Genomic DNA, 144,179 nt, shown 5'->3' on the forward strand with positions numbered 1-144,179 from the left:
ACTTGAGGAGGCAGTCTGTCCATTCTCAGATCTCAACTCTGTGCTGGGAGAACCACTACTCTCTTCAAAGCTGTCACACTGGGAAGTTTAAGTCTGCAGAAGTTTCTGCTGCCTTTTGTTCAGCTATGCCTTGCCCCCAGAAGTGGAGTCTACAGAGGCAGGCAGGCCTCCTGGAGCTGCGGTGGGCTCCACCCAGTTTGAGCTTCCCTGCTGCTTTGTTTACCTCCTCAAGCCTCAGCAATGGTGGACAATCCTCCCCCAGCCTCACTGCCACCTTGCAGTTCAATCTCAGATTGCTGTGCTATGTATAATAGTAAAAAATTTGTGTTCAATTATGAGCACTAGAAACAAATACTAGTGAGTGAATAAAAAGTTTTAGTAAGGGATTATGATGGATAAGTCAGTTAATAAGAGAACTTGATGGATAAGCGAATTAATAAGAGTCCATAGTGAAGGCAATTTCCTCTCTTGAAAAACATTATCTTTGGAATATACACAGGATGTACTTTTCAAAAGAAAAAAGTGTATATAGGGGAAACAATTTTCACTCATTCTCAAGACATTCAGTACTTTTCCATAGATAATCTATTGCTATACAAGCATAATAATTCCTTTTCAATATATTTTCCCAGCAATAAAGAAGTTCAGTGTTTGTATTTGTAGTAAGAAGAGTGCTGATCTGGCCTGAAATATAAAGTTTTACTTTAGATATATGTCTCATAAATAGTTTTTAAGAAGTCAGGGAATATGCTTACAAAGGGATTACCAAGGCCCTATAACACATGAGTTTTGGGGCACAGGGAGATCAAGATTTAGAACAAAGTTAGATGTGATCTAGGGCCAAAGTTTAGCACCAGGGTGTGTGTGTGTGTGTGTGTGTGTGTGTGTGTGTGTGTGTGTGTGTGTGTATGTCTGTTTGTGTGTTGGCTGGGACAGGTGGAAGCCTTTGGAGAATGCCTGTAGGCTGCTAGGGAGGTGCTATGATCTCTAGGCCTTGGTAGGTCCTTACGAAGAGACATGGTTCTGAATGGTTGACATCCCTACAGGTTTTTAAATATTTTTGTTATCCACAGGGATGACCCTGGACATCATTACAGAAATTTAAAAATTTCACCCCTGGTCACACAGGTTATCCTTCTCATGGTGGCATGGCAAAACTTGATTTGCAAGAGTTTCTTTTGTACTGTCCCCAATGTATCCCTTTAAAAATAGGAGGTCCTTCAGGGTGAGGAATGAAGGAGAAAATATCCCTTCTAACCTATTTTCTCGTCTTCATTCCAAGGACTCTAGAAAGGCACAGCAGGTTTGGTTTTGAAATCGGTGGAATTTTAGTGCTGTCCATTCTCCCAAGTGGATGCATTTAGTGAAGGTAAGAGGAAAGACTGTTTTCTGTATCAAGGGAAGATTCATGTGCAAACCCCAAGACTCAGATGTTAATTGAGAGGAGTTGGTGTCCATAGTTAAGTAGAACTAGCCCAGGTTCATCTGCCTACAAGGGCAACTGTGTGAGGGAAATATGAGGAAACTGGCATAACAGGTGGGGTGAAATCTTCCTGGGAGAAAGAGTAAAGAGAATTCTAGGTGGAGAGGGGATCGATGTGTTGAGCAAACACATGTCTGTCTTCTTATTTCCTATATGAAATCATGGAAAAGACTTTAGAACAAACAATAAATATGTCACAGTAGGAAACCAAAGAGCACTCCTTTGGCCAGAAATAGAAACTATTTAAACAAAAAGAAAAACAAAAAAACAGCGATAAAAAACACCTTAGACTTGGAAAACGACAGAAGTTAAAAAATGGAAAGTTGCCTGGATGTGCTTTTATTGTGGCCTCTCTAATGAACCTGTCCCCACTCTATCTCCGTGTCCTTGCTTGTCCTAAGAAGCATGGTGGCAGCCGTGGCATTCAGCATGCTAAAGTGGTCGTTTTTGGCCCATGGGCTTGAGATGGCAGTGAAGTGGCATCATTTGCCTGGGGAAATGCCAGTGGTTTGTTGTCTCACACTATGGAAACTGAAGATATGGACACAAAAGGAGTATGTTTAAGAGTGAAAGTTTAATAGGCAAAAGAAAGAAGAGAGAGTTTCCTTGTGCATTGGAAGGGTGTCTGAGCAGGTTTCCGGGTTTGGGGTTAGTTGTGGTTGGTTTTATAGAACAGCTTCAGGAGGCAGTGTCTGATTTACATAGGACTGAGAGGATTGGTTGGAGCAGGTGTGCACTTTATGTGATGCATTAAGAGGCTGGCCATCCCACACTAAACTTTAGTATGTAGATGGGGCCTCTACCTGGCCTGTGCCATGTTGCTTGCACATGTGAAGACAAAGAAAAGGGAATAGGAGGCCGGGTGTGGTAGCTCATACCTGTAATCCTAGCACTTACAGAGAACAAGGACAGTGGATCAAGAGAGGTCAGGAGTTAAAGACCACCCTGGCCAAGATGGTGAACCCCGCCTCTACAAACAAACAAATAAACAAAAATTAGCTGTGCGTGGTGGTGGGCTCTTGTAATCTCAGTTACTCAGGAGGCTGAGGCAGAGAATTGCTTGAACTTGGGAGGCGGAGGTTGAAGTGAGCTGAGAACGTACCACTGCACTCCATCCTGGGCTACAGAGTGAGATTCCAACTGAAACAAAACAAACAAAACAAACAAACAAACAAAAAAGGAAGAGGAAACCTCCATGTTGAGTATGTGTGGCTTCCAAGTATCCCTTTTCTATTTATACGTGCCAACATTTACCTTTGCTTGATTTTTCAGGCTGATTTTTGTTAGAAAAGAAATTATATGGGTGCTGCTTTTTTATTAAAAGAAAAACCATACTGAGGACTCCCTTACCCACACTGACTGCTTAATAATTTCTTTTCAGCCCCTGTATCAGCAGTGCTTGCTCCTGATAGGTGATGATCATGAGGGGGCCAGGAGCCTCTAGACCTAGAGACAAGTGGCCAGCACTCTCCAGATGGAGTGTTTCCCTCCTCATCACCACCTGCTGGTCAGTTTGACAAACAGATGAACAGAAGTTCTCAAATACACAATAAACAGATAACCCCAACATCACCAGAAATATCAAGTTGGGATGGCATTTTGTCAAATTGTCTTTATTTTTAGTCTGCATCATCTGTTGCTTTCTGAGGGAAGTTTTTTGAGTTCTCCCACTGAGACTGTGGATTTGCATTTTTCTTTTTGTATGTCTGTCAGCTTTTGCCATACATATTTTGTAGTTGCGTTGTATTGTGAGGCAGATTCATGACCTGTGTTGTGGGAGAATTCTGTATTTATCAGATGTTCATCTTACGTTCTATTTTGCCTAGTATTGATGGTATAACTTTACTTTTCAGTTTCACATTCATTTAGTATATCCTTTTCCTTTCTGTGAACCCTTGTGTGTTGTTTATTTGAGATATCCTTTCTTAGGTACTGACAGTGACCCCCAAATTCATATGTTGAAGACTCAACTCCCAATGCCCTTGGAGGTGGGCCTTTGAGAAGTAATTGGGTTTAGATTAACTTATGAGGGTGGAGCCCCCATGATGGAATTAAGTCTTTCTAAGAAAAGGAAGAGAGTCTGAGCTCTCCTCTGTCTCCATCATGTGAGGACACAAAGAGCTAGCAGCCATCAACAAGCTGAGAGAAGAGGACTCAGAAGGCAACTTACCTCACTAGAGCCTTGTCATATCGCTTCCCAGTTTCCAGAAGAGTGAGAAATCAATTTCTGTTGTGTAAGCCACTCTGTCTATGAAATTTTGTTATGACAGCCAGAGCTGATTAATGCATGCTTCTTGAACTTTGTTTTTAACTCAGTATGAAACTCATATATTTTATAGGAACATTACTCCATTCTTTTTTAGTGTGTTTATTAATAATTTTGGACTTATTTGTGCCATATTTTAGAACTCCTCTTTCCTCTTTCCCACGCTTACTTGTTGTTTCAATCCAAGTGCATGATAAGGTTTAGGAATCACTATCTTAACAGGACCATGAAGGGCTAGATAAGGGAAGCTGGCTTGCATTCAGGGAAGAGGCAGAGGAGGGAAGCTGCCAACTGGGCTGTGCTAAGATGACCTGAGCCCCAGACCCTGAATGAACATCCTCTTCTGGATACAGGACATGCCAGAGGCATCATTTTGAAATAGGCAAATTTTATTTGCTTTGCGTTCTTTCGTCATCTGTATTAGCTTTTGCCTCTTGAGTGCCAAAATATAGCAGTTTTTATATTACCCAAGTTCCCGAGTTTATTTTTTTTTGTCAGAATTTTCCACCCTTAGAAATCCCAAATGACATGTTTCCTCTTTCTCAGACCATACTTTCATTTCAGTCAATGTAACAAATCAGTCAGCTCTTAGAAGTTTAGAAATCTGATTGGATTTATTCATACTAAGCTGTAACATATCTACCACAGCCTTCCAAGATGAATTGGAGTTTTCCAAAAGCTCCATGACCTACAGAATTCTTTAGGTGCTGGAATTACACACTTTTAAATCGCATCAAGTATAAACATTCAATTTTGTGTACATTTATTTTTTATGGAGATATGAGGATAGTTGTTGGTTAATACTGGTAGACTTTACTCCAAAAGCCAATTGTATTAAAATTTCTTTATTTTTTTAAATTCTAGACTATCAGAAAGAATAAAAATGCCATTTTTTTTTCTTTTTGCTATAGCTTCAATATTCACAGTAATCCAAGTTCCAATGTCAGGGTGCGAGAGCAGAGCCAAATGAGGCCATGGTTTTTTCATGAAGTGCATTTTTTTTTTTTTTTTAGATCAGGGATTCAGACATTATAATATAAGTGTTCAATTAGAAAGTTATTATGATAGTGCATGGCACGTATCCTTTCCATCATCTGGATTTTTCTGATTTTTTTATCTGGCTCACTCTTACTCACTCTTCAGTCTTCACTTTAGTGGTCACTTCTCCCTAGAATGCTCATGACCCCTTAAGATATTAGTGCTGCAAACACTAAAAGCTGAACTTATAACTGGACTCACAGGCAACACCTTGTCCTGTGCCATGCTTCACTAATGACGAGGAAATGAGAAAGAGTAGGAGAAAGGAGGCAAAACAAATATCATTTCCATAGCAGAGGCCTCAAGGCCTGCCCACTTGATTCTCTGGAGATCCTATTCTGCATAACAATGATGAAAGGTAGCCTAGGAAGCCCATTTGTCTGAGGCTTCACCTTTGATACCTTGCTAGTCACTAAACTAAGAGATGGATTCCATTCTTCAGTGTCGTCATTGCGTCATAAATCCATACATAGCAGTGGTATTTATTTCCAATAAAGTATCAATATAAATTAGGTATATTCTGTTGACAATTTTATTAAAGTTCTTTATTTATCTTCCAGATAGTAGATTCTATCAACCAAGTTTCATAAAGAGTTCTGATTCCCAGAGGTAAGAACTGAGCCTGGCTTTCTAGTTACATGTTTACTGGTAACCCTGTCCTTCCCTACAACACTTAAGCATATTTAAAGACTATACCCTCCCCTGCCTCCAGCCTGGATTGTAAGCTCCTCAAGAGCATGGCTGTGTCTTTTAACATCAAGTCTCCACGTGAGAAAGAGTTCCTGCCGTATCACAAATGTCCAATCGACATTTGTAAGTGAAGAAAGCTATTCTGTGGTGTCTGCTTTAATATTAAGAGATGGCTTGCCCAAATTGCTAAGCAGCTTCATTGTCTAAAATGGAACTAGATTCTGTGGGTAGCAGGTCCATTGGTGCCACTCACAGGAGGCCTCAAAGAAACCTGCCGCCTTCACAGAGCTGCGGGAGCGTTCATTTTCTTCCAGCACAGAGATGTAAAATGGAATATTCTTCTGAAGCAGATACTTCTTGTATCGCACCATCACCTGTGCCATTTTGCCTGTCTTTCGGTATTTTTCCACACTGTAGGCCATTCCTACTTCACAAGAAGGGTCCATGGTTATCCATGCGACTGGGGCCCCCTCTGGTCCCAGCATACAGGCTGCTGGCAGGGCTCCTATGCAGCGCTCGATGTAGCGCAGGCTCCTCTCATTCTTCCCTAGCTTCCAGTTGTCATTTACCAGCCCAGAATAAGATATATCCAGTTGGCCATACTTAAAGTTGGGAGTTTCCCTATAGAAAACATAAAGAAAGACAAAAGCTTTGACCCCACTCCTGTAATTTCTTGGTGCCATCCCAATCTTGGGATCCCAGGCCCTCTTTTTCTTTAAAGACCCACCAGTGCAAAGTTGCATATTTTGACCTTTGACAACCTTTATTCATCCCTAGGAATGAATTCATCCTCTCTTCATTCCAAAACTGATGTATGTGAATTAGAAAAATGTACAAGGACTAGCAATTATAAATGATTAGCATATGTTTTTGTACCTTTCAAAGTCATCATCTGGGTGGCCTGTCTCAGCCCAGCTTCCAAACTTGCTTTTATTGGAGGCATTGAGCTTCAGAATATCTTCCGTAACCAAGAGGACTGCTGTCGAATGCTCTACCTTCACTGACTTTGAAAATGCAGCCGCTCTTATCCCCTCACCTAAACTTTCTTGAAGACCTGGGAAGAAAGGCAAGAAAACAATCTTGTCAGATATGGAGTTCTCTACTTACACTGCTCCCACCTGATTAATAGCTCAGTGCTTAGTCGTTCTCAGACTTGAGTTTACACCACAATCAGATGGAGTCCTTGTCACACCACAGATTGCTCTACCTCTCCCAGCTCCCAGAGTTTCTATGAATTTACAGTTCTAATGAGCTCTCAGGTGATACTAATGGTATTAGTTGAAGACACAATTTGAAAAGCACTGCTGCTTTCCCATTTCTTCCAGACTCGTTACCTTGGATTTGGAGTCTCTGTTTCCAGTTGATGATCTCACAATTTTTCAAAACTTCTTGTGATTTTTGAGGGTCTTTGGAGAATATACGATATACATTTGTGTATGAATCCATGTCATCAGTCATCTCCTGTATAGGATGGTGAAAGGTCAGATCATTCCCTTGAACTATTTCTTCACCTCTCACTGATTGCAATTATCAGAAAAATGAAAATTCAAAAGAAAATTTTGACACTGGCCCATGATGGCTGCAGTTGGGCACACGGATAATAAAACCTAGACCTATAAGCTACTGCTGACCTCTTACCTGTGTAACTGGAGTTTGTTAAATACTTAACACTGAGAGGTAATAGTTATAAACCTGTTTATTAGATACAGAACAAAGACAGGATGAAATCAGTCACCCTCCATCAGGCCTTAAGATGCCTCACCTTTCTCTCTACCCACTCAACTGCACCCTTAACTTATTTTACATATAGCATCACCAAGTACCCAGCAAATTCAGAAGATTGCAACAATTGCTTCTCTCCCTGCTTCTGTCACCTCCTGGGCCACATGTATCCATCCTTCTGTTATATATATAACCTCCTGTGAGACACATTCTGGGTTGTAGTGAGTCTTTGTTGCTAGGATTAAGTCCTTAAACTTGGATCAGAATAAATGCAACCATGATTTCTCTAAGTTCTAGTGCCTACTGTTTCACTGGACACCTAGAATCTATAGTGTCCTAGAATCTACAGTGTCCAGGGCTTGGGCAAGATATTTTAGTGAATGTAAGCATTAACGAGACATTGCCTTTCCCCAAGGCTACACGATATCAGCCTATTCGAAGAGTGACACTGGCTTTACAGCCAGAAGCCCACAAAGTAGAGTGAAGTAACTGAATTTTGGTAGCACTCTGGGTAATTTATATGGTGTTAGACTCTTGGGTTTGAAAGAAAGAGACTTGTAATCCCTTTCTGGCAAGCCACAAACTTGATGTGAAGATGAGTATCTGTTTCTCACTGGAGATATAAACAATAAATGTGAGAGTTTTAGCGGTGAGTATATTAATATTATGTTGGAAATTGTATAGTTAAATAGTAAAAGAGAAAATAGTGTAACTAATTTTAGAAACCTTCAAGAATTTGAGAATGCTTTTATAAATGTAAGTTCCTGAATATGGCCAAAACTAAAACCTAGCAAATTTAAAAGAGTAGATGTTTTAAAAGACCCAATTTTAAAAGAATGACCAAAAACAGCCCAGTAAATATTCAAGGCATTATAAAAAGAATATCAAAGTAAACTAGAAAAAAACAAGTGGAACAATTTATAAAAATGAAAGCTATATATAATGAAATGGAGAACAAGTCATAGTTCAAAGGATATATAAAGCCAAAAGTTTCTTTTTTAAATGGCAAAAAGAGAGATAGAAGATGAGAGAGATAAATTTCTTGTAAGGCTTATAAAGGAGATACGAGAGAGAAAAAAGCGAAAAAAAAAAAAAGAATAGAGTATGAGACATGAGAACAGAAACAGAGAAAAGAACAAAAGAATTATAATAGAAGATTATATGCTACTCCAGGACAACATATTTACTGATAAAAAAAAATGGATGTTATCCCTCAAAGATAAACTATCAAAATGACCTTCAAAAAATATAGAAAACCTCAACAAACTAATAGGAAAATCAGAAATTATATTAAACATCTACCATTTAAAAAGTGGATAAGGATTATGGCCTGCAGCTCCATCCATGTTGCTACAAAGGACATGTTTTTTTTTCTCTTTTATCGCTGTGTAATATTCCATAGGAATATATGTGCCAGTTTTCTTTATCCAATCTACCATTGATGGGCACCTGGGTTGATTCCATGTCTTTGCTATTGTGAACAGCGCAGCAATGAACATGCAAATGCATGTGTCATTTTGGTGGAATGATTCATTTTCTTTTTGGTGTTTACCTAGTAATGGAATTGCTGGGTCAAATGGTAACTTTGTTTTAAGTTCTCTAAGAAATTTCCAGACTATTTTCCACAGTACAATAATCCTAAGAAAATTAATGCTGGAACAGAAAACCAAATATCACATTTTCTCACCTATAACTGGGAGCTAAGTATTGAGCACACATGGACACACATGTGGGAATAATAGTAGACACTGTGGACCACTAGAAGGTGGAAGGAAAGGTGCTGGGTTAGAAAACTACCTGTTGGGTACTATGCTCACTACCAGCATGATGGTATCTCTTTGTACTCCAAGACCCAATATTCGCAATATTCCCATGTAACAAATCTGCACATATACCTCCTATATCGGAAAGGGAAGATGAAATTAAAAAATAAAAAGTAGCCAAAATCAGATTATGTTACGTTTAAATTCTACATAAGTGAAAAACAAACACATAATTTTAATAGTAGATTTTGGTAACAAATGAAAAGATCCTAATGCCAAATCTGGTAAAGAAATAACAAAAAGAGAGCTATTGTCCATATTTCCTTATGAATACAGATGCAAAAATTCTATTTTAGAGTATTATTATTTTGTTATTGATTTTTATTTGCATTCTTGATTTCCAAATATATCACACTATTTTTTAATCCCCTGTTTGTTTACTAATAAAATATTCAGTACTATATCAAAAGAATGTGAACATGAACAGTTTGTTTTAGAAAGGCCAGTATGGCTTTGACTGGAAGATCTTTCAGTGTAATAAATTAAAGGAGGAAAAATTACATGACTATAAAAATTGCCAAAAAGAAAAGACAAAAATGAAAGAACATAAAATGTACCCTCCATTCTAAATATATGTTCTATGAAAGTAGGAAGAACAGGAAAATGCTCTAAACCTGTAAAGGCAGAATCAAATGTAATTCCAAATGTAAGTAGTTACAGCTATTTCATTAAAATCAGGAATGAGACAAGGAGAGAACTATTATTATTGTTAGTTGGTATTGTTTTCTTAAATTGTACATTATGCAATGAGGCAAGAATCTAAAAACCCATACAAATATTGGCAATGAAGGAGCAAATTACCTTGTTTGTAGATTATAGTATTATGCATTTAGAAAATCCAAGAGACTTTGACATAAAACAAAATCAAATAACACCCTACACAAACAAACAGGAGATTAAAGAATAGTGTGACATATTTGGAAATCAAGAATGCAAATAAAAATCAATAACAAAATAATAATGCTCTAAAATAGAAAAGGAAAAATAATTCAATAGTCTTAACAGATAGTATAAAATACTGAAGGATAATCTTAATGGAAAATCAGGTAGTTGACCACAGGAAAACACTTACATTTTACTAGATGACATAGAACAGAAGCTGAAAAAAGTGAGAAAGAGACCATATATCTAGATGAAAAGATTTATCACAAAAAATATTAATCCCTCCACAATTGCCTAAAAAAACTCCTCCAATACCAATCACAATTGCAATAGTTAGTTGGCATAGGTGGTGGGGAACTGGAAAAATCAGTTTATGTTCATATAGCTCTTAAGTTTATAAGAAATAAGAAAGTAAGAAAAGGATTGGTGAGGGGTGATTTGTTTGATTAGATATTAAAATTTACCACAAAAACAATGAAACAGCATGAGAAAAGACTAGAATCAAACACAGAAATAGATACAAAAATATATAGACATGTTATATGACAAAATAGACATTTATGTTTTATTAATGGAATGACTTATTTAATAAATAGTACTAACATAATTTGCAAGCCATAAGGAAGACAAATATAAAAGAATGTTAATTCATGCTATTCAAAAATATATTCCAAATAGAATGAAGATCAAAATATCAAAAGTAAAAATTAACTTCCTGTAAGACAAAATAAGAAAACACTTGTATGATCTTGGAGTCGGAAAAAAATCTTCCTAATTATTAATAAAATAAATCAAACCTCAGAAGTCATAGTGAAAAATATATTTGATTACATGAAAATTAAAAATTTCTTCATATCAAAATCTCCATCAATAAAATAGACAATAATTCTAAATTGGGCAACGAACTTGTAGCATACACCTTGTGTTAGTATCCCTGGTATCCAAAACACAGAGTTTTAAGAGTGACACAAAACTGTGTGTAAACATGGTCAAACAATATAAACAGTTCAGAAGTAAACCCCAAATGACTGATAAATATATGAAAATATAATATGTTGAGAAGGCGGTTCCAAGATGGCCGAATAGGAACAGCTCCAGTCTACAGCTGCCAGCATGAGTGATGCAGAAGATGGCTGATTTCTGCATTTCCAACTGAGGTACGGGGCTCATATCACTGGGGCTTGTCAGACAATGGGTGCAGCCCACAGAGCAGGGAGGGGCATTGCCTCACCCAGGAAGTGCAAGAGATTGGGGAATTCCCTTTCCTGGCCAGGGGAAGCCGTGACAGACAGTACCTGGAAAATTGGGACACTCCCACCCTAATACTGCGCTTTTCCAATGGTCTTAGCAAATGGCACACCAGGAGATTGTATCCCACGCCTGGCTCGAAGGGTCCCATGCCCACGAGCCTTGCTCACTGCTAGCACAGCAGTCTGAGATTGAACTGCAAGGTGGCAGCAAGGCTAGGGGAGGGGCGTCTGCCATTGCTGAGGCTTGAGGAGGTAAACAAAGCGGTCGGGAAATTTGAACTGGGTGGAGCCCACCGCAGCTCAAGGAGGCCTGCCTGCGTCTGTAGACTCCAACTCTGGGGGCAGGGCATAGCTGAAGAAAAGACAGCAGAAACTTCTGCAGACTTAAATGTCCCTGTCTGACAGCTTTGAAGAGAATAGTGGTTCTCGAAGCAGAGAACTGGAGATCTGAGAATGGACAGACTGCTCCTCAAGTGGGTCCTTGACTCCCAGGTAGCCTAACTAGGAGACACCTCCCAGTAGGGGCCGACTGACACCTCATATATCTGGGTGCCCCTCTGTGATGAAGCTTCCAGAGGAAGGATCAAGCAGCAACAACATTTGCCATTCTGCAATATTTGCTGTTCTGCAGCCTCTGCTGGTGATACCCAGGCAAACAGTGTCTGGAGTGGACCTCCAACAAACTCCAACAGATCTGCAGCTGAGGGTCCTGTAAGAAGGAAAACTAACAAACAAAAAGAACATCCACACCAAAACCCCATCTGTAAGTCATCATCATCAAAGACCAAAGGCAGATAAAACCACAAAGATGGGGAGAAACCAGAGCAGAAAAGCTGAAAATTCTAAAACTCAGAGCACCTCTTCTCCTCCAAAGGAATGCAGCTCCTCACTAGTAATGGAACAAAGCTGGATGGAGAATGACTTTGACAAGTTGAGAGAAGAAGGCTTCAGACGATTGGTAATAACCAACTTCTCCGAGCTAAAGGAGGATGTTCGAACCTATCGCAAAGAAGTTAAAACCTTGGAAAAAGATTAGACCAATGGCTAGCAAAGAGAAGACTTTAAATGACCTGATGGAGATGAAAACCATGGCACAAGAACTACATGATGCATGCACAAGCTTCAGTAGCGATTTCATCAAGTGAAAGAAAAGGTATCAGTGATTGAAGGTCAAATGAATGAAATAAAGTGAGAAGAGAAGTTGAGAGAAAAAAGGACACAAAGAAACAAACAAAGCTTCCAAGAAATATGGGACTATGTGAAAGGACAAAATCTACATCAGGTTGGTGTACCTGAAACTGACAGGGAGAAAGGAGCCAGGTTGGAAAACACTCTTCAGGATATTATCCAGGAGAACTTCCCCAACATAGCAAGGCATGCCAATATTCAAATTCAGGAAATACAGAGGATGCCACAAATATACTCCTTGACAAGAGCAACTCCAAGACACATAATTGTCAGATTTACCAAAGTTGAATTGAAGGAAAAAATGTTAAGGGCAGCCAGAGAGAAAGGTTGGGTTACCCACAAAGGGAAGCCCATCAGACTAACAGAGGATCTCTTGGCAGAAACTCTACAAGCTGGAAGAGAGTAGGGGCCAATATTCAACATTCTGAAAGAAAAATATTTTCAACCCAGAATTTCATATCCAGCCAAACTAAGTTTAATAAGTGAAGGATAAATAAAATCCTTTACAGACAAGCAAATGCTGAGAGATTTTGTCACCACCAGGCCTGCCTTACAAGAGCTCCTGAAGGAAGCAGTAAACACGGAAAGGAACAACCAGTACCACTCACTGCCAAAACATGCCAAATTGTAAAGACCATCGATGCTAGGAAGAAACTGCATCAACTAACAAGCAAAACAACCTGCTAACATCATAATGACAGGATCAAATTCACACATAACAATATTAACCTTAAATGTAAATGGTTCTAAATGCCCCAATTTAAAGACACAGACTGGCAAATTGGATAGAGTCAAGTCCCACCAGAGTGTTGTATTTAGGAGACCCATCTCACGTGCAGAGACACATAAAGGCTCAAAATAAAGGCATGGAGGAAGATCTGCCAAGCAAATGGAAAACGAAAAAAGCAGGGGTTGCAATTCCGGTCTCTGATAAAACAGACTTTAATCCAACAAAGATCAAAAGAGAAAAAGAAGGCCATTACATAATGGTAAAGGGCTCAATTCAATAAGAAGAGCTAACTATCCTAAATATATATGTACCCAATAGAGGAGCACCCAGATTCACAAAACAAGTCCTCAGAAACCTACAAAGAGACTTTGTAGTCTCCAGCCTGGGCGACAGAGCAAGTCTCTGTCTCAAAAAAAAAAAAAAAAAAAAAAAAAAAATTATAAAGGGGGTATCACCACCAATCCCACAGAAGTACAAACTACCATCAGAGAATACTATAAACACCTCTACATAAATAATTTAGAAAATCTAGAAGAAATGAATAAATTCCTGGACACACACACCCTCCCAAGACTAAACCAGGAAGAAGTTGAATCTCTGAATAGACGAATAACAGGCTCTGAAATTGAGGCAATAATTAGTAGCTTACCAACCAAAAAAACGTCCAGAACCAGATGGATTAACACCCAAATTCTATCAGAGGTACAAACAGGAGCTGGTACCATTCCTTCTGAAACTATTCCAGTCAATAGAAAAAGAGGGAATCCTTCCTAACTCATTTTACCAGGCCAGCATCATCCTGATACCAAGCCTGGCAGAGGCACAACAAAAAAAGAGAATTTTAGACCAATATCCCTGATGAACATTGATGCAAACATCCTAAATAAAATACTGGCACACCAAATCCAGCAGCAAGTCAAAAAGCTTATCCATCACGAACAAATTGGCTTCATCCCTGGGAAACAAGCCTGGTTCAACATATGCAAATCAATAAACGTAATCCATCATCTAAACAGAACCAAAGACAAAAATCACATGATTATCTCAATAGAGGCAGAAAAGGCCTTCCACAAAATTCAACAGCCCTTCATGCTAAAAACTCTCAATAAATTCGGTATTGATGGGACATGTCTCAAAATGATAAGAGCTGTTTACGACAAACCCACAGCCAATATCATACTGAATAGGCAAAAACTGGAAGCATTCCTTTGAAAACTGGCACAAGATAGGGACACCCTCTCTCACCACTCCTGTTCAACATAGTGTTAGAAGAAATAAACGGTATTCAATTAGGAAAAGAGGAAGTCAAATTGTCCCTGTTTGCAGATGACATGATTGTATATTTAGAAACCCCATTGTCTCAGTCCCAAATCTCCTCAAGCTGATAAGCAACTTCAGCAAATCTCAGGATACAAAATCAATGTGCAAAAATCACAAGCATTCCTATACGCCAATAACAGACAAACAGAGAGTCAAATCATGAGTGAACTCGCATTCACAATTGCTTCAAAGAGAATAAAATACCTAGGAATCCAACTTACAAGGGATGTGAAGGACCTCTTCAAGGAGAACTATAAACCACTGCTCAATGAAATAAAAGAGGACACAAACAAATGGAAGAACATTCCATGCTCATGGATAGGAAGAATCAATATCGTGAAAATGGCCACACTGCCCAAGGTAATTTATAGATTCAATGCCATCCCCATTAAGCTACCAATAACTTTCTTCACAGAATTGGAAAAAAAACTACTTTAAAGTTCACATGGAAACAAAAAGAGCCCACATTGCCAAGACAATCCTAAGCCAAAAGAACAATACTAGAGGCATCATGCTACCTGACTTCAAACTATACGACAAGGCTACAATAACCAAAACAGCATGGTGCTGGTACCAAAACAGAGATATAGACCAATGGAACAGAACAGAGCCCTCAGAAATAATAACGCACATTTACAACTATCTAATCTTTGACAAACCTGACAAAAACAAGAAATGGGAAGGATTCCCTATTTAATAAATGGTGCTGGGAAAACTGGCTAGCAATATGTAGAATGTTGAAACTGGATCCCTTCCTTACATCTTATACAAAAATTAATTCAAGATGGATTAAAGACTTAAATGTCAGACCTAAAACCATAAAAACCCTAGAAGAAAACCTGGGCAATACCATTCAGGACATAGCCATGGGCAAGGACTTCATGACTAAAACACCAAAAGCAATGGCAACACAAACCAAAATTGATAAATGGGAACTAATTAAAGTAAAGAGCTTCTGCACAGGAAACCAAACTACCATCAGAGTGAACAGGCAACCTACAGAATGGGAGAAAATTTTCACAATCTACCCATCTGACAAAGGGCTAATATCCAGAATCTACAAAAACTTAAACAAATTTACAAGAAAAAAATCAAACAACCCCATCAAAAATCGTGCAAAGGATATGAACAGACACTTCTCAAAAGAAGACATTTATGCAGCCAACAGACACATGAAAAAATGCTCATCATCACTAACCATAAGAGAAATGCAAATCAAAACCACAATGAGATACCATCTCACACCTGTTAGAATGGCAATCATTAAAAGGTCAGGAAATAACAAGTACTGGAAAGGATGTGGAGAAACAGGAACACTTTTACACTGTTGGTGGGACTGTAAACTAGTTCAACCATTCTGGAAGACAGTGTGGCGATTCCTCAAGGATCTAGAACTAGAAATCCCATTTGACCCATCCATCCCATCACTGGGTGTAGACCCAAAGGACTGCAAATCATGCTGCTATACAGACACATGCACACGTATGTTTATTGCAGCATTATTCACAATAGCAAAGACTTGGAACCAACCCAAATGTCCATCAATGATAGACTGGATTAAGAAAATGTGGCACATATACACAATGGAATACTATGCAGTCATAAAAAAAAAGGATGAGTTCTTGTCCTTTGTAGGGATGTGGATGAAGCTGGAAACCATCATTCTCAGCAAACCATGGCAGGGACAGAAAACCAAACACTTCATGTTCTCACTCATAAGTGGGAATTGAACAATGAGAACACCTGGACACAGGGTGGGGAACATCACACACCGGGGAATATTGTGGGGTGAGCAAAGTGGTGAGGGATAGCATTAGGAGATATATCTAATGTAAATGACGAGTTAAAGGGTGCATCACACCAACATGGCACACATATACATATGTAACAAACTTGCACATTGTACACATATACCCTTGAACTTAAAGTATAATAACAAAAAATATATAATATGTTGAATCTCACTAGTCAGGAAAATGGAAATTAAATCTACAATAAGTTGCCATTTTCACCCACCAGTGTGGTATATATTAAAAGAGGGATAACATTCAGTGCTGGTGAGAATGTGGGGAAACAATTCTTGCACACATTGCTAATAGAAATTAAATTGTGGAATCCTTTGGAAAGGTAATCTGGCAGTGCCTACTTATGATAAAATAAACTCTAATTTGGCGACATCCCTTTTGGAAATCAATTGTATTTTAAAAGTTTCCAGGATGTAAAGACATGAATACAAGAATATTTATGGAAGCAGTCTTTGTAGTGGCAAAGCACTATGAACAATTTGAACCCAACAGCAGGAGAATGATTGACTAAATAGCATTGTGTTGACTCTATAGAATACCAGTTATTAAAACAAATACATTGGTGCTGTATTGCTTCATGCAAAAGGATGTCCATAAGTTACAGGGCAAATTAAAAAGTGATGACAGAAGAATTCATCAGTGAGTATCCCTTTGTGTGGTAATATGGGAGAGGAAACTGATTACCCCAAGGCGTAGGAAAGGAGGACGGGAGTGGAAGGGAGCTGAGAGGTTATTAACTTCTCAAAATCATTTGGATTTTTCCACTTTTATAATCAGCATATATTATCTTATGATTAAAAACCAATGAAGAAAAAAATAATTTTTTTCTAGATAAATTCTCCTACATTCCATCTCCTGCATGGAATAAGACTAGGTGAATGTATTTCCAAATGTATTTCCAAACAAATCACAGCGTATTTCATTCTTTCAAATTTTTTTGGTCATATATGTGTGCCGTGGAACTTTTGTATCTTAATATTTTTGTTTATTGACTCACTTTGTAAAAACTAGCCTTTTCCAAAGCAATGCATGACAGTTATGGTTTGATGCTATAGTTATGTTGCTAAAAAGCACATAATAAATACAAAGTCACTGAAGTAAAAAGAACTGTTTGACCTCCTACAGTTATTTAGCATCTCACACTTTGAAGAAACTGGACCATGGAATTTAATAAACTAAGCAGGAAGCCAGGAGATCAAAAGGACATCCCTAGGGAAGGTGTTCGGCTCAGCCTGGTTCCCACCCCGTTTACCCCTTTGTTCCACAAGCTAGGAACACTTCGTCACTTTCTGCCTCCCAATCCTGACCCAGTTTGCAAACTAGTCTTGACCTGGAGTGGCTTATTATTATTTGGGGATTCAGCATCTATATCCACATGAAGATGGGCTGGCCATGAGGCTTTTCAGTTCACTAACCAGATGTGCATGAAACACACATACACAAAGGGGAAGTATTTAGGAAAGAAATACACCTAGGTTTGTGTTACTATTTCAGCTTAATCATTTATTCCTTATATATACTCAGCCAATAATGGCTAATTATGATAGATACTATTTACAATTATGTGCTACGTACTAAGTTTTTGATGTACAGTGTCTCATTTAAACCTTTGCAATCCTCTGAAGAACTTCCTCCTATTTTTCCCATGTTAAAAAATGATGAAACTCAGAGAAGGGCCTATGGTTATATAGCTAATAAAAGTGACAGAGTCCACTAAACTTGAATTCAAATTGGGCAATGCTTTAACATCAGGAATCCAGCAGCTATGCGATTTAATATTTCTCGGTGTCGTTTCCTTATCTCTAAATTTGAGATTTAATGCTCCCCTCGTAAGATAGTTCTGATGATGACATTCACTATCAAGAGAAGTGCTTCCACATAGTTGACACACGGTAATTATGAGTCCCTTCCCTGTTTCCTGAGAAGTAACTTTTTTTTTTTAAGACAGGATCTCACTCTTTTGCCCAGAATGGAGTACAGTGGTGTGATCTTGGCTCACTGCGTCCTTGATCTTCTGGGGCTTAATCCATCCTCCTACCTCAGCCTCCTTAGTAGCTAGGAGAATAGGCATTCACCACCACGCTCTGCTAATTTTGTTTACTTTTTGTAGAGATGAGGTCTCACTATGTTGCACAGGCTGGTCTCAAACTCTTGGCCTCAAGTGATCCTCCTGACTGGGCCTCCCAAAGTGATGGAATTATAGGTATAATTCACCATGCCTGGTCCTGAGAGATAATTTTTACTGGTAGACTTCTGCTTTGGTTTTTGTTTCTAAGTCACTGTTCTGATATCTCAGACACCCAACCTTCTCTGTAAATTGGCCTCTTTCAGCCCCTGCAGGTGACTCCTGCCACCTCAAAGGGCCCTTAATCTGCGAGTGTCAACCTTGTCTTTTTCTTCCCCTTCCCCCTCCACCCCATTTCCCAGATGAGTCTTATGCTTTACAGGAAGGGTAGGAACACGTGGCACTCATGCAAGGTGCCAAGTACTGAAGACGTGTTTTAAAATACTCACATTTTCTTTCACCCTATAAAAGCAGCCCTTGTGTCTGAACTGGTCAGTTCCTCAGGCCCTTTGGGCCTGCCTGCCTTTACCAGTCCTTGTCTGTGCCTACCTGTTTTTGAGGCCGGATAATAACCATCTGATACTCAGGCCAGGAGTCCACCAGCACCTCCATGTTGAAAGGGTTCCCGTGATTGATGTGATACACAGAGCCGTACACCTGAAGGAGGGATGGGAAGGACTAGGAGAGGTTGAGATCCCCAGAGATGGGGATCTGGATGTGAAGAGTAAGAGAAAAACAAAGGCCAAGGAACACTACTGGAAACAAAGGCCAAGGGACAGTGATGGTGAGATGAGCAGCATCTCCAGGACCATATTGATGGAAGTGAAGTCACCAGCAAGCAGGCAGAACTCACAGGTAGGTGTCCTTGTGATATCAAAGAGCTACTGTGCACTAGCTGGGCACTTGGTAGTGTTCTTAGCACTTATATTGTATGGATTCATTCAGTGTCCACAACAACTTTAAGAGGTAGATGCTGATATTATTCCCATTTTATTAATGAAAAGACCAAAGGTAAACGCACAGAAAGCTAAAGAAAGAGACACAATGATATCCGACTAAAAAATGGCAACCTTGCAATGCATATTTGCTGAATCTGGCCCCAAACCTATGTTCGTAGCCACCATTTTCCACCGCCACTCCAAATGAGGGACAAAACCTGCAGAGTGGGCCTAGCTGCCTGTTCCCAAGGAGAAGCAGCAGCTCTTAACATGCCTCCTTTGTCCCCAACCCCATCCTGTTTCCCAGCTCCAACCCTCTGCACAAAATCAGGAAGGACCAGAATCACAAGCCTATTTTCTTATCCTCAACACCCCTACTCCCTTACCCCGACCTCCCACTGTTCCTTCACCTTCAGGGACTCAGGAATGCTCCTTGCTAAAGATTCGAATAGGGCCAGCAGCTGCTCGGAATTATCCAGTAGAATCATTTTGTGAGATGCTTCAGTCCTTGAGCCCTCCAAGAAAAAACTCTGAAAAGAAGGGAAGGGAAAATGTTAAAGGACCAAATGAATTTAAAATTCACTTTACACATCTCCATTCAAGTAACACTCATGATGTAGGTATTGTTAGTATCATCTTCATTTTTAATACACCAAAACTTAGAGAGACTAAATAAACTTCTCAAGTTCTTACAGGGATAAATGCCAGAGTCAGATTTTGAAACCATATATGAATGGCTCCAAAACCCATGCCTTTCTTCCATGGTGGAATGAATTAAAAGTGAATATTCAGAGCTCTGTGAGCTTCCCAAATGCCTGTAGCAGAACAGTCCACCACCGCCACCATCATAACTCTTCCTTGTATTTTGATCATCAGATGCCCGAGGAGTCTTCTTTCTTCTGGAATAGAAAATATCTAAGAACAGTTGTGACTGGAAACCTCAGAGCAGAAGTTGCCAAAGATTTTCTTTAATTCCTTAGGGCCAAATATGTCAGATTTATAACCATTTTGAAATTTGTCCCAGTTTCATTACAAAAATATGAAAAAAAACATGGAAAAATTTTGAAACGTGTCTGTAAACTTCTGTTGAATTAACATTCAGAAATCTTACAAATATGCCAAAGAGCATAAGAGGTGACATCCCATAGTGCCAAAACGGTTCTTAGACAAAAGGGACTTACTGAGAGCCCTCATTTTTAAATGTAGTTCAATGCATTTCTTTTTTTCATTTGGAATGTTCCATTCTAAGTTATCTTTAGTAAGATTTTGCCATTTCTGTAAGGCTTTGCTGCTTCCCAGGCCTAATGTATAAGCCAGAAGGAACTCAGTTTTTCAGAAATTAAGGACTCCATTTTTACCCAAAATACTGGCTTTACTCTCAGATTGTTTTGATTAACTTAGCCAATGAATTTTCCTACCTAGGTGCACAAGAAAAATGAAACAAATGGGTAGAACACAAAAATCCCTGTGAATTTTCCAAAGCCAAATTTTATGACTTCTGCAACATTACTGCTTACTACCACTTCTTTTCTGACCCAGTCAGCTGTTAGTGGCCTCTAAGTAGATCCAAGCCACTTAATTCCCAGATCAAATTCACTGCTAGACCCAGTCCATTTTCTGTGGCAACTCCAAACCCAGTTTGGATCACAGATTTGCTGAAGGAAACTCAGAGAGCTTAAAACACAAATGTGTGAAACTCCAAAATGCAAGAGAGAGCTTACCTTTGATTCTCAGCAGCTCTGAGAGATCAATGGACACAAGTGTATCCTGTAGGTACCTTCCGTGTTTACTCAGTGCTCCTGGGGATACTGGAAGCTCCACTTCAGATCCTGCTTCTGACACAATCTGATAAAATAAAAACTTCAGCTGAATTAAATTTAAAGAAGTTTGAGCGATGAACAATTCATCTATCCAGCAGCCTTCAGAATCACAACAGATTCACAGAGGTTCCAGCTGTGCCTTGCAGGGGAGGCTGAGGCAGGAGAATGGCGTAAACCCGGGAGGCGGAGCTTGCAGTGAGCTGAGATCCGGCCACTGCACTCCAGCCTGGGTGACAGAGCAAGACTCCGTCTCAAAAAAAAAAAAAAAAAAAAAAAAAAAAAAAAAAAAAAAAACAAAAAAAAAACAAATTTATAGAGAAGAAAAGTTAAAGTGACATCCAAGAACCAGAAATGAGTTACAGAAACAGTGAGATTGCTGTCGACTGGGTGTGTGCCTTATTTAAACACTGTTTGAACATCAGCAGTCTATGAGTGGTGATGTAAGGCTGCTGGGATTGGCCAACATTCAAGTATTGTTACAGGTGCACGCTCTGAAATTAGGTTTTTAATTTTGTATATTAAGTTAGGTTACACTTCACCCACAAGGACTCAAATGTAGAAGTACAGAGTCCTTCTCAGACCATATTTAGTTTCCTTTAACACTTTGCAGCAAAATTCTTCTGCTGTGCAGAAGCTCTTAAGTGTAATTAGATTCCATTTGTCAATTTTGGCTTTTGTTGCCATTGCTTTTGGTGTTTTAGACATGAAGTCCTTGCCCATGCCTATGTCCTGAATGGTATCACCTAGGTTTTCTTCTAGGGTTTTTATGGTTTTAGGTCTAACATTTAAGTCTTTAATCCATCTTGATTTAATTTTTGTATAAGGTGTAAGGAAGGGATCCAGTTTCAGCTTTCTACTTATGGCTAGCCAGTTTTCCCAGCACCATTTATTAAATAGGGAATCCTTTCCCCATTTCTTGTTTTTGTCAGGTTTGTCAAAGATCAGATGGTTGTAGATGTGTGGTATTATTTCTGAGGGGTCTGTTCTGTTCCATTGGTCTATAGCTCTGTTTTTGTACCAGTACCATGCTGTTTTGGTTACTGTAGCCTTGTAGTATAGTTTGAAGTCAGGTAGGGTGATGCCTCCAGCTTTCTTCTTTTGGCTTAGGATTGTCTTGGCAATGCGGGCTCTTTTTGTTTCCATATGAACTTTAAAGTAATTTTTTCCAATTCTGTGAAGAAAGTCACTGATAGCTTAATGGGGATGGCATTGAATCTATAAATTACCTTGGGCAGTATGGCCATTTTCACGATATTGATTCTTCCTATCCATGAGCATGGAATGTTCTTCCATTTGTTTGTGTCCTCTTTTATTTCATTGAGCAGTGGTTTGTTGTTCTCCTTGAAGAGGTCCTTCACATCCCTTGTAAGTTGGATTCCTAGGTATTTTATTCTCTTTGAAGCAATTGTGAATGGGAGTTCATTCATGATTTGGCTCTTTGTCTGTTATTGGTGTATAAGAATGCTAGTGACCTTGAGGAATCACCATACTGTTATCCATAATGGTTGAACTAGTTTACAATCCCACCAACAGTGTAAAAGTGTTCCTATTTCTCCACATCCTCTCCAGCACCTGTTGTTTCCTGACTTTTTAATGATCGCCATTCTAACTGGTGTGAGATGGTATCTCATTGTGGTTTTGATTTGCATTTCTCTGATGGCCAGTGATGATGAGCATTTTTTCATGTGTCTGTTGGCTGTATGAATGTCTTCTTTTGAGAAATGTCTGTTCATATCCTTTGCCCACTTTTTGATGGGGTTGTTTTTTTTTTCTTGTAAATTTGTTTGAGTTCTTTGTAGGTTCTGGATATTAGCCCTTTGTCAGACGAGTAGATTGCAAAACTTTTCTCCCATTCTGTAGGTTGCCTGTTCACTCTGATGGTAGTTTCTTTTGCTGTGCAGAAGCTAGATGTACCATATGACCCAGCCATCCCATTACTGGGTATATACCCAAAGGATTATAAATCATGCTGCTATAAAGACACATGCACACGTATGTTTATTGCGGCACTATTCACAATAGCAAAGACTTGGAATCAACCCAAATGTCCATCAGTGACAGACTGGATTAAGAAAATGTGGCACATATACACCATGGAATACTATGCAGCCATAAAAAGGATGAGTTTCTGTCCTTTGTAGGGACATGGATGCAGCTGGAAACCATCATTCTTAGCAAACTATCACAAGAACAGAAAACCAAACACCGCATGTTCTCACTCATAGGTGGGAACTGAACAATGAGATCACTTGGACTCGGGAATGGGAACATCACACACCGGGCCTATCATGGGGAGGGGGGAGGGGGGAGGGGGGGGGAGGGGGGGAGGGATTGCATTGGGAGTTATACCTGATGTAAATGATGAGTTGATGGGTGCTGACGAGTTGATGGGTGCAGCACAGCAACATGGCACAAGTATACATATGTAACAAACCTGCACGTTATGCACATGTACCCTAGAACTTAAAGTATAATAATAATAATAAAAAAAAAGAATGCTAGTGACTTTTGCACATTGATTTTGTATCCTGAGACTTTGCCTAAGTTGCTTATCAGCTTAATGAGATTTGGGGCTGAGACAATGGGGTTTTCTAAATATACAATCATGTCATCTGCAAACAGGGACAATTTGACTTCCTCTTTTCCTAATTGAATACCCTTTATTTCTTTATCTTGCTCGATTGTCCTGGTCAGAACTTCCAACACTATGTTGAATAGGAGTGGTGAGAGAGGGCATCCCTGTCTTGTGCCAGTTTTCAAGGGGAATACTTCCAGTTTTTGCCCACCATCAGAGTGCACAGGCAACCTACAGAATGGGAGAAAAGTTTTGCAATCTATTCATCTGACAAAGGGCTAATATCTAGAACCTACAAAGAACTCAAATAAATTTACAAGTAAAAAACAAACAACCCCATAAAAAGGTGGGCAAAGGACATGAACAGACACTTCTCAAAAGAAGACATTTATGCAGCCAACAGACACATGAAAAAATGCTCATCATCACTAACCATAAGAGAAATGCAAATCAAAACCACAATGAGATACCATCTCGCACCAGTTAGAATGGCAATTATTAAAAAGTCAGGAAACAACAGGTGCTGGAGAGGATGTGGAGAAATAGGAACACTTTTACACTGTTGGTGGGACTGTAAACTAGTTCAACCATTGTGGAAGACAGTGTGGTGATTCCTCAAGGATCTAGAGCTAGAAATACCATTTAACCCATCCATCCCATTACTGGGGATATACCCAAAGGATAGTAAATCATGCTTCTGTAAAGACACATGCACATGTATGTTTATTGCGGCACAATTCACAATAGCAAAGACTTGGAACCAACCCAAATGTCCATCAGTGACAGACTGGATTAAGAATATGTGGCACATATACACCATGGAATACTATGCAGTCATAAAAAGGATGAGTTCAATCGCAAGAACAGAAAACCAAACACCACGTGTTCTCATTCATAGGTGGGAATTGAACAATGAAAACACTTGGACACAGGAAGGGGAACATCACACACCAGGGCCTTTTGTGGGGTCAGAGGAGGGGAAAGGGATAGCATTAGGAGATATACCTAATGTAAATGATGAGTTAATGGGTGCAGCACAGCAACATGGCACATGTATACATATGTAATAAACCTGCACGTTGTGCACATGTACCCGAGAACTTAAAGTACAATAATAATTTTAAAAAAACACTTTGTAGCAAAATTCATTGAAAGGATTATCTACAAATGCTATCTCCAATCCTCCTCCTAATCTTACGTAACTGGGTTTTTGTTGCTACCATTCTACTGAAACATTTTTAAAAAGCTGTCAGTGATCTCTATGTTATTAAATCTATTGTTATTAAATTATAGCTTCTGTTCTTAATAGATCATTCTTTAATGGACTTTCCTCACTTGGTTTCCAAGATAGCACACTCTCTTGGTTTTCCTTTAACTTCACTGGTTACTTCTTCTTACTCTTCTCTGTGGACCCTTCTTTTCTCCCCAATTTCTTAATTTTGCATCATTTTAGAGTTCAATCATTGGCCCTCATTTGTATCCACACTTACTCCCTGGTAATCACATCTGGTCCCAAGGCTTTAAAATCAATCTACTTGGCAATGACTAATACATTCATATTAGTACTAAATCTCTTTTCCAAACTCAAGACATATGTATCTAATGACCTGTTTGATAAGTCTTGGGTTCCACCCAATAGCCATCTCAAACTCATTATGTCTCAGATTAAACTCCTTATCCACCCTCTCCACTCAGCCTACTTCACCTGTAGTCTTTCTCAATTAAGTTGATGGCAACTCCACCTTTTCACCTCTTCAAATAAAAACTCTTGGAGTTATTCTTAAGCATCTTTTCCCCTTGCACTTTACATCCAATACATTATGACATTCTGCTCATTCTGGTTGGGAGAATGTTCTTCATGGCCTCTCACATTTCTGCATGTCTTAGGAGCAGAGACATTGACAGCTTTTGCTCCTATCTTTTCAAGGATGTTTGTAAAGAGGACAGCTTGGAAGCTAGAGATATTGCTTTCTTCTGAAACAGAGGGCAGGTTTGCTGCAACACACATCTATTGCGTTTGCAACATTAATCTCCCTTTCTGTATTTCCTCTGTAGGACTTACGGAGCAAGGACAACTGACACAATCACATAAATCATTCTGCCTGCTGAAGGAGTCATAAAATCTTGCCTTTACCTAGGAGGATTTGTCATCTGCCAGCATTTATGAATCTGTGCCCCCGTAGAGTAAATTTTAGGTGCTTAACAGTTCTTGGTAGTCTTTTCTGGATGGTGAATTTCTTTAGTCTTCTCTCTATGGAAAACCAGAATGCTCCTTTTAAAACAAAAGCCACATTTGTTATTCCTTGTGCATCTCCTGCTGGCACTCCCAATCTCATTTGGAGAAAGACATATAAAAGCCTTATAATAGCCCTCTAAGTTCTCCATGACTTACACTCCAGTCACCCCTCTGACATCCCTCCAGTCGTGTCCCTGACCTCAATCTCTTTGGCTTCTCTGCTTCAGGTACTTTTCTGTCCTTTTTCTTCCGCTTGCATTCTGTTTTCTCATTATACCTATAGAAAACTCTATTACCTTCTTTGAGTCTTCAACTTAAAGCCACTTGCTTAATGAGGCCTCCTCTAAGCATCCTATTAACAGTTATAACTGTTCCCCTAGTTTCTCTGCAAAGGTCCTGTGCCCCATTGCCATTCTCTGCCCCTTATCTTTTTGTTTTCTTGACAGGGTCTCACTCTGTCACCCAGGCTGGAGTGCAGTGGCTGGATCACGAGTCACTGCAACCTTGACCTTTCAGGCTCAAGCAATCCTCCCACCTCAGTCTCCTGATTAGCTCAGACTACAGGCATGAATCACTGTGCCTGGCTAATTGTTTTATTTTTATGTTATAGAGATGGGGGTCATCTTTGTTTTTCATGCTGGTCTCAAACTCCTGGTTATAGTTTTATAACTTTCTGTGCCACACTCTGATGCCTCAAAATATCTAGCAGAGACAAACATAAAACCCAGATAAAAATGTATGCTGACAATTCTAAAGACATTTATATTTTTATTTTACAGTAATTTTAATGCTAGCTTCCTAAAAATTTACTTAAGTAATGTGAATGTAAAAAATACTTTGGACTTATTTACTTAATCTAGGAATGCTCTTTTATGTATAAGCCAATTTGGTAGTCACAACATATAATGTAATACATGTGCATACACATAAACACATCTAGATGTATATACATACAAAGATCCAATAGCTTTTATCTTGGAACTCTAGCCATGAGATAGCAATACAATCTCACCTGTCTGCAAACATGTTCACATGGCTGAACTTTGTTAGCCTTGGAGAGTAATCCAGTGAAGGTTGTGAACCAAAATTTTAAATTAAAGGAGTTTCTGTGGCAGTTTGATTCTTAAAGGCCAAAACTCCCCATAATCCCAGGACACTGAGGTCAAACAGCAGCACATGAGATCATCACATACTAACCTGGTCCGACCCTGCTTAAAATAGCAGCACAAAAGCCCACTTTCCCATTCAACAGCAAACTTCAGATTCCAAACTATACTAGAGCCAAACAGTATCACAGAAGAGTACCAGTTTATCAAATTCTAATTTCTCATGACTGTATCAGACACATGGAAACAATCACTAAAACACAATCCAACTGCTGAAGCATCAAACAAGCCTGAAAAGTCTACAAACTCAAAGAGTTGGGGTGCTTCTTCTCTCCCTTGGTTGGGCTCAATCGACCTGAAATGAAAATTCCTTCAGAATTTCTCAAATGGAGAGGAGCTGATCCCACTATCTGGTTCCCACAAATGACACTCACTTGCCTGGACACACACACGATGACAAACAAGCCCCTAAAAGTGTCCATACTGAAATAGTCAGGGTACTTCCCTCTCTTTATCAGTTGGGCTTGTTCAACCTGCAAGTGGAAATTCCTTTAAAAATTTCCCAAACTCAGAGGAGTAGATCCTTCCGCCTGGGCCCACAAAGGACATTCACACATCTGGATGCAGATATCAAATTTCAAAGGCAGTTCTCCCAAGGCAATCAGGAACATGGTTGGGGCCAGCTGCAGCTGTTCCTAGAGAGAGGGCACTAATCACCAGCAAAAATTGGACAAACATATGCCTAGGAGGACTTTGAGACTCCCAGCCCATGGCAGCTGAGCCAAAGTGTTCCTGGTCGGGGAACCAAAATCTGTTACTGAAACACCAGGGGTGTGGTCTAGGTCCTGCTGCTCCCTAACAGAGAACCAATTAATATTACCAATTATTGCCAAGGAAGAAGGCTGAATTGGATGCTGTAGCAGAGGAGATGCAAGCTCAGTCTCAAATCCATCTCCCTGACCAACTAAAATTATGAATTTACATAGCAGGGAAGAAATGTAACAATGTATAGAAAAACAGGAACTCAGGAGGCCTAAGGAAGTAATCATAATTTATGAGAAGCCTGGTGTGCCATTGTCTGAATGGGCTCATCTGGTGAGTTTCAGTTCTTTCATACTTTTTGAGGGACCTAAGGCTCCTTTTACTAAGGATGAAATTCATATAAAACAAATAAAATTTCAAGCTTTAAGACCAGAAGGGTCGATTTCTATGTTTATACAAAAAACTATCCATGGGACTACAGGTGAGGTTTCAATTCCAGTGCCAGTGCTAGCTGCAATCTGTCTCAAGTCTGCCTACACTTCTGGCAAACTCTGTCTCAGGACCTTGGCCAGGAGAATAGCTTCCTCTCCCATCTGTGGGCTCCTCTCCCATCTGTAGGGCTGCTGAGATTGCCAAGCTCTTAGAATACTTCAGTTCCAGAGCAGACTCCTTTGCATCAGACTTTCAGACCAGCTCTGGAGTCTCTCTAGAACTCAGCCCGTGCTTATGGTGTGTGTGCAGTGGGATAAGACTGGAACTAGACTCCTACGACTTCCTCCCAGAAACACATGCTATTTGACAGAGTAGTTACTCTGCAGGACTTTAGCAGGGGATTCTCCAAGTCCACTTCTCTGATGTAGCTAATCTGTAGATCACAACTGAAAGGTTTAGCCTTATGTGTCACTGCCTCAGGGCTCTCTGGGCCTAGCTCAGTTCTGATATCAGTCCCATTATACTGATATTAGTCATAATATTACATGTATGACTAATCATACAGTATTAGTCATAAGTGACTTCCCAAAACACTCATGGCAGCTTGGATTCTGGCACAGACATGGGCTCTCTGAATGGAAGCAATGAATTCTGGTTTCACAGGTGCTGAGGTTATGCTACTCCGCTTTGGGCTTTTCAGGCTGTGTGAGAGACCTCTGATTCTAGGTATCTCCAGCTGCCTAGTCCTGAATGTTCTTTCAACCTTTGAGACTCCACAGGTCCTTCAGGGGGTCATGGTGGAGTAGACATCTAGGGGAGTCATTTGGGCATGGAACCAATTTCACAAAGGGTTCCAACTTTGAGATTCCAGCGCTATCACCCAATCGTACAGAAACTCAGACAGAATGAAGAGAACACATTCATCATCAATTACACACTGCCAAGAGTCCACCCTGAATTAATGCTTTATAATTCCTGTACTGATCTTGTGAGTAGAACAACACTATTGCATGGCATTTTTGTGGTTGTAAGCATACATTTATAAAATATACACATTTTAAAGCCATTATATTATCAATGGTTTGGTCTATCTTTATTTTTTGGTATACTTCATACTACAAAGAGTGGCAATAAGCTGGCCATCTTTGAACCCCTGGGAGGCCCTGAAACTGTTGCTCATGGCAGGGAATGGGGACTGCATGGCTGAGTGTCTGTGGGAGGCTGGTGGAGCCACTCCCTCTGCATATTCTCACAATGTGTCAAGAGTCTCTGGGATGCTTCGTTCATATTAATGTCCTTAATTAACATTTAGCAATGTGAAACTGGAATACAGCAGCCAACTTAGGAAGACATCTGATAGCTGTTGGCACCTACCCATAGAATCCAAAATCTTCCTAGGGTTTCTGAGGAGACTTCCTTATGCAAGATCTTCTGGAGGACTTTGGAGAGACCTAAAGGTCAAAGAAGCACTCTATCCCAATCTACATTATAATAAGTTCTTTCAACATTACCTTGAGGCAGTGAGTAGAGGCTTGAACATTTCTGTGTGGTAGTACATTCCTGATTTCTGTTCAACAGGGAACTCACCAAGAGACTCTCATACTCTCAAATCCTGGAGAAATTCTCTTTCACCAGAAGTCTTTCTAGGGAAAAAGTCTTCTTTACTGGCTTCTAAGATGACAGGTGGGCACTGGGACCTGGGATCTCCCTGAAATACTTGCCCTATGTCAGAATTCCTAATGAAGTTCCTCCTAATGGTAAAAAGGAGCACCCTAACTCTTAATTCAGGAGCTTTGGTGATTGAGCAGATTCTTCACATCTGGACACTCGGGGAGGGGTTTTTTCATCCAGTCAGAAGACCTTGAACTGATGGTGGCTTTAGATGTGGTTGCATCTTTCTGTAGCAAAAGAACAGTGTTTTAACATACTGGTGGCTGGTGGGAAGGCATAGAAGAGCCAAGTAAACACAGGTTCTTTAGGGTCAAAAAGCCTGATAACACCAATTTAAATGGATCCCAGAAAAGAATGAGGGTTTCTGGAGTTTGAAATAAACAACAATCTGCCCTGTAGAAAACCTTGACACCAAAGTAGAATCTTGAAGTTTTTACAGAGGAAGAAATGGGATGTATAGATACTTCATGGAGAGAACAAGTCATGCCAAAATGTTCTGGGTTGGTGATGAGGTTTCCATGCCTCCAGAGATATCAGGAAGTGGTATATGGTTTTAGCTAGATCAGGGAATTGGGAAAGTGTGGGATCCACAGGACATGCTTTCTTGGCTTCGAGCATCCGAGGACATTTTAAAGCTCTAAAGCTCTCTGATGTTTTCTAGTTTTCTTAGAGTCTAACGAAGAGAAAAACAGGAACTTTGGCTATACTACAAAGCAGTAGGGGACTCTCTTTGTTGCTCCTAAATATTTTCCTTCTGACTTTTTCATCTCCTGTTCTCCATTTTTCTACCCCAAATTTAGCTGTCATTATTTGCCTAGTTCCTGCTAATGCATTCTCTAAATCCATGTCCCAAAACTGTGGTTAAGAAAGACACCTGAAGCTTTCTTCCTTCATCCTTTGTGACCAAAAAGTTGATCTGAGCTCCTGCCAAACTTGCTGAAAGAGAGGAAAATCAGATAGGAGGTTCATTAGAGATTGTCTAGTCTCAAGAAACTAAGTCCTGGAATGTAGACACATGATTGCATAGACGCATGATTGTGTGTGCAAAACAGACCAGAACCCAGACGTTCTAAATCCCAAGCCATTGTTCTTTGTTTTGTAAGATGCTGGTTTCCACTTTGTGATGAATCTTGCTTGTTGTACCTCCAAATATTTCATCATGAGTCTCTTCCTCTTGTGACTTTAGTTGAATTAGTTTACACAAATATTTGATCTGGAAACTGTTCTCTCCCGCTAGCCTGGTACTGGCTTGAATATCTTGAACAACAAGTCCTATTATGTTAAGGGAAAATTTGATTGATTAATCTTCAAGTATGTTTTTTTGTCTTTTTTAGCCCAACATATTATTTCTCTTATTATACTTATCATCAGAAAATCTGGAAGATTCAGCAATCATCAGAAATTTGAAATACAAGTCATACTTCATGGGAGAAATAGGCCAATAGTAGTTTTCCTCCATTGTGTTTGCCTTTCTTTTTTTGTAGAACTACTTTATAGAGGTATGTTTGACATACAAAACGTTGTATGTGTTTAATGTATAAACCTTGATTAATACAGAGATGAATACATACTCTTGAAACCATCACCACAACTTATGCCGTAAACATATTCATCACTTCCAAAAGTTTTGTCTTCTCTATTTATTATCATTATTGTATGTATATATATGTTTGATAAGATCATTTAACATAAGATCTGCCATCTTTCTTTGCAAATTAGCAAGAGTCCTGTCTATGATGCTGCTGAGGCACTTTGAAAATCACTATTTAGAAATCTGATTGGATGCCGTACAACTAGACATCAGCAAAATGTCAGAATGGGGCTTTCTAGTACTTACCTTCACACAGGAACATCAATTGAAAAAACTATCTGTGCACAAAAATACCTTCACAAGAGCTGAGGATACCAGGTGAAATATTACAGAATATTTGTGTAGCAGAGAAATAAGAAAAGATGAATTGACGAGCAAAAGAAGAACAATTTTACATTACTTATGTCATCCCTCCCACAACACCAGGCATCAGAGCATAGAGAGAGGCAACCTTTGTGTTGAAGAAGTAAAGGGAAGTGGGCACTTAACTTTCCCTTCGACTGAAACACAGCCTGCTTCAGTGAAATACAGCATGCCACTATGGCCCCGAACTCCAGGCTGGTACCTGCAGACTGAGCCAGAGCAAATCCCACAGCCCAGGTTCCAGACTTGCATGGCAGACATGGTTTCTGGATATATCTTAATGCCAGATCTATCCCAGTGCCCTAGGTGTCAGATGGTCCCTGGGACCAGCCCAGCCCCAGTGACTCCTGGCTCCAGACTGCTCCCAGGACCAGGCTGGCCTCCACAACTCCAGGTTTCAGAGCAGCCCCTAGACCAGGATGGCCCCTGCAACTCTAGTTACCAGGCCAGTGTCCATAGATCCAACCTCCAGGCTGGCCCCTGTGAATACAGGCTCTTGGACTGCCTAGTGCCAGGCTAGCCCCTGTGGTCACAGACTCCAAGTGCACCCTAGGTTTCAGACAAGCCCAGAACTAGGTTGGCTCACACAAATCCAGGATTCAAGCCCACCCCAGTTCTAGGTTGGCAGCCCTAGCCCTTAGCTACGTGTCTGGCAAGGATCTGCAGACCCAGGCTTCAGGCCTGCCTAGCACTCGGCTAGTTTCTGCCACCCTACTCTCAAGGCCAGTTCCTAGGGTCACATGCTCCAGCAGACCCAGGGTCCAGGCCCATCACAGTTGACTCCACTATTGGGCTTGTGTCCATAGGCCCAGTATCTAGGACTGCTTCTGTGGACCTAGGTTCCAGTCCAGTTCCTCCAGCTCTAGGACCCTAGGCAGCCTTCGTGGACCCAGTCTCCATGCCAGCCCTGAAGACCTAGGTTCTAGGCCAGAATTCACACACCCAGCCTCCAGGCCATTCCCCAGCTTCTAGGCCAGCCCCTGTGGCTACAGGCGCCAGTTTAGCAGCTATAATCTCAGGCTCTAGACTGGCCCCACCCCATTCCAGCCCTAGGCCAGTTTCAGGATTCAGGCTGGTTTTTGTGATTCGAGATCCAATAAACTCAAAGCCCAGCTGTGCTCTAGCAAACCCAGCATACAGGCTGAGTTCAGCAGACCCTGACAATAGGCTGGCCATCATGGACCAAGGCTCTAGGACCATCTTTGAGGACTCAGGCTCTAGGTCAGCTCCCATCTACCAAGATCCTAGGCCCATTTCTTCAGATTCAGGCTCTAATCCTGCACCAGTACCAGGCCAGTCACCACGGACTCAGATTCCAGGCTCATCCCAGTAGACCCAGACACTAGGCCCATTCCATAACCTAGCCAGCCCTTGCAGACACAGGCTCCATGCCCACCTCCCAGCCAGGTCAGCCCCTGTAGACATGGGCTTTAGTCCACCCCTATTGGTACAGGCTCTATGCCCGCCCTTATAGACATAGACTTTATGTTCATCCCCACATACCCAATGAAAATATACACCCAGTGGATTCAGGATTCAGGCCCAACTCTACAGACCCAGGAACCAGGCCTACCACCTGTTGACACAGGCACCAGGCCAGCCTGCCTGAAGGCTTCAGCAACAAGTTCACCTGCAGACCACAACAGACACCCTACCAAGAATTGCTGGATGACTGGGAAAGGGTTTTTCCAGACAAAGCCAGTATGCAAAGGCTAGAATAACTTCCTTGTATTTCAAATGTGCAGACACAAATGTACAGCCTAAAAATCAAGAACTATAAGAGAAAAATGATACCACCAAAGGAAAAAGAAAAGAATAACCAATAGCTGACCCTAAAAAAATAAAGGTTTATGAACTTTCTGACAATGAATTTAAAATAATTGTCTTTAAAATGCTCAGTGAGCTTCAAGACAGCACAGATAGTTGACTAAAAAGAATCAGAAATAATACATGAACAAAATAGAATTCAACAAACAAAAAGAAATCATAAAAAAAGAGACATTCTGGACATAAAGGACACAATGGTTGAACTGAAAATTTCATAGAGTTCTTTGAAAGCAGATTGTATCAAGTAGAATAAAGAATCAATGAACTCAAAGACACATCATTTGAAATTACTGAATCAGAGATACAAAAGGAAAAAAATGAGAAAAAATGAAGAAATTCTATGGCAATTATAGAACATCAGTAAGAGAACCAATGTACACGTCATGTGAGTCCCAGAAAGAGAAGAGAAACAGATAGGGAAAGAAAGCTTATCTGATGAAATAATAACAGAACACTTTCCAAGTCTGGGGAAAGAGAAATATACAGGTATAGGAATGTTGAAGGTGTTTGATAAGATTCAATCCAGTCAAGAGTACAAGATATATTTTAATTAAACTGTCAAAAATCAAAGAAAAGCAAGATTCTGAAAACAAAAGGAGAAAAGAAGCAAATAACATATAAGGGAGTTCCAATAAGGCTAATAGCAGATTTATGAGCAGAAACTTATAGGCTGAGAGCGTGGAATGATATATTCAATGTTCTATAGAAAAAAGTGTCAACCAAAAATACTGTTCCCGGGAAAATCTGTTTTTTGCAAATAATGGAGAGATTAAAATCTTTGCCAGACAAACAAAAATTGAGGGAGTTTATCGTCATCAGAGTTGTCTTACAGGAAATGCTAGAGAACAAATGTTAGGACACAAAGCATGTCATAATAAATTTGAGAAGACTGATATCATATCATTTATCATTCCAGATCACAATGGCATGAAACTAGAAATTAATAACAGGAGAATTTTTAGAAAGTTCACAAATACATGAAAATTAAACAACGTGCTTCTGAACAACAGATGGATTAAAGAGGAAATTAAAATGGAAATTAAAAAATATGTTGAGACCAGCAAAAATGGAAACTCAACATACCAAAACTTGTAAGATGCTTCAAAACATTTACATTGAAAAAGAAGAAATATCTTAAACAACTTAACGTTACACTTCAGGGAACTATAAAAAGTATAAACTAAGCCCAAAGTTAATAAAATGAAGGAAAAAATAAAGATCAGGGCAGTTAAATTCAATAGAAACTATGAAAACATTGGAAAAAAAAGACCCTGAAATTTGGTCTTTTGAAAAGTTAAATAAGATTGATAAACCTTTATCCAGACTAAGGGAAAAAAGAGAAAAAAAGTTAAAAATAAAATCATAAAAAGGAGAGATAATAACTTATATAACAAAAAAAATCAGAAGAGACTATTATGACCAATTATATGCCAACAAATTGGATAATCTAGAATAAATGGGTAAATTCCTAGATACATAAACCCAACCAAGATGAAGAAATGGAAAATCTAAACAGACCAATAATGAGTAAGGAGGTTAAATTAGTAATAAAAAATATTCCATTAAAGAAAAGCCCAGGACCTTATGGCTTCACTGCTGAATTCCACCAAACATTTAAAGAAGAAGTAATGTCAATCCTTCTAACACCCTTCCAAAAGATCGAAGAAGAGGGAATACTTCCAAAATTATTTTATAAGGCAAGCATAATCCTAATACCAAAGATAGAGACACTTCAACAAATGAAAATAATAGGCAATAGCACTGATGAACTTAGGTTCATTAATAAATATCAATACTAACAAACTAATCACAACAGCATGTCAAAAAGATCATTCTCATGATACAGTGGGCTTTAATGTAGGGATGCAAAGACAGTTCAACATACAGATCTATAAATGTGAAATACCACATCAACAGAATAAATAACAAAATCTATACAACACTTTATAGATGCAGAAAAAGCATTTGATAAAGTTCACCATGATTTCATGATTATGAACTCTCAAGAAATGAGGTATAGAAGGAATGTAGCTCATACAATAAAGACCATATATGATAAACCCACAGCTAACATCACACTTAATAGTAAAACATGAAAAACATTTTTCTAAGATTAAGGACAAGACAAGGATGCTCACTCTCACTACTTCTATTCAATGCATTAATGGAAGTTCTAATCAGAGCAATTAGGCAAGAGAAAAAAATTAAAAGCATCCAAATTGGAAAGAAAGTAGCTAAATATGTCCCTGTTTGCATATAAGATGTTCTTATATATAAAAAATCCTAAACACTGCAGCAAACTAGGTTAAAACTACTAAACAAATTCAGTAATGTGGCGAGATACAAAATCAATGTACACAAATCAGTAGTGATTCTATACACTGACAATGAAAGACCTGATAAAGAAAAAAATCCTGTTTGCATAGCCACAAAAAATAAATCCTTAGGAGTAAATGTAAATAAGGTACTAAAAGACTTATATAGTGAGAATTATGAAACATATATGAAAAAAGTGAAGAAACACAAATAGATAGTAAAACATTTCTTATTTATAGATTGGGAGAATTAATACTGACAAAATGACAATAATGGCCAAAGTGATTTACAGATTCAAGGCAATTCCTAACTAAATACCAATGACATTCTTCAAAGAAATATAAAACACCAAAAAATGTATATGTAATCACAAAAGATCCTTAAGAACAAAATCAATCATGAGCAACAAGAACAAAGCTGGAGATATCACACTACTTAATTTCAAAATATACTACGAAGCAATAGTAATGAAAACAGGATGGTACTGGCTTAAAAACAGAAACATGGAACAATGGAACAGAATAGAAAGTCCAGAAATAAATCCATGTATTTAAGATGATTAATTTGACAAAGTTGGCAAGCAGACATGAATGGGGAATGAACAGTCTCTTTAATAAATGTTGTTGAAAAAACTGCATATCCACATTCAGAAAATCGAAATTAGACCTTATCTCATACCACATGCAAAAATCAACCCAAAATGGTTTAAAGACTTAAGTGTAAGACCTGAGACTGCAAAACCACTAGAAAAAAACATGGGAAAAAAGCTTCCTGATATGAGGTGGGGCAATGATTTTTGGATAGAATCCCTAAAGCACAGACAACGAAGGCCAAAATAGACAAATGGGATTACATCAAACTAGTTTCTTTTTTTTTAGACTGTCGCCCAGGCTGGAGTGCAGTGGCACGATTTCCGCTCACTGCAAGCTCCACCTCCCGGGTTCATGCCACTCCTGCCTCAGCCTCTCAAGTTGCTGGGGCTACAGGAGCCTGCCACCATGCCTGGCTAATTTTTTTGTATTTTTTTTTTTTTTTATTAGAGATGGGGTTTCACCATGTCAGCCAGGATGGACTCAATCTCCTGACCTCGTGATCTGCCCGCCTCGGCCTCCCAAAGTGCTGGGATTACAGGAGTGAGCCACCATGCCCAGCCTAGAACAGTTTCTATACAGCAAAGGAAACAATCAACAGGATGACGAGGCAACCTATGGAATGGAAGAAAATCTTTGCAAACCATACATCTGATAAGGGGTTAATGTTTAAAATAAGAAACTTAATAGCAAGAAAACAAATAATCCAAATTAAAAATGGACAAAGACCCTGAACAGATCTTTATTTTTCTCTTTCTCTCTCTTTGAGTTGATTTTTTTTTTACTAGTTTATAATAATCTTAAAAACTGTATCAACCCATAAACCACCACAGGTAAGAGGATGAGAGAGATAGAGAATTAATGCTACAGTATGTGGACAGAGTGGGGAATCCCGGTATTCCCTAGGGTAGTGTGGAATGGAGGCAGGGAGTGTGAATAGGAGGCTGTGGCTTGGATCCTTATTGCTGCATGGGGGTTGGATAGCAGAGGAGTCAGGGACTCAAGTTCAGCTAGGAAATAGGGAACATCTCACACCAAAGGCAATGGCAGCTGGGGGCCAGGGGGATGACAGTACATTTTCTACACAGACTACAGAGGTGAGTGAGAGCTTCAGAGACTTGCATCCCTACACGGGAAGAAATTAGTTAGAGGTTGTTTGACTTAAAGCTCCCAAATTGGTATCTGGTTCAATTTCCTAAAATGGCAGCTCACCATTCATGGAGAGGTACTGAGAAGAAAAGTATAGCAAGAATATTTGGTTTGGAACTCAAGTAAGGGATAAGGGGAGACAGTGGCGCTCTCTAAATCTGACTCAGAAAAGCAAGGATTGAAAGAGGGCCTTGGGTGAAATGGCGGCCAACGCTGTGGGAGAAGACATTGCACCAGAAGTTGTACGTATTCCTGAGGGCTCCGGGACACGGAAGTTCACATTAGGCAGGAAAACAACCGAGAACAATAAATTAAGACTTCATGTTGCTGTCACCTGGCATAATATAAATCAGGTATTTTTTCTCCTTTTTAAATATAATGCAACTTGTCAACACATTAATTTAAAATCTGGTCTTCAGTCACATCGCTTCAGATCACTAGAGAATTCCTGACTAAAGAGCAGTGGGTGGTAAACAAAACTCAACATTGTAAGAACCATCAGCTCACATTGCCCAGAGACAAGTGGAAAGGGAAGGGCTTATCTAATCCAATAATTTTTTTTAAGCCCAATTCTGCATCTTTAACAGAAGGAGGGTGTAAAAATTTTTAACAAAGCATAATCTAAGTTTAAAGTTACAGAAAAGTGTTAAATTTCTAGGTAACTTATCGCCACTTGGTAATGAGACACATTGGGCATGGAGTGGATAAAGGGGTGCCCTAGGAATAAACACAGGGCAAGAGGGGCTGTTTCCAGAGTAGGCTCATTTCCAGTTGTTAGAATCATGCTCATTAGGTAAAGGAATCACTCAAGAAACTTAAAGCTTTGTGGAGTTTTTTTTCTCCCCTGCTTTCTTCTTTAAACTGAGGGGCTGCATTAGACGGTACTTGTGGAGTCACTCACACACAATGTTACTCAAACCCACACTACATTCACAGACGCATGGCATTAAAATTTATACTGTAGAGCAATATTCTTAGCCAGTGTAGAGAAAACAAGTGCATTTTAACTTTTTTCTTTTTGTGTGTGTTTATAATCCCAAACTCCAGTGTGATCCGTCATTCCCTACCTACCTAATTCCTTGAGTAAGGTATTTTTTGTTTGTTTTGCTTTTTTTTTTTTTTTTTTTTTTTTTTTTGAGGAGGGGGAAAGAGCAGGGAATAGGGCAGCAGGTAAGTCAGGAGAGAGGCAACAGTGAGAAAGGGATCTTGGTTATGCTGAATGGTCACTGTGCTTATCTAGATTTGGAGAGGGGAATCTGGAGTCAGGATGTCAATACAGAAACAGATTTTAGTGCAAGGAAAAAGTTTTGAAGGAAATTAAAAGTGCTAGTCCAGTGTAAACATGAATGATAAAATAGGAAAATGACCTTATTACAATTTTGGAGAAGCAGCAATAAGACATCAACAACCTGGGGTAGTGGCTCACACGTGAGCCCTGAAAAGGAGGTGAAGTTCATTCTGCAGCACTCGTCGTGTGGGTTCTGGCTCTGGGCTCCACACACTTGGGGCAGCTGAGCCCACTTGCCTCACCACAAGGGGATGGGTGAGATGGATGAGAAGGGGCATCTCCAGGTCTAGGCAGTGGGAGGAGGAGGAGGCTATTCCGGGTGCCAGAATCACCCAGCACAGCACTCTGTGGTGTGCGGACACCCCCTCCCCAGCCGGCTGCAGCTAGCTCCCCACCATCATCCTGAATAGACATTTCTCAAAAGAAGACATATAAATAACTAAGGTGTTTTTATTTTCTAATGCCCAACATACTCATTATCTAGAAAAGGCAAATTAAAACCAAAATACCACCTCACACTTGTTAGAATTGGTATTATCAAGAAGATGAAAGGTCACAACTGTTGGAGAGAATATGAGGAAATGAGAACCCTTGTGTACTCTTGGTGGCAACATAAACTAGTGCAGCCTTATGCAAAACAGTACAGAGGTTCCTTAAAAAGCTAAAAATAGAGCTATCATATGATCCAGCAATCCCTACTGCATACATTTTTAAAGGAAATGAAATCAGTACAGGCACACCTCATTTTATTGCTCTTCACTTTATCGTACTTCACAGGTATGATAAAGCTTCTATTTACAAATTTGAAGGTTTGTGCCAACCCTGCGTGAAGCAAGTCTACTGGCACCATTTTTCCAACAAATGTGCTCCCTTCCTGTCTGAGTTACATTTTGGTCATTCCCATGATATTCAGACTTTTTCTTTGTTATTGTATCTGTTAAGGTGATCTGTGATCAGTGATTTTTGGTGGTGCTATTTTAGCTGTTCTGGAGCACCATAAACTGCACCTGTGTAACACAGCAAACTTAACTGATAACTGTTATGTGTGTTCTGACTGCCTCACCGACTGACCATTCCCAGACTCTCTCCCTCTCCTCCAGCCTCCTTATTCCCTGAGACACAACATTTAAATTACATCAATTATTAACCATACAATGATCTATAAATATTCAAGTGAATGGAAGAGTCACGAGTCTTTTATTTTAAACAAACAGCTAAAAATGATTAAGCATATTGAGGAAGGCAGGTCCAAAACACAGTCCAAAAGCTAGGTCTTTTGCACCAAACAGTTAGCCAAGTTGTGAATGCAAGGAAAAATCTTTGAAGGAGATTAAAAGTGCTAATCCAGTGAACACATAAATGGTAAGAAAGCAAAATAGCCTTATTGCTGTTTTGGAGGAAGTTTTAGTGCTCTGGATAGAAAATTAAACTAGCCACAACATTCATAAACCAAAGTTTAATCCCAATCAAGACTCTAACTGTTTTAAGTTATTTGAAGGCTAAGAGAGGTGAGGAAGCAGCAGAGAAAAAGTTGGAAGCATCAGGTTTAAGGAAAGAAGCCACTTTCCCTTTTCCTTCCTTCCTTCCTTCCTTCCTTCCTTCCTTCCTTCCTCCCTCCCTCCCCCCCTTTCTTTCTTTTCTTTCTTTCTTTCTTTCTTTCTTTCTTTCTTTCTTTCTTTCTTTCTTTCTTTCTTTCTTTCTTTCTTTCTTTCTTTCTTTCTTTCTTTCTTTCTTTCTTTCTTTCTTTCTTTCTTTCTTTCTTTCTTTCTTTCTTTCTCCTTTAGACAGAGTTTCACTCTGTTGCTCAGGCTGCAATGCAGTGGTGCAGTGATCAGGGCTCACTGCAAACTCTGCCTCCTGGGCTCAAGTGTTTCTCTTCCCTCTGCCTCCAAAGTAGCTGGGATTACAGGTGCCAACTATCATAACTAGTTGACTTTTTTTGTATTTTTAGTAGAGATGGGGTTTCACCACATTGGTCAGGCTTGTCTCAAGCTCCTGACCTCAGGTGATCCACCAACCTCAGCCTCCCAAAGCTGGGATTATAGGCATGAGCCACCGCGCCTGGCCCATTTTCATAACATAAAAGTGCAAAGGAAAGCAGCAAGTGCTGATGTAGAAACTGTAGCAGGTTATCCAGAAGATCTAGCTAAGATAATTGATGAAGGTGGTTACACCAAACAACAAATTTCCCAGGTAAATGACACAGGTTTCCATTGGAAGAAGATGCCATCAAGGACTTTCACAGCTAGAAAGGGGAAGTCAATGTCCAACTTCAAAGTTGCAAAGGAAACGTTGACTTTCTCATAGGAGTTTATGCAGCTGGTCAGTTTAAGCTGAAGCCAATATTCTCTTACCATTGCAAAAATCCTGGGGCCCTTAAGGATTCTGCTAAATATGCTTTGCCTATGCTCTATAAATGGAAGAACAAAGACTATATTACAGCACCATCTATTTACAGCATGGTTTACTGAATATTTTAAGCCTACAATTGAGACCCATTACTCAGGAAAAAAATATTCTTATAAAAATATTACTGCTCATTGACAATGCACCTATTCATTCAAGAGCTCTGATGGAGATGTTAAAGGATATGTATTTTTTTCATGCTTGCTAACATACATTCATTTTGAAGCTCATAGATCAAAGTAATTTCAACATTCCAAGTCTTATTTAAGAAATATATTCTGTAGGGCTACAGCTGCAATACATTGTGATTTCTCTGATGGATTAGGGCAAAGTAAATTGGAAATTTACTTTCTTGGAAGTAAATTGGAAATCTTACTTTCTTGGAAGGATTTTCCATTCCATATGCCATTAAAAACATTCACGATTCATGGGAAGAGATCAAGCTATCAACATCAACAGGAATTTGGAAGAAGGTGATTCCAATCTTTGCAGATAACTTTGAAGCATTCAAGATTTAAATGGAGGAAGTAACTGCAGATGTGGTGGAAATAACAAGAGAACTAAAATTAGAGGTAGAGCCTGAAGATCTGACTGAATTGCTGCATGCAATCTCATGATAAAACCTGAATGGATAAGAAATTATTTCTTATGGATGAGCAAAGAAAGTGGCCTCTTAAGATAGAAACTACTCCTGATGAAGATTCTGTGAACATTGCTGAAATGATACCAAAGGATTTCTAACATTACATCAACCTAGTTGATAAAGCAGTAGCAGGGGTTGAAAAGATTGATTCCGATTTTGAATGAAATTTTACGTGGGTAAAATGCTACCAAACAGCATTACATACTACAGACAAATCTTTTGTGAAAGGAAGAGTCAATCAATGCAGCAAACTTATTTGTTGTCTTATTTTAAGAACTTGCCTTAGCTACCTTAACCTTCAACAAGTCCCACCCTGGTCAGCAGCCATCAACATTGAAATAAGACCTTGCACCAGCCAAAAGATTACGACTCTTTGAAAGCTCAGATTATCCTAAGCATTATTTAACAATAAAGTATTCATAATTAAGATAGGTACTTTTTAAAGACATAATGCAATTTGACACCTAAGAGACTAGAGTATAGTGTGAACGTAACTTTTATATGCACTGGGAAACCATAAACTTTGTGTGACTTGCTTTAATGAAATATTCATTTTATTGCAGTGGTCTGGAACTGAACCCTCAATATCTCTGAGATATGCCTGTATGTTAAACAGATATCTGCACTTCTATGTACATTGTAGAATTATTCACAATAGCCAAGACATAGAATCAACCTAAGTGATTTATAAACATTAAAAAAAATGTGGTACATATGCACCAGAGAATACTATTCAGCTTTTTTTTTTTTTTTTTTTGAGACGGAATCTCGCTCTGTCGCCCAGGCTGAAGTGCAGTGGCGAGATCTCAGCTCACTGCAAGCTCAGCCTCCCGGGTTTACGCCATTCTCCTGCCTCAGCCTCCCGAGTAGCTGGGACTACAGGCGCCCGCCACCTCGCCCGGCTAGGTTTTTTGTATTTTTTAGTAGAGATGGGGTTTCACCGTGTTAGCCAGGATGGTCTCGATCTCCTGACCTCGTGATCCGCCCACCTCGGCCTCCCAAAGTCCTGGGATTACAGGCTTGAGCCACTGCACCTGGCCTATTCAGCTTTTAAAAAGAAGGAAATTCGGTAATTTGGAAGCACATAGATGAACTTGTGTATCTTAAGTAAGATAAACCAGGCATAGAAAGACGAATACTACATTATGTAACTTAAATGTGAAATCTGAAAAAGTTAAATTCGCTGAAGCAGAGAGTATAATGGTGGTTACCAGATATTTGAGGAGGTGGTAGGGATTGGGGAGATGGTCACAGGATACAAAATTCCAGTTAAATAGTTGGAGCAGTCCAATAAATCTATTGTACAGCATGGTGACTATATTTCAAAATGCTCTTTTCTGAAAATTGTTATAAGAATACATCTTAAGTTGTCTCACCCAAACATTAAAAGTATATAAAATAGTACATATATGAATGAGCTCTACTGTGCCATTTTACAATGTATATGTATTTTAAAACATCATGTTGTACTCAATAAATATATACAATTTTCATTTGGAAATAGTTAATGATTAAAAAGCATATTCACTAAGAATAAAAGAAGGAAATAGCTTTGTTTCACAGTCCCAACTTTGAAAACCAAAAATTAAATATTCACTTCTTTTTCTCCTGGCCATCTTTTTTTAAAAGGTGTCAGAGCCCACCCAAACATATGATACTGCCAGTTAGTACTACAATCATCCCACAGTATCCTGGAGGAATTGGTTCCGGGATCCCCAATGATACTAAAATCCACTCATACTCAAGTCCTGCAGTTGGCTCTCTGGAACCTGCAGATAGGAAAAGTCAGCCTTCTGTGTACACAGGTTTTGAATCCTGCAAATACTGTATCTTCAATCTGCATTTTGTTGCAGATGTGGAACCTACAGATATGGAGTATTGACTGTATTTATTGAAAAAAATCCAACCATAAGTGAACCAATACAGCTTACACTTGTGTTGTTCAAGAATCAATTGTGTTTTTCAGGATATTTAATAATTATATATATTCATATAATCCCAAATCCTTCAAACAATCTTGGGGTCAGTATAATTGTCTATACTTTAGAGATAAAGGAACTGTTGTTAGATGAATTCATCCAAAGTCACACAGGTGTTTAAATGGCAGTGGTAAAACTATATTTGAATAAATGACTAAATGATTCTTGATTACATGTGCAAATCAAAGGAACATCAAGTAAATGACTATCAAATGTATTGCTATCATAGAGAGATACTTTACTCATTAGCATTGTAGGTTACAAGCGGTTCTCTGGCTGCCTTAGGCAAAAAGGAATTCATTATTGAGGAAAGATCTTAGCTCTCAGCTTGGGAACAGAGAGCAACATAAGGACTATATTGTGTTCCCTCAGAACTCACAGGTTGAAGACTTAACCCCCAATGTGACTGTGTTTGGAGACAGAGCCTTTAGGGAAGTAGTTAACGATTAAAGAAGCCTCTAGATCAACAAGGAAACTGGCAGATAATATGGTCTCAAATAGCAAATGACAATTCGAAGAGAAATATTTGTCTATACATCTCACTTGAGAGCTCTTGTCAAAGGTTCTGGGGCCTTAATCCTGGGTGAGTTATTTTCATGTTGTGTAATTTTGAGCAAGCTATTTTCCCTATCTCTGTTTCTATTTCCTGCTCTATAAAATGTGGATAATAGTAATGATTACCTCATAGAGTTGTTGTGAGGACCAAATGAAACAATATACTAAGAAGTTAGAATGTACCTGGCATACTGTTAATTTCTCAATAAATGTAGGTCATTATTATTCAAAACCTATAGTCAGGCAACTTGAAGACATCATTGAATTTCTCTTAGTTACGTTCTCAGTGTCCTTTAATTGAATGCCCATAGCAGCTTTAAAAGACTTCCCTGGTAAATAACAAATTCTTCTTCCTGAAGCATGAGGGAAAAGTGGAGATGGGGTTGGGCATCTAATAGGCCCTGGTGCAGAATTTGTTATTGAGAAACATACGATCTCATGGGAAGAGAGTTAAGGGAACTGAGTTTAGAAGGAGTGAGCCTATGAAAGTTCTGTCAAAAGTAAGCACATTCATAAATAGAGTTGTTTGGTTTTACAGTAATGAAAATATTATAATACAGACTTCAAGCAAAATAGCTACCGATTTACATATTATTTCCATTCAAAGAATTAAGATTATTGATGCTTCTAGTGGATCAATCCTGATACTTAGATATCAACCTTCTCACTCTTTCTCAATGACCAAATTGTGTAAACTCTGCTTTTGCATTATCTCATATCTATGGATCTCTTCTCATCTCAATAGGTTATTATGCTAGCTCAGGTGTCCATCACCTCTTGTGTGTATCCCACTAACAGACATCCTCCTCCCGACCATGTTTTTCCAGTCCTAACTTTCCAGTGGCTTGCCATCTCCCCTGTGATGATTTAGAAACTTTTTAACATAACTTACAAACCTTTTCCCACCTGTCACCCACTTATTTCTGTAGTTCTATAGAAGTGAGGAAGATACATCCAGGAACCATACAATAGTAATTGTGTCCCCCACATGTCTGGAGTTTCTGGCAGTGTCCAAATGTTATGTAATACAGTTCTCTGGAAGAAGGCCAACTCAATTGTCTATATATTTTTTGGTTCTTTAAAATTATTTTTAATAATTTTTGTGGGTAAGGAGTAGGTGCATATATTGATGCAAAAATCCTCAACAAAATACTAGGAAATCAAATTCAAGAATACATTAGAAAGATTATTCATCATGAGCAAGTGCAATGTATCCCTGTGATGCAATGATAGTTCAAAATATGAAAAACAATCCATGTGATACACCGTATCAAAAGAATGAAAGATAAAAAACATATAATGATCTCAATGGATGTGGAAAAAACATTTGATAAGATTCAACAGTCCTTCATAATAAAACCTCTGAACAAACTAGGAAAAGAAGAAACATACCTCAATAGAATAAAAGATATATATGACAGACCCACAGCTAGTATCACACTGAATGGAGAAAAGCTGAAAGCCTTTTTACCAAGATCTGGAACACAACAAGGATGCCCACTTTTACCAGTGTTTGCTAATATTTTTATGAGGATTTTTGCATCAATATTCAACAGAGGTATTGGACTGTAGTTTTCTGTGTTTTGATGTGCCATTGGTTTTGGTATCAGGATAATTCTTGCCTCATAGAATGAGTTTGGAAGTATTCCCTTCTCTTTTTTTTTTTTTTTTTTTTTTTTTACTTTTTCCCATTTTTCTATTGGAATTCTTTACCTTTTTTTTTTAATATACTTTAAGTTCTGCAATACTTGTGCAGAACGTGCAGGTTTGTTACATAGGTATAAATGAGCCACAGTAGTTTGCTGCACCCATCAACCTGTCATCTACATTAGGTATTTCTCCTAATACTATCCCTCCTCTAGCCCTTCACCCGCTGACATGCCACAGTGTATGATGTTCCCCTCGCTGTGTTCATTTGTTCTCATGGTTCAACTCCCAATTATGAGTGAGAACATGCGGTGTTTGGTTTTCTGTTTCTGTGTTAGTTTGCTGCCTTCTTCTCTATTTTTCAGAACAGTTTCAGTAGGATTGATATTCTTCTTTAAATGTTGGTAGAATTCAGCAGTGAAGCTATCAGGTCCTGGGCTTTTCCTTACTGAGAGACTTTACTATAGCTTCGATCTCATTACTTGCTCTTGGTCGGTTCAGGTTTTGGATTTCTTCCTGGTTCAATCTTAGTAGGTTATATGTGTCTAGGAATTTGTCCATTTCTTTTAGATTTTCCAATTTATTGGTATATAGGCTGGGCATAGTGGCTCATGCCTGTAATCCTAGCACTTTGGGAGGCCAAGGCAGGTGGATATACGGACCTCAGGAGTTCGAGACCAGCCTCAGCAACACTGTGAAACCCCATCTTTACTAAAATACAAAAAGAAGAAAAAAATCAGCCAGACGTGGTGATGTGTGCCTGTAGTTCCAGCTACTCAGGAGGCTGACGCAGAAGAATTCCCATAACCCGAGAGGTGGAGGTTGCAGTGAGCCGAGATCATGTCACTTCACTCCAGCTTGGGTGACGGAGTGAGACTTTGTCTCTAAAGAAAAATAAAATTCCAATTTATTGGTACATGATTCCTCATGGTAGCCACTAATAATCCTTTGATTTCTGCGGTATCCGTTATAATGTCTCCTTTTTTATTTCTAAATATATTTTTTGGGGTCTTGTCTCTTTTTCTTAGTCTGGCTCAAAGTTTGTCAATTTTGTTTAAAGTTTCAAAAGACCTTGCTTTTATTTCCTTAATCTGTCATACTTTTTTCCATTTCGATTTCATTTATTTCTGCTATGATGTTTATTATGCCTTTTGCTCTATAAATTTTGGGTTTGGTTTGGTCTTCCTTTTCTAATTCTTTAAGATGCACTGTTAGATAGTTTATTTGAAGTTTTTCTTCTTTCTTGATGTAGGCATTTATAACTATAAACTTTCCTCTTAGTACTATTTTGTTGTGTCTCATAGGTTTTCGTATGTTGTATTTCCATTATCATTTCTTTCAAGAAATTTTTCAATTTACTTCTTAATTCCTGCATTAACCCACTGGTCATTCAGGAGCATATTGTTTAAATTTTATGTATTTATATAGTATATAGTTTATAAAATTCCTCGTTATTAATTTCTTTTGTTTGTTGATTGATTGATTTTTTTGTGATAGAGTCCTGTTCTGTCACTCAGGCTTGAGTGCAGTGGTGTGGTCTCAGCTTACTGCAACCTCCGCCTCCCGGATTCAGGCGATGCTCATGCCTCAGTTTCCCAAGTAGCTGGGATTACAGGTGCGTGACACCATGCATGGCTGATTTTTTTGTATTTTTAGTAGAGACAGGGTCTCACCATGTTTCCAAGGCTGCTCTCTAACTCCTGACCTCAAGTGATCTGCCCAAATCAGCCTCCTAAAGTGCTGGGATTACGGGTGTCAGTGACTGTGCCCGACCCTGATTAACTTCTAGTTTCAATCCATTGTGATCAGAGAAGATTCTCAATATTATTTCAATATTTTGAATACTTTGACTTGTTTTGTGACCTAACATATGATCTATCATTGAGAATGATAAATGTTCTGAGGATATGAATGGGTATTTTGAAGCTCTTGGATAAAATGTTCTGTAGATATCTATTAGATTTATTTGGTCTATAGTGCAGAATAAGTCTGATGTTTCTTTGATGATTTTATGTCTGAAAGATCTGTCCAGTGCTGAAAGTGGGGTCTTGAAATCTCCAGCTTTTATTGTATTTGGGTCTATCTCTCTCTTTAGCTCTCTTTTTATATTTCCTTTATATATCTGGGTGCTCCAGTTGGGGGTGCATATACGTTTAAAATTGTTATATTCTCTTTGTTGTATTCCTAGGAAACATTAGCTAATTATTTTTGCCTGTCTGTACTTTCCATGATTTTAAGTGTCCACATTGTTTGTTACTCATCTTGTCTTTTTTTTTTTTTTTTTTTAATACTTTAAGTTCTAGGGTACGTGTGCATAACGTACAGGTTTGTTACATATGTATATTTGTGCCATGTTGGTGTGCTGCACCCATCAACTCGTCAGCACCCATCAACTCGTCATTTACATCAGGTATAACTCCCAATGCAATCCCTCCCCCCTCCCCACTCCCCCCTCCCCCCTCCCCCCTCCCCATGATAGGCCCCGGTGTGTGATGTTCCCCTTCCCGAGTCCAAGTGATCTCATTGTTCAGTTCCCACCTATGAGTGAGAACATGCGGTGTTTGGTTTTCTGTTCTTGTGATAGTTTGCTGAGAATGATGGTTTCCAGCTGCATCCATGTCCCTACAAAGGACACGAACTCATCCTTTTTTATGGCTGCATAGTATTCCATGGTGTATATGTGCCACATTTTCTTAATCCAGTCTGTCACTGATGGACATTTGGGTTGACTCCAAGTCTTTGCTATTGTGAATAGTGCCGCAATAAGCATACGTGTGCATGTGTCTTTATAGCAGCATGATTTATAATCCTTTGGGTATATACCCAGTAATGGGATGGCTGGGTCATATGGTACATCGAGTTCTAGATCCTTGAGGAATCGCCATACTGTTTTCCATAATGGTTGAACTAGTTTACAATCCCACCAACAGTGTAAAAGTGTTCCTATTTCTCCACATCCTCTCCAGCTCCTGTTGTTTCCTGACCTTTTAATGATTGGCATTCTAACTGGTGTGAGATGGTATCTCATTGTGGTTTTGATTTGCATTTCTCTGATGGCCAGTGATGATGAGCATTTTTTCACATGTCTGTTGGCTGTAAGAATGTCTTCTTTTGAGAAATGTCTGTTCATATCCTTTGCCCACTTTTTGATGGGGTTGTGTGTTTTTTCTTGTAAATTTGTTTGAGTTCTTTGTAGGTTCTGGATATTAGCTCTTTGTGAGATGAGTAGATTGCAAAAATTATCTCCCATTCTGTAGGTTGCCTGTTCACTCTGATGGCAGTTTCTCTTGCTGTGCAGAAGCTCTTTAGTTTAATTAGATCCCATTTGTCAATTTTGGCTTTTGTTGCTGTTGCTTTTGGTGTTTTAGACATGAAGTCCTTGCCCATGCCTATGTCCTGAATGGTATTACCTAGGTTTTCTTCTAGGGTTTTTATGGTTTTAGGTTTAACATTTAAGTCTCTAATCCATCTTGAACTAATTTTCGTATAAGGAGTAAGGAAAGGATCCAGTTTCAGCTTTCTACTTATGGCTAGCCAATTTTCCCAGCACCATTTATTAAATAGGGAATCCTTTCCCCATTTCTTGTTTTTCTGAGGTTTGTCAAAGATCAGATGGCTGTAGATGTGTGGTATTATTTCTGAAGACTCTGTTCTGTTCCATTGGTCTACAGTATGCTCCTTTTAAAACAAAAGCAAGATTTTGTCATTCCTTTGTGCAACTCCTGCAGTAACTCCCAATCTCACTCAGAGAAAGAGATACAAATTCCTTATAACAGCCCTCTAAGTTCTCCATGACTTACACTCCAGTCACCTCCCTGACATCCCTCCAGTCACATCCCTGACCTCACTCTCTTTGGCCTCTCTGCTTCAGGCACTTTGCTGTCCTTTTTCTTCTGCCTGCATTCTGTTTTATCATTAGACATATAGAAAACTCTATTACCTTCTTTAAGTCTTCACCTAAAAGCCACCTGCTCAATGAGGCCTCCTTTGGCCATCCTATCAAAAATTACAGCTCCTTCCCTAGTCTCTCTGCAAAGCTCCTGTGCCCCATTGTCATTATCTGCCTCTTTTTGTTTTTTTGACAGGGTCTCACTCTGTCACTCAGGCTGGAGTGCAGTGGCTGGATCAAGACTCACTGCAGCCTTGACCATTCAGGCTCAAGCAATCCTCCAAACTCGGTCCCCTGAGTAGCTGGGACTACAGGCATGAATCACTGTGCCTGACTAATGGTTTTCTTTGAATTTTATAGATATTAGGGGGTCTTTGTTTTTCAGACTGGTCTCAAACTCCTGGTTATAGTTTTATAACCTTCTGTGCCAAACTCTGACACCTCAAAATAGCAGAGACAAATATAAAACTCAGACAAAAATGTATGTGAACAATTCCGAAGACATTTCCATTTTTATTTTACAATAATTTTAATGCTAGCTTGTTAAAGATTTACTTCAGTAACATGAACGTGAAAAATACTTTGGATTTATTTACCTAATCTATGAGTGCTCTTTTATGTATAAGCCAATTTGGTAGTTACAAGACATAATGTAATACATGTGGATACACATAAACACATCTAGACATACATACACACAATCGTCCAATAGGTTTTACCTTGGAACTCTAGTTATAGCAATACAAGCTCACCAGTCTGCAAACATGTTTACATGGCTGATCTTTCTTAGCCTTGATAGGTAAACCAGTGAAGGCTGTGAACCAGAATTTTTGGTAAAGCAGTTTCCGTGGCAGTTAATTTTTTTTTTTTTTTTTTTTTTTTTTTTTTTTTTTTTTTTTTTTGAGACGGAGTCTCGCTCTGTCGCCCAGGCTGGAGTGCAGTGGCCAGATCTCAGCTCACTGCAAGCTCCGCCTCCCGGGTTTACGCCATTCTCCTGCCTCAGCCTCCCGAGTAGCTGGGACTACAGGCACCCACCATCTCGCCCGGCTAGTTTTTTGTATTTTTTAGTGGAGACGGGGTTTCACCATGTTAGCCAGGATGGTCTCGATCTCCTGACCTCGTGATCCACCCATCTCGGTCTCCCAAAGTGCTGGGATTACAGGCTTGAGCCACCGCGCCCGGCCCGGCAGTTTAATTTTTAAAGGCAAACCTCCCCAGACTCCAGAGAACACTGGGGTCAAACAGCACCACAGGAGAACATCATATACTAACCTAGACCAACAGCAGTACAAAAGCCTGGATACATGGAATTCCAACCCACTTACCATTCAACAGCAAATAGCAGATTCCAAACCGTACTGAGTCAAACAGTATTACAAAAAATTATCATTTTATCAAATTCTAATTTCCCATTACTATATCAGACACATGCAAACTGTCACTAAAACACAATCCAACTGCTGCAGGATCAAACCTGCCTTAAAAGTGTACAAACTGAAAGTGGTGGGGTGCTTCCTCTCTCCATTGATTGGGCTCAATCAACCTGCAAATGAAAATTCCTTCAGAATTTCTCAAATGGCGAGGAACTGATCCCACTGTCTGGTAACCACAAAAGACACTTGCTTCCCTGGACACACACACAATGACAAGCCTCTAAGAGTGTCTATACTGAAACAGTCACGGTACTTCCCTGTCTTCATCAATTGGGCTTGTTCAACCTGCAAGTGGAAATTCCTTTAAAAGTTTCCCAATTTGAGAGGAGTAAATCCTTCTTTCTGGGCCCACAAAGGATATTCACCTATCTGGATCCAGATATCAAATTTCAAAGACAATTCTTCCAAGGCAATCAGGAACATGTACGGGGTCAGTTGCGGCTGTCCCCAGAGAGAGGGAACTCATCTCTAGCCAAAATTGGATAAGCAGCTGCTTAGGAGGGCTTTGAGACTCCTGGTCCATGGTAGCCAAGCCAAATTGTTCTTGGTCGAGGAACTAAAATCTATTACTGAAACACGAGTGGGGTGGTCTAGGTCTGGCAGCTCACCGCACACAAAACCAATCAATATAACCAATTATTGCCAAGAAAGAAGGCTGAATTGGATGCTGTAGCAGAGGGGATGGGAGTTCTCTCTCAAATCCATCTCTCTGACCAATGAAAATTATGAGTTTACATAGCAGGAAAGAAATGTAACAATCTGCAGAAAAACAGGAACTCAGGAGACCTAAGGAAGCCATGATGATTTATGAGAAGCCTGGTGTCCCATTGTCTGGATGGGATCATCTGGGGGGTTTCAGTTCTTTGATACTATTTGAGGGACCTAGGGGTCCTTTACTAAGGATGAAATTCATACAAAACAAATGGAAGTTTCAAGCTTTAAGATCAGAAGGGTCATTTTCTATGTTTATACAAAAAAACACTATCCATGGGACTACAGGGTAGGTATCAATTCCAGTTCCAGTGCTAGCTCCAATCTGTATCAAGTCTGCCTAGGCTTCTGACAAACTCTGTCTCAGGACCTTGGCCAGAAGAATAGCTTCCTTTCCCATCAGCAGGCTTCTCTCCCATCTGTAAGGCTGCTGAGTTTGTCAGTTTCTTAGACCACTTCAGTTCCAGAGAAGACTCCTTTGCACCAGCCTTTTGGTCCAGCTCTGGAGTCTCTCTAGATCTCAGCCCATGCTTATGGGGTGTAGTGGGATAAGGCTGGAACTGGACCCCTGTGCCTTTCTCTCAGAAACACATGCTATCTGACACAGTGGTTACTCTGCAGGACTCCAGCAAGGGATTCCCCAAGCCCACTCCTTGTCCGTCTGTGGATCAAAAGTGAAAGGTTTGGCCTTACATGTCTCTGAGTCTGGGCTCTCTGGGCCTAGCTCAGTTCTGGTATCAGTCCCATCATACTCAGTATTAGTCATAAGTGACTTCCCAAAACATACATGGTAGATTGGATTCTGGTAGGAACATGGGCTGTCTGAATGGAAGCAATGAATTCTGGTTTCATGGGTGCTGAGTTTATGCTTAGCATTGGGCTTTTCAGGCTGAGAGACCTCTGATTATAGGTCTCTCCACATGACTAGGCTTGAATGTTCTTCCAACCTTTGGGACTCTGTAGGTCCTTCTTGGGGTATTGGTGGTCACCTAGGAGAGCTATTTGGGCATGGCCCCACTTTCAGAAAGAGTCCCAAATTTGAGATTCTAGTGTTATCACCCAATAGTACCGAAACTTAGGCAGAATAAAGAGAACACATGCACCATAAATTACACACTGCCAAGAGTCCACTCTGAATTTATGCTTTACAATTCCTGTACTGATCTTGTGAGTAGAAAAATAGTATTGCATGACATTTTTGTTGTTATAAACACACATTTATAAAATATAAACATTTTAAAGTTATTATATTATCAATGTTTCGGTCTATGTTTATTTGTTGGTATACTTCATACTACAAAGCGTGGCAATAAGCTGGCCATTTCTGAACCCCTGTGGAGCCCTGAAATTTGCTCATGGCAGGGAATGGGAACTGCAAGGCTGAGTGTCTGTGTGAGCCTGGTGGAGCCCCACCCTCTGTGTACTCTCACAATGTGTCAAGGGTCTCTGCGATGCTTCTTTCATATCAATGTCTTTCATTAATCTTTAGCAATGTAAAACAAGGATGCAGCAGCCATCTTAGGAAGATATCTGATAGCTGTTGGCACCTATCTATAAAATCTGACGACTTCCTAGGAATTCTGAGGATACTTGCCTTTGCAAGATCTTTTGGAGGATTTTGGAGAGACCTAAGGCTCAAAGAAATCATTCTATCCCAATCTAAGTTACAATAAATTCTTTCAAAGTTACCTTGAAGCAGTGACTAGATCCTTGTACATCTCTTCTGTGTGGTAGTACATTCCTGATTTCTGTTCACCAGTAAACTCACCAAGAGACTCTCATACTCTCAAATCTTGGGGAAATTGTTTTTACACCAGAAATCTTTCTAGGGAAACACTTTTCTTTACTGGTTTCTGAGATGACAGGAAGACACTGGAACCTGGGGTTCCCCTGAAACACTTGCTCTATCTTAGAATTCCTAATGAAGTTCCTTCTGATGGTTCAAAGAAGCACCCTAATGCTAAATTCAGGAGCTTTGGTGATTGAGCAGATTCTTCACATCTGGACACTCAGGGAGGGGTTGTTCATCCAGTCAGAGGACCTTGAACTGACGGTGGCTTTAGATGTGGTTGCACCTCTATGTAGCAAAAGAAAGCTGTTTTAACTGACTGGTGGCTGGTGGGAAGGCATAGAAGAGTCAAGTACACACAAGTTCTTTGGGGTCAAAAAGCCTGATAGCACCAATTTAAATGGATCCCAGAAACAGATAAGGGTCTCTGGAGTTTGATATAAAAGACAATCTGCCTCTGTAGAAAAACCTGATCACGAAGTGGCATCCTGAAGCTTTTACAGAGGAAGAAAGTGGATGTTTAGGGACTTCCTGGAGAGAACAAGTCATGCCAAACTGTTCTGGGTTGGTGATGAGGTTTCCATGCCTCCAGAGGTGGTATATGGTTTTAGCTAGATCAGGGAATTGGGAAAGTGTGGGATCCACAGGACATGTTTTCTTGGTTTGGGGTATCCTAGAACATTTTAAAGCTCTCTGATGCCTTCTAGTTATCTTAAACTTTAAAGAAGAGAAAGACAGAAATTTTGGATGTACTAGGAAATGAAAGGGGACTCTCTCTGTTGCTCCTAAATATTTTCTTCCTGATTCTTTCATCTCCTGTTCCCCATTTTTCTACCCCAAATTCAGCTTACATTATTTGCTTAGTTCCTGCTAGTGCATTCTCTAAATCTATGTCCTAACACTGTGGTTAAGAAAGACACCCGAAGCCTTCTTCCTTCATCCTTTGTGATCAAAAAGTTGATCTGAGCACCTGCCTAACTTGTTGAAAGAGAGGAAAATCAGATAGGAGGTTCATTAGTGATTGTCTAGTCTCAGGAAACTAAGTCCTGGAAAGTGGACACACGATTGCATGTGCAAAACTGAGATCACAACCCAAACGTTCTGAATCCCAAGTCATTGTTCTTTGTTTTGTAAAATTCTGGTTTTCACTTTGTGATGAATTTTGCAGATTGTGCCTCCACATATCTCATCATGAGTCTCTTCCTCTTGAGACTTTAGTTGAATTAGTTTACAAAAAGTATTTGATCTGGAAACTTGTCTCTCCCTCTAGCCTGGTACTGGCTTGAATATCTTGAACAACAAGTAATATTATCTTAAGGGAAAATTTGATTAATCCATCTTCAAATATGTATTTTTATTTTTTCTAGGCCAACATATTATTTCTCTTATACTTATCATCAGAAAGTCTGGAAGTTCAGTAACGATCAGAAATCTGAAATACAAGTCATACTTCATGGAGAAAGACGCCAATAATATTTTTCCTCTATTGTTTTTATCTGTTTTTTTGTAGAACCGCTTTATTGAGGTATGACTGACATACAAAAAGCTGTATGTGTTTAGTATGTAAATCCTGATGAACATAGAGATGAATACATACAATATACAGATGAATACATACCCATCACTACAACCTATAACGTAAACATATTCATCACCACCAAATTTTTGTCTGCTCTATTATTATTGTGGGTATATATGTGTGTTTGATAAGATCATTTAATATCAGATCTGCCATCTTTCTTTCCAAATTAGTAGGAAAACCATCTCTGATGCAGCTGAGGCACTTTGAAAATCATTACATAGAAATCTGATTGGATGCCATAAAACTGGACATCAGCAAAATGTCAGAATGGGATTTTCTATCACTTATCCTCACACAGAAACATCAATTTAAACAACTATCTATGCACAAAAATACCTTCATGAGAATTTAGGAAACCAGGTAAAGGATTACAGAATCTGTGTGTAACAGAGAAATAACAAAAGATGAATTGAAGAGCATAGGAAGAACAATTTTACATTACCTGTGTCACCCCTCCCACAACACCAGGCAGCAGAGCACAGAGAGAGGCACTCTTTGTGTGGAAGAAGAAAAGGGAAGTGGGCACTGAACTTTGCCTTGGACCCCAACACAGAGCCTGATTCAGTGAAATCCAGTAATAGGTATGTTCCTGTGGCCCCAATCTCCAGGCTGGTACCTGCAGACTGAGCCAGACCAGATCCCACAGCTCAGGCTCCAGGCTTGCCTGGTGGACTTGGTTTCTGGGTATATCCTAATGCCAGGTCTACCCCAGTGCCTTAGGTGTCACACTGTCTCTGGGATTAGTCCAGGCCAAGTGACTCCAGGCTCCAGACTACTCCCAGGACCAAGCCGGCCTTCACAACTCCAGGTTTCAGCCCAGTCCAGGACCAGGCTGGCCCCAGTAACTCTAGTCACCAGGCCAATGTCCATATATTCAACATCCAGGCTGGCCCCTGTGGATACAGGCTCTAGGACTGCCTAGTGCCAGGTTAGCCCCTGTGTTCACAGACTCCAAGTCCACCCTAGGACTATACTGGCTCACAGCAATCCAGGATTCAGGCCCAACCCAGTTCCAGGATGGCAGCTATAGCCCTAGTCCTTAGCCAGGTATCTGGCAAGAATCTGCAGACTCAGGCCCCAGGCCTGCCTAGGGCTATGCTTGTTTTTGCCACCCCACTCTCCAGGCCAGTTCCTATGGTCTCATGCTCCAGTAAACCCAGGGTCCAGATCCATCACAGCTGACTCCAGTATTGGGATGGTTCCTACAGACCCAGTATCTAGGACTGCCTCTGTGGACCTAGGTTTCAGTCTAGTTCCTACATCCCTAGTGCCCAGGCCAGGCTTTGTGGCCCTAGTGCCCATGCCGGCTTCTGAAGACCTTAGTTCTAGGCCAGATCTCACACACCCAGCCTCCAGGCCATTCCACAGGTTTTGGCTAGCCCCTGTGGCTACAGGCACCAGTCTAGCACCTATGGTCTCAGGCTCTAAACTGGACCCATCCCACCCCAGCCCTAAGCCAGCTTCAGGTTGCAGGCTGATTTTTGTGACCCAGGATCCAATAAACTCAGGGCTCAGCTGTGCTCTAGCAGACCCAGGGTACAGGCCGAATTCACCTGACCATGATGCCAGGCTGGCCATCATGGACCAAGACTCTATGACCATCTCTGAAGACTCAGGCTCCGGGTCAGCCCCCATCTACCAACATCCCAGGCCCATTTTCCCAGATTCAGGCTACAATCCGGCACCAGTACCAGGACAGTCCCCATGGACTCAGTTTTCAGGCTCTTCCCAGCAGACTCAGACACTAGGCTCATTCTAAAACCTGGCCAGCCCCTGCAGACACAGGCTCAAGGCCCACCTGAGAGCCATGTTAGCCCCTGTGGAGCCAGGATTCAGTCCAGCACCTATTGGTACAGGCTCTTTGCAGCCCTTATAGACATAAACTTCGTGTTCATCCCCACATATCCAATGAAAAGATCCACTCCAGTGGATCCAGGCTTCAGGCCCAACTGTACAGACCCAGGAACCAGGCCACCTGCTGACACAGGCACAAAGCCAGCCTGCCTGAGGACTTCCACCAAAAGTTTACCTACAGACCACAATAGACACCCTACCAAAAGTTGCTGGATGACTGGGAAAGGGTTTTTGCAGAAAAAGCCAGTATGCAAGGACTAGAATAAGTTTCTTGTTTTTCAAATGTGCAGACATGAAGGCACTGCCTAAAAATCAAGATCAAGAACAATCAGGGAAAAATGATACTACCAAAGGGAAAAAAAATCTTAACCAATAGCTCACCCTGAAGAAATAAGGTTTATAAACTGTCTGTCAATGAATTTAAAATAATTGTCTTTAAAATGTCGGTGAGCTACAAGAGAACACAGATAGATGACTAAAAAGAATCAGAAAAATAATACATGAACATAACTTAGAAGGAAATTATTGTGAAGCCTGAAGTATTGTATGTAGTCTACATAAATAGAAGAGTAAGCCTAGAGGGAGTAAAATCAGGAGGCACAGCTGGGCTTAGATCATTTAGTAGGTAGGTGCAATTGAACGAGCTGAGGTTTTAGGAATAGTGAATTCCTTTTTATCTTGGTGCTCTCCCATCAGTTCATGTTTTCAAATATTTATTGCCCAAATGTATCTCCACAGCACTGAACTCTCATCTAAGCTCCAGATATTAATATTGTGTTGTGTCTTTGACATCCACTCTTGGATATGTCAGAGGCATTTCACTCTTAATGCCTTTAAAACCAGAGTCATAAAATTTAATCATGCCCCTCTTCCTGTGTTCCTGAATCTGACAATGGTGTCATTACCCATTTGACTACCCAAGCTAGTATCCTGTGGATACTCCTCAGCTTCTTTATCTCTTATATATTGTGTTTTTAAAAAACTATGAAATATATTCTACATGCAAAAGCAGTTTATGACACCCTATATTTCATATAATAAACATCCGTGTATCTCCTTCCTAACTTAAGAAATCGCACACTACAAATTATTAGAGGCATACAGAGTGTTTCTCCTTCATCTTATCTCCCTTTCTCATTCTCATGGACAACCGCTAAGTCTGAATTTGTTTTAAAATTATTAGTGTCTTACACTTATTTAGTGACATATACATATGTAGTAAAAGTATAAAGAGTACACTGTTTCATTTTGCTTGTTTTGATTTTACATAAACACATCCAGCTGAATGTGTTCTGTGATTTGTACTACTTTTTTGAGGTTCATTCTAGTAGATGAAATTCTCCATCCACTTTTACAGTTAGAGAGAATTCACTGAAGAAATCAAATGCTTATGCACATTTCAGGGTTTTTCTACTAAAAACTGGACAGTTTTGCTATGAATATATTATAATAGATACTGGCATATTATTTTAAAAAATTGTTGTACCACCTTGCATTTCCACCAGTGAGAAATGAGAGTTCTCATTATACTACGTCTTCATCAAAGCTGGGTATTATCCATATCTTAATATTTGTCAATCGTGTGGGTGACAAAGGGCATCTTATAGAGGGTTTCAATAGTAGTTTCCTAATTACTCATGGGATTGAACACTTTTTCATGCTTCAGGCTCTAAAATCATTGTTTATGCCTTTTGCTCATTTTTCTTTTTCTTTCTTTCTTTTTTTTTTTTTTGTGATGGAGTCTCCTATGTCACCCACAATACAGTGGCATGATGTCGGCTCACGGCAACCTTGATCTCCCAGGTTCAAGCAATTCTCCTACCTCAGCCTCCTGAGTAACTAAGACTACAGGCACACATCACCACACCTGGCTAATTTTTGTATTTTTTTTTAGTAGAGACAGGGTTTCACCATATTGGACAGGCTGGTCTGGAACTTCTGACCTCCTGATTCGCCAGCCTCTGCCACCCAAAGTGTTTTGTTCATTTTTCTACTGAACTGTTATTCTTTTTAGTATTGATTCTACAAGTATTTTAATATTGTAGACATAAATTCCTTATTCATCACATGTATTAAACATGTATTCTAAGTTTCTTCTTGATTTTTCATTCTCTGTTGTCATACAGAACAGGAGACATTAATTTTCATATTGTCAAGTTTATTAACCTTTTTCTGTCATTAGAACATCTTTCATAGGATATATTTTTTTTTTCTAAAAATTGTAAAGGTTTGCTCTTACCATTCAAGTTCATAATCTGGAATAATTTTTTGTATATAGCTTGAAGTAGGTATCACTTTTTATTTTTTGCATATGGATAATGAACTGTTCCAGCGATGCTGACTGAATTGTTCATTTTTTCTCCACTGATCTGTACTGCCAGTTTTGCCACATAAGATTGTTATGGGTTGAACTGTGTCCCCTCATAATTCATGTTACAGTCCTAAACCCTAGTACCTCAAAATGTGACCTTATTTGGACATACAGTTCTTGTTGATATACTTAGTTAAAGTTAGTAGTAGTATAGGCCCCTAATCCAATATTCCTGATATCCTTAGATAAACTTAGGAGTTTATAGATTTCTGTTTTCTGTAACTAGTAACTTCAAGTATTCTGTTTTTATCGAAGCAGCACAGGAAAGGTCATGAGATGCCTGAGCAGGCCTGGACTGCAGCTATCTAGGCGCCATAGTGAAGGTTATGAGATAAGCCCTTGTAAGGCACTAGAGTAAGCCTAGATAACAGCCATCTGGGCCCCATAACAAGAGTCACATGTAATCCTGAATTATGCACCTGTCACAATATGATTGACTGCCTTTCTTCTGCCTCTGTATCCTTGCTTTCATGCCACTACACTTCACACTGCTGTAAGCTTGTTTCAAGGTAGCCCATCTTAGAACTGTGTATAAAAGTCAGGTGCTGTCTTTGTTCTGGGACCAGTGTTTGGCTGTTAATCTTGTGGGTTTGAATGCACTCAATAAAATCCTCCTGTTTTACCCTGTTGAAAGGGAACAGGAAAACAACTACCCAAAATGAGTAGATGTAACAATGTCTGAGGTTCATACAGGACTAGGAATAGTTTCAGTTCCCAAAATCAGACTAGAAAACTTCATAATTCATGAAGTGTCAGGGAGAGTACTCAGAAATTATAGCTTCCATAGTGGGACAAAATTAGCCCTAATTCTAGTCTCACCTAACAAATAAATGCAAGCTTTGAAAGTATAAAATTGTTTCCATGTAAAATAACATCGGACTAGAAGAAAGCTCAAGAATAAGCAGATACCTTGAAGGATTCCAGGCCAGTGTCTCAAGGAAGGGCAGCAAGGCAAAGCTAGTTGGACTTCAAGATTTAAGGAGACAAAGCTGAAAGACCAAGGTACAAGAGATCACAGGCAACAGACCTGGCGGGAGACCTGCAGAGAGCAAGAACTCAGGATATATGGGGAAGGTTCCCCTAAAGTATTCAACTGTGTACTGATCAAAGTAGTGGCTGAGAAAACTTCCCAAGGCCAGGAAACAACCACCCTAAAACTATTATATTGTAACTATCCTCCAACCCTCTCCCTGTATTCCTTTTAAGGATCCCTGTTTCCTCATTTCTAAATTAAGGAGTTTGGCTCAGATCAAACTTTCATTGTTCCTGTGAATTGGTTCCTCTGAGCTTTTTAAAAAGGACTCCAGATCCCACCCTCACAGACTCTGATTCAGTATGTCGGGGTGTGGCTGTGGAATCTGCACTTTTATCTGCCTCGCCCTACAACCCCCACCTCAAATGCGCACCACGTTGTTTAAACAACTGTCTATGTCACCCCAGCATGACCTAAATTCTTTCCTAATGCCCCAGAACCTACGAAGGTAACCTGTGTTTGCAGCTCTGCTTGCTTACAGAAACAAAAACTGGATGTCAGCAACCACCGCGCTACAAGATGGGAAACGAGCTCAGCAGTGCTACCCTAACCTGAATCCTTGCTAATTACCATACCTAAATCTCTGCCCCCTGGGGAAAAAGGCACCTTGCTAGGCACATGTAATGCTGAGGGGCAACAGAAAGTATGAGACTGCCACAGTCAACTCTTCCTGGAAAGCCCCACCTCTTTCCAGGAACCCTTGCCCTCAGTCTCCACCTACAAGCCCTAAAAGACCTTTAAAAAGCACCACCTCACTACACCCCACACATCTTGAGCAGGAACTTCCCTTCTCCATTCCTTGATCAGTGAAGACAGTTTCTGTTCTGCTTAATTGAACCTGGTCTCATGCTAAGTATGTGAAGGCACCGGGCAGGGAAAGGACCCACCAGTGTCCAGCGACTCTCTTGAGATTCAGGAACACCCAATCTCCAAGTATCTTTTCAGGAGTAAAACTCTTGGCCTTTGACGCTGAGGGGCGGGAAGGGAATTACCACAACGGGCGCGGGACCCAGCTCTCCATCCAAAACCTCCTTGACTTGGGGCTGAGGTCCTTCTGCATACTGGCTTTGCCAGCCATCCCCCTGAGAACTCCAGGTCCAACCCAGGACCAGAAAAAACACTCACAGAACCAGAGTCTGCCCACACAGTGCACGTGGCGGTGCCTGCAGCTCTTGTCGCTCTCAGCTGAACTTTTCTCGCCTGGAAGATCAAGTCCCTGAGCGGGAGGATCCTGGGAATTGACCTTCTCGCTGGCCAATAGACAAAGAGTCTCTGGAGGCTGTTTTCTCTCATTTGATGAAAATGACTCATCTCTCATCCACTTTGAAAGCCAATTAACATCTCTGGAGACAGTGATTGCAGGGATGCTAAGGGGTAAGAGCGCACACCTGCGCCTTGCTCAGGTGGGTCCGAAGGCCGTGTGGAGTCTGCGCACCACCCGCCCACCCTCCCTATTTGTCCGGATGGTCCATCCGGGTCCTAGCGACTCCCGGCGACCCCCCTCCCGCCCCCCGCTCCCCCCCGCCCACACGCACCACTTAGTCCATGGCCAGCTCCCGCGTCCCAGGATAAACTAAGCAATCACTGCCCTGCTGCTTTCGGGTCGTCAGCGTCCCCTGTCTCCGAGTGGAGGCCAAGGAGGAACTGCGCACCGATGTGGGGGTGGGAGGCGCCTGGCGGTTTCGCGCTTTGCCCGCCTTTTGATTGCGCAGGAGTAGCGCGCTGGCGGGAGCCGCAGGGCAAATAGCCCGCCCGGGTGCTTTGGTGTGTGGCACTTGCTGCCATTCTGCCGCTGTAGGGTGAGCGGCCGTGGCAGGACGAGCATCCAGGCGGCATCCGGCGGCAGCCGCAGAGACAGCTCCACCCTGAGGACGCAGAAGCCCAGCCTCCAGCCCGACTGCCAGTCCCAGAGCCGGCTGCACCCCCGTCAGCGGGAGCTCTAGAGGGAGTCGGCCTGCTCCACAAATGATCCAACTTCGCGGAGGGCCTCGCGAACACAGACAACGCCAACCTGGACAAGAAAGCGGCCAGCACTGCTTAGGCGGCTTCCCACGACGCGCTTTGCTGAGTGCGGAAGTTTACCCTTCAGATGAAGATGCCAGAGTTGGGCATCCCCAAAGTGAGGATCAAAGAAATGCTTTGCATGGGGCTTGAGAAAACATCTTACTGTTGAAGAACAGAACATCTTACTATCTAAGAACCTGAATAGGAGATGCCTTCAGTAGTGGGTGTTTGAAAAGTTGGTCAGAGAAGGGGAGAAGATGGTTGATTAAGGGGGGATGGTGACAATAATTTTATAACTTATAGAACGACAGATATTTATGTAAAAGTTGATAGTTTGGGTGGAATAATCATGAGCATGTTTCTGAACTTAATGTAAAATATCCAGAGACCCCTAAAATCACTGCTTAAATTACTCGGGCCTTGTGGTGTTTGGAAAGAGAACACTTTGGAAGTATAATGGTAAAAATAATTTTATACAGAAAAAGAGAAGAGAAAACTTAACCACAGGTTTCTCAAATCGCTGTTATTCTTGAATCATCTGAAATCAGTACACGTGACTGGCACCAATATATATCAGAGAATAAATCATTGCACAAGGAGACTTGATTTTCTTTTCATTGCAGAATCTGGAGGAAAAAAGCTATGAAAAGCAAGAGGTGGTACAGAATGATGTTGTCAAAATTACCTGACGTCACTGAGATAATTTGCCCTGGAAAAAGGCGCTCCTTAGGGAGAAGCATCTGCACATTCCATTAGCATAAAGCACCTGGTCGGCCATATGAAGAAGTCCAGATTTTGGTTTAAATGTGAAATTTATTTTAAATGGAGGATTTGAAGCAAGGGATAAGTTATACCCTGACATATTTTTAAAAATCACTCTGGCAGCTGTGCGGGGGACAAACTCTGGGAAGACAAGAGTAGATGTGGAAGGGAGAAGGCGGCTAAGAGTCTGTCCCAGGATTGCAAAGATTTCAGAGCCCCGCCTCAGGTGGTAATGGTGGAGGTGTTAGAAATGGCTGGATTCCACATATATTTTGAAAGGCCAGCACATGGAATTTGCTTATGGATATTCTATAAATAAGAGAAAAAGAGGGCTCAGTGATGATTCCTAGGCTTTTGACTTGAGCAACTAGAAAGATGAAATCTCCATTAACTGATATGGGGAAGACTGAGGAAGGAGACGCTGTGTATGCCAGGACTGGGGTGTGTGTGTGCGCGTGTATCAGTAATACTACTTTTGACATGTTGACTTGGAGATGCTAATCCACGCCAACTAAAAAATAAGGAGGGAAGTGGGCATTCAACACATGAGGGTGAATGGCCGGGGAGCCTTAAGAAGGGGCCAGAGGCTGAATCTGGTAGAGAAGAACATAGATCAAAATAAAAGACACATGGAGGGAGAAAGATGGGGAAGCTGGGGCTTATGATAGTAACAATGTTGGCCATTAACTGAGAATTTTTTTTTTTTTTTTTTTTTTTTGAGACAGAGTCTTGCTCTATTACCCAGACTGGAGCGCAGGAGGATGATCTCTGTTCCCTGCAACCTCCACCTCCTGGGTTCAAGTGATTCTCATGCCTCAATCTCCTGAGCAGCTAGTATTACAGGTGCCTGCCACTACGCCTGGCTAATTTTTGTATTGTTAGTAGGGATGGGGCTAGGGTCGAAATCCTGACTTCAGGTGCTCTGCCCGCCTCAGCCTCCCAAAGTGCTGGGATTACAGATGTGAGCCACTATGCCAGGCCTGAGAAATTGCCGAGAACAGCTCGGACGTGGAGACCCTAACCCAGCAGCGCTAGAGGAATTAAAGACACACACAGAGAAATATAGCGTGTAGGGTGGGAAATCAGGGGTCCCACAGCCTTCAGAGCTGAGAGCCTCGAACAGAGATTTACCCACATATTTAAGGACAGCAAGCCAGTGATAAGCATTGTCTCTATAGATTATAGATTAACTAAAAGTATTCCTTATGGGAAACAAAGGAATGGGCCAAAACAAAGGGATGGGCTCTGGCTAGTTATCTGCAGCAGGAACATGTCCTTAAGGCACCGATGGCTTATGCTCTTGCTTGTGGCTTAGGAATGCCTTTAAGCAGTTTTCCGCCCTGGGTGGACCCGGTGTTCCTTGCCCTCATTCCAGTAAACCCTAAACCTTCAGCATGGGTGTCATGGCCATCACGAACATGTCACAGTGCTGCAGAGATTTTGTTTATGGCCAGTGTGGGGGCCTGTCCCCAACAAGAAACGTAATTAAAGTACAGAGAAAATTAAAAGGGAGAAGAAAGTTCATGGAGAGATTTACAGCAAATGATAAATGCAAAAGTCTGCCTTGTTTCCCAGACCCCTTGTCTCTTAAGTGCCCTGTATTTTACCTCCCAGTGAACCACTCTTGTCCCTTTGTAATGGCGCTCCAGGCAGCACTGCCACAAACCCAATTCCAGAGCTTCCCTGCCCCTTGAGCCTAGGAATAGCCATGCTTCTAATTCCTCTTTATTCGCTCATCACTGGAGTAGCAACTGAACCACACGATTGGAATAAGTAACATAATGTCATTTTTGGTAGCAATCTTCCATTTCTTCCTTATATATAAAATAGACCCTCATGGAGAAAGTAACTGCCTAGAGCTATGGGTTCAGAGAGTAGAGCTCCAGCTTTGCTTTTCTCTTTGCAGCTGTGCTCTGAGAGATTTGATGCAATCCCACTGCAGTTTGACGTGAGTGACAGAGTAGGGATGCTCAGGGAATCTGTTGAGCCACCAAGGAAGCCTCACTTCCAGCTAGTACTTATATGGGGCTGTGGAAGTTGTCTCACATTCCTGGGGACAGAGTGTTTGCCCTGAAAAGGAATATTCCCTTGGCACAAAGCATCTTGTTGGCTGGATGTTATTATAAATGTGACAAGAATACTTCTGGCCAAGTAACGGGTGGTTGGGACATTTTGTATTTCTCAAACCCATAAAGAAGGAAAGGTCTCTTACATGGTCAGGAGAGGTGGGAATGGATCAAGCACTAAGGTCAGGTCTGGTGAAGTTAGGGAATAAGGCCAGCATTTATGGAAAGTGATTTCTCCAGGAACCCCTAAAAGATGCTCCTGAACTCTAACAGTAGGCTGATGTCTGTATTTAGAGTTGCAAACAACATGTTCTGGGAATACAGAGGAAGGCACCATGGCCTCTAACTTGAGAGCATATCACAGAGAAAGATTTGTATTTGGACTTGATGAATGAGAGATGAGTAGGAGTTTGATAGAAGAGAAGAGAACCATCTGGAGGTACAATGGCAGAAGTGGCAGGAAGGGCTAAGGAGAATTGGCTTCTGGGGATGGGTTAGAGATAAGGGACTGGGCATCAAATTCTGGAGCCTGCAATGGGGTATGTAAAAGCTTAGATGGGTTGCTCTTTTTCTCTCCTCCCATGGGTTCATAGTGGGCTCACCTCACTCACTCTTGCTACCAAGCTGCCTGATTTCACAGAGAGCTGGAGTGGGGTCTCTAACCCTCCAGCAACCGCTTAGGAGCCAGCCTTGAAGCCCTGGCAGCCAATACTTTCCATATAGACCCTGTTGCCCATCCTATCTTAGGAGGACAACGCACTCATGAGGAAGGAAACATCCACCTTCAGACTCCAGAGGCTCCAAGGAGCCTCTCTCTGTCTTCAAGAAAAGAAATATTCACTGAGCTGCGGGTGCAGGTGGACATGGTTTGGGACCAATGTGTGGCTGGGTGGCTTCACTTCCATCCTCATACAGTGATACTGAGAGATGAATGGGGTAGGGCGATCAAGATTCAGTTCAACCTCTACTTCCAGTCGGGGGTGCTTGGTAGTTGACTCATTTTGATCCGTTTGATATTCGCAGCCACCCGCTGGGGTAGGTGTGATTGTTGCTCCTATTTCACAGATTAGGACAGGATAGTTTGCTAGAGGTCAGAGGACTAGTTTGGGGAGGGAATGGTTGTCAGTTAGGGTTTTAACCTTAGAGTCTCACGTTTTCTTAGGATGTTGCAGAGAGACGTTGGGTGAATTCCTTTTCCTCTTGGGGGGGGTGGTCTTCATTCCCTACTTGTAAGCTAAAGAGTTCTGCCAGTGTGTGATTCTCTGTACTTTAACATTCAAAGGTATCACTTGGATAGGTTTTTAAAAATGGGGATTCTGGGTACCCCCAATATATTTAAGTTCTCCAGGGTGGGGTTGAGATTCAGCTTCGCTGAGCTCCATCTGTAGAGATTCTGTTTTGATACCGTTGGTTGGACTGTGGCTCGGTAATTTACATTTCTCAGAAGTGAGGCCAGTAGGCTGGTCAACCGCCCTGCCTGCCTCTCTGTGACCCCTTCCGGGCGTCCGCGCTGCTTCTGTACTTGCATCTTGTGGAAATGAGATTGGCGCAGGCAGCCCCCTTTTAGCACCGCCCCGGGCACGGGAGCCAAGCCCTTAAAAACCGTGCCCAGCCCTAGGTTTGCAGGTACTCAGGGCAGGGGAAGGCGCTTTTATGCGTTTGGTATATTCCCGAGTCCGGCCAGCAGATGGCGAGAGAAAACCAGCCTACCAGAATAGCAAGGGGCAAGGAGGCGAGGAAGAAAAGCGGCGAGTGAAGATTGACGTTCATTAAAACCAATGGTAGCTTCCGTTCTCCGACTCCCAGGCTCACCTTAATGGTTGACATCCATTAAGGCCAATGGTAGCTTCAGTTCTCAGACTCTCAAGCTTCCCATTCTCTTAGGAGGCTGCGTTTATGGCGCTAAATGGAGGGATGGGCGTAGGGACATGTGCTGGAGCATGTGCTCGCTAAGATACACCTGTTAGTCCAAGGTTGCTGCTGCTCGTAGTGGCTCAACGCTCTTTGACAATTAACTTTCCTCTCAGTTTACTAAGGCTGCCTCACCTGTCTCTAGGCAAACCTACTCCCCATCACGCTGGGTTTTTGGAGTTTTTAAAAGCGTCGCGGGGTAAAGCCAGCATTGCACTTTTCGTTTTCTTAGCAGATAAGTGTTTCTGGCGCTAACAGCGGGGAGCTGCCAGGCAGGAGTAAGGGAGAAGAGACAATAGGGTGAGAGATAACAGGTGTGAAGCATCTCTCAATGCCAGGCATTGGGCTTTGCACCTTTTATAGGTTTCTCTCAGTTATCTTTTTATTTAATTCATTTTCTGTTTCACAGATTATGAAACCTCAACTAAGTTGCCCAAGGACAGCCCTTGAGTAATTTTAACTTCTGTCAGACGCCAAAGCCTAAGGACTTGTGTTTTACAGAGGCTGCGTGAAATCTACCCTTGCCTATCAGGAGCTCACTGCCATAGGCAAGAGTAATCTATGAGCTTTAATTTTACATACCTAAGTTTTAACGATTTGAGCATCAACTATATACATATCTCTATAGATATATAGATATATATATAGTATTGTAAATAACATTAAATAATTAAATAGCAGGGGCACTTAATTTCTTATTTTTTAGATGAAGATGAATCTAAATGATGGTTCAAGTATGTTCTTTGTTCACCCTAGTGGATCATTTTGGGTGCTTCCTCAGACCGGAACCCTAACCCCCGGTATGTGCTTGACTCTCTTCCTTCGTTCTCCAGCGCTCTGTCAAATGCCATGCTTTTAGGGAGGCCTGTTCTGACCCCTTCCTGTTTCCTCTCCCTTTTATCTGCTCTATCTGAAGTCTCTTTTCCTGTTTATTTGTTCTTTCTTCCTCCATCATCTTCTGTTCCTGTATCATGTGTTGTTTTTCATATACTACATCTCAGTATGTAGCAAATACGTTTACTGGTTTTTTTTTTTTTTTTCAATTTTTTGTTTAGTTTCTGTCTCCCTGCTCCAGAATGTAAGCTTCAAGAGGTGCAGTGAAGAGTTCTTAACACCCCTCACTGACTGAGAAACGGTTGGGGATGGAGGGAGAGAGCTTTGCCCAGCACGTCCTGAAATCCCCTGAGGTGTGGTTGGGAGTGGAGGGATCAGGAAATGTCCATTCATTTTATGAACTTGAAGTTGGGTTAAACACTATTATCTTCTGTGACGTTTGTTGTTAATCTCAACCTGAAACCCTCATTACTAGTCATCCACTTCTTACTAACTTTGTGACCTTGAATGAAGGGTCAGGGTTCCCTTCTTTCTCTGCACCTCAGTTTCCTTATGTATTAAAAGGAAAAACTTAAATTTGGTGACCCTAAAATGTGGGGTCATAGGGCATCCGTCAGTTCCCTGAGGGTAAAAGAAAAATATTTGTGGATTTATAAAACTTCAGAAGTTATATTCTTGTGAGGGTCAAAGAAAGGTATTTGTGTATTTGAGAGTCTTCAGCTATCATATTAGTAGCATAATTACATGCAGAAAATATTGGAGAAATAATTTTAACTAATCAAATAGGAACAGAGATCTCAGATAGGAGCAGATAAAAAGGAGACGAAACAATGGTGAGCCAAAAAAATCGGACAAATTTTATGTAGAGAGTTAACTCTGAATGGACAATGATAGACTCTCCAGGAATGTGTAATAAAAGTTTTAAAGAAGAATTCTTTAAATAGAAGCGACACACTACAAGGAAAATTTTATGACATCTGAAACTAAAACACCCAGGGATTGGGCTCAGGGGGATGAGGGGTAGAGAAATAAAAGCATTTGTCTCATTTAGCACACTAAGTGTGTGGTTGGGAGGAGGCAGCAAAACAGCGAAATGAATCTATTGGAAGATGTCATCTTATTGAGGTACAGGAGAAAATGCTGGTGCTTTGTTTTATGTAGTAGTAAAGAAATTTGTGTTCAATTATGAGCAATAGAAACAAATACTAGTGATTGAATAAAAAGTAAATAAGGGAATACGATGGATAAGTCAGTAAATAAGAGAACTTGGTGGATAAGTGAATTAATAAGAGTCCACAGTGGAGGCAATTTCCCCAGTTATAAAACATTATCTTTTGAATATACACAGGATATACTTTTCAAAAGAAAAAAATGTATATAGGGGAAACAATTTTCACTCATTCTCTGGACACTCAGTACTTTTCCAGAGATAATTTATTGCTATATAAGCATAATAATTCCTTTTCAATATATTTTCCCAGCAACTAAGAAGTTCAGTGTTTGTAATTCTAATAAAAAGAGTGCTGATCTGGGCTGAAATGAAAAGTTTTACCTTAGATATATGTCTCATAAGTAGCTTTGATGAACTCAGGGAATATCCTTAAAAAGCGATTATCAAGACTCTACAACACATGAGTTTGAAGGCACAGGGAGATTAAGATGTAGAATACATTAGGTGAGATCTGGGGCCAAAGAATAGCAGGAGGCTGTGTGTGTGTGTGTGTGTGTGTGTGTGTGTGTGTTGGTTGGTTGGGGCAGATGGGAGCCTTTGGAGATTGCCTGTAGGCTGCCAGTGTGGTGCTATGATCTCTAAGCCCTGGTAGGTCCTTGCGAAGAGACATGGTTCTGAAAGGTTGGCACAGGTATAGGTTTTTTAATATTTTTGTTATCCATAGGGGTGACCCTGAACACCATTACAAAAATTTAAAAATTTCACCCCTGGGCACACAGGTTACCCTTCTCGTGGTGGCATGGCAAGGCTTGATTTCCAAGAGTTTCTTTTGGACTGTCCCCAATTTTTCCCTTTAAAAATAGGAGGTCCTTCACATTGACAAAGGAAGGAGGAAATTATCCCTTCTAACCTACTTTCTCATCTTCATTCCAAGATCTCTAGAAAGGCACAGCACGTTTGGTTTTTGAAATCTGTGGAATTTTAGTGCTGTCCATTCTCCCAAGTGGATGCCTTTAGTGAAGGTAAAAGGAAAGACTGTTTGCTGTGTCAAGGGAAGATTCATATGCACATCCCAAGACTCAGATGTTATTTCAGAGGAGCTGGTGTCCATAGTAAAGTAGAATTGCCCCAGGTTCATCTGCCTACAGGGGTAACCGTTTGAGGCAAATATGAGGGAACTGGCAGAATAGGAGGGGTGGAATCTTCCTGGGAGAAAGTAAAAAGAATTTTAGGTGGAGAGGGGATCAAGGTGTGAACCAAACACATGTCTTTTAAGTTCCTGTAGGAAATGTTGGAAAGGACTTTAGAAGAAACGATAAATATGTCATAGCAAGAAAACCATGAGAAGTCTTTGATAGAAACTGTTAAAAACAACAAAAAGAACAACAACAAACACACAAAAATAAACACCTTTAAGTTTGAAAATGACAGAAGTTAAGAAGTGGAAAGTTGCCTGGGACATGCTTTTATTGCGGCTTCTCTGATAAACCATTCCCGACTCCATCTTCTTATCTTTGCTTGTCCTAAGCAGCATGGTAGCCGCCGTGGCACTCATCAGGCTAAAGTGGTCATTTTCGGCACTTGTGCTAGAGATGGCAGTGACGCAGAATCATTTGGGTAAATGCCAGAGGTTTTTTGTCTCACAATATGGAAATTGAAGATGTAGACACAAAAGGAGTGGGTTTAAGAGTGGAAGGTTAATAGGCAAAAGAAAGAAGAGAGAGTTCCCTATGCATTGGAAAGGTGCCTGAGCGGGTTTCTAGGTTTTGGGTGAGTTATGGTAGGTTTTATAGATGAGCTTGATGAGGCAGTGTCTGATTTACATAGGGCTCAGATTGGTTGGACCAGGTGTGCCATTTATGTGATGCATGAAGAGGCTGGCCATCCCACCCTAATCTTTTATTATGCAGATGGGGTCTCTACCTGGCCAGCGCCATGTCGCCTGAACACTTGAAGACAAAGAAAAGGGAAGAGGAGGCAAGGCACAGTAGCTCACTCCTGTAGTGACAGGACTTTCGGAGGGTGATAAGGGTGGATCACGAGGTCAGGAGTTCAAGACCAGCTTGGCCAAGATGGTGAAACTTCGTCTCCACTAAAAAAAATACAAAAAAAATTAACCAGGCCTGTTGGTGGGCGCCTGAAATCCCAGTTACTCAGGAGGCTGAGGCAGAGAGTTGCTTGAACCTGGGAGGCGGAGGTTGCAGTGAGCCGACATCGCGCCACGCCACTCCACTCCAGCATGGGCAACAGAGCGAGACACCGTCTTAAAAAAAAAAAAAAAAAAGGAAGAGGAAGCCTCAATGTTGAATATGCCTGGCTTCCAAGTATCCCTTTTCTATTGGCATAGGTGCTGGCAGTCAACTGTGCCCTGTGCAAGCTTTTAGCTTGCTTATCTATGCATGCAGCTTGATTTTTCAGGCTGATTATTGGAAAAGAAAAGAAAATTAGATGGGGGCTGCTTTTATATTAAAAGGAAAACCTTACTGAGGACTCCCTTACCCACACTAACTGCTAAATAATTTATGTTTTTAGCTCCTGTATCAGCAGTGCTTGCCCCTGACAGATGATGATCGTGGGGGACCAGGAGCCTCTAGACTTAGAGACAAGTTGCCTGCACTCACCGGATGGAGTTTTTTCCCTCCCCAGCACCCCCTGCTGGTCAGTTTGACAAACAGATGAACAGAAGTTCTCAAATACACAATAAGCAGATAAGCCCAGTATCACCAAAATATGAAGTCGTAATGGCATTTTGTCAAATTGTCTTTGTTATCTGCATCATCTGTTGCTTTCTGAGGGAAGTATTTTGAGTTCTCCTACTGAGACTGTGGATTTGCCTATTTCTTTTTGTATGTCTGTCTGCTTTTGCTATATATATTTTGTAGTTGTGTGTGAGAAAGATTCATGACCTATCTTGTGGGAGAATTCTGTATTTAGCAGATTTTCATCTTAAGTTATATTTTGCCTAGTATTGATGTTATTACTTTGCTTTTTCAGTTTCAAATTCATTTAGTACATCTTTTTCCTTTCTTTTAACCCTTGTGTTTTTATTTCAGATGTGCTTTATTATGTACTGACAGTGAGCCCCAAATTCATATGTTGAAGTCCCAACTCCCAAAGTATTTGGAGGTAGGCCTTTCAGAAGTAATTGAGTTTAGATGATGTCATGAGGGTGGAGCCCCAATGATGAAATTAAGTCATTCTAAGGAAAGGAAGAGAGTCTGAGCCCTGCTCTACACCATGTGAGGGCACAGAGAGATAGCAGCCATCAACAAGCTGAGAGAAGAGGACTGAGAATGAAACCTACCTCACCAGAACCTTGTCATATCCCTTCCTAGTTTCCAAAAGAGTGAGAAATCAATTTCTGTTGTGTAAGCCACGCAGTCTATGAAATTCTGTTATGGCAGCCAGAGCAGATTAATGCATGCTTCTTGGACTTTATTTTTAATTCAATATGAAAAACATATGTTTTAATAAAAAAATTACCCCATTCATTTGTATTGTGTTTACTGATAATTTTGAACTCATTTGTGCCATATTTAAGAAATCCTCCTTCTTCTTTCCCATGCTTTCTCGTTTTTTTAATCCAAGTGCATGATAAGGTTTAGGAATCACTATCTTAACAGGACCATGACGGGCTAGATAAGGGAAGCTGGCTTGCATTCAGGGAAGGGGCAGAGGAGGGAAGCTGCCAGCTGGGCTGTGCTAAGATGACCTGAGCCCCAGATCCTGCTGGATGAACATCCTCTTCTAGATACAGGACCTGCCCAAGGCACCATTTTGAAATAGGCAAATTTTATTTGCTTTGTCTTCTTTCATCATCTGTATTAGCTTTTGCTTCTTGAGTGAAAAATATAGCTGTTTTCATATTACCCCAAGTTCCCGAGTTTATTTTTTATGTAAGAATCCCAAATGGTACATGTCCTCTCTTTCTCAGACCATGCTTTCATTTCAGTCAATGTAACAAATCAGCCTGGTCTTAGGTGTTTAGAAATCTGATTGGATTGATTCACACTAACCTGTAACATATGTACCACAGCCTTCTAAGATGAAGTTTTTAAAAAAGCTCCATGACCTACACAATTCTTTAATTGCTGGAATTGTGCACTTTAAAATCACATCAAATATAAACATTCAATTTTGTGGAGGTTTTCTTTTTTATGGAGGGATGAGAACAGGTATTTGTTAATACTGGCAGACTTTACTCCCAAAGCCAATTCTATTAACATATCTTTTCTGTTTTAAATCTAGACTATCAGAAAGAATGAAAATGCCTTTTTTCTTTTTTTTTTTTTTTTTTTGCTATAGCTGCAGTGTTCACAGTAATCCAAGTTCCAATGGCAGTGTGGCAGAGTGGAACCAAAAGAGACCAAGTTTTGATCATGAAGTATAATTTTTTTTTTTAAGATCAGGGATTCAGAATTGTAATGTCAGTGTTCAATTAGGAAGTTCTTATGATAGCGCATGGCACGTGTCCTTTCCATCATCTGCATTTTCTGCTTTTTTTGTCTGGCTCACTCCTACTCACTCTGCAATCCTCACCTTAGTGGACACTGCTCCCCGGAATGCCCCGACCCCTTATGATAGCAGTGCTGCAAACACCAAAGAATGAACTTATAACCAGACTCACAGGCAACACCTTGCCCTGTGCCACGCTTCAATCATGATGAGGATGTGAGAAAGAGTAGGAGAAAGGAGACACAACAAATGTCGTTTCCCTAGCAGAGGGCCCAAGGCCAGCCCACTTGATCCTCTGGTTTCTTTTTCTGCATAACAATGATGAAAGATAGCCTGGGAAAGCTGTTCCTCTCAGGCTTCACCTTTGATACATTTCTACTCACCGAACTAAGAGACAGATTCCATTCTTTAGTGTACCATTGCCTCATAAATCCATACATAGCAGGGCTATTCATTTCCAATAAAGTATCCATATAGATTAGGTATATTCTATTGACGATTTTATTAAAATTTTTCATATATCTTCCAGATAGTAGATTCTATTAACCAAGTTTCATAAAGAGTTCTGATTCCCAGAGGTAAGAACTGAGCCTGGCTTTCTAGTGACATGTTTACTGGTAACCCTGTCCTTCCCTACAACGCTTAAGCATAAAGACTATACCCTCCCCTGCCTCCAGCCTGGATTGTGAGCTCCTCAAGAGCACGGCTGTGTCTTTTAACATCAAGGCTCCATGTGAGAAGAGTTCCTGCCATATCATAAATGCACAATGTGCGTTTGTAAGTGAAGAAAGCTATTCTGTGGTGTCTGCTTTAATATTAAGAGATGGCTTGCCAGAGGTTACTAAGCAGCTTCATTGTCTAAAATGGAACTAGATTCTGTGGATAGCAAATCCATTGGTGCCACTCACAGGAGGCCTCAAAGAAACCTAACTGCTGCACAAATCTGCGGGAGTATTCATTTTCTTCCCGCACAGAGAGGTAAAATGGAATATTCTTCTGACGCAGATATTTCATGTATCGCACTATCACTCGTGCCATGTTGCCTGTCCTTCGGTATTTTTCCATGCTGTAGGCCATTCCTACTTCACAAGAAGGGTCCATGGTTACCCATGAGACTGGGACTCCCTCTGGGCCGAGCATACAGGCTGCTGGCAGGTCTTGTATGCAGCGCTTGATGAAACGCAGGCTCCTCTCATTCCTCCCTCGCTTCCAGTTGTCATTTACCAGCCCAGAATAAGAGACAGCCAGCTGGGCATACTTAAAGTTGGGAGTTTCACTGTAGAAAACAAAAAGAAAGATAACAACTTTCATCCTCACCCCTGTAATTTCTGGGTGTCATCCCAATCTAGAGATGCCAGGCCCTCTTCTTGTTTAAAAGACACACCATTGCAAAGTTGCATATTTTGACCTTTGACAACCTTTATTCATCCGAAGGAATGAATTCATCCTCTCTTCTTTCCAAACCTGATTTCTGTGAATTACAAAAATGTATAAGGACTAGCAATTATAAATGATTAGCATATGCTTTTGTACCTTTCAAAGTCATCATCTGGGTGGCCTGTCTCAGCACAGCTTCCAAACTTGCTTTCATTGGAGGCATTGAGCTTCAGAATATCTTCCGTAACCAAGAGGACTGCTGTCGAATGCTCTACCTTCACTGACTTTGAAAATGCAGCCGCTCTTATCCCCTCACCTAAACTTTCCTGAAGACCTGGGAAGAAAGGCAAGAAAGCAATCTTGTCAGATATGGAGTTCTCTACTTACACTGCTCCCACCTGATTAATAGCTCAGTGCTTAGTCGTTCTCAGACTTGAGTTTACACCACAATCAGATGGAGTCCTTGTCACACCACAGATTGCTCTACGTCTCCCAGCTCCCAGAGTTTCTATGAATTTACATTTCTAATGAGCTCTCAGGTGATGCTAATGCTGTTAGTTGAAAACTCAATTTGAGAAGCACTGCTGGTTGCCCATTTCTTCAGACTTGTTACCTTGGATTTGGAATCTCTGTTTCCAGTTGATGATCTCACAATTTTTCAAAACTTCTTGTGATTTTTGAGGCTCTTTGGAGAACATATGATACACGTTTGTGTATGAGTCCATGTCGTCAGTCATCTCCTGTATAGGACGGTGTAAGTTCAGGTCATTTCCTTGAACTTTTTCTTCACCTCTCACTGATTGCAATTCAGAAAAATGAAAATTCAAAAGAAAATTTTAACAGTGGCCCATGATGGCTGCAGTTGGGCACACGGATAATAAAACCTAGGCCTATAAGCTACTACTGACCTCTTACCTGTGTAACCGGAAATATTTAACACTGACAAGTATTGGTGATAAACCTCCTTATCACATACAGAGCAAAGACAGGACAAAATCACTCTCCAGCAGGCCTTAAGATGCCTCACCTTTCTCCCTACCCGCTCAACTACACACTACCTTATTTTATATATGGCATCACCGAGCACCCAACAGAATAAAAAAAATGCAACAATTGCTTCTCTTACCACCTGTGCCAAACGGATATTCCTGTTATATATACTGTGCCCCCACATAACCTCCTGTGGGACACGTTCTGGGTTGTACTGAGTCTGTGTTGTTAGAATTAAGTCCTTAAACTTGACTCTAAATAAATTTAACTGTGATTTCTCTAAGTTTTAGTGTCTACTGTTTCACTAGACACCTAGAATCTATAGTGTCCTAGAACTACAGTGTCCAGGGCTTGAGCAAGATACTTTAGTGAATATAAACATTAATGGAACATTGCCTTTTCCCAAGGCTACAGGATATCAGCCTATTCAAAGAGTGACACTGGCTTTACATCAAGAAGTCCACCAAATAGAATGAAGTAACTGAATTTTCGGTAGCTCTCTGGGTAATTTATGTGGTGTTAGACTCAAGGGTTTGAAAGAAAGAGACTTGTGGTCCCACTCTGGCTAGCCACAAACTTCATTTGAAGACGAGGATCTGTTTCTCAGGGAAAATATAAACAAAAAGTGTGAGAGTTTTAGCAGTGAATGTATTAACATTATGTTGGAAATTGTATTGTTAAAGAGTGAAAGAGAAAATAGCGTAACTAATTTAAAGAAACCATCAAGAATCCGAGAGTGCTTTTATAAATGCAAGTTCCTGAATATGGCCAAAACCAACACTTCAGTGAATTTAAAAGAGTAGATGTTTTAAAAGACCTGATTTTCAAAGAATGACCAAAAACAGCTAAGTAAATATTCAAGGAATTATATAAAAGAACATCCAAGTAAATTAGAAAATAACAAATAGAAGAATTTATAAAAATGAAAGCTATAAATAATGAAATGGAGAACAAGACATAGTGCAAAGGATATATATGTCAAAAGCTCATTTTTAAATGGCAAAAAGAAAAGAAAGAGAGAGAAACTTCTGGTAAGGCATTTATTAAAAGAAATACAAGAGAAATAGAAAAAAGAAAAAAATAGACTATAAGCTATGAGAATAGAAACAGAAGAAACAGAGAAAAGAACAAAAGACTTCTAATAGAAGATTACATACTACCCCAGGACAACATATTTACTGATAAAAGAAATGGATGTTATCCTTCAAGAATAAGCTATCAAAATTGACTTTCAAAAAAACAGAAATCCTCAACAAACTAATAGAAAATATCAAAAATTAAATTAAACATCTACCTTTTAAAAAGTAGACAAGAGTTACAGCCTCCAGTGCCATCCATGTTGCTACAAAGGACATGAATTTATTCTTTTCTATTGCTGTGTAGTATTCCATAAAAATATATGTACCAAGTTTTTTTTATACAATCTACCTTTGATGAGCACCTGGGTTGATTCCATGTCTTTGCTATTGTGAACAGCGTAGCAATGAACATACAAGTGCATGTGTCATGTTGGTAGGATGATTCATTTTCTTTTGGGTATTTACCCAGTAAAGGTGTTGCTGGGTCGAATGGCAACTCTGTTTCAAGTTCTCTAAGAAATTTCCAGACTGCTTTCCACAGTGCAATAATTCTAAGCATATTATTGCTGTAACAGAAAATCAAATATCACATGCTCTCATTCATAACTGGGAGTTAAGCATTGATCATACAGGGACATAAATGTAGGAACAATAGCACTGTGGACTACTAGAGGGTGGAGGAAAAGGGGCTGAGTTAGAAAACTGCCTATTGGGTACTATGCTCAATACCAGGGTGATGGGATCTGTCAGTATTCCAAGACTCAGCATCATGCATTATTCCCATGTAACAAATCTGCACATGTATCCCCTGTATCTAAAAAGAATGTTGAAATTAAAAAATAAAATGTAGCCAAAATCAGATTATTTTACATTTAAGTTCTACATAAGTCAAAAACAAACACATGATTTTAATAGTAGACTTTGGTAACAGATGAAAAGATCCTAATGCCAAATCTGGCAAGGAAATAACAAAAAGAGAGTTATGACCATATTCTCTAAAAAATTAGGAATAAAATATTCAATAGCATATACAAAAGAATGTGAACACGAGCAGTTGGTTTTAGAAAGGCCAGAATGGCTTTAATTGGAAGATCTTTTAGTGTAATAAAGGAGAAAAAATTACATGAGTGCATATATTGCCAAATAGAAAAGACAAAAATTAAATAACATAAAATTTACCCTCCACTCTAAATATAAGTTCTATGAAAGTAGGAACAACAGAAAAATGCTCTAAACCTGTAAATACAGAATCAAATGTAATTCCAAATGTAAGCTTTTATAGCTATTTCATTAAAATCAGGAATGAGACAAGTATAGAAATACTATTATTGTCAGTTGGAATTGTTTTCTTAGGTTGTATATTATGCAATAAGGCAAGAAACTAAAAACCCATACAAATATTGGCAAAGAAGCAGCAAATTACTTTGTTTGTAGATCAGAGTATTACAGATTTAGAAAATCCAAGAGACTTCGACAAAAAACAAAACAAATAATGCCCCACACAAACAGGGTTTTAAAGAATAGTGTGACATATTTGGAAATCAAGAATACAAAAACAAAGAAATAACAAAATAATAATGCTCAGAAATATAACAGGAAAAATAATTTAATAATCTTAACAAATAGTATAAAATACCTAAGGGTAAACTTAGTGGAAAAATCACTTAGTTTTCCACTGGAAAACACTAACATTTTACCAGATGGCATAGAACGCAAACTGAAAAAAGTGACAAAAGACCATATTTCCTGATGAAAAAATTTAGTATCACGAAATTATTAATCCTTCCAAAATTGTCGAAAAATGCTCCTCCAATACCAATCACAATTGCAATAGTTATTTGGGGTAGTTGGCGGGGAATTGGAAAAATTAGTTTATGTTCATATAGCTATTAAGTTTATAAGAAATAGGAAAGCAAAAAAAGACTGGTGAAGGGTGATTTGCTTTATTAGGTATTAAAATTTATCTAAAAAACAATGAAATAGCATGAGAAAAGACTAGAAAAATGCAGAAACAGATACAAAAATATATAACATGTTATACAACAAAACAGACATTCATGTTTCAGGAGGGAATGACTTATTTAATAAATAGTACTAACATAATCAGCCAGCCAGAAGGAAGATTAATATAAAAGAATGTTAATTCATGCTATTCAAAAATATATTCCAAATAGAATGAAGTTTGCAATGTCAAAAGTAAAAATTAACTCACTGCAAGACAAAATAAGAAAGTATTTGCATGATTGTGGAGTAGGAAAAATCTTCCTAATTATTAACTTAAAAAACCCAAAACCTCAGAAGTCATGCTGAAAAAGATAATATATTTGATTACATGAAAATAAAAAATTTCTTTTTTTTTTTCTTTGAGACGGAGTCTCGCTGTGTCTCCCAGATCGTGCAGTAGCGCGATCTTGGCTCACTGCAAGCTCCACCTCCCGGGTTCACGCCATTCTCCTGCCTCAGCCTCCCGAGTAGCTGGGACTACAGGTGCCCGCCATCACACCCAGCTAATTTTTTGTATTTTTAGTAGAGACGGGGTTTCACTGTGTTAGCCAGGATGGGCTTGATCTCCTGACCTCATGATCCACCTGCCTCGGCCTCCCAAAGTGCTGGGATTACAGGCATGAGCCACCACGCTCGACCAAAAATAAAAAATTTCTCATAGTCAATTCTAAATTGGGCAACAAATTTGTAGCATACACCTTTTTTTAGTATCCCTAGTATCTAAAACACTTATAAAATTTTAAGAATGACACAAAACCCCTGTGTAAAAATGGTCAAAGAATATAAACAAGTAAAGAGTAAATACCAAATGACTGACAAACATGAAAATATAATTTGTTCAATATCACTAGTTAGGGAAATGCAAATTAAATCTACAATAAGATGCCATTTTTCACCCACCAGTTTGGGATACATAAAAAGAGGGATAACATTCAGTGCTGGTGAGAATGTGAGGAAACAATTCTTCCACACATTGCTAATAAAAATAAAATTCTGGAATCCTTTGGGAAGGTAATCTGGCATTGCCTGCTTAGAATAAGATAAACTCTAACTTGGAGATATCCCTTTTGGAAATCAATTGTATTGAGAAAAATTTCCAGGATGTAAAGATATGTATATGAAGATGTTTATTGAAGCTTGTTTGTAGTGGCAAAGAAGTATGAACAATTTGAACCCAATAGCATGAGAATGATTGACTAAATACCATTGCATTGACTGTATGAAATGCCACAGTTGTTAAAACGAATACGTTAGTGCTGTATTAATTCACCCAAAGTGATGTCCATATGTTAAAGACAAATTAAAAAGTGATGACAAAAGAGATCATCAGTGAATAGCCCTCTGTGTATTAATATGGGCAAGGACACTGATTACACCAAGGGGTAGGAAAGGAGAAGAGGACAGAAGGGGAGGTGAGAGGTTATTAATTTTTTAAAATCATGTGGGATTTTTCTACTTGTATAATCAGCATAGATTTTCTTTGTGATTAAAAACCGGCAATGAAAAAATTAATTTTTTTCTAGATAAATTCTCTTGCATCCCACCCTGAAAAGCTATTATTCAAAATCAGATTGACTTTCAATACTGAAAGAAACGTGGCATGCTATGGAATCAGACTAGGTGAATGTATTTCCAAGTAAATTGCAGCATATTTCATTCTTTCCTTTTTTTTTTTTTTTTTTTTTGGTCATATATGTGTGATGTGGATCTTTTATATTTTCATATTTTTGTTCATTGACTCATTTTATAAATCTATCTTTATTCAAAGCAACGCATATGTGAAGTTATGACTTGATGCTATTGTTGCATTGCTAAAATACATATAATAACTACAAAGTTACTGAAGTAAAAAGAACTATTTGACTTCCTACAGTTATTTAGGTTATTTAGCATATCACACTTTGAAGAAACTGGACCATGGATTAAATAAACTAAACATTAATCTTTGATCCCAAATAGTCAGGAAGCCAGGAGATCAAAAGAACATCCCTAAGGAAGGTGTTAGGCTCAGCCTGGTTCCCATCCCCTTTACCCCTTTGTTCCTCAAGCTAGGGTCACTTTGTCACTTTCTGCATCCCAATCCTAACCCAGTTTGCAAACTAGTCTTGCCCTGGTGTGGCTTATTATTATTTGGGGCCCCAGGGTTTATGCCCACATGAAGCTGGGCTGGCAATAAGGCTTCAGTTCACTAACCAGATGTGTATGAAACACACATACACAAAGGGGAAGTATTTAGGAAAAAAATACACCTAGGTTTGTATTATTATTTCAGCTCAATCATTTATTCCTTGCGTGTCCTCACTAAACCTAGGTGTATTTTTACCAATAACAGCTAATTATGGTAAACACTATTTACACTTATGTGCCATGTACTAAGTGTTTGACATACAGTATCTCATTTAAACCTTGTGTAATCCTCTGAAGAAGGTCCTCTTATTTTCCCCATTTTAACAGATAATGAAACTCAGAGAAAGGCCTATGGTTATATAGCGAGTAAAAGTGGCAGAGTCCGCTGAACTTGAATTCAGATCGGGCAATGCCTTAACATCAGGAATCCAGCAGTTACATGACTTAACATTTCTCAGTGTCATTTCCTTATCTCTAAATTGGAGATATTAATGCTCACTTCATAAGATTGTTCTGATGATAACATTCACTAACAAAAGATGTGCATTCACATAGTTGACACACAGTAATTATGAGCCCCTTCCCTGGCTCCTAAGAAGTAACTTTTTAAAAACCAAACAAAACCAAACAAAAACAACAGGGTCTCACTCTATTGCCCAGGCTTCAGTACAGTAGTGTGATCTTGGCTCACTGCAGCCTCCACCTTCTAGGACTCAAGCCATCCTCCCACCTCAGCCTCCTGAGTAGCTAGAAGTATAAACATGCACCACATGCCCTGCTAATTTGGTTTATTTTCTGTAGCGATGAGGTCTCACTATGCTGCACAGGCTGGTCTCAAACTCCTGGGCTTAAGTGATACTCTTGCCTTGGCCTCCCAAAGTGCTGGGATCACAGGTAGAAGACACCATGCCTGGCCCTGAGAGGTAATTTTACCGGTAGACTTCTGCTCTGGTTTTTGTTTCTAAGTCACTGTTCTGATATCTCAGACACCCAACTTACCCTGTAAATTGGCCTCTTTTCAGCCCCTGCAGGTGACCCCTGCCACCTCAAAGGGCCCTTAATCTGTGAATGTCAGCCTTGTCCTTTTCCTCACCTCCACCGTCCACCCCCTTTCCCAGAAGAGTCCTAGGCTTTACAGAAAGGGAGGGAACACGTGGCACTCATTAAAGGTGCCAAGTACTGAAGGAGTGTTTTAAAATACTCATTTTTCCTTTCACCCTATAAAAGCAGCCCTGGTGTCTGAACTGGTCAGTTCCTCAGGCCCTCTGGACCTGCCTGGATCCACCAGTCCCTGTCTGTGTGCCTACCTGTTTTTGAGGCCGGATAATAACCATCTGATATTCGGGCCAGGAGTCCACCAGCACCTCCATGTTGAAGGGGTTCCCGTGATTGATGTGATACACAGAGCCGTACACCTGAAGGAGGAATGAAAGGGACTAGGAGAGGTGGAGATCCCCAGAGATGGGGATCTGGATGTGAAGAGGAAGAGAAAAATGGAGGTTAAGAGAAGGTACTGGGACCACATCAGTGATGGTGAGATGAGCAGCATCTCCAGGACCATATTGATGGATGTGAAGATACCAGCAAGCAGACAGAACTCACAGGCAGGTGTCCTTGTGATACCAAAGAGCTACTGTGCACTAGCTGGGCACTTGGCAATGCTCTTAGCACTTATATTGTATAGATTTATTCAGTGCCCACAGCAACTTTAAGAGGTAGGTGCTAATCGTATTCCTATTTCATTGAAGAAAAGACCAAACATAAAGTCAGAGAAAGGGAAAGAAACATCCACAAAGCCATACGACTAGAAAATGGCAGCCTTGGAATGCGTATCCATTCGGACTGGCTCCAAACCATGTTTGTAGCAACCATTCTCCACCGCCTCTCCAATGAGCGACAAAACCTGCTGAGCGGGCCTAGCTGCCTCTTCCCGAAGAGAAGCAGCAGCTCGTGATATGCCTCTTGTGCCCCCAACCCCATCCTGTTTCCCAGCTCAAACCCTTTGCAAAAAGTCAGGAAGGACCAGAATCACAAGCTTGCTATTTTCTCATCCTCAACACCCCTGCTCCCATACCCTGACCTCCCACGGTTCCCTCACCTTCAGGGACTCAGGGATGCTCCTGGCCAAGGATTTGTATAGGGCCAGTAGCTTATGGGAGTTATTCAGTAGGATCATTCTGTGGGATGCTTCAGACCTTGAGACCTTCAAGAAGAAACTCTGAAAAGATAAGAAGTGACCGGAACATGTTAAGAAACCAAATGAATTTAAAATGCACTTTATATATCTCCATTCAAGTAACACTCATGATGTACGTACTGTTAGTATCATCTTCATTCTGAATACACCAAAGCTCAGAGAGACTAAGTAAATTTCTCAAGTTCTTACAGAGATAAATGCCAAAGTCGGATTTTGAAACCACATATGAATGGCTCTGAAACCCAGGCCCTTCCTCCCTGGTGGAATGAATTAAAAGTGAATATTTAGAGTTCTGTGAGCTTCCCAAATGCCTGTAGCAGACACTCCACCACCACCATCACAACTTTTTTCCCGTATTTTGGTCATCAGATGCCTGAGAATTCTTCTTTCATCCAGAATAGAAAATATCAGCCCTCTAAGAACAAGTATGACTAAAAAACTTCGAGCAGGAGTTGGCACAGATTTTCTTTAGTTTCACAGGGCCAAATATTTCAGACCTATGGCCATTTTGGAACTTGTCCCAGTTTCATTACAAAAATTTAAAAAAGATAGAAAAATTTTGACACATATCTGTAAACTTCTGTTGAAAGGTCATTCAGAATTCTCAGAAATGTGCCAGTAATTTAACAATAACTTGGAGCAGGTTCTCATCACAACTGATACGTTCAAAGCTTAGGCTGCTTTCAAATTTTAGTTCTGTCTCCTACTTCTTTGTTAAGTTGCTTAACCAATCAGAATCTCAATGTGTTTTCTCAACACTTTGGAACTGGAAATTAGAACGCATGTTTTCCAGAGGAACTAGATTACATAATGCAATACATATAAAATGCATAGCATTATACCTGGAATAAAGTAAGAACAATATTTAACATGTTGGTTTTTTAAATTGACTTTATATTAATCAACATGTCACATAGAGATTCAGCAATTATATCAAATAATATAACAATAATTAAAAACGTAAAGAACTTATGACAAGCTTAATGAATGTAAGAGAAGAAACCCATGGATCAGATATTTGAAACAATCATTTGCAAATTAGTTAATACACATGTTTGAAATTTTTTATCCATGAAGGTTAAATAGTTAACAAATATGTGTTAAGTAATAGGCAAGGTGGAACATATTTTGTCTTGTCTGGGGTCAAAGGCCTCAAAGTTAAACTATGTTCTGTAGCTAGATGAAGCAATGTTTAAACAAAGGCATCCTTGTGCAAGATCGCAGAATTTCGGAATGTTTGAATACTCAAGGAACTTTTAGTAAATAAAACTGGATCTCTGGCATAAGCCTATCCCCTGTCTGACTCTGCTGTTCTTGTAGCTGTCAAAAAACACTGGTGTTTTTTTCCATCTCCAAGCGATTTCTTTGCTCCGTTTCTCACCTGATTTAACTAAAATTGCCCATACCTATGTGTTTCACTATCGTGTTCTCCTTTGAGCTTTTGGTCAAGATTTTAAAGTTTTAACTCAAGATCTACCATGCTATATCACTCCCCGCAAAAAAAACTTGTGTTCCGTTTGCCCCGGGAACACTATAGCCTGGGCTGATACATGAGAACAATCCCCACACCTATCAGCTGCCACATCTTTGTCCAAAATACCTCTCCTATCCATTCCCTGCTCCATCCCCTTGCAATGACCTTAGTTGAAGGCCTCCTCCGCCTCATACTTAATATTGCTCTTATGACCCCAACCTGGCCTCAGCTTCTAACATCTACCCAAATAAAAGTGTTCTCTACCTGTATTCCTACCATTAACATTTCTTTTCTAAATCAGGAAGCTGCTAAAAACCTGGAGAGACCCCTCCCCACCTTCTTTAAAAAATTGTTGTAAAGTACACATAACACAGAAATTAACCATTTAACCATTTTTAAGCATAGAATGCAGCAGCATTATGTACATTCATAATGCTTATCCATTTCCAGAACGTTTTTGTCATCCTAAATGGCAACTATACCCATTAAACCACAATTATTCATTCCCTGTCTCCCTAGTCCCTGGCTCCTATGTATCCTATGATATTGGTCCATCTGGGTCTGGCTTATTTCACTTAGCATAATGTTTTCAAGGTTCACCTATGTTGTATTATGTATCAGAATTTCATTCCTTAACTAAAATAATTTTTCATAATATACAAAAATAAGTTTAATGTCCACTAAAGAGAAATTATAAATTTGTGAATGACAGTTAGTAAATATGAGTAGCACACAGTCAGTGGTCACTGTGAAGACTATAAAAAAGCAATTATAATGAATAATGGGTAAAAAAAATCAAAATATATAACTTTTACATATGTACCCAAATTATGTTTGCATGTGGACAAGGACTTGAAGGGAATAAATAAACATGAAAATTGTTTTTGGGTGATGAAAGTATGTGTGATTTATTTCTTACTTAAGAATTTTATTTTCTACCATTGACATGTTTTTATTTTTAGGCTAGATTGAAAAAAACATGGAAGGCACTTGAACCATAGTTAAAGATGAGAATTATGGAAACAGAATAAACGCTATATATTTTTGTCTTTTTTCCCCACAGTCCCATCAGCTATCAAGTGTCTTTTTTTGTAGGGAGAAGGAAAAAGCTCCCCAGGTCCCACGATTCTGTACATGCCTCATCCTGTCAACCACAGCGGTCAACAAAGTGCAAGGCAGATTATTCCAAAGAGAATAGCAGTTGACATCCCATAGTGCCAAAACTGTTTTTAGTCAAAAGGTACTTTCCTGAGAGCTCTCATTTTTAAATGTACTTGGCATTGTTTAAATGCATTGGCATTGCTGTTCATTTGGAATGTTCCACTCTAAGTTATCTTTAGTAACATTTTGCCATTTCTGTAAGACTTAGCTGCCTCCCAGTCCTAATGTATAAGCCAGAAGGAACTCAGTTTTCCAGAAATTAAGGATCCAATTTTTACCTAAAATATTGGCTTTACTCTTTGGTTCTCTTGATAAGCCAATGAATTTTTTCCTACCTAGGCGCACAAAAGAAAGAAAGAAAGAAAGAAAGAAAGAAAGAAAGAAAGAAAGAAAGAAAGAAAGAAAGAAAGAAAGAAAGAAAGATACAAACAAACAAACAAACAAAGGGGTAGAACACAAATATCCCTGTGAATTTTCAAAAGCCAAATTTTATAACTCCTGCAACGTTACTGCTTAATATCAGTTCCTTTCTGACGCAGTGAGATGTAAGAGGCCTCTAACTGGATCCAAGTCCATCAATTCCAAGATCAAATCTGTTCCCAGACCCAGTCTATTTCCTGTTATGACTCCAAACCCAGTTTGGATCAGAAATTTGCTCCAAGCAACTCAAAGAGCTCAAAACACAAATGCGTGAACCTCCAAAATGCGAGAGGGAGCTTACGTATTATCCTCAGTCTCTCTGAGAGATCAGTGGACGCAATTGGATCCTGCAGGTACTTTCTGTGTTCACTTAGTGCTCCTGGGGATACTAGAGGCTCCACTTCAGATCCTGCTTCTGACACCATCTGATAAAATAAAAACTTCAGCTGAATTAAATTTAAAGGAGTTTAATTAAGCAATAAACAATCTGTGAATCCGGTAGCCTTCAGAATCACAACAGATTCACAGAGGCTCCGGGGGTGCCTCATGGTCAAAACGAATTTACAGACAAAAAAAGGTAAAGTGAAGTACAAGAACCAGAAATGAGGTACAGAAACAGTGAGATTGGTTACAACTGGGGGTTTGCCTTATTTGAACACAGTTTGAACATTCAGCAGTCTATGAGTGATTGAAGTATGGCTGCTGGGATTGGCCAACACTCAAGTATTGTTACAGGTGCACACTACTAAATAAGGTTTTCAATTTTGTCTGACTATTAAAGTAAGTAACAGTGCACCCACAGGACTCAAATGTAGAAGTACAGAGTCCTTCTCAGGCCATAATTAGTTTGTTTTAACACTTTGTGGCAAAATTTATTGAAAGGATTATCTACACATGCTATCTCTAATCCCCCTCCTAATCTTATGTAATTGGGTTTTTGCTGCTACCATTCTACTGAAACACTTTTTAATGCCGTCAGTGATCTCTATGTTATTAAATCCAATGGTCAATTATTGCTTCTCATCTTAATAGATCATCCTTTAATGAACTTCTGTCACTTGGTTTCCAAGACAACACACTCTTGGTTTTCCTTTAACTTTACTAAAGGTTACTTCTTCTCAGTCTCCTCGGTGGACCCTTATATTCTTCCCAATTTCTTAATTTTGGATCACTTCAAAGTTCCTGGTGATCCCATCTGGTCTCATGGCTTTAAAATAAATGTACCTGCCGATGACTAATACATTTAAATTATTACTCAAACTTTTTTCCAAACTCAAGACATATGTATCTAATGGCCTGTTTGACATTTCTTGGATTCCATCCAATAGCCATCTCAGACTCATTATGTCTCAGATCGAACTCCTTATCCACCCTCTCCACCCAGCCTACTTCACCTGTAGTCCTTCTCAACTTAGTTGATGGCAACTCCATTTTTTCCCCTGTTCAAATAAAACTTTTTGGAGTTATTCTTAAGTATCTTTTCTGCTCCCACTGTACATCCAATTCATTATGACATCCTGCTAATTCTGGTTGGGAGAAAATTCTTCATGACCTCTCACATTTCTGTATGTCTTATGAGCAGAGACATCGATAGCCTTCACTCCTATCTTTTCAAGGATGTTTGTAAAGACGACATCTTAGAAGCTAGATATATTGCTTTCTTCTGAAGCAGAGGGCAGGTCTGCTTACTGATGAGGATAAGAAAGATAATGTCTCCCTCTGGAGCAAAGTTCAGACAGGTTTGCTTGCAGTTCATTATAAAACATCCAGGTTCCCTAAATTCAGGGTTGCTTGGCCGCAACACACATCTGTTGCATTTGCAACATTAAACTGCCTTTCTGTATTTCCTCTGCAGGACTTGTGGAGCAAGGATGACTGACACAAACACAAAAATCATTCTCCCTGTTGAGTGAGTCATAAAACCCTGTCTTTGACCTAAGAAGCTTGTGTCATCTGCCAGCATTCATGAAACTTTGCCCCAAGTAGGGTTAACTTTTATATGCTTCACAGTTCTTAGCAGTCTTTTCTGGATGGAGAATGTCTTTAGTCTTCCATCAATAACAAACCTGGATGCCCCTTTTAAAACAAAAGCCAGATTTTGTCATTCCTTTGTGCAACTCCTGCAGTAATTCTCAATCTCATTTAGAGAAAGAGATACAAATTGCTTATAACAGTTCTCTAAGTTAGAGTCCAGTTACCTCCCGGATATCTGTCCAGTCAGGTCCTAGACCTCACTCTTTTGGCCTCTCTGCTTCAGGCACTTGGCTGTCCTTTTTCTTCTGCCTGTATTCTGTTTTCTCACTAGACGTATAGAAGACTCTAATACCTTTTTTAAGTCTTCACCTAAAAGCCACCTGCTCAATAAGGCCTCCTTTGGCCATCCTATTAAAAATTACAACTCCTCCCCTAGTCACTCTGCAATGTTTATGTGTCCCATTGTTATTCTCTGTCTCTATTTGTTTTTTTGAAGGGTCTCGCTCTTTCACCTAGGTTGGAGTGCAGTGGCAGGATCAAGACGCACTGCAGCCTTGATCTTTCAGGCTCAAGCAATCCTCCAACCTCAGTCTCTTGCATAGCTGGGACTACAAGTATGAATCACTGTGCTTGGTTAATTTTTTATTTTTATTTTATAGAGATGGGGGGAGCGAGTCTTTGTTTCCCAGGTTCATCTCAAACTCCGGTTACAATTTTATAAACTTCTGTGTCAAACTCTGATACCTCAAAATACCTAGCAGAGACAAATGTAAAACCCAGACGAAAATGTATGCTGACAATTATGATGACATTTCTATTTTTATTTTACAAGATTTTAATACTAGCTTGCTAAAGATTTACTTAACATGAACATGAAAAATACTTTGGACTTATTTACTTTATCTATGAGCATTCTTTTATTTATAAGCCAATTGGATAGTCACAACATTTAAAGTAATACAAATGCCTACACATAAACACATCTAGACATACATACACAAAAAGATCCAATAGCGTTTACCTTGGAAGTCTAGCTATTGAAATACAAACTCACCAGTCTGCAAACTTCACATGGCTGAACTTTGTTAGCCTTGATCAATAATCCAGTGAAGGCTGTGAACCAAAATTTTCGGTAAAACAGTTTCCGTGGCAGTTTAATTTTTAAAGTCCAAACCTCTCCAGACTCCAAAGAACACTGGGGTCAAACAGCACCACAGGAGAACATCACATATTAACTTGGCCCAACAGCAGCACAAAAGCCTGGATACATGGAAATCCAACCCACTTTCCCACTCAAGAGCAAATACCAGATTCCAAACTATACTGGGGTCAAACAGTGTTATAAAAGAGTGTCAGTTTATTAAATTCTAATTTCCCATGACTACATCAGACACATGCAAACAGTCACTAAAACAATCCAACTGCTGCAGGATCAAACAAGCCCCAAAAGTCTACAAACTGAACGAGTTGGGGTGATTCCTCTCTCCATTGGTTGGGTTCAATCAATCTGCAAATGAAAATTCCTTCAGAATTTCTCCAAAGGAGAGGAGCTGATCCCACTCTCTGGTAACCACAAAAGATACTCAATTGCCTGGACACACACACAATGACAAACAAGCTCCCAGGAGTGTCCATACTGGAATAATCAGGGTACTTCCCTCTTTTCATCAGTTGGACTTGTTCAACCTGCAAATGGAAATTCCTTTAAAAATTTCCCAAATTGAGAGGAGCAGATCCTTCTTTCTGGGTCCACAAAAGACAGTCACCTATCTGGATGCAGATGTCAAATTTCAAAAGTAGTTCTTCCAAGGTAATCAAGAACATGGTTGAGGCCAGCTGCGGCTGGCCCCAAAGAGAGAGAACTCATCTCCAGTCAAAATTGGGTAAGCAGCTGCTTAGGAGGGCTTTGGGACTCCAGGCCCATGGCTGCCAATCCAAAGGGTTCCGGGTCGGGGAACAAAAATCCATTACTAAACACCAGGGGTGTGGTCTAGGTCCTGCTGTTCACTGCACAGAAAACCAATCAATATCACCAATTATTGCCAAGGAGGAAGGCCGAATTGGATGCTGTAGCATAGGAGATGCAAGCTCAGTCTCAAATCCATCTGCCTGACCAACTAAATTATGAGTTTACATAGCAGGGAAGAAATGTAACAATGTGTAGAAAAACAGGAACTCAGTAGACCTAAGGAAGCAGTCATGATTTATGAGAAGCCTGGGGTCCATCGTGTGGATGGGCTCATCTGGTGAGTTTCAGTTCTTTGATACTTTTTGAGGTACCTAGGGGTCCTTTACTAAGAATGAAATTAATATAAAACAAATGAAAGTTTCAAGCTTTAAGACCAGAGGGCCAATTTCTATGTTTATACAAAAATCTATCTATGGGACTACAAGGGAGGTTTCAATTCCAGCGCCAGTGCTAGCTGCAATCTGCCTCCAGTCCGCCTATGTTTCTGACAAACTCTGTATCAGGACTTTGGCCAGGAAAATAGCTTCCTCTACCATCTGTGGGCTCCTCTCCCATATGTAGGGTTTGCTGAGCTTGTTGAGCTTCTTGGACCACTTCAGTTCCCAAGGCGACTTCTTTGCATCAGCCTTTCAGACCAGCTCTGGAGTGTCTCTAAAAGTCAGCCTGTGCCTATGGGATGCAATGGGGTAAGGCTGGAACTAGACCCCTATGCTTGCTTTCCTCCCAGAAACACATGCCATCTGACAGAGTGGTTACTCTGCAGGACGCCAGCAGGGGATTCGCCAAGTCCACTTCTCTGAAGTATCTAGTCTGTGGTTCAAAATCGTGGTCTCAGGCTCTACACTGGCCCCACCCTACCCCAGTCCTAGGCCAGCTTCAGGCTTCAAGCTGGTTTTTGTGTCCCAGGATCCAATAAGCTCAGGGCCCAGCTGTGCAAACCCAGTGTACAGGCTGAGTTCAGTAGATCCTGATGTATCCGGAATTGTTGGGCTCTTGGTCTCACCGACTTCAAGAATGAAGCCACGGACTCTCACAGTGAGCGTTACAGTTCTTAAAGATGGTGTGTCTGGAGTTTGTTCCTTCAGACGTTCAGATGTGTCTGGAGTTTCTTCCTTCTGGTGGGTTCGTGGTCTTGCTGTCAGGAGTGAAGCTGCAGACCTTCATGGTGAGTGTTACACCCCTTAAAGGCAGCGCGTCTGGAGTTGTTTGTTCTCCCCGGTGGGTTAGTGGTCTTGCTGGCTTCAGGAGTGAAGCTGCAGATCTTCCTGGTGAGTGTTACAGCTCATAAAGGCAGCGTGGACCCAAATAATGACCAGCAGCAAGATTTACGGCAAAGAGCAAAAGAACAACACTCCCACGGTGTGTAACGGGACCCTAGGGTTGCCGCTGGCTGGCTCAGGCAGTCTGCTTTTATTCCCTTATCTGGTCCCACCCACATCCTGCTGATTGGTCCATTTTACAGAGAGCTTATTGGTCTGTTTTGACAGAGTGCTGATTGGTGCATTTACAATCCTTGAGCTAGACATAAAAGTTTTCCAAGTACCCACTAGGTTAGCTAGATACAGAATGCTGATTGGTGCACATACAATCCTCCAGCTAGACATAAAAGTTCTCCAAGTCCCCATCCAGTTCAGGAGCCCAGCTGCCTTCACCCAGTGGATCCTGCAGCGGGGCTGCAGGCAGAGTTGCCTGCTAGTCCCAAGCCGTGTCTGCACTCCTCAGCCCTTGGGCTGTCCATGGGACCAGGCGCCATGGAGCAGGGGGTGGCGCCCTGTCCGGGAGGCTGAGGCTGCTCAGGAGCCCACCACAGGGCGGGGAGCTCGGACCTGGCGGGCTGCAGGTCCCAAGCCGTGCCCCGGGGGAGGCAGCTAAGGCCCCGTGAGAATTTGAGTGCAGCCCCGGCTGGTGGACACTGCTGGGGCCGGGGCAACCTCCGCAGCTGCTGGCCTGGGTGCTAAGCCCCTCACTACCCTGGGCCGGCAGCGCTGGCTGGCCACTCCGTGTGCGGGGCCCACCGAGCCCCAGCTCGCCCCCCATCGGAACTCACGCTGGCCCCAGAGTGCAGCCCCAGTTCCCATCCGCCCCTCTCCTTCCACACTTCCCCGCAAGCAGAGGGAGGAGGCTCTGGCCTCAGCCAGTCCAGAGAGGGGCTCTGGCGGGCTGAAGGGCTCCTCAAGCGCTGCCAGAGTGGATGCCGAGGCCGGAGGCTGAGGAGGCGCTGGGAGTGAGGGCTGCTAGCACATTGTCACCTCTCACTGATGCTAGGCTGGACATCATGGACCAAGGCTCTAGGACCATCTTTGAAGACTCAGGCTCTAGGTAAGCCTCCATCTACCAAGATCCTAGGTCCATTTCTCCATATTCAGGCTCTAATCCTGCACCAGTACCAGGCCAGTCCCCATGGACTCAGATTCCATGTTTATCCCAGTAGACCCAGACACTAGGCCCGTTCCAGAACCTAGCCAGTGCCTGCAGACAGAGGCTCAATGCCCACATCAGAGCCATGTCAGCCCCTGTGGACCCACACTTCAGTCCAGCTCCTATTGGTACAGGCTCTATGCCTGCCTTGTAGACATGGGCTTTATGTTCATGCCTGCATACCCAGTGAAAATATCCACCCCAGTGGATCCAGGATTTAGGCCCAACTCTACAGACCCAGGAACCAGGCCTACCACCTGCTGACACAAGCACCAGGCTAGGCTGCCTGAAGACTTCAGCAATAAGTTCACCTGCAGACCACAACAGAAACCCTGCCAAGAATTGCTGGATGACTGGGAAAGGGTTTTTCCAGACAAAGCCAGTATACAAAGACTAGAATAACTTTGCTATTTATCAAATGTACAGATACCCTGAATAGATCTTTCTCTCTCTCTCTCTGTTTTTTTTTCTTTTTACTAGTTTATAATAATCTTAAAAACTCTATCACACCCATAAACCACCACAGGTAAGAGGATAAGAGAGATAGAGAATTAATGCTACAGTATGTGGACAGAGTGGGGAATCCCAGTATTCCCTAGGGTAGTGTGGAATGAAGGCAGGGAGTGTGAATAGGAGGCTGTGGCTTGGATCCTTATTGCTGGATGGGGGTTGGCTAGCAGAGGAGAGATGGACTCAAGTTGAACTAGGAAATAGGGAACATCTCACACCAAAGGCAATGGCAGTTGGGGGCCAGGGGGATGACAGTACATTTTCTACACAGACTACAGGTGTGAGAGCTTCAGAGACTTGCACCCCTTCACAGGAAGAAATGGGTTAGAGGTTTTTGACTTAAAAGCTCCCAAATTGGTATCTGACCCAATTTCCTAAAATGGCAGCTCACCATTCAGGCAGAGGTACTGAAAAGAAAAGTATAGCAAGAATATCTGGTTTGGAGATCAAGTAAGGGATAAGGGGAGACAGTGGTGCTCTCTAAATCTGATTCAGAAAAGCAAGGATTGAAAGAGGGTCTTGGGTGAAATGGTGGCCAACACTTTGGGAGAAGACATCGCACCAGAAGCTGTAGGCATTCCTGAGGGCTCAGGTACACGGGAGTTCACATTAGGTGGGAAAAGAACCAAGAACAATAAATTAGGACTTCATGTTGCTGTCACCTGGCATAATATAAATCAAGTAATTTTTCTCCTTTTAAAATATAAGGCAACTTGTCAACACATAATTTAAAAATTGGTCTTCAGCCACATTGCTTCAGATTACCAGAGAATTCCTGGCTAAAGAGCAGTGGATACTAAACAAAACTCAACATCTTAAGAACCATCAGCTCACATTGCCCAGAGACAAGTGGAAAGGGAAGGGCTTATCTGATCCAATAATTTTTTTATAAAAAGCCCAATTCTGCATTTTTAACAGAAGAACGGTGTAAAAATTTATAACAAAGCCTAATCTAAGTTTAAAGTTACAGAAAAGTGTTAAATTCTAGCTAACTTATCATCACTTGGGAATGAGACCATTGGGTATGGAGTGGATGAAGGGGTGCCCTAAGAATCAACACGGGGAAAGAGGGGCTGTTTCCAAAGCAGGCTCATCTCCAGCTCTTAGAACCATGCTCATTAGGAAAAGGAAGCACTCAAGGAACTGAAAGCTTTGTGGAATATTTTCCCCCGCTTTCTTCTTTAAACTGAGGGGCTGCACTTGAAGGTACTTGTGGAGTCACTCACATTCAATGCTATTCAAACCCAAACTACATTCACACAGACACATGACATTAAAATTTATACTGTAGAGCAATATTCTTAGCCGCTGTAGAGAAAACAAGTGCATTTTAACTTTTTTCTTTTTGTGTGTTTTTAAGCCCAAACTCCAAAGTGATCCGTCATTCCTTTCCTACCTAATTCCTTGAGTAAGGTATTTTTTGTTTGTTTTGCTTGTTTTTTGTTTTTTTGTTTTTTTTGTTTTGTTTTGTTTTTTAAATAAGGGCAGCAGATAAGTCAGGAGAGAGGCAACAGTGAGAAAGGGATCTTGGTTATGCTGAATGGTCACTGTGCTTATCTAGATTTGGAAAAGGGAGTCTGGAGTCAGGATGTAAATACAAAGACAGATTTTAGTGCAAGGAAAAAACTTGGAAGGAAATTAGAAGTGCTAGTCCAGTGAAAACATGAATGATGAAAGAGCAAAATGGCCTTATTACTGTTTGGAGAAATAGCAATAAGACATCAACACAACCTGGGGTAGTGGCTCACGCGTGCGCCCTGGAAAGGAAGTGAAGTTCACTCCGCAGCACTCCTGGTAAGGGTTTCAGCTCTGGGCTCCGCAAGCATGGAGCAGCTCAGCCCACTCGCCCGGCCACAGGGGGATGAGTGAGAAGGATGAAAAAAGGCTTCCCCAGGTCTAGGCAGTGGGAAGAGGAGGAGGCTGTTCCAGGGCCCAGAATTCACCCAGGGAAGCTCTTTGTGGTGCGTGGACACCCCCTCCCCAGCCGGCTGCCGCTAGCTCCCCACCGCCGTCATGAATAGACACTTCTCAAAAGACGACATAAAAATAACTAATGGGGTTTTTGTTGTTGTTGTTAATGCTCAACAGTACTCATTATCAAGAAAAAGCAAATTAAAATCACAATATCACCTCACACCTTTTAAAATTGCTATTATCAAGAAGATGAAAGATAACAACTGTTAGAGAGGATGTGAGGAAATGAGAATCCTTGTGTACTGTTGGTGGGAATGTAAACTAGTGCAGCCTTATGCAAAACAATACAGAGGTTCCTCAAAAAGTTAAAAAATAGAGCTACCATATGATCCAGCTATCCCTACTGCATACATGTTTAAAGGAAATGAAATCAGTACAGGCACACCTCATTTTATTGCACTTCACTTTATCGTGCTTCACAGGTACTGTAGTTTTACAAATATAAAAGGTTTGTGTCAACCCTGCATGAAGCAAGTCTACTGGCACCATTTTTCCAACAAATGTGCTCCCTTCCTGTCTGTGTTACCATTTGGTCATTCCCACAATATTCAGACTTTTTCTGTATTATTGTGTCTGTTAAGGTGATCTGGGATCAGTGATTTTTGGTGGTGCTATTTTAGCTGTTCTGGAGCACCACAAACTGCACCCATACAAGACAGCAAACTTAATTGATAACTGTTGTGTGTTCTGACTGTATCACTGACTGACCGTTCCCAGTCTCTCTCCCTCTCCTCCAGCCTACTATTCCCTGAGACACAACAACATTTAAATTATGCCAATTATAAACCATATAATGATCTATAAGTATTCATGTGAAGGGAAGAGTCATGAGTCTTTCATTTTAAGCAAAAAGTGAAAAATGATTAAGCATAGTGAGGAAGGCAGGTCAAAATCCAAGATAGTCTAAAAGCTAGGTCTTTTGCACCAAACAGTTAGCCAGGTTGTGAATGCAAGGAAAAATCTTTGAAGGAAATTAAAAGTGCTAATCCAGTGAACGTTTAAATGATAAGAAAGCAAAATAGCCTTACTGCTGTTTGGAGCAAGTTTTAGTGCTCTGGATAGAAAATTAAACTAGCCACAACATTCATAAACCAAACTTCAGTCCTGAACAAGACTCTAACTCTTTTAAGTTATTTGAAGGCTAAGAGAGGTGAGGAAGCTGCAGAAAAAAAGTTGGAAGCTAGCTGAGGTTGGTTCATGAGGTTTAAGGAAAGAAGCCATTTTCTTTTTCTTTTTCTTTCTTTTTTTTTTTTTTTTTTTTTTTTTTTTTTTGTCTTTTAGACAGAGTTTCACTCTGTTGCTCAGGCTGGAATGCAGTCGTGCGGTGATCAGGGCTAACTCCAACCTCTGCCTCCTGGGCTCAAGCGATTCTCCTCCTCAGCCTCCTAAGTAGCTGGGATTACAGGCACCCTCTACCACACCTGGCCGATTTCTTTCTTTTCTTTTCTCCCTTCTTTTCTCCCTCCCTCCCTCCCTCCCTCCCTCCCTCCCTCCCTCCCTCCCTCCCTCCTTTCCTTCCTTCCCTTCCTTCCTTCCTTCCTTCCTTCCTTCCTTCCTTCCTTCCTTCCTTCCTTCCTTCCTTCCTTCCTTCCTTCCTTCCTTCCTTCCTTCCTTCCTTCCTTCCCTCCCTCCCTCCCTCCTTCCTTCCTTCCTTTTGTATTTTTAGTATAGACGGGGTTTTACCACATGGGTCAGGCTGGTCTCAAACTCGTGATCTCACGTGATCCACCAACCTCAGCCTCCCAAAGTGCTGGGATTACAGGCATGAGCCACCACACCCCGCCCATTTTTATAACATAAAAGTCCAAAGGGAAGCAGCAAGTGCTGATGTAGAAGTTGTAGCAGGTTATCCAGAAGATCTACCTAAGATAATTGATGAAGGTGGCTACACCAAACAACAAATTCCCCATGTAGATGACACAGGTTTCTATTGGAAGATGCCATCAAGGACTTTCACAGCTAGAAAGGGGAAGTCAACGCCTAACTTCAAAACTGCAAAGGACAGGCTGACTTTCTCATTAGGAGTTTATGCAGCTGGTTACTTTAAGTTGAAGCCAATGCTCACTTACCATTCCAAAAATCCTGGGGCTCTCAAGAAATATGCTAAATATACTTTCCCTATTCTCTATAAATGGAAGAACAAAGCCTAGATTACAGCACCATCTATTTACAGCATTGTTTACTGAATATTTTAAGCCTACAATTGAGACTTACTGCTCAGGAAAAAAATATTCTTATAAAAATATTACTGCTCATTCACAATACACCTATTCATTCAAGAGCTGTGATGGCAAGGACATTAATTTTTTTTTCATGCTTGCTCACATACATCCACTCTGCAGCTCATAGATCAAGGAGTAATTTCAACTTTCCAAGTCTTATTATTTATACATTCTCTAAGGCTACAGCTGCAATACATTGTGATTTCTCTGATGGATCAGGGCAAAGTAAATTGAAAATCTCTTGGAAGGATTTTCCATTCCATATACCATTAAAAACATTCATGATTCATGGGAGGAGATCAAGCTATCAACATCAACAGGAATTTGGAAGAATTTGATTCCAATCCTTGTGGGTAACTTTGAAGCATTCAAGATTTAAATGGAGGAAGTAACTGCAGATGTGGTGGAAATGACAAAAGAACTAAAATTAGAAGAAGAGCCTGAAGACCTGGCTGAATTGCTACAATCTCATGATAAAACCTGAATGAATAAGAAATTGCTTCTTATGGATGAGCAAAGAAAGTGACCTCTTAAAATAGAAACTACTCCTGGTGAATATTCTGTGAACATTGCTGAAATGATAACAAGGGATTTCTAATGTCATGTAAACCTATTTGATAAAGCAGTAGCAAGGGTTAAAGGGACTGATTCAAATTTTGAATGAAGTTTTACTGTGGGTAAAATGCTACCAAACAGCATTACATACTACAGACAAATCTTTTCTGAAAGTGTAGCAGGATGAGCCACAGACAAAACTCCTCAGACACCAAGTTAAAGAAGGAAGGGGTTTATTCGACCGAGAACATCGGCAAGACTCCTGTCTCAAGAGCCGAGCTCCCCAAGTGGGCAATTCCTGTCCCTTTTAAGGGCTCACAACTCTAAGGGGGTCTGCATGAGAGGGTCGTGATTGAGCAAGCAGGGGGTACGTGACTGGGGGCTGCATGCACCGGTAATCAGATCAGAACAGAACAGGACAGGGATTTTCACAGTGCTTTCCCATACAATGTCTGGAATCTATAGATAACATAACCAGTTATGTCAGGGGTCGATCTTTTATTACTATTATTATTATTATTATTATTATTATTATACTTTAAGTTCTAGGGTACATGTGCATAACGTGCAGGTTTGTTACATATGTATACTTGTGCCATGTTGCTGTGCTGCACCCATCAACTCATCAGCACCCATCAACTCGTCATTTACATCAGGTATAACTCCCAATGCAATCCCTCCCCCCTCCCCCCTCCCCATGATAGGCCCCGGTGTGTGATGTTCCCCTTCCCGAGTCCAAGTGATCTCATTGTTCAGTTCCCACCTATGAGTGAGAACATGTGGTGTTTGGTTTTCTGTTCTTGTGATAGTTTGCTAAGAATGATGGTTTCCAGCTGCATCCATGTCCCTACAGAGGACACAAACTCATCCTTTTTTATGGCTGCATAGTATTCCATGGTGTATATGTGCCACATTTTCTTAATCCACTCTGTCACTGATGGACATTTGGGTTGATTCCAAGTCTTTGCTATTGTGAATAGTGCCGCAATAAACATACGTGTGCATGTGTCTTTATAGCAGCATGATTTATAATCCTTTGGGTATATCCCCAGTAATGGGATGGCTGGGTCATATGGTACATCTAGTTCTAGATCTTTGAGGAATTGCCATACTGTTTTCCATAATGGTTGAACTAGTTTACAATCCCACCAACAGTGTAAAAGTGTTCCTATTTCTCCACATCCTCTCCAGCACCTGTTGTTTCCTGACTTTTTAATGATCGCCATTCTAACTGGTGTGAGATGGTATCTCATTGTGGTTTTGATTTGCATTTCTCTGATGGCCAGTGATGATAAGCATTTTTTCATGTGTCTGTTGGCTGCATGAATGTCTTCTTTTGAGAAATGTCTGTTCATATCCTTTGCCCACTTTTTGATGGGGTTGTTTTTTTCTCCTAAATTTGTTTGAGTTCTTTGTAGGTTCTGGATATTAGCCCTTTGTCAGATGAGTAGATTGCAAAAATTTTCTCCCATTCTGTAGGTTGCATGTTCACTCTGATGGTAGTTTCTTTTGCTGTGCAGAAGCTCTTTAGTTTAATTAGATCCCATTTGTCAATTTTGGCTTTTGCTGCCGTTGATTTTGGTGTTTTAGACATGAAGTCCTTGCCCATGCCTATGTCCTGAATGGTACTACCTAGGTTTTCTTCTAGGATTTTTATGGTATTAGGTCTAACATTTAAGTCTCTAATCCATCTTGAATTAATTTTTGTATAAGGAGTAAGGAAAGGATCCAGTTTCAGCTTTCTACTTATGGCTAGCCAATTTTCCCAGCACCATTTATTAAATAGGGAATCCTTTCCCCATTTCTTGTTTCTCTCAGGTTTGTCAAAGATAAGATGGCTATAGATGTGTGGTATTATTTCTGAGGACTCTGTTCTGTTCCATTAGTCTATATCTCTGTTTTGGTACCAGTACCATGCTGTTTTGGTTACTGTAGCCTTGTAGTATAGTTTGAAGTCAGGTAGCATGATGCCTCCAGCTTTGTTCTTTTGACTTAGGATTGTCTTGGAGATGCAGGCTCTTTTTTGGTTTCATATGAACTTTAAAGCAGTTTTTTCCAATTCTGTGAAGAAACTCATTGGTAGCTTGGTGGGGATGGCATTGAATCTATAAATTACCTTGGGCAGTATGGCCATTTTCACGATATTGATTCTTCCTATCCATGAGCATGGTATGTTCTTCCATTTGTTTGTGTCCTCTTTTATTGCACTGAGCAGTGGTTTGTAGTTCTCCTTGAAGAGGTCCTTTACATCCCTTGTAAGTTGGATTCCTAGATATTTTATTCTGTTTGAAGCAATTGTGAATGGAAGTTCATTCATGATTTGGCTCTCTGTTTGTCTATTACTGGTGTATAAGAAGGCTTGTGATTTTTGCACATTAATTTTGTATCCTGAGACTTTGCTGAAGTTGCTTATCAGCTTAAGGAGATTTTGGGCTGAGACAATGGGGTTTTCTAAATATACAATCATGTCATCTGCAAAGAGGGACAATTTGACTTCTTCTTTTCCTAACTGAATACCCTTGATTTCTTTCTCTTGCCTGATTGCCCTAGCCAGAACTTCCAACACTATGTTGAATAGGAGTGGTGAGAGAGGGCATCCCTGTCTTGTACCAGTTTTCAAAGGGAATTTTTCCAGTTTTTGCCCATTCAGTATGATATTGGCTGTGGGTTTGTCATAAATAGCTCTTATTATTTTGAGGTACGTTCCATCAATACCGAATTTATTGAGCGTTTTTAGCATGAAGGGCTGTTGAATTTTGTCAAAAGCCTTTTCTGCATCAATTGAGATAATCATGTGGTTCTTGTCTTTGGTTCTGTTTATATGCCGGATTATGTTTATTGATTTGCGAATGTTGAACCAGCCTTGCATCCCAGGGATGAAGCCCACTTGATCATGGTGGATAAGCTTTTTGATGTGCTGCTGAATCCAGTTTGTCAGTATTTTATTGAGGATTTTTGCATCGATGTTCATCAGGGATATTGGTCTAAAATTCTCTTTTTCTGTTGTGTCTCTGCCAGGCTTTGGTATCAGGATGATGTTGGCCTCATAAAATGAGTTAGGGAGGATTCCCTCTTTTTCTATTGATTGGAATAGTTTCAGAAGGAATGGTACCAACTCCTCCTTGTACCTCTGGTAGAATTCAGCTGTGAATCCATCTGGTCCTGGACTTTTTTTGGTTGGTAGGCTGTTAATTATTGCCTCAATTTCAGAGCCTGCTATTGGTCTATTCAGGGATTCAAATTCTTCCTGGTTTAGTCTTGGAAGAGTGTAAATGTCCAGGAAATTATCCATTTCTTCTAGATTTTCTAGTTTATTTGCGTAGAGGTGTTTATAGTATTCTCTGATGGTAGTTTGTATTTCTGTGGGGTCGGTGGTGATATCCCTTTTATCATTTTTTATTGCGTCTATTTGATTCTTCTCTCTTTTCTTCTTTATTAGTATTGCTAGCAGTCTATCTATTTTGTTGATCTTTTCAAAAAACCAACTCCTGGATTTATTGATTTTTTGGAGGGTTTTTTGTGTCTCTATCTCCTTCAGTTCTGCTCTGATCTTAGTTATTTCTTGCCTTCTGCTAGCTTTTGAATGCGTTTGCTCTTGCTTCTCTAGTTCTTTTAATTGTGATGTTAGAGTGTCAATTTTAGATCTTTCCTGCTTTCTCTTGTGGGCATTGAGTGCTATAAATTTCCCTCTACACACTGCTTTAAATGTGTCCCAGAGATTCTGGTATGTTGTATCTTTGTTCTCATTGGTTTCAAAGAACATCTTTATTTCTGCCTTCATTTCGTTATGTACCCAGTAGTCATTCAGGAGCAGGTTGTTCAGTTTCCATGTAGTTGAGCAGTTTTGATTGAGTTTCTTAGTCCTGAGCCAATACTACCTTAAAATTACTTTAAAACAAAAAGGGGGAGATGGGCGAGATTCCCCAAAGCATCAAATTCTGAAAGCCCTTTTTACTTTAAATTTTCTCAACCATTGGCGCCAATTACAGCAGTCTGCAGTGGTGAAACATTTTCAACAGCCTTTAGAAAAGCCGCAAAACAGTAATCTGTGGGTGTATTATCCTTCATTACAAGGGAAATATTTAAAAGGAAAAGTTTTACAATGGGGCCGAGGCTATGCTCTTGTCCATACAGGTGCCGGAGATGAGTAGTTTCCACCTCCACGGTTGAAACAGTGCCATGGAGAAGAGGAGCTGATCTGAAGAGTTCCTGAACGAATTCCAGGAGCTAAATCTGAGTGCTCAGAGAACATTCACCTTCGGAACTCGACGTGCGGAGCCCCGGACATGGGGACAACTGAAAAAGTTAACTCAAGAAGCTGAAGGGGTTGTTCAACAAGCTGGGCAGCTCAAAACCCCACTGACTTTATTCCTGGCTATGCTGGCCATAGTAAATTGTCAGGTAACAGATGGAGAATTTACATACTGGGCTTATATTCCTTTTCCACCCTTATATCAAGGTGGGGCCTGGGGAGACAGAGAAGTCCCAGTATTTACTGATGATACTGCTTGGATGCCATAGCATTTTTAAAACCAGGATCCTGAATTAGACACTGGCACAGTAAATAGTTCATATCAATTTGGGGTTGAAGGGTTACCTCTATGTCTTGGGGGTAGTCCACATTGTCTGCATCTTTCTCATGAGGCATGGATGTCGCATGCACATTCAGCAGACATGGCCATGTGCCCCAGCTAGAAGGGAAGTGGGACAGGAAGCTGCCATTTACCAGTCCTTCCCATGTGCATCTGCAGCCATTGGGGTTGGGGTAGAACGCTCCCAATATTGTAAAAGATAGATGCCATTAAAGTCCTGAAAAAAAGAGAAAGAAAATGCCTAGAAAAGACTAGGTTGCACTGAGGCCAACATTCCTGAACCCTGAGAGTGACAGGTTGGGGTGGGGGCAGTTTCTCCTGCCCTCAGAAAAAGTCTGATGACAAGAAAGCTCAGAAAACAAAGTGAAAGAGATTTTTGGGTTTGCATTTTTTTCACCCTTCTGATGTGTTCCTGTACTGGCCACAAAAATGTTGCAGGATTTTTGCTCATTTGTTCAGCTAAAATCAAGTTCCTGTCTCATGACTAGGAAAAATTAGGCATGTGGACACATTGAAAGGTGAGGAGGGTAGAATTTATTAAGTGAAAGGAAAGCTCTCAGCAAAGAGAGGGGTCCTGTATGCAGGTTTCCACCTCACAAATTGAATACCAGGCTACCACACACCAGCTGAAGGAGCCAGGTTCCTCCTCTGCATAAGGTGTGAATTTCTGATGGCTCCAACCCATTGCCCCACTGCATGTGGACCTCCTGTCCTTTGTGGGAATGTTCAGGCAAGACCCTGTGCAGGTTCCCTTATCTGCACAAAAACATCTTGTGTAAATACTTCTGGGGCAGGTTGGAGATTCTCTGTGCAACCCTCCTTATCTGCCTAGGCATTTGTCTGCCTCCTGCCTCTATCACTATCCTGGAGATCACGCAGTTTCTTTAAAACTGCTCTTTTGAATTCTTGGTCAAAGAGTTCACAAATCACTGTTTTTCTTAGAGTCAGTCACTGGATTTTTGCTCTGCCCTTTTGGGAAAGTCATGATTCCTTGTTTGCTGTCATTTATTGTGGCTGTAAGTCTATGTCTTTGCATTGAATGATTAGTAATTTGTTAGTTTTTCTCTGTCTAGTTTGGTTTGGTTTTTTTTTTTTTTTTTTTTTTTTTTTTTTTTTTGAGACGGAGTCTCGCTCTGCCGCCCAGGCTGGAGTGCAGTGGCCGGATCTCAGCTCACTGCAAGCTCCGCCTCCCGGGTTCACGCCATTCTCCTGCCTCAGCCTCCCGAGTAGTTGGGACTACAGGCGCCCGCCACCGCGCCCGGCTAGTTTTTTGTATTTTTTAGTAGAGACGGGGTTTCACCGTGTTCACCAGGATGGTCTCGATCTCCTGACCTCGTGATCCGCCCGTCTCGGCCTCCCAAAGTGCTGGGATTACAGGCTTGAGCCACCGCGCCCGGCCTGGTTTTGTTTTTATTGAATATATTTGTTTAGAGAATCTCCACTACTAGGTCTCTGCCTCCTTTTCAACTCTACATAGTGCCTTAAGTCCAGGTTTACCTCAGCCTTAAAATTAATAACTGGCCCAAGCACTGCCTGTCCCAAATAGAAGACCTTCCAAAGGGATTATCTGGCAGTATGGGAAGGCTGGCTAGGCCTTCGCTCTCAGGAGACTTGTGGAAAAAAGCTCCTACAGCCACTCTGATTTGGCACCTCTTTTGGCTGAGTTACAGGTCAGAGTTTCCAGGGCCAGACAACCCCTGTTCATCTCTGCCTGTCCTCATGGATATTTCTCCCTTAAGGAAGTTATGGTGCCACTTGTTGGTTAAAACCAAGGACATGTCTGCTGCCAGGGAATCCAAGAAGGACATGTCTGCTGCCAGGGAATCCAAGAAGCTGGTTTACCATCTCAGTTTTAATCTTTCCAGTGTTGAAACCATGAGTTGGTAGGAGATTTTCTGCATGCCTGGCAGAATGGTGGGGACGGGCATTGTAGATGTGCAAGTCTGATTCTCCTAGCATCTTCTCAAAGTTTTTCTACTTCTCTGTTGCCCCAGGAACGGTCTCATCCTCATACTTGAGCTCTAGGTTGTTGCTAGTGTAGTTCCTGGTGCTGTATATTTGTGTGTGCGTGTGTGTGTAGGGTAGAGAAGTCAGCTTGCCTCTACATTGCAATTTTGGAACTAGGAGTTTTCAGAAGTTCTCCATTTTCTTATTAATCTTCTGTCTGGATGTTCTATTTATTATTGATAGTGGGATATTGAAATCCCTCATTATTATTGTTTAGCTATTTATTTCTCCCTTTAGTTCTGGCAGTGTTTACTTCATATATTTGGGTGTTATGACATTGGGTACCCATGGGGTTGGGGACACAGGCATCCTATTCTGCTATCTTGCTAACTCTGACTGTTACTAAGATTTTCCTTTTATCTCTGGTTTTTAGAAATAATTAAACATGCCAATTAAAGCATATTTCTAGGTTTGTGTTTATTCTGATGAAGATTTGTTGATATCTTGGGATCTGTATGTTGATATTAATTAAATAATTTCATGTGTTACTAGGGGTCTATTATTATTTTATTTAGAATTCTCGAATATTAGAACAGGAATTAAACTATCAGACATTTGTAAATTTCCTTGACCTAAACTACTACCTTTAGCTCTATGGCGCTTCATTACTCTCTTTCACAAAGTCACATAGTATCAACCTATTAGTCGCCAGAAACCAATTTATCTAGAAATATCTTTAACCATACTTAATTCCCATGACATAAACTGATGTAAGATAACTAGTCCAATATACTCAGCCCCAACATCAACAGGTATGAGATGGATTTTCTTGTTAACCATTTATTTAGCCCTGACATCACCTGAAACCAGGTGGAAAATGCATTAGAAAAAGACTGCCCTTGAGCTTTGATGGAAGTGGCCTTATCAGGGTAATTTTTTCTGTAAGTATGGCTGTTAAACTGCAATTAAATAATCCCTAAATACATGTTTCTCAACTAAAATGACATTATCCTCAATGAAAAATAATTGGCAAGTTACATCAACTAGAAATCTTAATATAAGGTTCTCCACAGAATCTCTGAAAGAGGATAGTTCATAGAAATTTATGTAGACCCAAGATTTCCAACAACAGAAAGACACCTTCATTGAAACTGACAGATTTCACCCAGAACCAGATGATCCCAGTTGTGCAGAACCACTGATTGTCACACTCTCCTTTGTATACTTTGTTGTTGCTTTTTTTTTAATTTTTGAGTTTTTTAAACTTTTTACTGATTTGAAGTCATACAATTTTCATTTTTTGTACAATGTTACACATACTAATATTAATAACTTCAATATGACCAGAGTATAATTTAGACATTCCAAACTATTGCAAATACAGCCAATTTAGAAAATTATTCAATAGGACAACAATGGGAAAAAACAATTAATGGCCATACTTGCCATTAATGTTTCTAAAATAAATTTTGATTAAGAATATTCTAATCAAAAATTGCCCTAATATAACTAGAGATAAACATCTAGGGTATTTTGCTACAACTCTATTTATGCAAATTACATGACTCGACCTCATCATATGAATCACTTCAACCTCAATAGAAATTTTTCCTTTTATCAGTTTTTCATGATATTTTCTTTTAGAGATACTGTAAGTCAAATAATGAAGAAACTCACACATATGAACCATTAATAACTTTTAACAAAATAAACAGAAGTGAAACATATTAAGCATACAAAAACCCTGAGAATGAAATAATGGCTGTTATGGACTGAATATTTGTTTTTCTTAAAATTTATATGTTGTAATCCTAAACCCCAATAAGTTGGTATAAGGAGGTGGGACTTCTAGGAGGTAATTAGGTCATGAAGGTGGAGTCCTTGTGAATGGAATTAGTGGACTTATTAAAGAGACCCCAGAGGTCTCTCTCTCTCATTCTTTCTGCCAAGGGAGAACACATCAAGAGGATGGCAGTCTATGAACCAGGAAGCAAGCCCTTACCAGACACTCAATATTTTGGCCTTTTGATTTTAAGCTTTTCAGTTTCCAGAACTATGAGAAACAAAAGTTTGCTGTCTAAGCCACCCAGTTTATAGTATTTTTGTGATAGCAGCCTGAACAGACTATGACAATAGTATATTACACTAACCTTACCAACAATGTACCTTTTGTAACCAATATAAGTACATGAAATGTCCTTGTGCTAGAAAATGAGATACAAATATTCCTGGGATATAACAGAGTGTTTGTCATATCAAAACCCAGAGAACATGATCTTGCAGCTCCACTGAAGTTGATTAGTCTCTTGTGAAGCATCTGAGATCTTCTTTACGATCATGGGACTCTGGCTCTTCTGTGCCAATCATGGATAATGACTACTTGTCCTCTGAGCATCTCAGACCATTCTGAGTGTTTGGCTGTTCAATATCCTTAATAGATTTTTTTTCTCCTTACAAAGAACCGGAAGTGAAAAACCTTTAGGTATGCAGTATACCTAGCAGAACGGATTCATGATAAAGAATGATCCTACACATAGAAAGCGTCCATGTAGGATGGTCATGCAATTTTATCCTTTAATTTAGTTCACAAAATAAATAACTGAGACCATAACCCATCTTACCCATCAGAATAATCAGTGTAAATTATATAGTCCAACCAGTTATGAGTAATTGAACAATATTTTCTAATCGTTGCTAACCCTTCATGTCATACCTGGATTAATGGCACAAGTAAGATGGAAGAATGCATATCTCAATTAAGAAAATACAGCCTTAATACTGTTTCCTTCTAGGATTTAAAAGCTGGAAAAAGCATTGTTTTCACCCTAATGATAAGACAAGGCTAGACAAACTACAAAAACCACACATATTCTGAAACTCTTTAGGGATATGAAGGTACAGGGTAACCAAGTTTCTAAATTAAAAAAAAAAAAGGCAGGAATTTCTGAGGTAAGAAAGGATACATGTACTTTCTCAACTGTGGTAGAGTACAAGAAGAAGGTGGCTTCCATGCAATTTAATTTTAAAAATTAGTTAAAATTTTATTCAATTGCTGAAAGCCAAATCTTACCTACCATGACAATACAGAACTTCTGGGAGCCTCAGACACAAGAGCAATTCCACCTACTCATGTGTTTTTGCATGGACCTTCCCCCAGGTGCCAACGTTAAATATTAGAGACAAGCAGAAAACCAGAAAGTGCCTCCCTTGGTTCTGGAGGGGATGTCATGAGGAAAAGACATGAAGTCCAACTCCTGCCTGGATTCTCTTCTCCTATAAAGTAAAACCCTTAATCTGCTGGTGAATGGGCCACAAACCCTGCCACTTTCAAGGCACAAGTAAACACCCAGTATTGTTAGAGATGGGTAAAATAAATAAAGGTTTTCTACCTCTATAGGGGCAGGAAATTGTCCTCAGCTCAGGATCCTATTCTAACATTAGTAAGTGTATGCTACCACTGGGGGTATGGTAGTGTCTTAGACCATTTGCATTGCTATTAAGGAGTGCTGGAGGCTGGATAATTTAGGAATAAAAGATATTTATTTGTCTCATGGTTATGCAGGCTGTACAAGAAGTATGGTGCGAGCACCTTTTTTCTGGTGAGGGCATCAGTCTACTTCCACACATGGCATAAGATGAAAGGGAACTGGTGTGTGCAGAGATCACATGGGAGTGAGGAAGCAAGAGAGAGATGGGGGAGGTGCCAGGCTCTTTTCAACAATCAGTTCTGTGGGAACTAATAGAGTGAGAACTCACCTGTTACCACAAAAATGGCACCAAGCCATTCATGAAGGATCAGCTCCACGATCAAACACCTCCCACCAGGCCCCACCTCCAACACTGGGGATCAGATTTCAATGTGAGATTTGGAGGGAACAAACAAAGCGTATCTAGTCCATAGTATTCCTCTTCTGGTCTCCCAAGTCAAATGTCCTTTTCACATTGCAAAATATAATCATTCCATCCCAATAGTTTCCAAAAGTCCTAACTTGTTCCAGAACCAACTCTAAAGTCTAAAGATCTAAAGTCTTATCTGAGATTCAAAGCAAGCTATTTCCATTTGTAAACTTTTGAAACAAAAAACAAATTATTTAGTTCAAGAGGCAATGGTTATACAAGCATTGTGTAAATGGGTAAATAACACACTATTATGTGATATCTGCCATAGAGACAAGGCCGAGATTGGTTTTCATGAGGATGAGAAATAGGGATGCTTAGAAAGACCCACCTCAAGCATATAGGGCCTGTTTAACCAGGACAAGAGAGAATTTTCCCTTCTTTCACACCACCAGCCTGAAAAGCACTAAGTAATATGCTTCTCTTTTAGGTACTAAGTTGTAGTCACTTCCTTCAATAAGTCTTCAAAAAATAATGTGTTTTGGGATTGTTGTTATTTTCACAGTTTAGAATTCTTTCTCTCCAGTGTAAGAGGGGTACAACTTTTGAACATTTTGAAGTAAGTCTGGTGGGGTTTTCTCATCTCTTGAAACTTCCACGTTGATTATCGGCCCATACAACAGAAGTTCTTTTTTTATACTCCAAAATCAGCTCCTGAGAAGATGGAGGTGATTTGCTTCAATTCCTTTGATCAGTTATCAAGTTATGTGTTAGTATTTGGCTATGTGGCTATATGTTTTTTTTTTATTTATTTTTACAGACAGGGTCTTGCTATGTTGCCCAGCCTGGTCTCAAACTCCCAGGCTCAAGCAATCCTTCTGCCTACTATACTGAGTAGCTGGGACTAACAGGCATGTCCCACCGTACCATGCCTGGTTCATTTGACTATATTTTAATATAGTGTTATCAGGTATAATTTCTGAGTGACAGATGTTCCAGATGGAGGCAAACTTTATCCGACACTGTGGTGCAAGTATGTGTGCACTAATATATAGAATAAACCAGTCTAAAAAGTCCAAAATTGATTTTTGGCATGTAATGAATTAAGGGAGTTATTAAGAGTCTTTTTGCAAGGGGCAGTGGGGCAGTGTACATATATTTCTGCAATAGAAATTTTTCTCTCCATTGTGTCGTGAATCTTATGAAAACTGACTTGACCTAGAACCTTAGGGAAAAAATATTTACTAAGTATTTCATGCACACATGTGTATATGCATAATGCACTGCATTAGATAATTCTTTATTAAATAAAGCATTTCTATGTGCTTACCATGTATTGGGAAGTTGTCTAAGCAATTATAACTATACATATCTAAATTAAGAAAAGACAGTCTTAGTTCTGATTCTACTTAGGATTTATAAAGCTGGAAAAAGCATTGCTCCCACACTAGTGATGAGAAAAATCTGAATAAACTACAAAATCATTCATGTTCTGAAATTCATTAGGGATCTGAGGGCATGGATAATCAAGTATCCTGAATTCCAATTAAGTATAGGCCCTGCTTAGGTAAGAAAGGACACAGGAGGACGACTTAATTTTTCTTCAAGACCCTATGAAGATTCCTAAGGGGAATTATTTAATTACCTTTATTGATATAGAAATGGAGGCAAGAAAAGGTGAAATCATTTGATCAAGGTCACACAATAGGTAAATCATACAGTCAAGATGTCAGCCTGTTAGTTTGGAGCAGTCATCCTTGCTGCAAGCCACTCTGCTATGCTACCTCTGTCATCATTGCTAGCACTTCAATTCAGACCCCGGAGGAAAACCACTTAGAATACTAAGACCGATGCTGGAGCTCCCGAACTTTTTCCCTTGTATCTGATCCCAAAGTGTGTGAGGTTTATGTCTGTTATCACATATAACATAGTAAGAATAAGAACCCCAGAGTCAAAGAAAAGCAAGAAAAATCCTTGGTTACCTAGTACAACACACTTTTTACAGCTAGGGCAACAGCCCAGGGAAGTTAAGAGACTCTGGTCAAAGATTTGAGGGTGAGAGACACCATTGAATCCTAGTCTATTGCCTGACTGGGTGAGTGTAGGAGCTAAAGGAGACAGAATAGGAGGGGTCTGGTTTCTGGGCTTGGGATAAAGGAGTGTTTTGTTGCAGTTAGATATATCCTTTGTGAGACATGAACCCTACTGGAGTCAAGAGATCCACTGGGTTCATAAATGATAGAACTATCTCAGTGGCCTTGAAGAAAGAGTAATGGAAGACTATAATGACTTCAACCCCAGGAGAAAAGATGGAGAATTAATGTTCTAAGAGTGGCAGGGCTCCTACACAGTACAGAGAAAAATACGTGCAAACTTGCTCTGTGCTGATCCATTGAGTGAAGTAACACACACGATTTTCGTCCCTCTATCTCAACCTAGCCTCTTGTGTCCCTGCTCCTCTGATTAGCGTGTATGTTCCTCCCTCTACAATAAAGATATTGACTAACCTGGGAATGAGGTGATGAGAACAAGGACCTGGAGAGTGTCAAACTCCCCATGTTGGCTGTTTTACACAGTGGAATTGATACTCAAATTATCTTTGCTATGAACCCTCCCTTGTTTTCTGAGCAAGTGGAAAGTATAGTAGTGAGGACTTCAGAGTGAAAAAGCTCTGGGCTTAACATCTAACCAGTTCAACCATGCTGAGCTCAATGTCCTTCTCTGTAAGACTAAGAAGTGCCCACATTGAATCATTGTCAGAATGTTTTGCTGCAGCTTCAAAATGGGCATGGGAGGGGACACAGCTTGTCTTTCAAAACGAAGATTCTAACAGCTTTCATCACTTCATGCAAGTAATTTGCTGTTTTATTGCATTCTGCAAATCAGACCTCATTCATATCTTTCCCACTGCCTTACTTCAATTACAGATACTTGAATGGGAAAGAGGTGAGGATAGTGCCTACATAATCTGACCCTCCTTCCAGTATCTGGCCTTTTGGTTTCACACAGCTTTGGTTTTCATAGTAATTCCATGACCTGTGAGGACAAAAAGCATTGTATGTTTTAAAAAGAGAAGCTCAGGGGCATACAGCCAGCTTCTCAACCACGCAGAGCCAATTCCTTCACCATGGGCCTTTGAGGTGCAGGGCTGAATTCCACTAGAATTGACACCAGATTTTTTTTGCCAGCCTAGTACAAGGTCCACATTACAAACCAAAGCTCAGAAATTTCTGGAGGAGGTGTATCAAAACTTACTCTGCGAGACTCTGCTGAACCGACTGCATCAGGGAGAAATTTCATCTCCCAGAAGGGTGCGTGCGGCTCATCATTTCTTCCTGGAAACATCTGCAGAGACTTGCTTTTCAGGTAAGGACTCATTACAAAGTATCAGGTACATAGGATGAACAAGTCTAGAGAGCTAATGTACAGCATGAGAACTATAGTTAATAGAACTGCATTGTATATGGGATTCAGGCTACATGAGTGGAGTTATAGCTGCTCTTGCCACAAAAACAACAACAAAAAATAAGTAACTATGTGAGGTAATAGATATATCAATTTGCTTCACAATGGTAACATTTTCACTACCTATATGCTCTCATAACATCATATTACATACCTTAAATATCCACAGTAAAATTTATTTTTAATGTAATTATTGCTTTGTGACACGTCTTTCACTGAAGTGAGTCAAATTAAAGTGCGCATATTGTGCTATGTTCAGAATACGCAGGCAACTATGCTCAAGGAAAAGGAGTAACTTCCATTTAAGAAACACGTATCTGACACCTATTTTGTATACGGCAGTTTGCTAGCTACCATGAAAATCCTTAGAAGTTTGTGCTCTGAACTACTAAATGAATAAAGAAAGATTTGAGAGCTTCTTGGAAGCAGGTGGATGAACAGAATACTGAGTGTGTGGAGACACTGGAAACATTACTGTATTTAATCCTGGTCACATTATAAGGGAGGCAGTGTTTTCCTTACACTACTGATAAGAAGGTTGCTGCCCTGAAAGTGAGAGAGGAAATAAGTAGATCAATAAGACAAGAATACAGATAAGATTTATTGTTTATTTAAATTATACAGAAAACAAATTTTACTTTAAAGATTTAATCTACAATCGTACTACCACCATTTACTTATTTATTCCTATTTGCCTTTGTTCTCTCTTAAATTTGAACTTTATGTGTTGTATGTGAACTGTTTTGTGTCCTATATTTTCTCATTTTGTTTGAACACTCTCCCATGTATCTATAAGTATTATATATTATGTCTGTATGCATTATGTTAATGCCTTAGGGTTGCATCACTCTGTTGGATCATCTTCTATGCTATCTTCCCCTATTGAGGCAGATACAGATTTTGTTCAGGACTTGCTTATGTTTGTGTGACTTTATAAAATTCTGTTTAGAGTTTCTGTTTTGTTTTATATTTAGAGACACTCTGTTACCCAGACTGGAGTGCAGTGGTATGAACATAACTCATTGTAACATTGAAATTGCTGTGGGCTCAACTGAGTCCAGGGTTGGATTCCACTGGAACTGACATCAGAATTTTTTGCCAACTTAGTACAAAGTCTGCATTACAAGCTACAACTCAGAAATTTCTGGAAGAGTTGTACCAAAACTCACCCTGTGAGACTGCAATCAGATTATGTAGGCAATACTCTCTTACTCTCCTTCCCATTCAAGTACCTGCAGTAAAAGCAAGGTAGTGGGAAAGATCTGAATGAGGTCTGATTTGCAGAACACATTTTTTTTCCTACTTACACAAAACAGCAAATTACTTCCATGGAGTGATGAAAGCTGTTAGAATCTTCCCACCTTAGCCTCCTGAGTAGCTAAGGGCTACAGATGTGTGCCACCATACCCAACTAATTTTTATTTTTGTAGAGATTGTGGTCTTGCTGTGTTGACCAGGCTGGACTCAAACTTTTGCCCTCAATTAATCCTCCCTCCTTGGCCTCTGAAAGTGCTAGGATTACAGGTATAAGCCACCATGCTCAGCCTAGAGTTGTTTTCTTCTTTTTAAATTGTTTTCTTTGGATGAATTTCCACTTCTGTAATAATTGAACCAGGATCAAAGGTTCTGGAGTTTACAACCAGGGATGCTACTCATTGCCCAGTGCTGCCAGCTGCAGTGATTGTGTCAGATTTCCTGGAAGAACCTCAGCCTCAGTAGCCTTCAGTTTACCCCAACCAAGTATGAGAGCCACACTTGGTTGGTAGTTTGTAAGTACATCCTTAGAGAGTGGTTCCAAACTTCACTCTTCAGAAAATACTGTAATATCACACCCCACAGACTTGACATTAAACCCTATTTTAACTCTACTTTATAACTTCCTTATGAGTTGCCTCTAGAGAAAAGACAAGATTAGCCTTTAGGAATGTTATACTTTTATCATCCTAAGACCCTTAGATGTGAGATACGGTCTGGAGTTTTCTTCAAGATATAATGTAGTACAAAATAGTTGGAAACTTTTCTCATTTCCAGGATATATTATGCATTTAATACATATATGTTTATTGAATGAATATATTAATGTCTCTATACTTTTGGAAAGTGGAGTGATTAGACAGACAAATTAATACAAGCATTTCATGTATTCAATCATTTGTTACTTACATATTGAAGGCCTACTATGTGCCAAATACTGTGATAAGAATTACTGATAAGAGAATAATATGAGCTTCCTGCCTCAGAAGAATTTAACATCTAGAAAAGAAAATGAAATTTGACTTTAAAATATCATATTGAACAGCATAAATATATACGATATTTGTCGATTGAAAGAAGACAACTTTAACCCAAATAACAAGTTATATAATTGAAATATGCATAAACACTTATGAGAGTACAGAAAAGGGAGTGACTTATTCAGCCAGACATAAGAGACAGTGAAAAGAGCACTAAGGATAATAGGCTGTACAGGTAAACTTGAAGGGGTAAGTGGAAGCTTAATGTAGAAGGCAGAGCTGAAGTAGGAAATTTCAAACTGAGAATAAATGTAGAAAGACCAGAGGAGCTAAGCAGACACTGTGTTGAAGAAATGCACTGTGGTCCTATGTGGTGGACAGTAGCAACAGAAAAGGCTAGAAGGGTAGACTAGAGTCAGACGGTAAAGGGAAAATCCATGGGCTAAGGTATTAAGGTCGTTTCTTTCTATATATGCTCAGATTGGTAATTAGCCAGACTCCAGGGACTTTTCTTTTCTTTCTTTTCTTTTCTTCTCTCCTTCCTTCCTTCCTTTTTCTTTCTTGTTTTCTCTTTCTTTCCTTTTTTTCTTTTTCTTTCTTGCTCTCTCTTTGTCTCTCTCATCTGTTTACTCTCTCAATGAAGCTCCACATTGGCCTCCTTAAGCTCCAAAACCTCAGTAAGCTCAATCAGTGAGAGTCCTTGTGCTCTGATTAGATTCCATCTCCTAAACTTCAACCTGAAAACTGCCATCAGGTAATAAGCTGGTTCAATTCTAGCAATCACCTTTTCTGTTTTCCTTTTCTCAGAGATCATAGTTCTTTCTGCATGTCCTGATGTTCAACATATGAAAATTGTTATTGTTTTAGGTGGACAGGTAAATTCAAGTTCTGTTGTCCTCTCTTGGCTGGAAGCAATGTTACTGGTAGTGAATTCTTATGGGTCTGCAGCAACCTCAATTCTCTCCTTAGAAGAAAGAATTCAACTGAGGCACATAAGGTGGAGGAGAGACTAGAGTCAGAGTGAACGTTTTTTAAAAAGCTTTAGCCGGGTGCGGTGGCTCATGCCTGTAACCCCAGCACTTTGTGAGGCCAAGGTGGGCGGATAGCGAGGTCAGGGGTTCGAGATCAGCCTGACAAACATGGTGACACCCCATCTCTACTAAAATACAAAAATTAGCTGGGTGTGGTGTTGCGTGCCTGTAATCCCAGCTACTCAGGAGTCTGAGGCAGGAAAATTGCTTGAACCTGGGAGGTGGAGGTTGCAGTGAGCCAAGATTGCACCACTGCACTCCAGTATGCATGACAGAGTGAGACTCCATCTCAAAAAAAAAAAAAAAAAAAAGCTTTAGAGCAAGAACGAAAAGAACTAAAGTGCACTTGGAAGAGGGCAAAGTGGGTGACCTGACAGATCAGCTGAGTAGTTTCAACTTTTGCCTTGGGGTTTTATATGTTGGCATATTTCTGGGCTCTTATGTCCATTCTCCCCTGATTCTTCCCATGTGGTGGGTTGTCCACATGTGCAGTGGCCTGCTAGCACTTGCGAGGTGAGCATGTGCAGTGTGTTTACTGGAATTGTATGCGTGCTTACTTAAGGTGTTCTTCCCTTACCAATCAGATGTCCCTAGAAGGTCACATACAAATTAAACTTCACCATTTTATCCCTGAATGCACATGCTTGAGTCCACTCGCCTAACTCCTGAGATCTTATCGAAGCTGCTGATCACCAGTTTTAGGTTCTCTGTCTATTGAGAGACTACCTTTGGCTGGCACTAGCTGTAACCAATTATTAGTTTAGAAAGTCAATAACAACCACCTGATCATCATCTGATGGTTGCCTGACATTTCTTGGGGTGAGTGGAGCCCTCATGACTTGGATACATTATGCTGCTAACATACTTTGGTGCTGCATGACTTGGATATGTTCACCAGTGGTAAGACACCTCTACACCTCGCCTTCTTCGGAATGAGACATTTAACCCCTGTACGTAATTGTCTTCTCCCTTTTCACTCTCCTGCTTACCAACCAATCCCAGGAACAATTCCTGTCAGCCACAAGTGGCTCTGCTCCCCGTGATTGATCTCTCGGTTCACCCTGATAGGTGGCTCGTGGGAGTGGGAAGGACCTTTGGGCCTGCACTTAGTAGAAGTAAGGAACTAATGGACCTCCTGAACAGGAGGTTTGTGGGAGTGATAGGGCTAAAGCCTAAAAGTGCAATGCCTGGGATTTCCTCTGCTTTTTCAACTAAAAATGACTCTTTCACAAGAAGCTGCACCCTCTATCTCCTGTTTTCTCTGTGTGATCTGAAATTATCTTGCACACCTACCAAACTGTCTGGCTTGAAGACAAGTCTGCCTCTTCTTTTACTTCACATGCCACGTGACTTCTTAAACACACACTTCCTGTTATTCATGCACCCATGGCTCTTACTGCATTTGTGCAGCAGTAAAGGTATGAGCTCTCTTGCTGATCTCCCCTGAAATTTATACGTTTTTATCCTACGAGCTCAGATGACCTCCAACCCACTCCCTATCTGTTGGCACATTGCCACAAAAAAAAGACACTAATTGAAACCCCAGCTCTGCCAGTGCCTTATGACTTAACATATGCTTTTTGTTCCTGTTACAACCCAGAGCTAAGTTTTTCTGGTGTTTTGAAACAGTTTGCCCTCCTGCATAGGGCTGACACTTTAAGGATCTCACCTATTTCCTTTTTTTTTTTTTTTAAGTCAGCACCTCTTTAGGGGAGGGGAAATTCTTCCTTTATCATTTGCAAGTTCTTGCCCTAAGTCCCAAGTCCTCCAGAGGTTCTTCCTTTATGTTGAGGGCAACTAAATATTGCCCTCTCAAATCCAAGGGTTGCTGTTTCTGTAAGCCTATGAAGGCTTTTCATGAGTGTTCTTCTTGCTTCCTCCTACTTCCTCCTGTAGTCTCCATTTCTCTAATCACTCCTACTCCCTTCTCAATATGCATCAAGACCTTCAAGGTCATATTTAAAGGGAGGGAAGTCCAGCCCTCTTATGGCAGTTAACTGAAAAGCAGGCTTCTCTTCTACTTAAGGAACATACAAAATGAGAATCTGAGAAAAGAGATAATCATTTTTATTTTTTGCTTGAATGCTTTGAGCAAGAATCACTATAAAGTCATGGAGACAAGGATCTAGGCCAGCCCAGCAGGTGCAAGAGACCCATAGGACAGAGATGAAGGTTGGTCCCAGGCTAACAGATTACTATTAGAACAGAGATAAAGATAAGGTTAGAGGTACAGGGTAACACCAGTTTATTCCGGAACCCCAAGGATGAACAGGAGGCCTACTGTTCACTCCAGTATCTCCTGTGTTCTCAAGTGGGCAATCGTAATGAGATAGGACAAAGGGTAAGGGTACGTGGTAAGACCAGTTAATCTGGAACCTTAAGGATGATGGGGATGCCCCTTTCAGGATGACAGGAAAGTAAGAAGGGACACATTCTTTTCCTTTTTCTTTTTCTCCTCTGTTTTCTCTTCATAGATGGGTAATCATATCTCCATAAAACAGGTTATGACACACAGATATATACCCCCAAACTAGGAAAAGTCTGAGTCCCCAAAACCTTAAAACAAAACAAAACAAAAAAAACTAGTTTTTCTTTGTAATACTTGGCCTAAAAATGAAATGAGAGAAAATTACAAAAGTCGATCTTGGAACCCAGTGCCCTTATGCAGGATATTCTCAAATTAGCCTTCTCAGTCTTTTATAACCAAGAATAGAATAAGGAGGACAGGGCTAAGAAAAAGAAGAAATGCAGGGACCAGAGGCAAGGATATTGTCCTCTCAATATTCAAAGATTCACCCTTCTACAGGGGACCCCTAGGCTGCCCATCAGTGAGACATGACAGAATCGAAATCCTGCCCCTGTCCCTCTTGAACCTGGCTGGATACTACTGCCCTGACGGCTAGCAAGAGGCCAAATCCACAGAACAACCACTGCTACCGCTCTGTCAGCAGGAAGCAGTTACAGAAGACTGACTTTTGTCTATTTTTCCCAAAGAATTGGGGTCTTGAACTCATGGTGGGGGAAATGTTACACAAGGTAGCTAGTCAGGCATACATAGGGCAGGAGAAAGCTCCACATCCCACACCCAGATATGTCAGGCAACCATCAGGTGACGGTCCAGTGGTTGTTAACTGTCTCTCTAAAATAAAAATTGGTCACAGCAAGTGCCAGCCAAAGTCAGTCTCCATATACATAGAAAAAACCTGAAAATGGTGATCAGCAGCTTCCTGACAAGACCTCAGGAGTTGGGCAAGTGGGCTTAAGCATGTGCATTCAGAGGCAAAATGGCAGAGTTTTACTATGATATGACCTTCTAGGGACATTCAACTGCTAAGGGAGAATGTCTCAAGTTAGTATGCATACAACTCCATGCTCACACTACACATGCTCACCTTTCACATGCTAGCAGGCCGCTGCACATGTGCATAGCCCACCTCCATGGGAAGAATCAGGGGAGAATGGACACAAGACTCCAGAAGTATGCCTACATATAAAACCCAGTCAAAAGGTCCAACTGCACACTTGATCTCTCAGGTCATCCACTTGGCCCCCTTCCAAATGCACTTTAATTATTTTCCTTCCTGCTCTCATGCATTTTAATAAACATTTACTCCTGCTCCAAAACTTGCCTTGGTCTCTCTGCCTTCTGCCCCTCGGTCAAATTCTTTCTGTTGAGGAGACAAGAATTGAGGTTGCTGCAGACCTATACAGATGCACCACCAGTAACAGCAGCAGTCTTTTCACTGATGTTCTAAAATCATGAGGTTACCTAGTTATAGAATCTCGCACCAGACCAGTTTTAATGCAACACCCTCTCATAGCCCTACCTTCACTTAAATTTACTTTGCTCTCTTCCAAATATCGCAGTTCTAAAACAGAACACAGTGACACAGCATCTTTCTTCATTTTTCAGGTAGTTGTGATGTTCTGGAATATCTAGGTAATCCCAATTTGACGCAGCTAGTCAAATATGTAAAAATGCTATTTTTATATTACCTAGTAATTTCTACAAAATGTACCACAGATCCTAGTTGAAGGCTTAGAGATGGAATTAGCTTCAAAGTGTGAGGCTTGGTGAGAGTACAAGTTTTGAATATGACCCAGTAATAATTTTTGAAAGGTTCATTGTTTATATTTAGACCATGTCAGAATGCCCTTTATTAAAATGCCCATATAAAAACATCATGCAATATATAGGACTTTGGTTGAAGTGGAGAGAAAGAAGAAAAGGAAGAGGAGGAAAAGAGGAGTGGTGGTAGTAATCGAATAAATAACAAATGTTCAGTGCTTACTGTAAGACTGACACTCTACTAAGCACATTGCAGGTATTCATTCCTTTAATCCTCACAAAAATTCTGATATAGTGCTATTATCCCATCTACCTTTGAGGAAACCAAAGTACAGAGAGACTAAATAACTTTCCCAAGTTTACACAACACATTCTCAGAGGAGTCAGGAGAATCACTGATAGCAACTACAATTCAAAAGATATTATGTGTATTTAAAAATGTGCTTTTTAACCTAAAATGAAACTAACGGCTAGAATTCATCAAAGGGTAAGAAAAAAGACCTGAATAACTCAGAGAAAGATCCTTGAGTTTTCCACCAGTCTCATCTTCTCTTGGATTTGCTGAGGACCGCAGTTAAAAGGCACTAAAGGAAAACCTGGTCATTAATACAGAACTTGCTACTCTTGTTTCAGAATCTCCTCTAGCTCTTCTCACTCCTGTATGTTTCTTGGTTGTCTTTCTAGGCTAAGGTATCCTCCATGATGTTACCATTACAAGGTGCCCAGATGCTGCAGATGCTGGAGAAATCCTTGAGGAAGAGCCTCCCAGCATCCTTAAAGGTGATAATGGAAAATTCTGAGTAAAGAAGACAAACTTGCTGTGAAACAGGAGGGAAAGGGATTGACATTTATGATGCACCTATTTTGAGCCAGGCACATTTCATGTTTTCTCTCATTTAGTTTGCCTTACCTCTCTATAAGATGTTTACTATCATGTCCATGTTGCTGATAAGAAAATGAAGACTCAGTTAATTCATTTTCTCAGTATACCACAAATACTGAGTTGCAATGCTATGATATGAACATAGTTATGCCTTAGTCTAAACACTACCTTTTGCTCTGTGCTGACTCAAAAAATTACTTCCTTGCTCCTTTCCAAGAAGCATTTTATAATAACACTTGAAATTTGCCCAGAGTTCTACAAAGTTGGCTGAGGCTGCATATTAATGTTTAACTTGTTTATTACAAAAGGACACTTGCCAGTGAGAGGTTAACCAGAATGAGTCTTCTTTGAAATTAATAACAGATCAATTTATATTTTAATGTATTTCCCAATTGCTCTGAATTTAAGGCATGTCGAGTTACTTTAGGGCTAGCTCCCAGTATCTCTCTTAACTGGTATTAATGATTAGAGGTCTCCTGAACAATGAGATCACTTGGACTCAGGAAGGGGAACATCACACACGGGGGCCTATCATGGGGAGGGGGGAGGGGGGAGGGATTGCATTGGGAGTTATACCTGATGTAAATGACGAGTTGATGGGTGCAGCACACCAACATGGCACAAGTATACATATGTAACAAACCTGCACGTTATGCACATGTACCCTACAACTTAAAGTATAATAATAATAAATAAATTTAAAAAATAATAATAATAATAATTAGAGGTCTCAGAATTAAATAAAACACATATATATATGTTATATATATATATGCTTTACATATATATCTTATATATGTTTTATATTATGTTTTACATATATATATTTTTTATATATATGTAAATGCCTACATCCAGAACTATGCAAGAGCAGTTCCAATGACAGAGTCAGATTCTTGTCTGTATATATATATATATTTAGCAACCAAATGGATATGGCTCACTCCAATGGAACTCCAGTACAATTGTTCATGTGTATGTGTGTGTGTATCTCTTTAGTGGACAATTATTTTTACATTTGTATTGTTTTGGAAGACATTCCTATATAGTGCATACATTTCAGATAAATACATTCAAATTACCCATTCCCTAAATGATTTGCTATTCCCTTCTTTCAGTATAAAGGAGAAAATATTAGCATTCTTTTATTTGTGATTATATAGTTTTATTTTCATTCATTAGAGATGAATTAATGAGACAACAAGCTTTATTCTTTATTTATTAACAACACAATATGGCTTCAAGTAAACTAATCCAAATCTAAAGTTACCCACCTTTCAGCTCCTACTAACATTAATCAAAATTACCTAATATTTAAGTGCCTTCACACAACGATCTTTACGATCCAAACAACTCCCAGAGAGACAGAACATTTTTCTTGGAAGGCATATTAGTTAGACACTGTATGTATACTTACTTGAGGTATTTTTATGATTAGTGGCTACTTTTAAAAATTCTCTAGGCTAAACATTTTTTTCAATACTCTGTGATGTAGAATTTTCCGCCTTAAATTTCTCCTTATTCCTTGTGTTAAGTGGATCCTAAACATTTTGAGAAAACTCTAGATGTTTCCCAGTGATTCCTTCTTGGAGCCCCTCTGTGGTGAGATAAGGAAACCCTCAGAGGAAATAGCATTCCTCCTCTTTGGTTGCATACTAAAAGACATACACTTTCCCCTAATGGAACTCTAAAATTTTTTATACCCCTTGCTTTTGATGGGGGTGTATAACCTAGAATTCACTATTACTCAACAATTAATTGAGGCCTAGTTAAGAAAATGTCCATCCATTCTTCTGAGTGTTAGATATAAAATGCATAAAGATGTCCACTACAACTGATTCAACTGATAACAGCTGCCTCACTATGTTCTGTTCACTAGTGTGAAAGGAAAATATCTTGGGCCACCAAAATCACAAAAGAAAACTCAAGCTGGAAACTGCTTAGGGCAAACTTGCCTCCCATTCTATTTATTCAAAGTTGCTAAGATAGATGCATATCTGATTGCCTCTCTGGAAAGGCTAATCAGAAACTCAAAAGAATGAACTGTTTGTACCTCATATATCTGTGACCTGAAAGCTTTCTCCCTGCTTCAAGTCTTCCTGCCATTGCTTCAAAATGTCCCTTGTTTCAATATGTCTCACCTTTCCAAACTGAACCAATGTACTTCTTACGTGTATTGATTGAGGTCTCATATCTCCCTAAAATATATAAAACCAAGTTGTGCCCTGACCTCCTTGGGCACATGTCATCAGGACTTCCTGAGGCTGTGTCAGGGGCACATCCTCAACCTTGGCAAAATAAACTTTCCAAATTAACTGAGACCTGTCACTGGTTTTCGGGGTTCAGATTTTGGTAACCATGGGGAAGATTCTGAGTGGAGATGCCCTGACCTTTGACAAATCTCCTATCGGTCCTTGGTACCAGTATGGCTACCTTTATGGCTCAAACTAATAGGCCAATTTGCTGAGGTCTGCAAGCACCCCCTCCAGAGAATCCCTTATCTCCCCTGATCTGGTAAAATTATAAAGTTTATTTATTCCTAATTAGATGGGGAGGAAGGTCTCTTTGAAGAGGAACCTCTACTTTACTTTTTACACAACTAAAGTTAGCATTTAACAACTACCTAGTGTTAATTTCTGCTTACACTTACAGTGCTCAGAAATCATATAATTTGTGTGATCATTGTTAGTTTTGCTTAACATTTTTGTTCTTTGTATTTTTCTTGGTCAAATCGAAAGGAGAACCCTAAATTATAAGGAATAAGACCACTGATGTGGGAGGAAAATGGCTAGCAAAAGAAAAAAAAAAGATTTTGAATTTTAACTATTAAAGCAGCTTTATTTACATTATAAGGCCACCTTTTTGCCAGCCAGACCAAACTGAAAGAGCAATGGCTATACTTCTGAAAAAGCAGCATTTTGTCTTAACTGAAATATTGTAATAAGATTTTTTTTAAAAAATTAAGGAGCTCAATTGTTAAAAGTCAGCTTAATTAAAAAGCTAACATCCAAGATGTATGTGTGTATGTGTTCATGTGTGCATGTTTGTATTTGGAAGGCCTTCATGCTTTTATTTTTTGTTTATTTTTCTCTCCTAAGACCTTGTCTATTTTTGTGCAAAAGTTTTTTTTTTTTCTTCTCAGTTGACTGAATTCTGTTTTCACCTGATTTTTTTTTTTTCTTCTCCGTTGACTGAATTCTGTTTTCACCTGATTTTTTTAAACTAAAATAGTTATTGCAACAAAGGCTACTTGGGTATTTAAGAAAAAAAATGAAGTTTAATTTTATTTTTAATTTAGCTAAAAGAAAAATAAAAACAACTTCTTCTAGCATCACCAGACTTTTTCTCTCTGAACCTTATGATGTAAATTTTACTATTTGATTTTCACCTGAGTTGTTTCCTTTAATGTGCAAATTTAAGGCTGTTTATCTGACAGCTTCCTAGGGTTTTGAAACAGGTTGCCAAGAATCTGAAATTCAAAAAAAAAAAAAGGGGGGGGGGTGGGGGTCTTTATAAATCTATAAAATGTACTTCCATCAGCATGTCTAATTCATCTTTATATGTATTTATGTGTTGTGTACAAAATATTTCACTACTGAAAATATATAAAAGAGCTCTAATTAATCAACTTAAAGAAAAAATAAAAGTGCTTAGATACTAAAAGAGAAAAGACTAGTCAAATGCTTTTTCAAGTTTATGTAACTTAAATAAAAATCTTTAATAAATAAGCTAGCTTTAAAATTTTTGGTAAAGTAATAGTAGAAATGTCTTAAGAATTCTCAGCATAAATTTTGTTTACATTTATTAATCAAGCAAATTTCATACTTATCCCTGCCAAATACTGTAAGGTGTCAATGTTTGGCATAGAGGTTACATAACTATGAACCCAGACTCAAACAGGATTATCATTGCTTGCATAATTTTTAATAAATAAGACATTGATATGGGTTTAATGAAAATAGCTGCATCTTTAATTTAGTAAGATTACCATAACTTCTAATCCTGTGGGTTTAGGCAGGCTGGTCCACAGTCAATAAGGAGGTTTGTTTGGGGAAAAGACTGTTATTCTCTTTGTTTCAAAGCTAAACTATAAACCAAGTTTCTCCCAAAGTTAATTAGGCCTACGTCCAGGAATGAATGAGGACAGCTTGGAGGTTAAAAGCAAGATGGAGTCAATTAGGTCAAATCTGTTTTCACTGTCTCAGTTATGATTTTGCAATGGTAGTTTTATAACTTTAAATCATGAATATCACAGTTTTCATAAATAATCCAGGAAAATAATTAAAATAATTGGGGTAATGTAATGGGATAAATATTTGTAAACAAACTGTCATAATTTAGCATATGAAATTATATTAAATTAAATAATAGACATTTCCTTAGTTGGGCATCTTCCCATAAAAGTATATTGTAGGAAAATATTCTTGCTAAAATCAAACCAAAAAAAAGTGCCTTTTTTTTTTTTAAGAGGTGAACAAGTTTTTTCCAATTCAAAGGTTATTTAAAGTTTATATATAAAACAAGATAAAAGGGACTAGGACTAAAAAAAGATATAAAAAAGCTATTTTTAAAAGAAGTTTTTTTTAGGTAAAAAAAAAAGTTTAAAGAGAGATAATTTTATGTAAGACAGAATCTTGTGTGGTAAATTTAATCCTAAAATAAAATAAGTAGTTGTTTAAAAAGGAGGGATGTTCAGGACAAACCAGAAAGTCCAAGCATGTCATGAACAATTGGTGTAAGTCACAATAAGAGGATTTATGTATTTAAAAAGTTTATATAATCAGGCCAGGCGTGGTGGCTCAAGCCTGTAATCCCAGCACTTTGGGAGGCCAAGACGGGCGGATCACGAGATCAGGAGATCGAGACCATCCTGGCTAACACGGTGAAACCCCGTCTCTACTAAACAATACAAAAAACTAGCCGGGCGAGGTGGCGGGCACCTGTAGTCCCAGCTACTCGGGAGGCTGAGGCAGGAGAATGGTGTGAACCCGGGAGGCGGAGCTTGCAGTGAGCTAAGATCCGGCCACTGCACTCCAGCCTGGGCGACAGAGCGAGACTCCGTCTCAAAAAAAAAAAAAAAAAAGTTTATATAATCAAGTTGTCATATTATTAAGTTTTCATTTGCTTAGAAAAAAAGTGAGATAAAATTTTTTAAATTAAGATTACATCCACGTATCTCCCTGTATATGCTTTTAAAGTCCTTGTAACATTGAATCACAGAATTTTAACTCCTGTGTCTATTAAGAATACCAAGTCCTGCTAAATTTTAAACACTGATAGCGATTAAAGCATCATCTTCAGGCCCTGTAGAAAATGCCAATAAAAATAAACTGCATTCCTGAGACACTGGGCAATAAATTAAAGCTATTCAACTCCTCAAGGCCCAGGGACTATTGTGGAGGAGTTGGGCATGTAAGAGTGTAATGGCTGATTTTGAAAGACAAAATAAGTTTATATATAAGTTTAGTTTCTGTATAAATAATCATTAATGTCAAAGGAACATTGATGAAAAACCAGTATATGGACCCGTGTCAGATTAACAAGGTTTTCTTGAAGCATTAACTGACTCCTTAATAAAGGTTATAAGAGGTTCAAGGAAGTTACATTTTATAATCCAGATTAAATTGTATAGACTGTTTACAGATTTTGAAAAACAAATGTAATTGGCTTCATGCTGTTTTCATTAGGGCGTCTTATTAAGAAAATTAAATTTCTTATCTCAAAACATGAAGGTTTTCACTGTTTTTTGAAGTCTTTGACTTTCACTTTGGTTAAATAAATGACTTTACAATGACCTGTAATCCTATTTTGTAATTTCAAGTGTTTTAAACTTATATTTGACAAACTTTCCAAAATTGAATTATAAATTATGTCTTTTTCTGACCTAATTCTTTAAGATAGTAGGTTCCCCTAAGTCCAAAAATGACACAATTTGGCTTATTTGGTTTAAAAATTATACAGAAGGCATTGCCAAATATGAAATGGTGTTTGGTTTTCTTTGGGTTGTATTTGTACAAATATGTTATTGGTATGTGTTCCAAAATTATGGGAAACTCCTGTAATTATAATATAATTTAGTATACATTATCAGTAACAATCATATTGTGTGCCACAGGGGTAACAAATTTTCTCGTCAGTTGTGTCTTTTGACTATGTCTTTTTTTATCCATGGAAAACTGTTGTCTTGTTTTGGTGCTCTTTAGAAGGTAGTTTTATAATCAGCTATAAAACTCCAACAGGTGCTCTTAAATGCAGGTTTCTGATAACTTTGGAGATTGCAACATCAGAATAGAGAAAAAACTTTCAGGACTCATAGAGAGATAAAATGTTAATGAGTATCAAACAAAATAGGAATTAACTACATGGACTGAACCAATCTTTTTAACATTTTATTTAAAATGTTTGCTGATCCTTTGTTTATCAGAGTCTTAAAACTTTTCTTTTGAGCTATTGACAGCTTTTAACAATTTAGTATACTTCTATGAACAAACTTTGGAGCATATTTGTTTCTCGCTACCAGATTTCTCCAGAATTTGGAAATTGTGAGTATTCTTAACTTATGGCAATACATTTATTTGCATAAGTGCAATAAATCTGTTTTCATTTCTAACAGGAAACAATTGGAGAAATTGGTTATTTTATGAAGGCTTTAACTGCTTTCCTTTAAAAAATCAAACTTGACTTATGGAGTTAATAAAGCCCTTGAGAAAAAAATGGCCTTATATTTTGTGTACGCAGTCCCTATACAGGGTTTCTGAGTGTGGTAAGTAAAGAATGTCACTTTCTGACAGGCACAGAAGCCCTAGGTTTAATGTGGAACCTCAAGAGGAGAGGAAATTCATTCAACTCATAGGTATTTGATGGCACAAATTCACGACTAGGCTTTGCTTTAAAAAAGTCTGATCTGAGATTCCTCCTAGGGAACAAAGTTTCATCAAAGCCAATTTAAAAACCTATATAAAAATAATTATTCTTGCTGCACTGTACACAAATAATTAGGCCAATTATAATAAAGCAAACTAGTCCTACCATAATTTTTTTTAAGTAAAAACGGGAAACTGGAGACAGAAAAAAATCTATATTTCAAAACTATAGTACACCTGTTGTTAGATTCTAGTTTTGCCTAATGTTATTTTTCAATTTTTATTATTTTCTACAATTTGAAATGAATTCTATTTTTCTTGGCTACAAGTCTTCAAAATAATGTTTTAAATTTATTTTTCTTCCTTTTTTTTTCATTTCTACTAATTTGAAGTCACTGAAAACTAAGCTGTGCTTTCTTAAAACCCTGCAAACTGAAGCCAAACAACTTAAACTTCAGAAAAAAATAACAGCAACCTATTTACATACATAAGCCACTTTCAAAGATGCCTATTAATGTATGAATTTTAGAGTAATGTGGCCTATATCTATTTTTCCAGAATTGTTCTTTTGTTTGTTGTTGTTTTTTCTCCCTTTCACTGCTATTTTCTCTTCACAGGACATGAGACTTCACAATCTGCTAAAAATGAGCTTTTGAGACCTACCCATCTAGAAATAAACTGTCCTAGCCATAAGACATTAAATGAAACCTGAGACCAGAGGCTCATTTTATTGTAAAATGCTTTCTCCAAAAGACTTTACAAAAAAAGGGTGGGGGGATATGAAAGGAAAATATCTTGGGCCCCCCAACCCCTAAAGAAAACCCAACCTGGAAACTGCTTAGGGCAAACTTGTCTCCCATTCTATTCAAAGTTACTAAGATAGATGCATATCTAATTGCCTCCTTTGGAAAGGCTAATCAGGAACTCAAAAGAATGCAACATTTGTGTCTCACCTATCTGTGACCTGAAAGCTTCTTCCCTGTTTCAAGTATTCGTGTCCTTGCTTCAAGATGTCCCACTTTTCCAAACTGAACCAGTGTATTTCTTATATATAATGATGGAGGTATCATACCTCCCTAAAATGTATAAAACCAAGCTGTGCCCCAGTCACCTTGGGCATGTGTCATCAGGACTTCCTAAGGCTGTTTCACGGGTGTGTACTCAATCTTGGCAAAATAAACTTTCTAAATTAACTGAGACTTGTCTTAGATTGTCTGGGTTCACACTAGGATTGGGGTTCAGTAGGACTACAAAGGAGTTTTAATAAATTAGGCCACAACAATAAGAAAAAAATAAGTTTCACATATTTTCATATTTTGCAATGGATAATATTGTAGTGTAAATACATTTTAACAGGCCCCAGGTACAAATGTGTAAAAATGTAACCATTATATTTTGCCAAAACTGTACTAAATTTCTATATTAAGCCTCCACCCATAGCTGAAAACAGAATTAATTCAGATAAACTCAGACTTAGTCAATTTAGAAATGTTTTCACCTTCATTCTCTAGTCTGACATCAGTATTTCATGTGGGATAGGGGGCAGCAGGAGGGAAATATACTGGTATAGTTCTATCATCTATCCTTGATGGAAAGCATTCAAGTGCACAGCACCTTTTTGGTGTATTTCCATGCTGGTATCAGCTGAAGCTTCATGTTCACAATGGTCATGAGATCTATGCTGACATCCACTACTGCATACCACAACCCCAAAATCATAAGGACACTTACTGTCTGTGGGGTTTACTCTCACTCATTCTCACATCCTACCCTCTCTTGCACCCCTCTCTCTCATTAGTTTGTCCAACAGGGTAGGGGTGGGGATCTAAGACTGGATCCAGGCTAGGGTTCCCCAAGCTTATTCTCTTGAGCAATAGGCTATAGTCTCTGCTGACTGATGAGAATTCAGTTAAGCTCTCCAGAGAGTTATATGGAAACAATGCTAAAGAGTTTTAAACATGTATATAGCCTTTAAACCAGCAATTACTCTTCTGGATATTTTAAGAAAATGTTAGGTATGCATGCAAAGATTCCTGTGAAAGAACATTCTATAAAGAATTATTTATTTAAGTGAAAAGTTGAAAACAGTATGTTTCTGAATAGAGAAATAGGTACGCAATATGTTCAGTGATGAAAAATAGCAAACATCAGTAATTTTATTATTGAACAAAAATATGTTTAATCTAAAGGCTCTGGTGGACAAGTGTCCTGATTTTAATACAGTGGTTGTCTGCCCTCTGTGTGTACAGATTAAAAAATAGCACACAGAGACTGTTTGACCTAGATTCTCCATTTGGCTACTTTGTATCATAAAATGTCATGATTTTATAGAAATAATTATTGTCCTAATCAAGCAAGAAACTTTGCTGTCTTTTTCTAATAAACCAACCCTCTCAATTTCTTGGGATCCCACAGGTTTATGGAACCGTCTTTCACATAAACCATGGAAATCCGTTCAATCTGAAGGCTGTGGTGGACAAGTGGCCTGATTTTAATACAGTGGTTGTCTGCCCTCAGGAGCAGGTAAGGTTTCATGTATGAATATTCTTCTACATTTATATTAGCTGTGTGCCTATTACATTCTTAGCAATATGGTAAAGGCAGGGCATACAGAAGTAAATCATAGTGATAGTCAACAAGTCCCCATCCTCAAGAAGCTCAGAGTCTGGAAGACAAGATAGATCAACAGATAAATTAAAATTCAGTGTGAACTATACAAAAACAGAAGATAAACAGGATACAGAAATAGGCCAAGTAAAACCTGATTAAATTATGGAAGTCAAAGATGGGGCTACCAGATAAGTTCAACAGACTTCTTGGTGGAGATGTCATCTGAACTGGATTTTGTAGGAAAAATATGTTTTTTGTCAGGATTACAAGGAAAAGTGGACATTCTAACCAGAGAAAACAGCAAGGGCACAGACATGAAGTTGTAAAAAAGGGCAGTGAGTTAGAGTGACTATTGTATTAGTCCGTTCTCATGCTACTAATAAAGGCATATCAGAGACAGGGTAATTTATAAAGGAAAGAGATTTAATTGACTCATGGTACAGCATGTCTGGGAAGGCCTCAGGAAACTTACAGTCCTGACAGAAGGGGAAGCAAACACGACCTTCTTCACATGGTGGCAGGAGAAAGAATGACAGCTGAGAAAATGGTGAAGCCCCTTATAAAACCATCAGATCTCATGAAAACTTACTATCACAAAGACAGGATGGGGGAAACCACCCCCATGATTCAATTATCTCCATCTGGTCCCTCCAATTACATGTGGGGATTATAAGAACTATAATTAAAGTTGAGGTTTGGGTGGGGACACAGCCAAACCCTATCAACTATAAAAAGCAAAACTATAATGCTAGAACTTCTATACACATTTGAGGAAACACTTAAAAATTATTGAAACTAAACAAGTGAACACATTTCAAGATAAAAATGCATAAGCTTATTTCAAAACATCAGAAAACACAAATATACTTTTAATACTAATAAAGTTATTTAAAAATCACTTTGTTGTGGGAACACTTAAAATCTACTTTCTTAGCAATTTTAAAGAATACAATACATTGTTATTAACTAGAGTTACCGAGTTGTACAATATATCTCTTGAACTGATTCCTCCTATTATAACTGAAATTTCATATCTTTTGACTAACAATTTCCCAATTCCTCTACTTTCCCCCACCTTACCTGCTGATAACTACCATTCTACTCTCTACTTCTATGAGTTCAACTTTTTTACATTCTACATACAAAGGAGATCTGAGGTACCTGCCTTTCTGTGTTTGGCTTATTTCACTTAGTATAATGTCCTCCAGGTTCAACATATGTGAAGCAATACATATGCTAATTACCCTGACTTAGCCATTTCAAAATGTATACATATTTCAACACAACATATTGTTCATAAATATATACTTTTATTTGCCAATCAAAATTTAAAAATAAATAGTATATGAAATGAATAAATTTATGGTATGAAAACTAAACCAAAATAAAATTATTTGATATTTTAAATGTAGTCCTAAGCAACAAAATGTGTCAGTGGTATCACTGCTGACTTGTGAGTATGTTTTTTGTGCAACATTTTCCAACTTTTAAAAAAGTTTTTTAATTCCATACTAGTTGTGGTAATATTTTCATCCGCCTTCTTCCTGTAAATAATTGTATCTGTCATTTACTAATTTGAGGAGCTCTTTCTAAGTGGATTGTTTGTTTCTCTGGAACTGCAATTGGTTTAACCGTTATATTTTTCAAAGAAGGCGTTTCGAATTGGTTTTTAATCTTCTTTGGTATCAATATCAAGATTCATACTGCCATCGTCATAGTTTGTGTATTCTGCAAGTATTTGAACTGTAGTAAAATTTATTCTTTCAACATAAGCTTTCCCTTGTCAATTGCCTCTCTCTTCTTCCTGTTGAGGATGATGGTGGTAAGAGGAATGTTTTCTAAATGATTATGTCTTTTATTTGAAATTTTAACGTGTTATATGGATAATGAATAGTATTGTTCTGGAATTTTCCAATATAAACTGAATAGTTGAATCTTTGATCTTTATCTCATTATTTAAATAATTCAGAAATAATTATATGCATATAAACCCATAGTTAGATAAAGGAAATAAGTTCTAATGTTTGACATAGGGTGACTATAGTTAACAGCAATGTATTGTATATTTCAAAGTAGATTGAAGGAGGACTTGAAATGTTCTCAACACATGGAAATAATAAATATTCTGGGTGATGAAAACTGTGACTTGATCATTAAACATTCTATTCACATAACAGAATATTACACATACCCCGTAAATTTTTACAAATATTATGTATCAATAAAAAAGAAATAATTGTGATGCACCAATAAAATTACCAATATTTTATTACTTAGAAATATCACAGTATAAAATTATATGTAATCATAAAATATAAGGATGTGTTTTATTTCCTTTTTCCTAATGATAACAGGATATGACAGATGACCTTGATCACTATACCAATACTTACCAAATCTACTCCAAAGACCTCCAAAACTGTCAGGAATTCCTTGGATCACCAGAACTCATCAATTGGAAACAGCATTTACAGATTCAAAGTAAGTAAGAGGAATGGGATGTGTGCTGACTCACTTATGTGTCCTGAGCAAGTTTTCATGTGACTTATACCTCCTTCCTCCAAGCTCCAGACTCCCAGCCTGCTGTCAATTTTGTTACTGTGTGGTAACTATACCTGTAAATGGTGGTGAACAATGTGGGAAACCCTAAAATTTGCAAAGAATGGGCTTCATAAAGGGAACCATAGTATAATTCCTTGGTACCAAGGATTTATGACATATTTTGCAGCTGTATCCAGACCTTTTAGGGTGATTGGATGCTGAAGAAGAGCCTTCCCTCTGGCCTTCTATTCTGGTAATAAGAATGACAGCTTATTTGGCCATAGAATACTTCCCAGGTCACCAAGAAGAACTGTCATGGTTCCAACTATGCTCTCTGGACATTCCCTAGGATGGCATTTGACTGTTACTTGCAGTGTAATCTTAGTTAAGTGATTTAACCCCTCTGAGATTATGTTCGTCATATATAAAAATGAGGATAATAATGTTACCTAACACACAAGGCACTGAAAAGATTCAATGAAGGTGACTAGGAAATGCTTAGCACAATACTTGGACATGTTAGTAACGTTTACTGCATGGCAAAACTAATAATTCTGTGAATCAACCATTGGGCTGAACTTTGCAAGGCAGTTCTTCCACTGGTCTCATCTGGGTTTACTTGTGTAGCTGTAGTCGATGGGTGGACCATGGCTGGTTGCTCTTACGTGGCCTCACTCACATGCCTGAATGAGAGTTCTGTTGTCAGTTCATGACAGCTGGTGACTGTGGTGATAGCATGATGGCAGCATGTATCTTTAGCAGACTGGCCCAGGCCTATCTTAATGGTATTGGTCTTAATGTAATTGGTCTTAACGAGGAGCAAAAACAAAGGGAAAGCCCCAATGGGGCAGGCACTTTTAAGCCTCTCCTTGCATTAAATTTGCTCTTTCTATCAATGAAAGTCAGTCAATGTGGCCAAGGTAAGTTGCAGTGGAGGAGGGGACTATCCTGGGGAATAGATATCAGGAGATATGGGCAAATCGTGGGTCATTGCCTCATATTATTACACTAGGAATGTAGCTTAGTAGATGTTAGCTACCATTTTTTAAATTTATCTAGTAGGATTATCAAAACTACACAATTACACAGCCCAAAAAATGTGGTTCCAGTGCAGATACTGCTGTTAATAACACAATCGTAATTGAATCCATCCCTAAGCATGTTTTCACTTAGGTAAAACAGAAAAAATTACACAAATCCTTACTGTTTGAAATGCTTGTTCCCTGGTGCTGTAAATAAATAGCACTTGAACATAAATTTAATTTCCTCAGCAAGGTCATTTTTACTTTCTGCAGAAAGGGTACACTCACCAGCAATTTTGCCATGAGAGTACACTGAACAAAGGAGACAGGGTTATTTATAATCTGACATGTCCACCCTACTGCTGTGTCTGGTTTCCATTGGCTGGAATGGGACCTCACATTCTGCATTTGTCCCAATTGGCTAGCAACTTAAAACCTTTTAAAAGAGGTAAAGGTAGAGGAGAACGAAGGAAGCAGAAAGTAACCTGTGGAATGCTGAGAAAGGTAAAAACATCTCCAAATAAGGAAGAGGAACAGGCTATGACCTAATGCTTGCTTGGACCAGTATAAGCATGCCAGGGTAAATATTTAGGCTAAACTGAGGGAGCTAAGAACACAAAGTACATTGATTTCTTTATTATCTTCTGGCAGATATCTAAGAATGCTAGCACAGGTCTTTGAATAAAGTTTGCTTCTAAGAGAAGTTACTATTTATTCTTAGATGGGGAGGGAAGTCTTTTTGAAGAGGAATCTTCACTTTTTACATTACTATGTGACATGGGTCATAGTGGTAGCACCAAGCCCAGAACCAAGATTTTATGATACTAAATCCCAGACACTTCTTACTCCACTGCAGAACTTCACTCTAGAATATACCTAAGCCATTACATCTCTGTTTATCCTACCGTCTAGGTTCACAGCCTAGCCTGAATGAGACTATACAAAATCTTGCAGCCATTAAGTCCTTCAAAGTCAAACACACACAATGCATTCTCTATATGGCATCCGAAACAGCCAAGGAGCTGGCTCCTTTCCTGCTGGAATCAAAGACATCATCTCCCAGTGGTGGCAAACCCAAGGCCATGTGAGTTTGATAAAATCCACTGTATACCACTCACAGCTCTCAAGCAACCTCCCAACTTCTCTCCCTGCATTCACTCTGGCCTTCCTACAGTCAATGTTGTACAAAGAAATCAGAATTATATTTTTAAAAAATTTAACTCAGAACATGTTTCTCCCCTGCTTAAAAGGCTCCACCATCTCCCTTCTCATCTAGAATAAATCAGGTCTCTGGCTACCACTTGGACCTTTATTGCCCTTCCTGCTTTCTTTCTCCAACAACTCTGACCTTCACTCTGTTCCTCTTTCATCACAAGCTCATCTATATTCCAGGACTTCACATTTGTTATTTCTTCTGTCTACTCTGTCTCTCAAGACAATAGAGGTCACAGCAAATACAAACCTTTATACTAATGGATTTTGTTTTCTTCTTGGACCCTCCATAGCAACCAAGAGATGTTTAAACTCTCATCCATGGATGTTAACTATGCTCACTTGGTGAATAAATTCTGGTATTTTGGTGGTAATGAGAGGAGCCAGAGATTCATCGAGCGCTGCATTCAGACCTTTCCCACCAGCTGTCTCTTGGGGCCTGAGGGAACCCCTGTGTGCTGGAATCTAATGGACCACACTGGAGAGATGAGAATGGCAGGCACCTTGCCTGAATACCGGTTCCAGGGTCTTGTGACTTATGTCATCTATCACCACGCCCAGAATTTGGCCAAACTTGGCTTTCCTGTCTATTCTCATGTAGACTACAGCAATGAAGCTATGCAAAAAATGAGTTACCAACTGCAACATGTTCCCATTCCCAGAAGCTGGAACCAGTGGAACTGTGTGCCTCTGTGATGCCAATCTTGAACATAAGACAGTGTTGGGCAGGTCTGGGCATGTAATTGGAGGAGTGGATGGTGGATAAAAAGAAAGAATAAATTGTAATCAGCAGTAAAGGAGTGGGCACTGTTTGGGCTCTGGGGAAGCAGTGTGATGTTCAACAGGATTGCCATGGTCCCTGCATTCACAGGTTTCTCAGTGGGAAGGAGGCCCAGGTCCTCTTACATTTAACCGATGCAATTTAGCTCCCCACATTTCCAGGACCTCTATGACACTTCATCAGATGCATATTGCTCCAAATTATTTCTCCTGGAATCCTTGGTTCCTCGGTTGCAAGACCCTTGCCAGTTTTTCTGGGAGCTAGGAAAAGGTGAATAGTATTTTCTGAGCACTGTGATTTATTTCTTTCCCTTTCTAAAGTCTTTCCCTTGTGATCAACAAGTGGACTCTCCTTAATAGGTCTTTAGAGATTATCCTCTCCTGTTATTGCTACTTTATAGGTACATTAAATATACTAGACACAAATATATATGGGATATTAGGCTAAATACAGTATACATGATATAGCAGGGAATGTTACTAGAAGAAATACCAACTGATGATATCCTATCCTCTCCCAGCTCCTATTATAGGAAAAAAGATCCAATGTTATTTCTAAGGATGAGCTTCCGAAACCCACCACAACTCTTAAATAATAAAGAAAGTTTTGTGTTTGATTGTATACAATTTTTATTGTGTTTGTTCAAGCTAAGTGGTTCATCATGGTAAGAGCATGAAAGGAATGAGTGTATGAAAAGGGGAAGGTGGGAGCACCTTGACCCAGGGATGTGATTGTTTATTGAGGAGAGATAGGAGTTGAAGGGAGAGAAGACAGCATGAATACCTGCTTGTCCAATTAACCTCAGCACATTACTAATCTTAGTTTGTTCCTGCTGTAACAAAATACCTGAGACTGGGTAATTTATAAATAACAGTGTCTGAAATTATGTATTTAAAATGATCATAAAATAATTACAAATTTATTTATCACAGTTCTGGAGGCAGGAAGTCTAAAAGCATGGTGCCAGCAGATTTGGTGTCTGGTGAGAATCCAGTCCCTGCTTCCAAAGTGGCATATTATTGCTGTGTTCTTTGTAGGGGATGAACACTGTGTCCTCACATGGCAGAAAGACAGAAGAGCCAAAAGGAGCCCAGCTAATTTCCTCCAGTCCTTTTTCCTTCAGTCACAAATCGCATCCATAAGGGTGGAAGTCCTTGTGGCCTAATTACTTCTTAAAGACTCTATCTCTTAATACTGTTGCATTGAGGATTAAGTTTCAACATGAATTTTGGAGGAAACACAAACATTCCGATTATAGCATTACTTCAGAATGCCTGAACTCTATAAAGTTTAGATAATTGTCTCATACAAGAGTCTGTTGAGGGGGAACAGGAGAGATAATCTTTCAGGTTGCAACAGGTTAGGACATTTTTCTTTTTCTTTTTCTTTTTGAGACACAGTTTTGTGCTGTCACCCAGGCTGCAGTGCAGTGGCATGATCTTGGCTCACTGCAGCTTCTATCTCTCAGGTTCCAGCGATTCTCCTGTTTCAGCCTCCCAGGTAGCTGGGATTACAGGCATGTGCTACTGCACCCAAGCTATTTTTTGTATTTTTAGTAGAGATGAGATTTAACCATGTTGGTCAGTCTGGTCTAGAACTCCTGTGAAAGGGGAACAATAAAAGTTAATCTCCTACAGACTGTGTTTGCTCCAGGCTTTCAGCATTGTGCTTGCACTGAATACAAGCAAGCAGCTCCAGCTTCTCAGGGCTGCACTCTGGCCACTTGAGCCAGGCAGTCACCTACCTGCTCTTACATTGCATACCTGTGTCTAAGTACTTATTTCATCCATCGGTTGGCCAGGGTATGCAGGACAGACCCAGCAAGTGGTGCCTCATGTGAGGAACACTGCAATGGACACAATGGAACCCTAAAAAATGTAAGTGAAGTGACTGTGCAGTAAGTAATTGGTGCCCCGTGGGGATTTCCAAGTTCAAGGGGATTTTCAAGCTAGGGTTCTATCATGGGACAACAGTTATCAGCTCAACAGCAACAGCATATAAAAATATTGAAACAGCTGCTTAAAGCTACTGGAACCTCGGTCTTGGAGGCTCAATTAAGGGACCTAATTCAAACTGTTGTTTTCCATAACCCATGGTTCCCAGAAGAAGGCACACTAGACAGAGCTCTGAGAACAAGTGGGAAGAAATCTTAAACGACATCATGCACAAGGGCAATGGGTCCCAGTAACATCTTTAACCACTCTACATAGAAAAGCCTAAAAAGGGAAGGGAGGAAGAAACATCATCTACCTTACCACCTCCTCCTCCTCCCTCAGCCCTGCCATTACCAGGTAAAGGTGCCACAGAGGAGACAAAGATTTTCCCTGAGCCCCCTCCCCCAATGAATTGGAAAAAAGACAAGGAATACACTACAATTATGGGACCGTGTCTTAGACAAGTGGAATTAGAAGGGGAGCTCTTGGCCTGCCCAGTAATACAAGATCGATGAGGCAATCACGTACATGAACCGATTACTTTCAACACTTACAAAGAAATAAGAAAAAGCATTAGAGAAAATGGAGCTGTTAGCCCATTTACAAAAAGATTAATTTAGGCCATAGCAGATAACTTCCATATGACCCCATGGCACTGGTCAGTGCTAGCTAAAACAACTTTAGAGGCAAGTTAACACCTTCTCTGGAGGGCAGAATATGATGAGTTGTACAAAAAACAAGCCAACCAGAATCAATTGGCCGGGCAAAATATAACAGCTGTTATGTTCCAGGGGAGGGGTCCCTATGTCAATGTACAACAACAACTAAATTTTATCCCCCAAGCCTATGCACAAGTGTCCTTATGCACCTGCAGGGCTTGTGACCAAATTCCTGAAGGTGAAGTTCAACAGGGATCTTTTGTAAATGTTCAACAAGGGCCTCAGGAGTCATTTGCTGAATTTATCAATTGGTTAACACAGGCAATTAAGAGACAAATTAGTCATTTCCAGGCTGCTAGTATCTTATTGTTGCAGTTGGCTTATGAAAATACTAACGTAGACTGCCAGCAGGCAATCAGAAGAAAGGCAGCCTATACGAGCGTGTCCGTTGGTGGGGACTGAAACACACAAAGCCAGAATATTGGCTATGGCATTAAAGCCTCCTAAAGTGAAAAAGGAGAAAAGCCCAAATTGTTTTCTATGTGGACAGCCAGGTCATATGAAGTGGGAATGCCCCAATAGTAAACACCAAAGTAACTCTGGAAAAGAATTCCCTTTATATGCCCGATATAAAAAGGGGGAAAAATTGGGCAAATCAATGCAAGTCCAATTTTGATAAAAATGTCAACCCCCTAAGTAATCAGGCAGGAAACTTCATGAGGGGTCGGCCCCAGGCCCCATTCCAAACTGGAGCAATGCCAGTGGCTTTCCTTGGTCATATGGAAAGCCCACAGTCCTCCCTCTCAGAGCAGCTTCCTCTGGAAGCACAGGACTGGACTTACTCTGCCCCAACAAATTACTGCTAAAACAAGGAGAAGACCCTAGAAAGGTTGCAACAGGGATCTGGAGCCCACTGCCTCCCGGAACAGTGGGACTGGTCCTAGGGCAATCAAGCCTATCCAGTAAGAGAATCAATATGTTCAGTGGGATAATTGATAGTGATTATCAAGATGAGATATTAGTTATGATGGAATGTAAGTTTCTGCATATTCTTCCCCCTGGATCAAAGAGAGCTCAGTTACTGCTTTTACCATACTGGATCCCCAATGCCCAGGGAAAGGAAAGGGGACAAGGAGGTTTTGGAAGCACAGGAGCCACAGGAGTATATTGGAACCAATTAATCACTAATCAGAGACCCATGATTACCTCAAAAATTGAAAATAAAAATTTTAGTGGCCTGTTGGACACAGGGGCAGACATTTCAATCATTAGTGATCAAAACTGGCCAGAAACTTGACATTGGGTCACTCTGAAACGAAAAATTATCAGCATCAGGGAAGCACACACGCAGCCAAGCCAAGGGTGCGCACCTAACATTTCGTGATTCAGAGGAAAGAAAAACAGTTATACAACCTGTAATTATGCCCATTCCTGTTAATCTTTGGGGATGGGACCTATTAGCCCAAGGGGGGATCACCCTGCATACCCCTTTCTAATAATAGCCACTGTTGTAATTCCTCCCCTACCCCTGACATGGCACTCTCAAGATCCAATTTGGGTAGAACAGTGGCCTTTAAAGGGAGATAAATTACAAAGAGCCCATGAATTAGTTGAAGAACAGTTAAAAGCCGGCCATACAGAACCATCAAATATCCCCTGGAATTCTCCGATTTTCGTCATTCCCCAAAAGTCTGGTAACTGGAGACTTTTGCATGACTTACGTGCTATGAATGCTAATTTGCAACCTATGGGGCCCCCTCAACAGGGGTTCCCTTCTCCTGCAGTGATTCCTTGAGGTTGGCCTATAGTCATTATTAACTTAAAAGGCTGCTTTTATACGATTCCCATTGCAGAACAGGACAGAGAAAAATTTGTGTTCACAATACCAGTTATCAATAATGAAAGGCCAGCTCACCAATTTCATTGGAAAGTCCTTCCTCAAGGAATGCTGAACAGTCCTACCATGTGTCAGTATCAGGTAAATCAGTCTTTGCTCCCCAGTAGAAAAGAATTTCCTAATTGCAAGATCATCCATTATGTGAATAACATCTTACTGGCAGCCCCAACGGAGCCAATACTTTTGAGTTCATATTCCTCTGTCAAAAGGAATACACAGTTAAAAGGTTTAATCATAGCACCTGAAAAGGTACGGAAGTCCTCCACTTGGAAATATCTTAGATACATACTAACTTCCTGGTCAGTAAGATCTCAAAAGGTTTAATTGAATACTAACAACTTACACATCTTAAATGGCTATCAAAAATTACTGTATGATATTAACTGGCTTTGCCCCACCTTGGGCATAACTACTGATAAATTACAGAACGCGTTCTCTATCCTAAAGGGCAATGCAGCTCTGGACTCCCCCAGGTATTTAACCCCCACTGCAAAAAGGGAAATTGAGGAAATAGAGCAAGCTATTTCTCAGAGGCAACTAGATCGCAAGACCCACTATATTCAGTCCAATTATTTGTATTTCCTACTCAACATTCCCCAACAGGATTAATAGGACAGATAGCCCAAGGGCTGCACTTCCTAGAATGGGTTTTTTGCTCACATATTGGGAATAAAACACCATCCCCCTATGTCGAGCTAATTGGTAGTTATCTATATAGGCTGAAAACAATGCAATCAATTGCAAAGTTATGATCCTTTTATCATGAGAATTCCTTTGAGTAAAAAACAATTTGAAAAAGGCCTTCCCTTTATCTCTAGACCTAAAGATAGCACTCTCTGATTATGCAGGCCATATATGCCCTTCCTGCTGACAAACTACTTTAGTTCTTATCTCATACTCCTGCAGTTATGCCTATAAAGGTAGTTCACTCCACCATATCTAACACTTTAACGCTTTTCACTGATGGCTTTGGTAAAAAATGGAAAAGCAGCTATCTGGTGGGAACTGCGTAACTCCCTCACTTGATCTGAATTTACTAGTACTCAGAGAGCTGAGGTTGGAGCCCTAATATTGGCCCTGGAAACCTTTTCTGTTCAGCCCATCAATATTGTTAGTGACTCTGCTTACTCTGTTTATTTGTTGTGAAACCTTGAAACAGCTCTCATTAAGTCCACTCTTGAGCCCACCCTGTGCACCCTTTTCCTTCAACTTCTGCAATTGCTTGATCATTGAACACATCCTGTTTTTATCACACACATTCAGGCCCACAACTCACTGCCAGAACCACTGGCTCATGAAGAAAATGACCCTGCAGGACCCGCAACCCTGGAAGATGTGGCTTTCTCAGGTGACACAGGCCCCAGACATCACCTAGGGGATGCTGAAGAAGACAACTCAGGAGGCCAAGTGAATCCTGCTCCAGACGCAGAGGCCATTCACTCGAGATAATTTGTTCCTTGCTATGCTTTCTGTTGTACATTGCAACTCTTGTAGGTATTAACCTTTTTCATTCTCTCACTTTGCCTGCTACCTGTACCTGCTACACTCTGTTTGGCCCATCTTCTAGATCTGCCTTTTTTTCCACCCTGTTACTTGGGCAGACATCCCCTTCCAAGCCTCTAATAACGTGACTGATTGGCTGGCAGGGATTGACATACCCCAGGCGGGGTCCCTCAGTAATGGCACACATTGGACTGAGGTGCCAAGTCTCCTTGATTGGAAAAAGAATAATACTGATTATATTCATGTTTGTCTTATGTTATTTACCGATTCTAGGATGCAAAGCTGGAACACGAGCTATAACTGCTGTACCAGTCAAACCTGTCACTGCACACATCTGTACTCTTCAATCAACATAACCTGATACAAAAAACAGAAAAGGGGCTGGGCATGGTGGCTCATGCCTGTAATCCCAGCACTCTGGGAGGCTGAGGCAGGCAAATCACGAGGTCAGAAGTTCAAGACCAGCCCAACCAACATGATGAAACCCCATATCTACTAAAAAAAAAATACAAAAAATTAGCTGGGCATAGTGGTGAGTGCCTGTAGTCCCAGCTACTCGGGAGGCTGAGGCAGGAGAATGGCATGAACCCAGGAGGCGGAGCTTGCAGTGAGCCGAGATTGCGCCACTGCACTCCAGCCTGGGCAACAGAGCGAGACTCTGTCTCAAAAAAAAAAAAAAAAGCAATAGAAGAAAGATAATTCTTTATTATAAATCTATACATACCTACATCTATGTCTTTATTTATATCATCATAAAGATATAGATGTAGGTATGTATAGATTCATAATAAAGAATTGGCTCATGTAACTATGGAAGTTGAAAAGTCCCAAGATCTGCAGTTAGCAAGCTGGAAACAGGAAAGCCAAACAAGGAAAGCCAATGGTGTAAGTTCCAATCCAAGGTCCTGGGAAGACTGATGCCCCAGCTCAAGACTGAGGCAGGAGAAGTTTCCCTCCTATTTAGCCCTTTTTGCTCTACTCAGGTGTTCAGTTGACTGAATGAGGTCCACCCACATTCGGGAGAGCATTCCACTTTACTCAGTCTGCTGATTAAAATGTCAATCTCATCCAGAAGCACCTTCACAGACACATCCAGAATGTTTCACTGAACATCTAGGCATCCTGTGATCCAGTCAAGCTGACATATAAAATTAACTATCTCTGCTACTGATGGGCATTTTGGATGTTTCCAGGTGTTCAACTCCACTTTATATGCCCTTTACGCTTGCTCATTCCTCGTGCCTTTATTCAAGCTAGTCCCCCGCTCCAAATATCTTTTGTTTACTCTGCAGTATCTTACCCTTTCCCACTGTTCAAGGTTTATCTAAGAGCTGTCTCTTAAAAATAAAAAACAAAAAAAAAAACAAAAAAAAAACCTTCTTAGATTTAGATGTCCCCAGCTGGACATTGAAAGCACCAGTTCCTGAATAGAAACATCCACTTCCCTCTGATCTCCTCCAGTGAAGAGCATTCCATTGATGCATGTCTTTTATGATCATGGCCTCTTTAGGTAAGACTTAGAAGGGACAACAGCTATACAATAGTCAGAAGAATTTGAGGTGTAGATTACCAGTAGGTTAAATATTTATTTACTTATTTATTTTTGAGACGGAGTCTTGCTCTGTCATCCAGGTTGGAGTGCAGTCGTGCGATCTCAGCTCACTGCAACCTCTGCCTCCTGGGTTCAAGCAAGTCTCCCACTTCAGTCTCCTGAGTAGCTAGGACTACAAGCGAGCACCAACACGGCCAATTTTTGTATTTTTAGTAGAGATGGCGTTCACCATGTTGGCCACGCTGGTCTCGAACTCCTGACTTCAAGTGATCCAACCACCTTGGCCTCCCAAAGTGTTGGGATTGCAGGCATGAGCCACTGCTCCCAGCCGCCAGTAGATTAAATATTCTGCCTAAGGAGGTGAAAACTGTTGTTCTTGAAGGGAACTTTAACTTTTAGTTTCTAAAATTACCCAGCTTGACGTCTTCTGAGAGTTTACATTAAAGAGACTGGCATCATGAGGGTATATGAAGATGTAACTACAAAGGAAAATGTATGAAAAAAAGAGTTTTTCAACATCCTTGGTTTATGTTGTGACTTTTGACAAAGTTGTCACTCCCATGAAAATGCTTTCTGTGTGGTTCTCTAGAAGGGAAAATAAAATAAAAAGGTCTCGTGGTTAGGAGAGAGTCATTTTTTTAAGAAATGAGCAAAGCTCCTTTTTGAGTTTCTTTACCCTCTAAGTGGTAAGAGATCCCCATCTGTTGTGCTCTCTATTCTGGAATGTCTGAGTGACATGCACAGAGAAACACTCCTAGAGTGACTGTTGGTAAGAATGAATGACTATGTTTGGCTTTTACATAATACATAAAGTGTACAGGTTTGTTTTTATTTGCTTAGACTGTCTCCTGGTACGTTACGTCCACCATTTTTGCAGCTAAGGCTGCTGTCTCTCTTCAATTCCTGCTTACACCAGCCACATATATGCATCTTCCTTAGGGTTGTCTGCTCAATAAATGGAGTTAATTTAATTTTAAGGAAGTGGCAGGAAAGTGACAAACTCAATCATTGAGCAGAATCCCTGTGAAGGGCACTTAGGCCATATGGTCTGAGAGCCATAGTGATGTTCATACTC

The 144,179-nt window shown here is 39.9% G+C and overlaps 3 protein-coding genes and 1 long non-coding RNA gene across 9 annotated transcripts; 2 read left to right on the top strand and 2 right to left on the bottom strand.

Moving 5' to 3' along the window:
• Window positions 1–5,305: 5,305 nt before the first annotated feature.
• On the bottom strand, window positions 5,306–62,464 carry LOC102145186 (glycine N-acyltransferase-like protein 1). 2 transcript variants are annotated; one of them, XM_015434187.4, is made up of 7 exons: window positions 62,354–62,464; window positions 20,922–21,045; window positions 19,611–19,730; window positions 18,812–18,919; window positions 6,812–6,938; window positions 6,354–6,531; window positions 5,306–6,098 (listed from the first exon to the last, which is right to left on the bottom strand). In XM_015434187.4, the coding sequence occupies exons 3-7, from the start codon at window positions 19,686–19,688 to the stop codon at window positions 5,681–5,683; spliced, it is 909 nt and encodes a 302-aa protein (XP_015289673.3). In that variant the 5' UTR covers window positions 19,689–19,730; window positions 20,922–21,045; window positions 62,354–62,464; the 3' UTR covers window positions 5,306–5,680. The 2 variants fall into 2 exon arrangements, with proteins under 2 accessions (XP_015289673.3, XP_015289676.3); XM_015434190.3 differs by lacking the exon at window positions 62,354–62,464 and adding an exon at window positions 61,944–62,240 and having other exon boundaries at window positions 18,812–18,921; window positions 19,710–19,730.
• A 12,042-nt stretch (window positions 62,465–74,506) lies between these two features.
• On the bottom strand, window positions 74,507–89,932 carry LOC102145815 (glycine N-acyltransferase-like protein 1). 2 transcript variants are annotated; one of them, XM_015434684.4, is made up of 7 exons: window positions 89,879–89,932; window positions 87,152–87,275; window positions 83,794–83,816; window positions 82,906–83,013; window positions 76,012–76,138; window positions 75,555–75,732; window positions 74,507–75,297 (listed from the first exon to the last, which is right to left on the bottom strand). In XM_015434684.4, exons 2-7 carry the CDS (start codon window positions 87,273–87,275, stop codon window positions 74,880–74,882), a joined length of 978 nt encoding a protein of 325 aa, XP_015290170.3. In that variant the 5' UTR covers window positions 89,879–89,932; the 3' UTR covers window positions 74,507–74,879. The 2 variants fall into 2 exon arrangements, with proteins under 2 accessions (XP_015290170.3, XP_015290169.3); XM_015434683.4 differs by lacking the exon at window positions 89,879–89,932 and having other exon boundaries at window positions 83,697–83,816; window positions 87,152–87,276.
• Window positions 89,933–112,101: 22,169 nt separating this feature from the next.
• GLYAT (glycine-N-acyltransferase) lies at window positions 112,102–136,180 on the top strand. Of its 4 annotated transcripts, none has more exons than XM_074013557.1 (7): window positions 112,102–112,214; window positions 120,332–120,427; window positions 126,988–127,072; window positions 129,809–129,916; window positions 132,358–132,484; window positions 134,479–134,650; window positions 135,072–136,180. In XM_074013557.1, the coding sequence occupies exons 5-7, from the start codon at window positions 132,361–132,363 to the stop codon at window positions 135,472–135,474; spliced, it is 699 nt and encodes a 232-aa protein (XP_073869658.1). In that variant the 5' UTR covers window positions 112,102–112,214; window positions 120,332–120,427; window positions 126,988–127,072; window positions 129,809–129,916; window positions 132,358–132,360; the 3' UTR covers window positions 135,475–136,180. The 4 variants fall into 4 exon arrangements, with proteins under 4 accessions (XP_073869658.1, XP_005577841.3, XP_073869659.1 ...); XM_074013558.1 differs by lacking the exon at window positions 112,102–112,214 and adding an exon at window positions 113,975–114,082; XM_005577784.4 differs by lacking the exon at window positions 126,988–127,072.
• Window positions 136,181–137,360: 1,180 nt separating this feature from the next.
• On the top strand, window positions 137,361–141,803 carry LOC141408444 (uncharacterized). The gene is made up of 2 exons (XR_012423208.1): window positions 137,361–137,436; window positions 141,313–141,803. It is a non-coding gene; the product is annotated as an uncharacterized lncRNA (long non-coding RNA).
• Window positions 141,804–144,179: the final 2,376 nt, after the last annotated feature.

This window comes from Macaca fascicularis, chromosome 14 (assembly GCF_037993035.2).
Source record: "Macaca fascicularis isolate 582-1 chromosome 14, T2T-MFA8v1.1".
NCBI lineage: Eukaryota > Metazoa > Chordata > Mammalia > Primates > Cercopithecidae > Macaca > Macaca fascicularis.

Bases quoted from the DNA above. Each gene is read 5' to 3' on its own strand.
- GLYAT (XM_005577784.4), top strand. From the start codon at position 120,347: ATGATGTTACCATTACAAGGTGCCCAGATGCTGCAGATGCTGGAGAAA. The intron at 129,917-132,357 runs GTAAGGTTTCAT...TAATGATAACAG, and splicing joins TTGTCTGCCCTCAGGAGCAG to GATATGACAGATGACCTTGA. The intron at 132,485-134,478 runs GTAAGTAAGAGG...CCTACCGTCTAG, and splicing joins ACAGCATTTACAGATTCAAA to GTTCACAGCCTAGCCTGAAT.
- LOC102145815 (XM_015434684.4), bottom strand. From the start codon at position 87,275: ATGGTGTCAGAAGCAGGATCTGAAGTGGAGCCTCTAGTATCCCCAGGA. The intron at 83,817-87,151 runs GTAAGCTCCCTC...TTATCTTTTCAG, and splicing joins AGAGAGACTGAGGATAATAC to AGTTTCTTCTTGAAGGTCTC. The intron at 75,298-75,554 runs GTACAAAAGCAT...TGTTTTCTACAG, and splicing joins CCAGATGATGACTTTGAAAG to TGAAACTCCCAACTTTAAGT.
- LOC102145186 (XM_015434190.3), bottom strand. From the start codon at position 62,129: ATGAGTCATTTTCATCAAATGAGAGAAAACAGCCTCCAGAGACTCTTT. The intron at 6,939-18,811 runs GTAGGCACAGAC...CATCCTATACAG, and splicing joins TTATCCGGCCTCAAAAACAG to GAGATGACTGATGACATGGA. The intron at 6,532-6,811 runs GTAACGAGTCTG...CTTTCTTCCCAG, and splicing joins ACAGAGACTCCAAATCCAAG to GTCTTCAAGAAAGTTTAGGT.